The sequence below is a fragment of the Phaethon aethereus genome (genome assembly GCF_964289735.1).
Source record: "Phaethon aethereus genome assembly, chromosome: 2".
Lineage (NCBI taxonomy): Eukaryota > Metazoa > Chordata > Aves > Phaethontiformes > Phaethontidae > Phaethon > Phaethon aethereus.
In genome coordinates, this window is record NC_138582.1 from 102,909,553 (window position 1) to 103,053,731 (window position 144,179).

Below are 144,179 nucleotides of genomic sequence, written 5' to 3' on the forward strand. Positions count from 1 at the left end.
TAGAGTGAATTTCTCTGAAGCCTCTCCTCAGGGAGGCTTGGGAAGCAGAAAAAAAGTCATATGGAGACAGAAAGAGATCAGATATCTGAGACTGAAAAAATTAAAAAGAACGTGGTTGTGTAGTGGGGGAATCAGGGATTTAAAAATTAAACATAGGTAGTTTAGACTACTTGTCCCTGTTGTTTGGAAGCCAGGAGAGACTAGGTCACTGTCATTAAAAGTTGGCACGCTGTGGGCAATTTCTTCACCACTGTGGCTTTCTTCAAACCAGACGTCAGCATGTGGAGCTGTTGTTAGATCCACACTTGGACCCCTCCTACAGCTACTGTGAAACTTAAATACAAAGTTAAAAATCTTCTGATGCCAGGGTGCAAGGCATCTGGGGCTAAGGGTTTCATGTTTATTGGAACTAGGTGCTGCCCAACAGCTTTTTCAACAACCAACAGGCCAAAGAGTAGGTCATGATCTGTGTGCAATATTGATCTTTCCACTTACAGATATTAGTGCATTTTGTATCATAATTAAAAATGTTACTGTGTCTACTGAGAGGCTATAAGCATTGTTAGAAGATGCTTCATCCCTCAGTATAGTGTAAAAGTTATTTTAATTCCATCTGTTCCACATGTGAATTTTTCTGTAATGTTTTTGACTTTTCCAAGTAATTTTCTACCTTGTATGATTTCTATTTCATGTTAGTTGTCATCAATTACTCCCTTTTCATTGCTTTTTCTGTATTCCTTTTTAATGTTTAACACTTGCCTTTACCTGGCCAATGAACCACAAAGGGATTTTAACCATATTTTATTGTCTTGACTGCAGATGGCCTTTTATCTATCAGATAATCTCTTCTATAAGAAACAGTAACTTTTGTTGAAATGTTTCTGATACTTTTGCTGTTTTGATCAATTTTTCTAATAATGCTCAGCTAGCTCTTCAGCTACATATTATCAGCTGTGACTATCTTCTGTTTGTGCACATTGGATGCAATCAGGTCACAATTATGAGACCCTAGGCAACTTGTGGCCTCTGGTCCAATGATTAGTTAATCTTTTTCCCTCATATTGAAGTAATAAGGTAGAGACATATCTTGTTTAAATACATTTTGTTCTATAGAATTACAATATATGAAGTTTGTGTGTTTTTCAGATACTTTTGCCCTTGAACTTCCAAGGGCAAGAGGAGGACTGGATATTTTCCTGCCCTACAAACTCCAACTCAACTGACAGGCTATGGGGCAAATCACCATCCTCACAATTTTCAGCAAGTGATACCTTTATGCAAGGTGTCTTGGGTGTCTCACAAACCCAAAATACCACGAAACCAGAAGCTACTTTTACAATTTGTGCTTTTCCAGAAAATGTTGCTAAGAGTAGTCCCTTAGAAGATGTTTGCTGGTTGTGCCACAATGCACATCCTTCCATTGGATTTGGGGCCATCTGGGAAAGAGACATAGCCAAAAGCTATGTGTGTATTAGCAGAAGAGTACATGTTCGTCAGACATCAGCGTGCATTGCTAAAATTGTGCACGTGAAAAACAGAGAAAATAAGGAGGGAAGTAATGGAAGGGCTACAGTGCAGTCAACATTCCCCTTCCCCTCATGAAACTGAAGGATTAAGAAAACAAAAGTGAGGAGGTGGAATAAGAAAGATGGATAAAACAACCATGGGAATAGTGTAGGTGGAAGGAGTAAAAATCCAGGAATAGTGAAAAAGTCAGAAATTGAGGGAAAGGGGAAATAGTCCGTAGAAAATAATTTAGGAGGAAATTGTAAAAATGGGATGATAGTTGCTCCAAAGCACACAGTGTGAAAGGGCAGAAGAGGAAAGTAAGGTGAAAGGAATGGTAAAGAAGAATGAATCTAGGGAGGCACTTCACATGCCTGATGTTACACTGTTATGCATTATCACTTCATGTCAGAAAGCTAGAATGAAAAGCAACAGCAAAGTACGTTGCAGCAGAATGTAGGAAGACAACACGGATCACATGCAGTGGTGGAAGCGGTGGGGGCATAAGGGCGAAGCTGCGGGCAGTTTCTCTGGGCCAGTTGGGTAAAAAGATTGATCCTGAGGGAGGAGTTATTAAATGTTTTGAAGAACACTAGTTTGAGGCTGACAGCATTGGGTAGAAGGGAACGGTTTGAATGAAAGCTCCCAAACTAGGGAAGACAGGTGGGAGGGAAAAGAGCTAGAAGAGGACAAGCTGGGGTGCTAGCATGAACCGAAGGGAAATAGGAAGGGATGTAGTGAGCAGGGGCTTTAGGAGGTGTCAACAGGACACCAAAGGATAAACACTGTGCCTTTCCTGTCTTGTTTTTTTGCTCTTCTAAAAAACAACACATCTCAGGATCATCCTGATTTTTTACTTTCGAAGACTACCCCTACCATGTCGGGTGTGGGCTGCTATTAATTATCAATTCCTGGTAACTTCTTCAAGGTGTCTTTTGTTTTTAAGCAAAAAAAAAAAAAGCAAGCTGCAATTGGAGCATCTTCAGACCTGGTCAGCCTGGTCCAACACGGCCTGATGGCTGGGGGCCCTGGGAGGCGGACAGCACCCAGGGGTGCCGCGGGCCTGTGCCAGCACACGCATCGTGCACACGCACCGCGCGTGGTCACCGCATGCACACCATTGCCAGTGCACACACTCACAAGACACGCACACGTGCTGTGCACGCCCACGCAGCGCACACACCCTGCACGCACGAGCACCCTCAACGCCCACCTCCACGTACACACACACACGAGCAGACAAAGGGCGGCACATCCGTGTACCCCCGCCCCACCCGGCGGCACCCCCCCGCCAGCGCTCCCGCCCTGCCGGCAGCCCCGGCCCCGCCGCCCCGACGTGGGGGTCCCGCTCCGGGCGGGCCGGCCCGCTTCCCCCCTGCGCTTCCCCGAGCGCGGGGCCGGACCGCTGGGATGCGGGGTGGGCACCAGAAAGTTAGGCACAGTGGGGGCGGAGGGGCCGCTCCCGCGCCTTTGTTCAGCGCCAGGGAGAGGATCCTTGGCGGGGCCGAGCCGGGCGCGCACGCACTCGCACCCACTCGCGCCCACGCCCACGCCCCGGCCCGCAGCATGAGCCTGTCCCGCGGCCCCGCCGTCGCCACAGGGCCGGGGGGGTGGGAAGGAGGAGGAGGAGGAGGAGAGAGGCGGAAGGTGTCTCTCCAGCCTCCCTCCCTCCAAGGTGAGTTTGCAGCTCAGCTCCGCGCTTCTTTTGTCTCGGTGCGAGGCCGCCGCGCACCCCCGCCCCGCCCCGCCAAAGTTTCGGCGGGGACCTCGGCGCCCCGACGGCCGCCCGCAGGCCGGGGGGCCGGGATCCGATGGGCCGGGGTCCGCGTCCGGGTCCGGGGGCAGTCGCCGTTTCCTCCAGGGGCCGTGCCGTGGCTGCCGGCGGCGCCCGCGGCGGTCGTCTCCCTGGGGGCGACCGGAGGGCAGGTGAAGGGGCCGTGGGGCCGTGGGCGGCCCCCTCCCTTCCCTTTTGGTTTCTTTGGGACGCATGCGGCCGGCCCCGTCTTCGCGCTTCACGCAACAGGTAGGGATGCCAGGGCCGGCCGCCGCGGTGGTGGCAGGGAGCCGTGGCCAGGAGCTTTCGGGGGCTTTTTTGTTACGGTCTCTGGAAGAGTGCAAAGGAGAAGGGGAGGAGAAGCAATAGTCTTCCCAAATTCCCCTTCAGTTGTTTATTTATGTACTTCCCGTGTCCATGCAAAAAGGGTTCGTTTCGCAACTGCGGAGGTTTTTCCATTTCCCCCCCCCCCCTTTTTTCTTTCTTTTAAACTTATTTTTATTTATGTCCTGCGTTTGTCTGTCTCACTCCGGGATATCAAACTGACCGAAACCAGATACCCAGAGGCTTGTCCTCACTGACAGCCGGGGGAATCCAAACAAAGAGGTGCATCTACCGGAAATAATGATTTGAGAGATGTTTCTCTCCCTTCCCCCCCCCCCCCCCCGCCTTGAATTAAATTGTTGGGTTTTTTTGTTTTGTTTTGGTTTTGTTCCCTGGGAGGTTCCGTTCGAGGGAAGTTTTGCGGCGGAGCCGGGGTCGGGGCTGAGGAGGGATGGAGACGACGGAAAGTTGCGGCGGTGGGAGGAGGCGGGGGGCGAGGGCAGTGCGGGACCCCGGCGGCGCCCGGGCGGCGGGGGGAGCAGGGGCGCGGGGGACCTGCCGCCGCTGCCGGCTCTTTGTCTGCTCGGGCAACTCGAACAAAAGGAGAAACTCGGATGAACTCTCCATCTCTCCCTCTCCTCTTCCCGGGTTAGCTCATCTTCGGCAACTTTATCCGGAGAGATTTACTCAACTTTCACCGAGCTGTCCCGCCGCTTAAAAGCGAATTAGCCCCGCTATGGGCTCGTGAGGAAATCTGGTTTCACAGTTTAAAGAAAGGAGAAGGTACGTTCGGACTTCGGGTTTATTGTTCTTTCTGAGCTCCCCCGCCGCACCCCCCCGCTGCCCGCAAGCTGCGCTCGGGGCCGGGGGCGGGCGGGAGCGAGAGGCTGCGGGCCGGCCCCGCCGTTTCTTTGTACTTTTCGGAGCACATACAGGTATTTTTGGGGAGAGTAAGGCAGTCAGTCCGCCCTAGTTCCGGTAATGCAGGCTGGGGGGCACTCCTCAAGGCGGGGGTCTTGCCTCCTCCCCTGTGCCCGCTTCGTGTTTTAAATCATTTATGTTTCGGGGGTGAGGGCAGCTGAAGACGGGGAAAACGTCTTGGGGTTGTGAGGGAGTCCTGGGGGCCCTGGCCAGGAGGGGGCTGTGGGGCCGGGCCGGCAGCGCGCAGCAGAGGCAAGGTGGGGGTTCCCTGCGTGCCAGCCTGGGTCGGGTGGCGCCGGGGACACCACAGAGGGTCACACATTGCTGCTGGGGGACCTTCCCAGGGGGAGCAAGGTGCGCAGAAGTGCGGAGGGACAATTTTGGGAGGGCGGGACCAGAGGGAGGACTTCGTTCTTCCGAATGCGTTGATCGTAGCGGAGGGGGCAGTGGGAAGGGTCGGCCCAGGCCGGCCCCTCCTCGGCTTGCCTTCCCCCGCGCAGCGCTGCCCGCTTCGCCCCTGTGGAAGAGTGATCGTCGCCTTGGTGGTTGTTCCGCTCTTTTTGGTATTCGTGCTTTCTGGAGCAAGCGTCACAACTTCTGAAAACTTATTCGTGTGTTCTTTGTGCTTTTCTTAAATTCTCTTGTTTTCCTCCATGCTTTCTATGTAGTTAATTCAGTGTCGTCTTATTTGCCCTTCCATTTTGCTATGCTATCTAACAACCACCACTTTCCACTTTTTTCGTCCCAGTCCACGACTTACCCTTGCCTGTGCTATTTTCTTCTACTAATTTGCCATATTCCCCTCTCCCTCCTCAGATCTGTCCTTTTCAAAATTTCTGAAGTCTCTACTTTTCCACTTTCTGTTGTCACTCATTGTCCTCCTTCCTGGTCCTTTTCCATCTATTCTTCTACCTATATGCTTGCTTGCATTTCCCATGAAAAACTTCTTTTGCTGGATCTTTCTTTTCGTGCATGTGTAGATACGCTCAGGTTTCCCCCTGACATGAAGCAAACATAAAAGTTTCTTCTTGTTTCCTTTTCTAGAATTCTTCTTCTCTGTGGTCTGCATTATGTGCATGTTAGTCATACAGACAGAATTTCTAACAAAATTCTTGTGCATCCAGCAATATTCATCTTCTCCTTTCTCATCTTTATTTCTATGCACATGCATCTTCCAGTCTCTAAAACCTTCTTCTAGTTCCTCTCCCTTGTCCTTGATGTGGAAGTTAGTTCTTTCCCCTTTCCCCCACTCTAGCTAGGCAGACCTGACGCTGCTCTTCACATCGTTATTCCCTCCTGTGCAGAGCATGCAAACTTTTCTCTCCATTCCTCATATTCCTTTTCCCAACCTAAGCAAAAACTTGCTGCTGGTACTCCTGAAGGAATGGTGCAGCAGCAGTACCAGCATAGACAGGCGCAGGTTTGGCTGCTTTGGCTTGCTTCTTGCTGGGCCAAGTGTCAGCGGTGGTGCTCGTTGCCCAAGCCCCGGCTGCAGTAGCACAGCTACTGGTGGAAGTGCATGGGGGAATGCTGAGCTGGGGCTAAGGGGGAGGAAAGATCGCCATTAAGTTCTCTCCTTCACTGTCCTGATATGTTTCTTTCAAAGGGGTTGACAAGTTTTATTTCTGCTACTTGTTTTTTTTTTTTATTGACTTATTCTTTTCATGAGTTTTGAAATACCTGTCAGGACAGTTGAAGAGCCTTTATGTTACCTTCCTTCCCTGGCACTTCCGTGCTTTCTGTAATGCAAGACTGTACAATCTGTAGAGGAATATGAAAGCCTTTTTCTTAAAGCATTGAAAATACAAGAGTGACAGCATCCAGCTCGATTCTTCTGTTACCCTCCAGCCTGGTGACATTATTAAAGTGAAATACTGTCACCAGGCTTTGAGTTTAGGATGGGTCTAAATCTGTGAAGAAATATGTGTTGGAAATTATTTGGAAGAATGTAACTTTATATTTGTATGTTAGTCCCTGAGTGGTGTGGCAGAGTTACTGTGCTGAACTAACACTTCTTCCTCTTATTTTAACAGGTCAAAACATGGTCGTCAGGAAGATGGGATGGTTGCCAAAATGTCAGTCTGTGATAGGTGCCATATTGCGTTAGTCTTTGGATGGTGGAATACTGCTTGAAATTCTTCAGGGGTGGTTAACCTGGTACAAACTGTGCTGTACAGCTGCTGAACGTCTTAACCGTTTGGATTCATACATAAGTTAATGGGCTCCTGGAAGAAGTGGAAGAGCATCTTGCAGAAACTCAAGGATATTGTGGAAAATGCTGCTGAGACCCATTTGGATTACATTGCCATCTGACATCAAGGTCCTGCAGCTGATGAAAGGTATGCTTCTCCCCTGTTGTAAAAATACTATGTTGCGTACATCAAAATACTAAGCGTGTTGTCTTAGTTTTAAACAAACTTCCCTTGTAACCTTTTATTTTTTTTTGTCTTTGCCTTGCTGCTGATGCCTACCAATAGTTGTGAGTGGTGTAATCTGACAGAAATGCCTTATTAATCATTTGGCAATGTTTATATCTTAAATGTAGAAGGAAAAACTGAACGTGAAAGTATTTTTGTTTTCAGAGTTAACTGATATTTTCAAGGTAGTGACTTCAAATGGTCTAAGAGTGCTTAGCAGCTCTAGAAAATCAGACTAGTTATCTTTTAAGAAAAATATGTTTAAAAAATTTAAACAATGCATTTTCCACAATTACGATCTTCCAAATAGCTGACTTTGTTTAAAGACATGTTACTATTTTGAGTTGAACCCAAGAAAACAATCTTCTATTATTTAACCTCTCTTCTTCCAAATAGCAACAAAAATCTTATAGATGGCCTGTGTGTGGGAGAGAGCAAATAGAAGTATTTAACTTAAAAAAATCAAGGAATTCTTTTGTTTCATATGTTTTAAAAATTTTTATTTAAGGCTTCTTGCGCAGTGTGTTTGCATCCTGAATGTCCTAGTACTGTGAAGGTCTATTGCGTGCAGACAGTGCTCAGCTTTCTTGTTATTGTATGAGATAGCCGCTGTACAAAAATGAAACGAAAACTAGTGGAGAAAACAAGCTGTTAAAGAGTTATTAATGAATAACAAATTATTGAATCTAGATTAAGTGTTAATCCAATGGTGAGGAAATTATTGGACCCCTTAGTGAACTACGAAAACTGCAAAGCAAATTTTACCTATTTAAAATCTGATCCTTTCACACCTGTTTTGTGCACTTATTTATAGCTCAAAATGAATGGCATTAAAATAGCTGGTTTTGCTGCTTATTTCAGCTCATCTGATTGGTTCCAACCTATACCATATGTAGGGCAGACAAGTATTCATAATCTTAAGAAAAATGCTGAGCTGGCTGGCCTACTTTAGAGCAAAACAGAGATCTGAACGCGTAATCACTTGTTATCCTTTCCAGTTGTAAACAGAGATACAAGAAGCAATACAGTCCTAATTTCTTGGTTCTGACTGTTTTAATAAGGACCTAGTCTTAATTTTCTTTATTGTTGAGGATAATCTTTTTGTTACGTGCTGAGCGTGATTTATGTACATTTAGATTTCAATTCTTAATATTGTTCTGCATTTATACTATTTTTGAACTTCACATGACTTCAGTTAGCCATATAAAAGTCTTTATTTTGAAGTCTCGAAAAAGGAAAGTCTTAGGCTGTTTATGGAAAGAGGAAAAAAAGAATAACAAATGGATTGTGCTGGATAAAAATATCTAGAGCTGTTATCTAGTGCCTTCTTGGAAAAACCCAGTCATTGTGTTTCTGTATTTAAAAGAAATCAAAATAGCAATCCTTTTTTCTTTCTGTGCAGATTCTCTTCTTGTTCAGTTTCTTCTCAAGCACTTGCTGCTCTTCTAGGAAAACTAAACTGGACAGAAAGGATACACTTCATTTATCAGCATGAAAGCCATTCATTTTCATCAACACTAAAAATTAAAGAGAATTTTTACTTACAGTTAATGTAAATAGAGACAACTCCTTATTTTAGCTTAATTTGAGAATTTGTGTGGATTGAATTTCACCATTGCCATAAAAATTGTATTATGCAAATTATTAGATATATTTGTGTGTGTTTATTTAAAGAAGAAGAATACAATTTATCTGTCTTCAAATTTCTTTGGACTACTTCCAATAAAAGGAAAGGAACCATTCCCATGTTCTGAGATAAGATATTCAAAGTAGGGCCAGCTAGGAAACCTTCAGCGTGGTATTTCCCGGCTGGTAGGCGTGCTGCGTTGGTGGGAGGCAAGACCCTTACTGAGCTTGCACAGAGACGGGGAAGCTCCTGGCTGGAGCGTCCCTGTACCTTTCTCCTGGAAGCCGTCCCAGCAAACACAGGCGAGGAAGGGAAGGATGGAGGGAGGCTGAGTGCAGCGGGGAAGGAGCCGCACCTGAGCCCTGGGAGGAGCGATGAGCAGCACCTGCCTTAACTGGGACAGCGAGGAGCCCTGCTGTCTCCAGTGTGGGGTGGCTGTGAGGAGCTTGGGAGCTGCTGCTTGAGAGGAGGGTTTTAGGTACGTCAGCTGTAACGTTGTAGTTTTATAAAAGCGTGTGGAAAGGGTTGCTCCTGTGGTTTGTCCCTGGTTACAGTTGGACCATTGCTGGCTTTTTTTTTGTAGCTGCCCTGGAAAGCGACAGAAGTCCTTGAAGGTGTCCTGGGTAGCACAGGCTTGGGGCTGAGCTCTGAATTCCCCTCACAAGCCTACCCTGGGCTGTGTGGTTGTTAAGCTGGTAGCAGAATTTACCTAAACCAAATTAAACCAAATCCAGGCAGCCTGAGCAGCAGTTCCTCCTTTGAACTGCGCTCTTGGTTAAGAAAGGCTTTTAGCCAATGTACTTTGTTGCATGAGAAGGTGTTCTGCTTCCTGTAACTGAGGCGAGAGTAACCCCGGGGTGTCTCAGGCTTACAGAGCACAAGTGCAGAAGAGATTTAATAGGCTGCAAGATGTGATTTTACAGTGTGTCGTGGGTAGGTGAATTGCAGTGTTGGAGTCGTGCATTGTGAGGAACGGGCAGAAGAGAAAAGGGCTGGTTTTGTAACTTCTGGCGTTTTTTAGATAGCAGATGGCGGAGGTGGTAGATGGAACAACTTCCTATTGAAGAACGTCTAGGAAGGTAGAAAGGAAAATGCAATAAGTACTTAATTTCATTTCCTTGATTATTCCTTCCTTGTAGTTGAAGTAATTTTGGGGCATGAGCTCCAGAATTCCGAAGAAAGGTAGGAACTTTCATAGACACATGTGTGTCCCGCTGGTTCCTGAAACAAAATGAGGGCAGGGACGCTTTCCTGAGGGCCTGCTGCCTTTCGCCCCTCCAGTGGGAGGCCCAGCTCCTGGCGGTGCAGGACAAAGGAGCTTCCTTCTCTGGAGGCTTTGCCAGCACGTCCGCCTCGGGATGCAGAGGTATAATTTGACTCTCTAGTAAAACTTTGTGAGAAATCTTTCATAATTATGATTGTTATGTTAGTCCCTGAAAGGGCTCCCAAAGAGTCCAGAGAGTATTGTGCTATTGTGAAGAGGATGGCGTGGGAAGTAGAGACTTTGTGCTCCTCACTGGGAAGGTGAGGTCAAAGCTGTAGGGCAGGGCCTCTGTGTGTGTATTTCTAGAATGGAGCTGGCTTTGTAGCTTTGGTTTCATAGAAAATGGTATTGATAACTGTGGTGGTGTTCCTTCCCCTTCCCCTTCCCCTTCCCCTTCCCCTTCCCCTTCCCCTTCCCCTTCCCCTTCCCCTTCCCCTTCCCCTTCCCCTTCCCCTTCCCCTTCCCCTTCCCCTTCCCCTTCCCCTTCCCCTTCCCCTTCCCCTTCCCCTTCCCCTTCCCCTTCCCCTTCCCCTTCCCCTCAACGCTGGTTGTATCTCATGTGCTTAATCATATAGCTTGATATAGTAGAAATCATAGTTGCAAATATGACGCTTCCTTTTTTGATTTCTCTGCTTTCATTTGTGTGTCACCTTATCCGATAATTTGAGGTACAATGCTCTTACAGAATCACTATAAGCCTTGGAGTATGGTTTGACTCTTTAGCTTGTGTGAGCAAATTTCACAAGGAAGGTGAAGGAAAGTCGACGGAGGCTGGATGGAGAGAGTTGCCATTTGAAATCTGAGGGGGGAGTGTGGGAGTTTACACCCCCCACCCCCCTTCCCCCTTCTGTTACAGTTCTGATAGAAAAATACTGCAGGAAAACTTATAATGAAAAGGAAGCTTCCAACACATGAGCTGCTTTTTGTAAAATGCTATCAGTTATGTCGGGACAGAGGCATATGGCGTCTGGAATATTTTCTTTCCCCTGATTGGATTTATTTTATGTAGCAAGAAGCTTTCCAACTCACTAACAGATTCTATTTTGATTCTTTTTTTAACTTGCTTTGTCATAGCATGAAACTTGTCACAAGCTATTTATGAAGCCTGAGGTAGGGTGCTATTGTGCTTGATACTTTAACCTTTCCTTGATTAAAATGCATAGATGTATTTGGGGTTGGTATGGGGAAATGGATAAGATGGAGGATTAAGACTATTTTAACACTAAATTAAATGTGGTCTTTGTGCGAGGACGGGGATGGTACTTCCCCTGAAAGGTTGTAAGACTACTGCAAGTGCAGATTTTGTATTTGTATCTATGAATATGGCAGATTAGTGAGAACATACTGCATTTAATTTTCTATGATGAAGAGAGAAAAATGCTCATACCTAATCTAAATGTGTATGGTCCTGCTAAAAATAGCGAAATTATTACGTTTTTTATTCTTAAAAGCTAAAAAGAAGCTACCTGTCTATTTAGGAACAATGTTGCCACCTTATGAAATAGACTGCATTTTGATATATCTTAAATGTTCCAGTATCAATTTTTCTGTCACATTTTTCTGTGTGTGGGTTGGTACAGGTTTTTTGTGTGGTGGTGGTCGTGGTGTTTGTTTTTTAAACTGTGCTCCTAAAGCCATTTTGTATGTGAAATGAGTTGCCCTAAGCCCTGGATGGAGAGATGAGAGTGGTGTTGCTCTGGATGCCATCATTATCTCTCCTCCAGAGGTAAGGGAGAGCAGTGAAGTAGAACAGCGGATGGTTGCACGTGGTTCCTCGCAGGTGTGGGAGGCGGGTGGGTGTGCGTGGGGGTGAAGGCGTGTGGTCGCTGTAAAACACGGTAAGTGGGCAGCGGGAGTGGGTATTCAGGACTGATGAGGATGGAGTCCGACTTAGTTGTGAGCCAGTGACTATGGGTGAGGAACAGAAGCGGTGAGGCGCCTTGAAAATGAGGGCGAGCTGCTAAGAGGCTCATGCGGTAGAGGAAGGAGAGGTGGATTTTGTGGGAGCGGATGAGAAGCTGTTTGTCTGGCGGCCTGTGCCATCAGAGCATTTCTAATGGGAAAACAGGGTGAAATCTTTAAATGGCCGTAGCATAGGTTCTAAGTGTCTCAGGGATCAGTAGTATTGCCTTCTTTTCGGTGAATTATAAAGTTGTTTCTGTTTTAATGCCTGTACAAGGAAACAAAGTTAACTTTAGCTCCGCATGTTTTGAATTAACTTTCCTCCCAAAATAACTGCACTCCTCAGCTGAGGATACAAGTTAGCTTCTTCTGCTTGTCTTCGCAATACTGTGCAAAGCGAAAAACCATTTAGGTAAGCGGTTCAGGAATTGCGTCCCTTGTTTTGAGATGATCTCAGAGGCGAGACTTTCTGTGGCTGCTCGTTTGGTTATCTTTCAGAATTTGCAAATGGGTTTTTGGTTGGTATCAGCGTTGCTCTGTGCATATGCTTTGAAAATAACAGAAGTTCTGGTGGCTCCGGAACGCCTAAGAAGGTACCCTGGGTTATGCAGCGAGCACTGAGGTATGTCTAAGCAAGCCGCTGCTTTTGTGCAGGCCGGTGTGGTGCCACGCAGGGTGTTAATGTAGGCCCGTAAGCGACTTTGGCTGTGTAATGGTGCTATTGGACTTGATCTGTGAAGTGTTGCTTCCCAGCTGAGCTTGTGTGTGATGTGGCTTCAGCTCTGCTGGTGCTGGAGCTGACCTGAGCAGGCATCAGCTCAGACACCTCTTCCCGGGGCTCCCTTGTGGGGTGTGAACATGGACTCAGTTGTGCTTCGTAGAGAGGTCGTTGTTTAACGGCTTTCTGCTTCGGGTGTTGGTGTGCTGGTTTTGCCTGGGATAGAGTTAGTTTTCTTCCTGGTGGCTAGTATGGGGCTGTGTTTTGGATTTATGCTGAAAACAGTGTTGATAACACAGGGATATTTTCATTACTGCTGAGCAGTGCTTACACACAGTCACAGCCTTTTCTGCTCCTCCCACCACCCCACCAGTGAGCAGGCTGGGGGTGCACAAGAAGTTGGGAGGGGGCACAGCTGGGACAGCTGACCCCAACTGACTGAAGGGATATTCCATACCATATGACATCATGCTCAGCTTATAAAGCTGGGGGAAGAAGAAGGAAAGGGGGGATGTTTGGAGTGATGGCATCTGTCTTCCCCAGTAACCATTACGTGTGATGGAGCCCTGCTTCCCTGGAGATGGCTGAACACCTGCCTGCCCATGGGGAGTGGTGAATGAATTCCTTGTTTTGCTTTGCTTCTGTGCGCGGCTTTTGCTTTGCCTGTTAAACTGTCTTTACCTCAACCCACGAGTTTTCTCATTTTTACCCTTCTGATTCTCTTCCCCCGTCCCACTGGAGGGGAGTGAGTGAGCGGCTGCGTGGGGCTCAGTTGCTGGCTGGGATTAAACTGCAAAGGTGTTGGAAGAGACACCCTTCCCCTTACAGAAGGTGCATAGCCTTATTGGTAAAAATCAGAGGAGAAGATAGATGATGAAAGGTGTGCTATCTTTGGGGCCTCAGTTTGCCATATTCAAAAGTTTTATGATGCAATATAGGCAGTAGCTTTATTCATTCAAGCTCTTGGGCTGGACCTGTGGTGCATGTTTAGGCATGGGTCCTTACTGAAAAACAAACACCGGAAGAAAGGGTAGTTTTGGTTCACAACTTCATGTTTTCAGTGCCTTGCTTTTTTTGCTTATTGAAATTCATTATGCTTGCAAAACAAGGAATGAAAGAAATGTGATTCTAAACCCAAAAGGTTGTTCTTTATCATGTCTATGTCTTTCAACTTCAGGATTTGTATACATTATTGTTATAGTCTTAAATCTATGTGTTATGCTTTATCAGTTTAAAGCTATCCTTCTGCGTATGGTTAAAATCTGTGTCCTAGATCATGGCTTGGTTTATTAGATTTGGATTAGCTGCCATTTCTTCTTTTCAAATAGCTTCTTTTCTGTGGTATCAACACCTGATGTTTGAATATTATCATCCATCTTCAGAAGACTTTGATGCATGAGCACTTCTAGCCTAATTTAGGAGATGATTTGAATGCGTTGTGAAAAACTTTGTTTAAATTGAGATAAAAGTTGAGTGATTATTGCTTTTAAAGCATAAATGGAAGAACAGCTTATGAAAACAAATTAGCTGTCCCTGTAAAAATCTATATTTGTCAACTCAGTTACTCTCTATACATCAGCGATTGGAGTTTAGCTAGTGAAGGTTTGATGTATATCTCCTGCAGGAATTCCAGCACTTGGTCAGTGGAGGAAGTGGGCTATAACCTGGTATATGTTCATGACAGCAGTTCACCTAGTAATAGGAGTGAAAAGGGAGTTTTAAAGGCAACAATAAGAGAAAGTTGTTCCCTCTTCCTTCTCCCCAAAGAAATGAACAGATGTAGTGGGTTGATCCTGGATGGATGTCAGGTGCCCACAAACCTGCTCTATCTGCCCCCCTTCCCAGCTGGGTAGGGGAGAGAAAATATAACAAAAGGCTCATGGGTCAAGATAAGGACAGGGACGTCACTCAGCAATTACTGTCACGGGCAAAACAGACTTGACTTGGGGAAATTAAATTAATTTATTGCCAATCAAAATCAAAGTAGGATAATGAGAAATAAAACCAAATCTTAAAACACCTTCTCCCCCGGCTCCTTCTTTCCCAGGCTCAACTTCACTCCTGGCTTCTCTACCTCTCCCCCTCAAGCAGCACAGGGGGACGGGGAATGGGGGTTGCTGTCAGTTCATCACATGTTGTCTCTCCTGCTCCTTCCTCCTCACACTCTTCCAGTTCTCCAGCATAGGGTCCCTCCCACAGGAGACAGTCCTCCACAAAGTTCTCCAATGTGTGTCTTTCCCACAGGCTGCAGTTCATCATGAGCTGCTCCAGTGTGGGCCCTTTCCACAGGGTGCCGTCCTTCAGGAAAAAACTGCTCCAGCGTGTGTCCCCCACAGGGTCACAAGTCCTGCCAGCAAACCTGCTCCAGCTGGGGCTCCTCTCTCCACAGGTCCTGCCAGGAGCCTGCTCCAGTGTGGGCTTCCCGCAGGGTCACAGTCTCCACTGGAGTGTATCCACCTGCTCTGGTGTGGGGTCCTCTCTCAGCTCCAGCGTGGAGCTCCATGGGCTGCAAAGGGCTAGCTGGCCTCACCATGGTCTTCACCATGGGCTGCCAGGGAATCTCTGCTCTGGTGCCTGGAGCACCTCCTGCCCCTCCTTCTTCACTGACCTGGGTGTCTGCAGAGTTATTTCTCTCACATGTTCTCAATCCTCTCTCCAGCTGCTGTTACCTTTCTTAAAATCTGTTATCCCAGAGGTGCTACCACCATCACTGACTGGCTTGACCTTGGCCAGTGGCAAGACCATCCTGGAGTGAGCTGGCATTGGCTCTCTAAGACATCGAGGAAGCTTCTATGAACTTCTAACAGAAGCCACCCCTGTAGCTCCCCGCTACCAAAACCTTGTCATGCAAACCCAATACAGCAGACAATTTGCCTTAATGTCCATTGAGATTGTTTTTGGACCACACAATGCATCTAGATGCAAGACTAATTAGATGCTAGTTTGTTTTAAATGTCTTATTTAAACTCATACTTAATACCTTGTATGTATTTTAGTGTATAGTAGCTTAAAACTAATACCTGAAATATTTTCATTAGCTTGAGTTGTCCAGTGCACTATTTTTTAGCCACCAACATTTGAGCTGCTATTTCTAAATCCATTCATCTAGGTTGATTTTCAGCAGAGCCAAAATTGTTATTTTGCTATGTAGTAGCTTTTGACTTTGGTGGTAATATGGACCACAGGGGTTTTTGGAAAAGCAAGTCAGACATCAGGGCCTCTGTGTGTGTGTGTGTACACATACATTACATGCTTCTATTTTAGATATAAAAAAATATATATATATACAGACATGTACACATGCACACTGTACAGTCCAAAGTGGTGTCTGAGGCATCTTCATGAAGGAGTCGGGTGGTTTTTCCCCTCTCTTTTAAGCAGTGTCTAGAGTATTCCCAAACCTTGCTTCTATTGTCTTGTGTCGGTGGTCTTCTATGCTGTGTTCCCTTTTTGTTTTGTTTTTCAGCTACTCAAAATGAAATATGTGCATTGTTCCAATTTACCAGTTTGTTTCTTAAAATACGTTCTGCGTGTAACTTTTGATCAGTCAAACATATAATGGAAAACTGTCTATTGAATTAGTTGTGATCAGGCGTATACTGAAATAATTCAGGGTAATTGGTTGTAAAACACTATCTCAATCTCAGGCACACTACTCACTCCCCTTCCCCCCAACCCCAAAAGACACCACTGAGAAGCAGCAAGGCATCTCTGAAGTGGATCTATGACAAGCACTAAAAAAAAAAAGAGTTTTTTCAACTGGTAATCAATCTGTCTTAACCTTTTTATGTGTCTATGTATAATTTATAAATGTATGTACACACCTACACATGTTGGTTTGATGTAATTCATTGCTTTAAATTATGCACAGTGTAATACTTGAAGTGGCTAGAGGAGATTTTTTTTACCTTGTTTTAACATCTTCAATAAGAATTGTTTTGAGTGCCACCAAAGCTATGTGTGGAATGTTACTTGTTGTGGACTCCATGCAGGGTAGATGTATTTGTAACTCTGAGACAAGTGAAAGGATGTTTGCAAAGGAAGACCAGAACCATTGCCAGATTGATTTCTTTGCATTCATAAATGCAAAGAAATCAATGTACTGCTTTGACCTTGGATTACGTGTTGCAGTTGAACTAGTTTTTTGCCCTGAACACTGTTGCAAAAGGCAGTTAAGTTAGGATTTGATGGATCAGAGTGAGAACAGGACAGAAAAGAGGCAGAATAAGAATTCTTCTGTGGACTTGTGTGCTTGAAGTTGTTGCCCTGGATTATGCCTTTGAGCTTTTTCTTAGTGTGTTGCTGCAGTCCTGTGAAGCATAGCTGGGCTGTCCGATAACTGGGCAGCAGAGCACATTCTAGGTATGGAGAAATGCATTATTATAAATAAGGATTTGCAGACAGACTGTAGTCTTGTAGATAGCTTCTGAATGTGAAGGGGAGGGGAGCTCTCTGGTTTGTTGCTCTGCTTCATCAGAAATGGTGTATCTGAATGCTTCCAGGCTGGAGAGAGCTGTGAAGTAGACCTTATTATTTCAGGTTAGTACCTGGATTGACTTCTTGGCAAAAACTTGTGGGTCATATGCTGCTGTCGTTGCAAAACACAATAGGTGAAATAGGTTATCTCTAGTTCTGCTCAGGTAAGATCAGTTTCTTCTATGAAAAATGAAAAGAGAATCTCTGTGGAGAGGCGGGGGTTGAATGTAGTATAATAACCACTTGCCAGAAAGATACTTGGTGAGTAGTTAGCTTTTGAGGGAGATGCAGCCACTTAACATGTCTCTCTAAAGAGAACCAGCGTGCATATTGAAGATTATTGGCATATCTGTTGGACAACAAATGTCATATGTGTTTTTAGTGAATTTTTACTTAATCTGCCTCTTGTCTCCGTATTTAAAGATGAGAGAGAGACTCGGAGGAATATTGCCATGAACAGCTGATACCTGCATTTGGGTGTAGGGCCATACTTGCTGTGTAGCAGAGCTGGCAAAATCTATAGGCATTACTGGCTGTCTTATTTTTGTTTTCCCAAGAGGGAAGAAGAACAAACAATTCATTAAGCATAATAGAATATTTAACTTCTCTTATAATCTTTGTATGGTTCTTGTCCTGTCTTAGTTCTCCAGTTCTCGGATTTAGAATTGTTATGGTAGCTGCACTTGCCTTATTATTTTATGTTGAAATTGAACTAAGTAGAAATTGTATTTGAACAAATTCACCATAAGAATTTTGAATTGGTTTAATATTAATGTAAAAATGAAATCTCATACTTCGAGGGTCAAAATCTTTCATTTGGGGAAAATCATCAGTAGAGAAGCTCTCTGTATCTTTAACTGAAATGGTCTGTAATTTATGCTTGATTCTTCTGCTAGGTTAATGTTAATTAGTTTGACATCTTTTATGAGTGATATGTTATAGTTGAGTCATTGTGTAGGTAACAAATCTTGCACTGGCTGGCAATGAAGAAATATTACCTCTATTGAAACCCTCACTTAAACTGTGGAGTCACTAAGGACTTAGGACATTTTGCAGTCCTCCAGCTTAATGTATTTTAATGCTTTCAGTGGTGTGAGTTTTTTTTTCGTGTGGGTGTGTGTGTGGGATGAGCAAGTGAGGCAGAGCTTTCAGATTATGCAGTACAGTATATAGTGTAGCCTGTGCTAAGTGAGAAACCTGGTAGAAATGCTGGCTCAGGCTGGAGTTAGGGCTGGATACTGTAACACCGATTTAACCTTAAAAAAAAACAAAAACCCAAAAAAACCCCCCAAAAAACCAACAACAAAAAAAATCTGTCCACTGTTGGGTTAGCCAAAGAAAGCATGTATAAACAGTGGTAAAAAAGCTCAAATCTTCTTATATTCAGAACCCAAGTAATTTGATATTAATGCAGCTAAATATTTACAAGTATGCATGCTTGTAACTAGCTAAGTAGTTTCATCCATTTCTGCCCTGAGAGAAGCATTAGAGCTAGGCCTGTAGTGGAAGACAAACTTCATTTGTAATCGTGGAGTGGTTAGTGTGACTCCATAATCTTTTTTTTTTTTTTTGTGGGTTGTTTTTTTTGTTTGCATTTCCAAAATAATGCCCCAGCCTCTCAGAGGAGGTGATGCTTGTGGTGCTGCCAACACAGCTGTGAGCCTGGGCTGAGCCTTGGCATCCTGCTCGGTTGCTACAGGTGTTCCGGGGTACAGGATGGGCAAGGCAAGCTAGTCTGATCAGACCTCTAACCGAAAGATGCTGCTCACTTTTATTTATTTAAGCCATCAGCATCTGAATGGCAATGAGGAACTGAGTAAACGTTTGGGAGTGCTGTTTTCTCTGCCTCAGGAAGCCTGGGTGAGTGGAAGCTCTCAGGTCTCGGGGGTTGGTTGAATTTCACTTGAACAGCACAGGCAGGCAAGGTCAAGAGACAAGGACCGCATCAGAAATATTAATGTGAACATGTTTAAACCTTCTCTGTTGCTAAAGGCCATAAGGACTTACATGGCACAGGAGCAAGGCAGTCTTGCCAGCACGTGGCAGAGAACATCTGAAACGTTGGAGGGCACCCACCAGTGCATCTCAGAATTCATAAATAACCAAACAGATATGTTTGCAAATTTGTGCGTGTGCTTCCCTGTGAAGCAGATTACTGTAGCTTTGTGGCCAGGTAAACATGATGAGGTTAATCTGAGAAAAGAATAAATAGAATGTAATAAAATGCAAGTGAACAGCCAACATGTTCTATCATCTCACAGACTGAACATTGGAAGAAACTAGGTTACCTCTTTAATCTTTTTAAGTACCCTGCTAAATTCAGTGTTTCAGATCCGAGAAAGGGCAGCTTTGCAGCAGGTGGAGCTGGCAGAAGAGCAGGAGTGTTCTTCTGCCTCCTTTCTAACTGCGTGAGCCTTTAAGTTCCTTTGGACTACTTGTACTTCTGTACTCCAGTAGAAAGTGGAGCTGATGATTATTTGTTTTAGTGTGAAGATTCAATGAAGTTTTGTCAAAGAATCATACGTTTTTATGAACATCCTGCTTTACTGCTCATAGCACTGGCCTATTTGAGTGTCTCGGCATAGTTAAGTGAAGACATAAGATAACTATCCCTTTGAAGTGGCTACAATCTTCAATGTTCCATACTGATCTTTTAATGAGATACTCGCTATTGTGTATGTAACCATGAACATTAAGTTTTCCATTAACTGGAGGAGACCTCTTTCTATGAACAGGTTGCTCTTAAGGTGCTATTTTCCCAAGATAGTTTTACTTTTAGCTTCCTTAGCCATTTGCTCATTCATTCATTTGCAGTTATAAATTCTGGTTACCACAGGAGTTGAAAAATTGTAGCAAACAAGCATCTTCTTTCTGAATTTGCTTCTCACCTTCCTCACCTTGGATTTGCATTAAGCTTTCAGACTTCCTTTAATTTTAACCATGAAAACTGAATATATTACAGTAATTTTATTAACATCAAAAGGCTTCAAATTGTTCACGTGTAGCTCTTAAATTTCATAAAGCAGCAGTTTAAGACTTTGAAATTCTTAACAGATGCTCAGCTATGTTCTCAGTATTTGAGCTTAAAGCAGAAAGAATTTAACTCAACTATAATAATGTAAACCTTTCCCCTTTGCTTTGCATAATTAAATATTTTCATTTGCATAGCACAGAAGTTTAACATTCCAAATAGGGTAGATAAGCAGAAGAAAAAGGTGGAGATGCATCTTTGCATGCAGAGTAGTAATGCACTTGCTGGTAATCTTACTGTGCTTATTATTAATAACTTTAACTAGAAATCCATATGTAAATTCCTGTAAATATGGATTGCATTTAATGTGTGATTACTTTTTTTTTAAATTGGGTACACCTCCTGAAACACTCAGTAAAGTACATTAGAACTAGGGCAGGAATATAGTAACTTTGGTATCTTCTTTTATTTCTTGCTTTAAAATAGTAATTAGCAGAACAGGTCTGGGGAAAATTAAGGTTTCCGTTTATTTGTTTGGCCAGTTTATGTGGATGCAAGAGATGGCTTGAGTGTGCTGTGTGGAAGCCTGTGATCCTGTATGTCTCTGACTTACAGATGCTGTAGGATAAACTATGCTGGAGGTGGTTATGGCCATCACTTTGAGAAATTCTGTGTATCAGATTCACCAGCCTGCTGTCAGAGTAGTACCTCTGTCGTATGATGTGAAGCATCAGGTGTTTTGGGGGCTACAGAATAGACCCAAGATCTGCAAATAAACAGCTGCGCTACTTTACTGCTGTTTGTCAAGTCCATATCAGCAAAATGTATCAAACTGAAATGAATCTTTGCTATGATGTTGAAGAAATTTAGTGCAACTTTTGCTGGCTAGTTTAATGTCACGCTTGAATCTTCTCGGAAGTGGGAGGATCAGTGATATTCCCGTATAATAAAATGAAGGACTTCTGATGCTTAGGTTCCTAAATTCTTAAATTATGTAATATATTACAGATTACATCAAACAACATGTGATTAAATACAAATGTATAAAGTAAGAGAAAAATGCATTTTTTTTTTTTATATTGCCTTTTTGTTTGCTGACCTGGTGAAGTTTGAGGGTATGTGTCTTGGTTTGGTTGAATGTCATACATCAAAGCAGTTTGGAGGGTTTTTTTTTACATTTATTACATGTTTCAAATCTCAAATTCTAGGTGCCAATACATAGGATACTTACAAAATTATATACGCTAGTATTAAGACAGGATGGATTTTTTGACAAAGCTTAGGTTACATTAAACACTATTTTCAGCATATGGATTTTATGGCATATATCAAAACACAAAATGAAGTGGAAATCCAAGCAAAAGGAAAAGCACCTGCATGTGCGTATGTGTATGCATGCATTGTGGGGTGGGGGAAGGGGGCAGGGGACCTTAAAGTAAGTTGGTGTATTTATCTTTGGCCTTTTATTCACATTTTCTGCAGGGATCCTTAGCTGATGAACTTTGGGAGATTGTTTCAGTGGTACTTATCTTTCTGGGGTTTTCTGTCAATTGTCTAGGTTTCTTCCATTTGCAAACAGATTTCCTAGTGCACTATAGAAACCTTTGTCATCTTTTTTTTTTTTTGCCTTGTTTGATGCAGGTGAAGATAAGAGAGCAGGTTGTAAGTGAAAAAGAATGAAAATTTAATTTCCAATGCAACTAAACTTTATGTTCTAAATCATCTTCTGATGGCCATCCTTTTAATACAATGAGTGGCTGTTTGCTAAATAGAAATCTGAGAGTGTAGGTTACTTAAAGAACAAATGAAGCTACAAAGTTATAACTAATTTTGATTTTCATATGATCTCAAAAGCTTGTAACAATACGTGTGCTCTTGTCCTCCTTTATTTTGCCTTTAATACTGATCACTAGAACATGTAAGTGCTCCCCAAAAAAGTCGTTGGCACCTCTGAGCACCTTAAAGATAACTTTATCAGTAGAAATGCAACTAGAGGTTGAGTGTAGTGTTTTCTTAATTTTTATTATTGCTCTTTTTCCTTTAGCTGTTAGGTATTTTACCAGTTCTCTGTTCCATTCTGGCTTCATTAGACCTGTACTACATCTCTGAAGGGTCATGAGAAGTTTGCATTATGAAGTAGCTGCTTAGCTCAGGAAATTGTAGTATTCTCTCAATTTTTGTGATGTTTTGATGCTTAGGAGAAAAATGGGTTTGTTTTGGTTTATAGTGAGTTAAGTGTAGTGAGTGTTTTGGAGAAGTGTCAGTGTTGTAGTCAGATTAGATAAATTGTTTTCATATATGAGGAGTAAACATGGTTCTGTGTGTTTTGGTTTCTTAATTGGATGTCTTAAGGGTGTTGCCCTGCAGCTGGTTTTCTGTGTTATCACATTCTCTCTGGCTCCATTTCTGTTCATTTGCAACTGGATTTTACTATACTGAGGCCTCTGAGGTGAGATAGGGAATTGTTTCAGTATATGAAGTTAGGTATTTATCTAACTGTCCAGGTGTATGAGGTAGGATTTGGTTTCTTTCGGTAGTAAGAATCCAGTGCAGAGAGCTGTATGTCGAAGATGGGGAAATGCCTTTCTTGCTTACTGGATTTCCTTCACCATTAGCTTATGCTATGTGGCTTAATTTATTACAAAAGTAGTGTGTTGCTGCTTTACTAAGCTTTGCTCTCTCCCTTTTCCTATTCTTGACCTTGTCAAAGACTCTTATAGTAATTGTGTGCCCGTTTCTCACTTAGAAACTAAACAAAACCCCCCACACCTGACATTCTGAAAATAATATTGGAATATTAGGCCTGGGAGTCCCTGAAGTACAACCATTTCTTTGTGTGGTATGTGCATTTTTTCTCAGGTTTGTTTTTGTCCAAATGTTTAGGGAGTGCCTATGTATTTTCTGCTCCAAGTCATTACTGATTTGTGGATGATTGGGTCCAAGTCTAACTATTTTCTAATCTCTGGGGATTAGAATTCCTAGATGTTTTAACACCAGGGACTGCCATCGAAAACACAGTGAATAAGTGAGTCCTGCTTTATGTGCATTTAATTAATCCTAATGTTTGGGACTTGCCCAGATGTGTGAATTTAGTGGAACGAGTGCCCAAGGTGTTCAATAAGTTCTTATAATTTGGGTATTGGCCTTTAAGGGTTGGAGACTAGAATTGAGGTATCATTCACATAAAACATAGTTCTTCTGTGGGACCTATTTTAGTACTTGTTAGTGTGTCTCAGACCATGGCTCTGATGAGGTTGAAGAGGGGTTGGGTGAGCAGACACTCTTGCTCTGTTCTTGGTTGTGAGAAGTATGTGTGTGTGGGTTGGTTTGGTTTATTTTGGTTTTGTTTTTTTTGGAATGCAGTTTGAAAAACAGGCCCCTCCACAGCAGTTTAATCCAATTGAGAGACAATCAGTGTATCTCATTTTCCTAAGGACTCTGATGGGATAATCCCAGGTAACCCCATCATAAGCTCTTTTCAGCATCTGGCAATACCACTGATGAGTGCTGTGATACTGCAGGTGACTTCATCAGTTGCTTGAGGTTGCCTGGTCCAGGCCTGGATGCAATAAATCTAACCCGATGTGTTTTCATAACTTTGAGTGCAAACTTATACAACTTAAAAAAGGGGCAGTAGGGAGGGAAGCTTTGGCATGGACTGTGGTGAGACTTTGGCTGCACACTGGATTGCAGTATTACTGCAGTAGAGGAAGACCATGTTAGGAAATAGTTAAACTGGACACACCAGTCCATGGGACTGTGATTCTTGTGATAATTAATGTTGTAGTTTGAGACATGCTCAACTGATGGCGCGTATCCCTGGCTGGGTTATAGTGGACGTAGCTGTTTCTTTTCATGGCTGTAGGAGATAGGCATCCTTTCCCTGGGCGCATTGTGGGGGTGGTGAGAAAGTTTGCTTTGCTTTCAGCACTGCCTAGGCTTTCCTGTGTTGCTTCTGTAGTTGGATCCTTTTTCATCTGGATGAGAAATGCTTCTGAAATGCAGGGCAATGAAGTCCCAGGAAGGACCTTCCCTCCACACCAGTTGTGCCAATAGGGACGTCATTTGGGGGTCTGTCTCTGTAGAGTATCTGGGCAGAGTGTTACATCCCTCTGAGGTTTTCCTCTCCTGCCTGTGTGGTGGGAATTTGATTTCTTCCTTCAGTTCTGATCATTTTGCTCTAAGAGGTAATAAACAGTCCTCTCTTGTGTATCATTTCTATGTGGGACCTGTTTCATCATTATACCATGATTTTTAGCTCCAGGTTGGGTGCTTTGGCAGGATCTAGATCTCAACTTGTGTGCTCTACAGTCAGGATTTCTGGGTGTTGTGGGTTGCGTTGGTTTTTTGGTTGTGTAATATCATTGTTGGAACTGAAATCCTTGAAGGTCTCTGTTTTGCTGTGAATGAAATCCACTTTGTGGATTTCAGTACCTGGGAGGAGCGAGGTATCGGTTCTCCCTACCTTTCCCTGTACTTTGGGAGGGGAAGTTTCAGTGAACATCTGCATTGGCTGGGGATTGCATTGTCTGCTCCACAGTAATCGTTACATGATTACTTGGGTTTGTGGCTGCTCTGACGGTGTGAAGGTGAAAATGATATTAGCTCAGGGGCGGCAGGAATGGTGATACTTGGTCAAACAAGATTTTGTCTTTTTGGGGAAAAAATAACAACAAAAGCATTAGAACTTTATTTTGGTGGCATGTAAGGGTGCAACAGTATGCACAAAGCAATGACAACGTAATTGGTAGCTAAGGAGCTTTATTATAGAGGTTGTAAGTGGCTTGATTAAAGGCTGATATGCTCAAGAACCTCACTGAGCTGTTGTGGGAGCTTCAGGAAGAGTGTGAGAACAGGGTGAATTTGTATTTGTGCTTTCAGTTTCCAGTGATTTATGGATTGTGAGCCTTGGACTTGTCTGAGTGAAAGTGTCTTTGCAGTTAATAATCGTCTGAGGATTTTTATTCCCATCACTTTTTGAACCAAAAGGGACTGGTAGCATTCACCGCACCCGGTGGCACTGAATTCCACACTGGACTTCGCATGAAGAAATCGACTTCTGTTTGGTTTGAACCTGCTATGAGCAGGGTTGCTCCGATGCCCCTCTGCTGTGGTAACAGGGAAGGTAATTGTTCCCTGCCTGCTGGGACCCTGCAGAACTCTGCATCGTCTCCCCTCAGTGCTCTCTTTAAAGAGGTTATGAGGCTAAAGGAGCCATGCTTACCTTTGATTATTTTGCCCTTTGTTCTGTGTTTTCTAGTACTATTGTGTTCTGTTGAGAGAAGAAACCAGGTTTATGTAGCGATACAGCTTTTTTTTTTCCTTCTGTATGCATTCCATAAAAATAATAATTGATAGTATTTTTTTCTCTTTTCCTTTTGGACTGCTACAGAGAATTAAACTATTAAAATAATCTATTGTTGCCCCTTACTGTAGGACTCATGGCTGCCTATTTAAAGGGAATACTAGGTGTTCCCTGTCACCCTCCCACTCCACATCTGTGTGTCTTATTGTTTTTTATTCAATTTTACCTATAACTTAAATTCTGTAGTCACTGAAGATGCTGAAAACTTTTCTTCAGAGGTTAAAGAAACACTCATCAGAATAAAGCTGAAAAGCTGTAGCCCGTCCAGAGCTGTCCCAGCTGACAGTGCAGGCCAAAGAAGAGCTAGAAGGGCTCATTCTTCTGGGAGTCAGATAGCAAGTATGAGAATCAGTAGAGTAGGGATATTCTGTCCTTGTTGTAGGCTAACAATACAGAAACTGTTTTCTGTATCTAGTATAACTAAATAAAAAGCAATATTTTTTACCTCTTACGAAGAGGTATTGGTGTAACAGAGGATTTTAAGCAAATTTTCCGATTATTGCATCATTAACATTTTGACAAGTATTTGTAGCAGAAACTTAGCACGTGTCTTTTGCATGTTTGCTGCTGCATTTTTATTTAAAAAAAAGTTATTTCTCTGACAGCCATAGATTATTTTTGGCTCCTGACTGTTTCACAGAAAAAATGCAAAATAACTCATGATACAGTCAACCTAAATCTTTCATGTAGATTATATATCCTGAGGATGAGGAAAAAAGAAAGCAACTAGATGCTTCAAGTGCCTTTGAGAAGAGTTAGTGGTGCTGTCCTAAAGCTGTGCCAAAGATAATGAAAATACCTTATTTCTTCTCTGTTAGCTGAGCAAGATGCATAGGTACAGCACAGTAAGACGGACGCTGCTGTCGCTGTTCCTGGATACAGGCTTGACAGACATGGAAGGGTTCGGGGATTAACAGGAACTGTGGTGTAGCAGCTGAGAAGAGAGGCATTACGAACAGGGAACATCCCCTTGTGTATTACAGATATTGGAAGTATTTTTATTGTCAGCTTTCAGTGCATGATTTGTAAATTGCATAGAGACCTGGGTGTTACCTGGGAGTTGCAGATATGCTTTATATGATTCATGACCAAATGAAAGAAAAAAAAAAATCAGTCAGGTTGTATGTTCTACCCTGTTTAAAAAAGAAACCAAATATTGCACCTCTGGTTTGGTTAAATGTGGATTTCAATCACTAGGACTTCTTCAGAGTTATACAGAGGGCAGCCAGCAGTGTATTCCTATCCTGCACTACCAATTTAACTATCTCCATTCTAGGCAGGATTTTGATTAAAGGCATTTACATTGTGATTCTTAAGATGTTAAACTTTTTGAAGAAGGGGCATGACAGTCACTTAAGATCAAAAAGGTAAGAGGCAGATCAGAACTCCTCTAAACCAGTCCCTGAGGAATGGGGTGGTTGAAGTAGCTGATTAATTCTTCTTGCCTATCCTAGAACTAAAATGCAAATCATGCCAAAGAGCCCATCTTGGTTGTATAGGGAAAAACTGAGACCTTTGCTCAAAGTAGGCATGAATTAGTTAAATTGGTGTTGCTAAAAATGTTTTTCCCCTGTAGAAACGGTATAGCTGATGATAATGAGTATAAATGGTCTTACAAGTTCAGTGAACTTGAGTTTCAGGCACTGTGGATTTAAATATGTAATGAGTAGCCTTCAGTAGCCATGTCTAATGGGTTGGTGCATCTGTGTCAAAATTAGAAAATACCTGTTAAAAAGGGTGTGGAATCAGATTGATCTATATTAGCCATGCTAAATTATTGAACAGCATCAACAGTGCATGGGTGGTTACCTGCTGAGACTCCCTTCAAGAAGTGGCAGAAAAAAGCCTGTCGGCACTGTTAGAGACTGAGGCCAGTCACCAGGGGCTTGTAGATGTGTAAAGAGAAAAGCAAGGCAAACCAAAAATCAGGTTCTTGGGTGTTTCCACTGCATGATGAAAATGATACTTTGCCTGGCTATAAATGGAAACTTTGGTTTCCAGGATGCAACGTGGGGGTCTTTTAAGACTATTGTGTTAGATGTGTGTACCAATTCAGGAAAATAGGCATCACCTCTCCAAATCCTAAAATGGCAGGAGAGAGAGAGCACTTAATTCCGTTATCTTGCCCAAGAAGGACTTGGGGAATAACTGTAACAACTTGGCAAGGGAAAGAGAACTAGTGGACTTCTGTTGTGTAGTACTTGTGATGCTGATCTTCTGTAGGAGGTGCAGGGGTCTGTTTATTACACAAGGCACCTCCAAAAATAAACACTGGTTATCTGCTTAGAAGTACGGGAACCTGTCTGTCAGTGGTGATGGTTGAATATATGTGTTTGGCTTGAGAAGGCTGACGTGGGGAACTATACTGCTTTTGGCACGAACTTCCGAGAATTAGTGATGTTTTGCAGCGCTAGTAGAGCAGTGTGCCTGATAGTAGAGTTAGCGTGCCTGGTATTTCTTTTCTGTCAAGCAGGTTCTTGAATGTCAAGCCCTTTTTCCTCTGTTGGACATTCTTTAGTTTGTGTGAGTGAGGCTGCAATGGCCCCACAGGCATCATCCTCTGGCACCTGCTTTGCAAATTCCACATGCGCAGTTTATTTGGCGTGAGCTGCAAAACTGGGCTAATTTGTAAAGAAATGTGTTGAGTACCAGGAATCATTTGCACAAGTATTTAGTTTCTACACCTTCTAGTCACTGAGCAAGGGGAGCAAAATCTCTCTGGCTTGTGTTACACTGGGGTTTGGGTTGCTAGAAAAATGCCTCTGTTTTAAGTTGAGGAATTTTGGAAGAACAGCTTATCTATGCTTGTTGTGCTGTGTTGTGTTTTTTTGTGTGTGGGTTTTTTTTTTTCCCTTCTCTGAAATGGAAGAGCAAGTAACAAGCACGTGGCCCTTTTGCCATAGCCCTTGGCACCGAGTGTAAATGGCATACACCAGGCTATCTGTGCTGGGGATCTGCTGGAGAGAAGTGGCTGCATTCAAAATTCTCGTTAGGGAAAGTGATGGATGGCTTTGCTGCAAGCTGCCCTTGCTCCTTCAGAGCGAGCCTGGGAAGGAGAGGGCTTTGGGGAAGCTGTCAGCACTAGATAGCTGTACAGAACCTCTGTGTGCTGGATCACTGGAGCAAAGCTGAAAGGAGAAAATGAGAATAATCTGGAGCCCTGCCTGCTCAAACAGCACCTGCCAAACTTGCTGAAACGCAGGTAGTACCAAACCTGTCTGATGAATTGTGTCTTGTCCGTGGTATCAGATGGGAATTGAATATTGCATAAATATCAGATCTTTTCTTGTTCAGTGAATATTAAAAAATGATTCCTCTTGTGTTGAATAAAGGATAATCTGTTGATAACAGTCTTTTTGAATCCGAAGATATCAGGACTGCCACTTTGAAAGGTGTTGTTTCCTAAGAAACAGATCAATTGAGAGAATAATATTTTTTAATTTGTCTTCAGTGAAGAAATGCAGAGATATTAGTTGAGCATTTAAAAAAAATATATTTCTTGAGAGACTCATAGTTCATTTCTCTATCCAGTTAAAAGTACCTAGTGAAGACTTATGTTAGTCTTTAAAAGTACATAATTTTTTTTTTAAAGGAGTCCAAATCAGTTATTTTTAATAGTAGTGACATACTGGCTGACTGGTGTGTTCTGGTCCAGCGTTTTAACACATGCATCACTACGCTATCCTAGTAAGTACTCTCATCACTAGCTCTGTCTTTCCGTATTTATACAATGCTTTATTTCTCAACTTTGCAATTAATGCTTAAATAATCTAGTAGGGTATTTCTATTTGTCATTCCTTTCCCTTGTCTGAGAAGAACAATATACTTTGCGAGCAAGTCCATTTAAACTGAAATGAAGTCTGTCCTCTGTTTCCAGCACTAGTCTATATCTAGGTGGAGCCTTTACATATTGATATGTCTGAGATTAGAAATTATGACATGGTGTTATTAAGTTTACATCTTTACAGCTACATCTGGCACTTAAAGTGAAGATCATTCTTCTTCGATACGTATGAAGAATAAAATAGATCCTTTGGTATATAATAACTCTTGGGCAAAAACACGTATTTCTGGAGAATTTAGAAATGTGTTAATTTACTTGAGTTGAAAATAATGTAATTGTAAATAGGGGTCATTTAAGCTATTTAGAACATGAGCCAGACTTCTGGTTCCAAGTATTGTCTAACAAAATTACCTAGCCCAAACTGAGAAACTTTTTCTAAATTTAGCGGTCCTTATTGTGTGGTGTTCTTGCATGACGGGAAAAATTCCTCAGTAGAAGGTGAAGAAATGTTTTAGCTCAGAGTTTGAAGGAGTTAGTTCTTCTCTAAAGAACAGCTGTCATTTCATGTGGTTTCCACATGCCACAGTAATCCTGCTGTCACCTACTGCTCTGCCATAAAGGGAGGAGGCTTATTTTTTTTAAATCACAGTGTGACTGTTTCGGTCTTGGTGCAACTGGCAGATCTCCTAGCTGCTTTTTAACCAGGTTAGGTGTTTAAATCGGCACTGGCAGAGCTGGTGGTGGCCGGGCTGGTGGAGGAGAGGAGGTGCCGGGCTGCAGCAGGCTGTGGGGTGCAGATGGGGGCTGTCCTCCTGGGGAGCGCAGGAGCCTTTAGAGCTGCTGCTACCCCTGAGCCTGGCCTGTGCCAGGCTCCGCTCCTCTGCTCTGTGGTGGGAGTGGGGCCAGGATCGCCTGCCAGCATTTCTTAGGCTATCTAATCTCACCCTGGGGACTTCAGTGCTGCTCTGCTTGCCTTTCGAGTCCTGTTGCTGTACTGTGCTCTGCTGAGGGGCACCTCACAAGCTCAGTGGGAGGCTGGTCTGAGGGAGATTAAAGATGGGCAGCTGCCTGCGCCGGCTGGAGATGAGCAGACCCTAGTTCCACATCACCTGTTTCCTCACTAATACATGAGCTGTAGGACGTAGAAAACAAATGCACTTCTCATTCTTTTCATTTGGTGATTATTTGTGCAGACCTTGAAATGAAAATCCTGCAGTGCAGCACGCGAAGCTTTTCCTCGTTCCCTTCCAGGCTGTTGTCCACAAGGCCTTTGGGTGGTTTTTTGTGATGGAGTAGCTGGAAGTCTGGTTTTACCACATCTGGACACACACAATATACAACGGCTGTAGTGGAAATGGTCCCAGTGGAGGATTTCAGTGTTAGGAGTGAAGTCAAGATACTCAGCGTGCTTGTGCTGTCATGGAGGTGTGGGTGGGATTGTGTTCTCTGTTCTGGGTTCACCTTCTGTAGTGTGTAAATGCAGCTACTCCGCATTTTTGTCACTTCCGTTATTTTTCGTTTGCCAGTATCAAACCAGTGAAATGACAGTTTTGTTTCAATTACTGTCACTTTAGGAAAATATTTCTGCATGATAAAACAAAAAAGGCTAAGTTGGTGTAGGAGTAGGAAGAAATCTTAAGTAGAGAAAGGGGATGAGGAATGATTCGTAATTTGTTTCCAAGGTTTGGGTGGTTTTTGTACAAGATAGTTGTGTAGGCTTCATTTCTTCCCGTTTCTTTTCAATATCCAAATGCACTAAAAAAATCACAACAGTTGATTGTGTGAACAGGGAGGTAAAAGCTGTAAAATTTACTTACACTTTTATTTAGAGATGAAAATTAAATGTATTATTTATGAAGGCCCCTTTCTGGAAGACGGAGTTGATGAAAATATTTTTATTTTGAAAAAACATGTAATAGTTCAATATTTTCATGAAATAACATTGAGTTTAAAACTGACTGGAGAGTGAGGAATGAGCTTATTTAGGCTTGAAGAAATTAAAGTAAAAAAAAAAAAATTACTGTTAAACTTCTAGAGAAAAATCTGCTTGCTGAGTAGTGGGAGGCTGCTAGATTTATGCCTGAGGTGTAAGCATTTGACAAAGGCAGTCTGCTCATGCAGAGGGAATATTTTCTTTCCATTTACTTCAGTATAATAGCTATTCCATTCAAAATTTAGGGCAAATTGGAAAAGAAGACAGGAGAGCTTGTTTTTAATCTTCTGGGGTAAGACAGCAGTGTGTGTAGTAAGCGAAGATCTACTAATTCTAAACACTGCGGGGCATGGTTACCAACAGAGTCAATCACATTCACTAAATATAAATAGAATTTCTGGCAAAGTGCTGGAGTTGCTGTGAGGATAATAATTAATTTCAAATTAAAATGTCTTGAAGGTCGCTAATATGAGAATTTTTTTGCTTAGTTATTTTCTGTAAGAATAAATACAAAGCAAGCTTGAATTTTTTAAATTGATGCAAATGATGATTAAAACTGTTTTAAAGTTCCTTGATTTAAATAATCTTAATGTGATCAAGGTAACAGTCTATGAAGGGTATTTCCTTTTTATTAATTTTTATAAGGATTGGAAAAACATGACATAAGGCTATAGATAAGCACTAGTTCTTTCAGTGTCTTTAGCTTCCTTTTATCCTTTTCCCCTTGAAGTTAGAGACTGGTTTCAATGAGTTCAGAGATTAACAAAATGTGTGTCTTAAAGTGTCTGTTTTGTAATTGCTTGTGGAAGCTTGTGAATTTAGTGGCATTAATAATAAGGTAGGAGTTAAGGATCTGTACAAATATTTGAAAGAGTATGAACAAAATTTCTTTCTCTTTGCTTAGAAAGAAATTTTTCTGTTGGGCAACACAGTGATGAATTTGGTGTCCAAATGTTCTTCTGAGGAATGAACTCTTTCTGTGTGTGTGTGGTTTTTCTTCACCTCCACTTTCTCAATAAAGAACTTTTTTTGTTTAGCAGCATTTTTATCTATGATTTTCAGTTAATGAGATGTTTTCTTTTGAATGGCTGTTTAATTTTCTGTAGTTCAAAAACAGAAACAGCAAATAGGTGACCATTTACAAGAAAACTTTTCTTTAAAAACAGAAGATTAAAAACTGCATTCTCCCAACAAAACCCCTAGAGGGTCTTTCTTTCTTGTCTTCTACTTTGCTCTCTTTTCCTTCCCTTCACAACCCAAAAGGTCAAACAAATCAACACCCCCCTTCCCACCCCCAAATGAGAAGAGAAAACCTACACACCTTAATTCCTGAATCCATTGCCTTGCTGTATGCTGGTAGACCTGTCCATGCAGTGGGGATAAGTATATCAAGACCCTAATTTTAGCAAAGTATTTAAATGTGTGGTTACATTCATTACTACTAAGGCCAATACTGAGGTCTAGATTTTTGCTGAATAAAAAACACTTTCCTGAATTGGAGTATGGGATGCAAAGTATCCGGCATTGGTCATAGCCGGTAGATGAATGTGTACTCTGTCCAGAGATTGTATTTCTGATACTCTACTGATTGCAAATGAGATTCTAACAGTTTGATATACACTTAGGTATTCATCAGATCCCAAAGAAGGGAACAAGGCAGTAATTTTCAGTACTTTTTGTTTTAAATAATTTTGTTTTGAATAGAGACAGCAATAAGTTTGAAGGCTGGTAAACCTAATGTTGTTAATAATTAGGCACATTCTTATGTGTGAGTCTAGATACAGCTAAAATGTTTCAATGCTGTTGAAATGATAAAAATATTTGTTGCTAGCAAGTTAAACTGAAAACATCAAGTTGCTTTTTAGATGACGAGTTGTCCCTCAATGGATTTTTTCTTTATCACAAAGAAGTAGTGAGAACCAGAGTAGGTTTAATGAAACACACGATAATCTACCAAGTAATCCTGTTTCTTGCATCTCTCTTATACAGGTATGGTCTGTGATGAATACAGATTCAAAATGTGATGCAGTGTCATACCCAGGGCCTGGCCTTTCTATGCGGAAGGGTTTTCCTCTGTATTAGCAAGGAAGATGACTATATTTCATAGTTACTAGTTGATGCTTTGGGCTCTTGGCACAGTATTAGGGTAGCTTCTGGTTGGGTGATGTTTGGATGTGTCTGTTTTGCAAGAAAATATTTTGGCACCGTGTTATGTGTGGTTCAGTCGAGTGGGAGAGCATGTGGGATGTGTAGCCTTCAAATGGAGATGCTGTAGGAGTATTTATTTTAGTCAATTTTTAAACATGCATCATGGCTAAAAATACCTGCCTACTTCAGTAGAGTGAAGAAAAGCACTGTAAATACAAACGTAGGTGGTGCGAATGGCTGAGAGATGGGTAAGTTTTTCTATAGGCTTCTAGGGGCTGTTTTTTGAGAAAGAATAAAAGTCGCATGTGAACAAACAGGCCATAGAACCTATTTTTTATTTATATGTTTATGAACAGCTGGATTTGGAATGTAAAAAGATAATGGACCAAGACTTTTGTTCACTGTCTTGGCTAAGGCCAGGAGCACTAACTGCACCATTCAGATCTGACTCGTTCTGTTTGGTTGTGCTGAATACAATGAAACTACAAAGGCAGTTTTAAAACACGTGGCTACAAATAACTTATCAGTGTTTAGTGATGCGGAGTTGACATAAATCTCTACATCTGGAATGTGTGAACCCATGAGTATCTCCTGTTAATTATGCTGTTTGACATTTCCAAAGCTAAATAAGAATGATGGTTAGTTATGAATCATATCTTGCCACGCTGAAATGCCAAGATTCATTTTATTGCGATAAAGATTAAGGCCAGCAGAGTAGCAGTTATTCTCAGCAACAGAATTTTTGCTACTGCCGAACTGCTGATGCAGCATTTGCTTAGTATAAATGAACCTTTTGCACCTTTACAAAGTGCTTTAAATCTAGAAAAATTTATGCCTTATCAAAAGGTTAATCCTGACAAATTATTGTAAATTATCTCCTGTCTGTGCAGTGCAGGTGCAGTGAAACTAATTCTCTGCCATACAGTCCAGCGCCTATTTCAGAAGTTTGGAGAGAGTCACTATAGGTGCTAGCGGCTCTGGGCGGGTTGGCAGGAGCAGCTGGGGATTGATCTCGCAGCTTTCTTGCTGGGTCTCAAGTCTTTGAGCACCAGCTACACACGGGGTAACAAGCTTCCTTTCTGCATTTTGGATGGACTGTGTGCCAACCTTGTTCCAGCGAAGTATGGGAAATACCTGCTTAAATAACATCAAACTTCAGTGGTGTGGAAATGCTTCAAGGAATCGGGGCCTCAGGTTGTGTGGTTGGTGGTTGGGGTTTTTTTGTGTGTGTTTTTTTGGGTTTTTTTGGAGGAGGGGGGTTGATCGGATAGGATTCACTTTCTGTCTGGGGTGCTGCATTCTTAATCCCCCTATGGGGGGGGAAAAAAATACCTTCTCTGAAGCGGTGAGTGCTGGGTAACCTTCCACCACCACAAAAAAAAAAAAAATCCAGTTTCAGGTGTTCGAGCACGGTGTGCTTAATCAACCTCCTAGCTCAGGCTTAAGGAAGTTCATAAGCTCCAATACCTGTCCTTTTTATTTCTGTTTTGACTGCAGAATTCTAACTGAAAACTATGTTTTTAATCACAGCGTAAAGTAATTCTGAAAAATGACTCTTCTTATGGTAGCTGCCGCGTAGCCGTAGGGGCACGCGAGCCTTCCGCGCAGGACGCCGCGCTTCCCCCCCATCACGTAAGCAGCTGCCGGGCTCCTGGGCGATGAGAGGGGTTAGCAAAGCGCAGTCCCTTCCTCCTGGGCACTGTTCTGCATCATAGGTTGATGAAGCATTAAATAACGCTGAAACAAGGGTATCCGCTCAGGAGTACGGCAACGCAGGATATTTTTTTTTTTGTGGTGGTGTTAACACCTTTTGCAAGCGTGAGACCTGCTTGTTCTATAGCTCAGGAATGCGGGTATTGGCTGTCTGACAACTACTTTTCTCCCTTTTTTTCTTTCTTTTTGAGGCAAGAAGGGTGTGTGTAAGAGGCAAGTGTGACCTGTTTTGACAAAAGCTTTGTTTTAACACCTTGCAGTCGGTAGGACCCACTGTGTGCCCAGCACAGATCTGCCACACCGGCCCATGTAAACTGAGCTGTGGCCTCTGCTCTCCTCTACAATAGGCCCTTTTGAAGTGAAGATGGGGTTCACTGCTCTCTCACTACAGAAACAGTCAAGCCCTCATTTCCCCCCCTTCCCAGAGAGTGCCTTACCTGCCCACTGTCGGGGTTTGTTTTGGGGGGGGGGGGGGTGTCGTTTTGCTGAGGTGGTGCCAGCCCACAAAAGGGAGGCCCTGCCATGGCACAGGCCTGCGCTCAGGGTGCTGGCGGGGCCACCGCTATGGTCAATTCCTCCCCTCCTTAGTCCCACAACTGTTTATATATTTTTATCGAAGAACTGTTTCAGCTTTTTGCACCCTGCTGGTTTGGCTGGTGATGTCTCCCTTCTCTTTTGCAGTACCTTTCCCCCCCCCCCCGCCCTTCCTCTTGATTGAAGTCCTGTCTTCAACCTCCTATTGTATCTACCCAATTCCATAAATTCTTCTTCTGAATTCCTGTTCCTTCCCCACAAAAAGCCCCTTATTCTCAGAGGGGAGTACGTTTTTTGCCTGGCCTCTGGACAGCTGTTCTATTCAAAACCTCTTGCCCGGAGTAAGAACCACCCCACAATTCATGGCTTTTTTCTTTGCCGTGGTAAAAGCTAAAAGAATGTTTAACAAAGACCTACAATTTGTGAGGGGGTGGGAGATGTGAGTGTAACTTAATAGTTTCAGAAAACTGCTGAATAATGTAACCCTTTAAAGAACCTTTTTGAAAGCTTTATCCCTGTTCCTTACCAGCAGATAAAGCAATAAAATTGCAGAATTTGATACAAACATCTTATCTGAACCTCAGTGGTGAGTCATGTATTTTAATTATTTAATATGTCAAATCATTTTTTTTGCCAGTGCAAGTTGGCATGAAATTATAACATATATTACATGTTGAGGGTTGATAATGGGTAGGTGATTAATGGATTGTGTTGTGTTTTGAAGATTTTTGAGTCAGTAACATTATGCAAATGCAAAATGAGGGAAATATTTTTGTAAAAAGTCGCGGGTTTTTTTAGTTGCATTTATCCCTAAAGCCATTACTTTTTCTTTTAAGGATTTGTGCATGTTCGATAAGCACTATTTTGATCATGGGAAGCATTTGCGGTATGGATTTAGATCATAATCTGAATGAGTTTGTTACAGAACAGTGTGCTGAAATTGGCGTTTTAAGGGAATGCTGTCAAGTTAAAATTACAGTTTTGCCTCTGTTTCCATAACAAAACATTTTAACCTCTCACTTGCAGTGTAGCTGTTGTCCCAAAATGAGATGAGGAATAAAGTACGTTTTTTGCTAGTTTAACGGGTGCCTTTGACAGCCTTTCATGCACGTTGGGTCCTGCTGTGTTCTCACAGTGGTCACTTGCTTTGTTTTTTGTCTGAGAGGCCTTTCTGCGGCGGCCGGGAGCCCAGTCAAAAATGCTCCTGGTTTTGAATGTATTGAATTTCAAGCGCAAGCTTGCCTTATTGCTGCTTTCTGGGTCAAATCGCACAGGGGATAAGACTGCCATTTTGAAATGTTGGTGTTTCTTGGCACACAGTGGCTGCATTTCCATCCCATACGTGGCACATGCACGTACAAATATGCTTGAGTTGACGTGAAGTTCTTGGAGCACTGCAGCTGCTCGGTCCCTTGCTCCCTGCCGTAATGCAGCTGAAGAGCCTGCTCCCGCTTTTAAGAGCTATCCTTTACCCTCGCACATGTCCCCAACGTATCTGGGTCTTGTACAGATTCCTGGCCTGAACCCTACGGGTGTCCTTTAATAGGAGATTGCATCTCCGAAGGAGCCACTGCTCCGCACTGCTTCAACCCTTTGCTTACTGAGGGCCCGGCCGGTGGACAAAGGATCCCCCCAGCCAGCCTGGGGCTGGCCTGGCCGCAGCTGCCCCGTGGCGAGTGGGGTCATGTGCATATGAAAGGACCTTTAAATATGTCTTTACACTAACCTTTACTCTGTCGTCACTGATTCGTGTAATGAAGAGTCCCTAGCCATTCATTAACGCGTGTTGTTTCATGAACATTTGTTGTGCAGAATTCTTAGCCGCTGCGATTTCCGTGGAATAAACGGTATACTGAGGATGTTTATTTTTTTATTGTTATTTTTAAAAACTACTTAACATTATAGAAAAGCCTTATGTCAGAGTGGACAGAATAATGTGAAATATTCATTGCAAGTTACGCATGCTTAAAACTGTCCTCTGGTGTCGTGGCAGTGACTGTTTTTCCACCGGCGATGAAGCAAGCATTTCAATGAAAGCCAGACTCTTCTGGTCATGAGTCCTGCTTGTTTTGCTGATCTCTGGTGTATTTGCAGGTACATGGCTCACATCACATAATTTCTTTGAGTAAGCTCGTTCAGCAATTTTGCAAATCCAGTGCAAGGTATCTTGTTTTCTTATTGCAAGGTAGTATGAAAAAACATGTTTTAACTGTTGCTAAGGTTTTAAAGTGTGTTAGAGCTGCATTCTGCAATGGTTACGTGGAGGCTTGCGTTGTGTTGGTCGTAGCTTGAGGAGCCATGCCAGCAGCCTCTGTCTAGAGACTGAGAAGGAGCTTTGTGAAAGATGACATTTGACTACCAGATGCATGTAAAACCAAGGCTGCTGAGCATTGCCCCTTCTCCGTTGAGCAGAGCAGCAGGGGTTTTTAATGCCTACATCTTCATTGTATAGAGGATGTGGCTACATGTTTAATACAGGTCCTCATTAATTTTGTGTAGTCCATTAGATTTCTCTAGTGTAAGTACAAAGAAATAAAACTCACAATGATCTCTTCAGGTCCCTCAGCTTACAGCTGTTCCACAGGATCCTCACTAGGGTTTTCTGTTGCCTTTTCTTCTTTCAGGTTGTAATAGGAAGCCTTAAGGAATCACATGATTCCTTATGTTGCACATTACCTGTGCAACAAGGATCTGGATGTGAGGCAGGGGACTGGAGGCAGCAGGCAGCTCGGCGAAATGATATTCTTACTGTGCTTCTTGAGAGTGCGTGGCCAGCTGGTGCCAGGTGGGCTGCTGCTGGGGTAGCAGGGGCGGTGAAAAATAAGACTTTCCTTTCTGTGGCAAGTATCTATCCTCCCGGGCTTGCGGTCTCCGCAAGGCAGCTGTCTCCTCTCCGGTGAGTGCCAGATTTCCATGGTTTGAAGGAGTAGCCAGTAATAAGTTCCTAGTACTCTTAGAGGGCTTTGGGAAAGTGTGTGAACAGCCCCCAAAGACTTGATAGCAGCCTCTGACATCTGACACTCAAATGCAATTCTGACCACCTCATTTTCCCATCGGTGCCAAAGTCTTTCAGGTAGCAGCATGTGGCCACTGGTCATGGTGTAGTGTGGCATTCATATTCTTACGGTGTTAGTCACTTCCAGAGTCACTGGAACGAAAGAAACAGACGTAGAGCCTGATGCAAGAAGACACGTGCTTACGAATTTTCTAACATATTACAAATAGTAGTGAGGGTTTGAAACAGAGCCGGAGGCACTTTTCCGTCTTCCCCCTCTTTAAAAGTTGTTGTTTTCCTTTTTATTTGTAACTCCAGGATATATATCTAAAATAGTGATTTAAAATCCTAAATTATTTGTGTGATAGCTGAAGATCTTGTAGCTATTTATCACAGAATTTTTTTTTTCTTCATTGCTCAGTGCTTGTGGAGGTTGCTGTCACTGAGGCAGCAAAGTTATTTCTGCTGTGAAAGAGCTGCAGTTTGAAGCCTTTGGGTAGGATGCTAGGGTCAGGTTGTGAATTCTTGTTTAATCTTCATTCCTGACCTCTAATAGCAGCCAAGAAGGAGGAGGGATGTACTGGCTCCCAGAGCACCCAGGGCTAAGACCCATTCAATGCTTCCCTGTAAGGTGTTGATCTACTCTCATTTTGTGCATCTCCTGCCTTGGAGGTAGATGGTAGAGATACCAATGTTGCAAAACCCAGGTCTTGAAAAAATTCTTGACTTCTTTTCACCTCCTACTTTGGATAGTACCTGCAGAAGACAAACTGTTTTTCAGTAGCATGCCTATTGGCACGTGCTCATTTATGAGTGCAGATTGGCAGGGCAAAAGCTGTAGATTGCCAGCTTTTAAGATGAGGTACAAAAAAAAAAAAGTTGTTTTTATGTGCTTTTACATTAAAACTGACATTGATAGTCATTATTTCCTGTAAGGTGAATCAATATAAAACCCAGGCAATTATTATCTATCCTAGGTAGGACTTAGTGCCTTCATTGCTGGTTTAAATTAGTATGCTGAGGGTGAACCATGGTGAGGGTTGCAAAGACAAGTGTTCTCTTCTGCCATCTCAGCTACACAGATGTCAGTCCTTGGGCAGGAGTGGGATGGAAGTGGACAGTGTCCTACCCCATGGCAGAAAACTGCTGCAGCTTCCTTGTCAAAATCCCCATTTACTGCTATAAATGTCTTCCTCCCCTCTTATTTATATAGAGAGACAAGCTTTCAGGCTTTGTCTGCTGAGTGATCCAACTAATTTTTTTTTTTTTAGTAGGACAACTTATGTGAGTAGTGCTATTTGTCTGCAGATGTCACAAAACATGTGATAAAAGTAAGAGAGGAAAAAATCCAGGGAAATAGCATGAGTTAAGCCTATCTACACACAAGCAGTGTGCAGAGGTATTAAAGAAAATTGCACAGAAGCAACTTTAAAGTGCTAGGCAAATGATGCAGGCTGTGATCTTCATCAGCCTTTATCAGGGGCTAACCTAAAAATTAGACATAGTATAAGCTTACCCTAAGGTGAGCCTTTTGATTTCTGTGCATACTGTGGAATGGGTATTTATGTTTCATCGTTCCTTTGTTACTCCTTTGTTTGCATTTACATTCCCTCATTTTGTGAATATAGGTCACAACTGTAGACTACTTTGCACTGCTTTTAATCATGAAAAATTCATGGTGAACCTTGAGAAAAATGTCTCCCTGTGTAGTTAGTTTTACCAGTAATAAGCAAAAAATATACTTCAACGTCTTTTCTGGGAGGAGAAGTTATCTCTCTATATTGGGAGGAAAATAGAGCATTGGGTGAATTTTATAAGATCTTTATTGTGTCTGATGTCTTTAAATCTATGATGCTGGTTGGCTTAGAGTGCAAGTCAGTCCATTAAAGAAATGTCAAGTGTAATTTTGGAAGAGTTATGTTTTAAAACAATACATGCATAAAAAAATAGCATAAGGAATTTGCCTCTGGGCTGCTGTGAGGATGACACGTTAATTGTCATAGATGAAGAAGTAGACCCCCCTTGGAGCACATGATTTCACTGTTCATGATTTATTAGTCTTGCCACTCATTAGAGGGGAACACATGTGCTATTCTCATAGCTTTTAAAGGATGGTCTGTCTTATCTAAATATTTTAGCAGCAAACTTGTAACTTTCTAAGAGCTACTAGTGCCTTCATAGTACTTATCCCAAAGTGTGCTTTCATTTGGTTTTTAATTGAGCAGCAAATACAGCTTGGTTTTTGGTTCTCTCTCTCTTTTTTTTTTTTTAAAGAACCGTTGCTTCATGATAAATACTGATATTTTTTTTTCTCTCTGTCAGGATGTACTGAAATGCAGACAGTTAAACCAGTGGTTCTTGTATAGTGCATAATAAATCATATCTTGTCTATTTTTTCCTTTGTACTTCCTGTTCAGTTTATTCAATTCAGCTTTGTAGTGAGATCGGCTAGATGCTGCTGTTGCAGCAGAAGAAAGATGGTCATGCTGGGGCAAGTACTCCCCCTCCCCCCCAAGTATTTATTGCAGCTCCGTTGGTTTCTCTGACAGTATTCATCTTGGTCTGCACACAATTTTCTTCTTTTCTTTTTAGCTGAGAAAGTCCACTCTTGTCCCAGTGGTGGTGATGAACCTCACCTGTGTGTTTACCGGAAGAACAAGTGATGTTGTACAAGGAACAGAAATGAAGGTCTTTCTCATGGCCCTTCTCTCCGAGCCTTGAAAATGACTGCCTGGAGATATTTCCCTGCCTTCTGTAGGCATTTCTGTCCAAATTCAATGTATTTTTCTATAATGGTAGAATTTTAGATCTATAGGGCACCTAGAAAACACAGCAGAAGAACATAAGCACAAGAACCTCTTACCCAGGCATGGCTTTGGTCATTGTGCTGCCTCCAGAACAAAACTTTCAGATTTTTTCTTGTTGCAATAAGGTGTTCTTGTTTGGTAATGTGCTGAACAGGGTTGTCACATGATTTTTCACTCATAAGTTCAGTTGTGATTGAAATGTTTTTATTAACTCTTTACACAAATTATTTTCCTTACATCATTAGACTTGGAGTCCCTCAAGGTAGTGGTAGTTTTTCAGAAGTTACTGATCACTGACAGACATGTCATACTAACTTTGTTCCTTCTGAAGGAACTGAAGTGCATCTGAAATATCCTTCTATATCACATATTGATTTTTACATATACTGAATGAAAATGCAATCCATCAACTTCAGAAGCAGAGCCTAAATCATAATTTTTTTAAATAAAAAAATCATGCCACAGATTCTAAATACCACCACCTGGTTTATCTGGTGGTCTCATGTCACTGTGAAAGTGTGAGCATCTCTGGGCTTGTATGGTTGTGCATGTGGGAAATAGCTCATGAACGTGTTGCCTGGTTGAATTATGAACAGCAGTGCAGAAGATGATGTTGAAGGCTCTGCCCACATCACTGTTGCTCTGCCCTGGGCCTGGGAACAGCGTGTGAGCATCTGCAGAGGAGGGGGAAGGCCTGACTGGGGGATGTGCCAGAGCCAAAGTGAAGAGGGCTGAGATGAGATCTTTCCTTATTGGGATAGCAAGAATGGGGATGACATAGTCTTTCAGAGCTTCAATTGCTTGTCTTCGGGAAAGGTGTTCCCAGAGAGTGCTTCCTGGAAGTGCTGCCTCCTTCAGGCATAAAAAGGTATTTGTGTATGTTTTCTAAAATGTTGTCGTTCTTGCCTTTAAAGAGGGCTCTCGGCCTGTAGTGTGGCCACAGGAGCTGGAAGAGCAGGTCTATGCCAGAAGAGACTTGCCTGCTCTTGTCTCCTGATGGATAGCCTGTACATCCATCAGTCCCCCTGAATAGTTATCTTAGGGCTTGAGCTTGCCCCAGCAAACTCTGCCTTTTGTTGGTTAGTGATTTATTCCTTCTCTTCAGTAGCCTTAATGTTGTGTGAATGTTTGTAGGGGGTGTGTGTGTGTATATATGTTTGTTTAATGTGTTGCCTTGTGTAAACTTCTAGCCTCTCCACCACAGTCCAAAAAGGAATGGTGCAGCCTTTAATCAGCAATGCCTTCAAATAGCCAATATAAAAGCCACCAGGATTAGACTTTAAGAATATTTAATGTTTTTGGGACGGTACCTAGAGATTCAAACTTGCCTTGTCCTAGCAATTGCCTGCAAAACTGTACTGTGTGTTATTTCTAGGAGATACTTACCTTTATTTTATATGCTAACCTTCTGAGACAGGAGGCCCATAGCAATGGTTTTGTGCCTGGGTGTGTGGAGAGTGGCAAATGATGTAATTGTGCACTTTCCTGACGATGCAGCTTCCCAGAAAGTTGCTGAGTTGGACATGGGCATGTTGCTTGTGACTGACTCCGTGATTGATTTTAGTCCCTTCATTAATTTTCAAGGATTTTGAAACATGACTTTGTGGTTTTGTCCTTCTTCCAGTTCTTTTTTTCTAGTTGATTATGGTCATTCATAACACATTATTTCAGTCACTCCTATCCTCTTATTTTAGTGTAGTGTATTTCTAGAAATTTTGATATTCTTCTGTTTCTTCAGAGACATAAACTTAGCTTTATTTACCCCAAATCTGTAAGTAGGTTACACTTCTGTTTTTGTATGACTTTTTAAATGTTTTGTCTAACTTTTTTCATTTAGAGAAAACATAAATTAGTTTGGTTTATAAAATCTTGTTTTCAGAAGACTGGTATATTCCAAGAGCTTTCAAATGATACTGTAAGGGGATACTACAATTCTCCATTTCCAAAGCTGAAACTTTTTCCTTTTTGCAGTCAATAGAGTGACTGGATGCTGGATTTGGTGGTGTGTGTGTTTTGCTGTTTGAACTGAAGTTTTCTTTCTCCCATTTTCCAAGTTTGTTTTTTTTTTTTTGACTGCTTTGAACATGATTACTGTATTTCTTGCTGTAAATGATTTGGAAATGATTCAGTGTCACAAACACTGTCATAGCATAAGAGTGGAAAAATAACTCCAGAAAACGCCAAAAACCATTTTAAACACTAACCAATTAGCATTCACTTAATAGGTGTAAGAGAACTTGCTTTTTCTAAAGCTGCTTTAAAATCCACAGTATTCACCTGTTAAACCAGGGCAGATCATATTGACAGTTTAAAGACTTTTTCATTGACTTTGTCAGAAAAAGCAGAAATATCTTGAAGATTATGAAGAAAATGCTTCCAGCGTAGAGAAAAGCAAAATGTGCTTGCAAAACAGCTTCAAAACATGGAAGTGAATAAGAACTTGAAATAAAATCTAGGCAATTTCAGAAAAGATTTAATGGCCAGAAAATCCAAGTTGTCTTCCTAAGTGTATGAAATACATTAGGTAACTAACTCTGCATCTAGCTAATGCTTTTGCCACAATTGCAGATCAGGGTGGTACTAACCACTTCAGTTTGCCTTGATTTCTAAGACAACATCACAAAACACAGCACTTCATGATATGTAAGTGCTTATGCTTTTAATAAGTCTTGCTTATATTGTCCATTAGGAGTTAAATTGAGTAAAACTGATTTTCTGTTACAAAGCATTTTCCAATGTAAATAAAACCCCTTAGTCGATGCCACATTTATCATAAGGTCTTTTCTGAGTTTTTAAAGCAAATCTCAAGTATTTGTTTATGCATGGCGCATGTGTGTAGAGAGAATGCATTAGTGGTATTAGCTCCTCCTTTTGACCTTAGATTAACAATAAGATCTAGTTTCCACTGTAAGTGGCAAAAGGTGGTGATCCATAACAGTGGCAGAGATTTGCCATGAGCTCCATCCAGGTTTGTTTCTGTGTTTTATGCCAGTTAATGTAGCGATAACTACAGGAAATCTGTTCTGGCCAAAGTGAGTAGGGCCCTGATCTTCACTTATATGCTGAATTTTAGCGCTACAAGTGTTCAGCTTTACTTCTATGGAAATGTTCTCTTCATGAACTTTAAATTGGTAAACACAAACTTGTTTGTGATCTTGAGTATGGTTATTTATAGGCATTGGGAGTCTTTGTCATGGGCTTTGCAAACTTAAAGGTAACTCTTGCCCCACAGAGTTTACAGTGTAAGAATTGTTGTTGCATTTGTAACTGCTTGGCAGCTTGCTAGAAGGGTTTATTTTGTGTTTATGCAGAGGGGCTTCTTGGAGAGTCCAGCTTTCTGCAAATCCACTCACAAACACTTCCATGCAAGCCAATGTTACTGTAGCAATGCCTCTTCCCTGCCCCTCCCCTTTTTTTTCCCAGAAAGCAACAAGTACACAGTGAATAATGCAAAAACCTAATAAAAATTAGTGCTTATTTTTAAGATTCTGCTATGTATTTTTTTGCTAGTATCATAGACTTGTTTGGCCTGGAAGGGACCTTTAAAGGCCATCTAGGCCAACCTCCCTGCCATGAGCAGGGACATCTTCAACTAGACCAGGTTGCTCAGAGCCCCGTCCAACCTGACCTTGAATATTTCCAGGGATGGGGCATCTACCACCTCTGGGCAACCTATGCCAGTGATTCACCACCCTCATTGTGAAAAATTTCTTCCTTCTATCTAGTCTAAATCTACCCTCTTTTGGTTTAAAACCATTACCCCTTGTCCTAGTCTGCTTCTCTCTTTCCGTTTGTTACACAGCCCAGGAAATAGCTTGTTGTGAAGCAGTACCCTCACAAATCTGCAACCAGGCATAAAGCCTTGCCGTCTCCTAAGTTGTGGGATGCCAGAATTCCCCAGTTTGCAGCAGGGCGGCCGTACTGCCAAGGCGGCCGTACCGACAGCGTGTCGCGGGGCGGGCTGGCAGGGCTTGCTCCTGAGCCATTCATGGTGCTTTCTCTGACAGCCGTGGGATGTGCAGTCCCTTGTCTTTTTGAGTTTCCAGTGCTGCTCCCTCCTTCTGCAGCTTCAGGAGGAGCGTGTCTCAATTTTGGGCTCGGGGAGAGCTGGCAGAAGTTTGCAGGCTGGCAGCAGCATGGGTTTTATGTCTGTCACAGTTGCTGCCGTGAGGCACGTGTGTGGTGAGTATTTGTGACACTGTGAAACTTCTGTCTTAAGCTAGAAAACAAAATACTAGTTTTCTATCTAAAAGTACATGTAATTTATCTGTTCTCCTTCTGGTCATCTGAGTAGATGACACACAGTTACACAACATCCATTTGAAAATGCGACCGGATCATATTTATGTTATTAATGGTGATATAAACCTTATATAGCCCTTCAGAGGGATTTGTGAACTGTTTTCTGAAAGGAGTGGGAGAAGTCTTCGTGTTACAGGGACTCAGCCATTGTTAGAGTTCATCACTAGCAGCAGTGTTCTTCATAGCGTTAGAGGATAACAGGTAGTGTTCTGTGGAACCAACGCTTTTTTTTCCCCAATCTTTAAAAATGGAGTAAGAGGATTTAAGTGGTGGGGAAAAAGCCCTGTATAAACAAGGCGAAGTAGGCTGTATTATCTCAAGAATCAGTATTTGTTTTGGAGCACTTGCTGTTACCTATTGTGGATTCTAGTTACATGTTGAAAAAGGCCTGCAGACTGAGGAGCCACATAATGGGAATGTTTTAAGACTTGGCTGTTTGTTCAACTGAAATTTCTCTTGCACAAAGGTGGAGAATATATTTCTTTTCATGAGACACAACTGCATCTTTAAACTGATCATCAACCTTAGTAGGTAAATAAAGCCATGTATGTATGTAGCACGTAGAGAAGAACAAATAGCATACAGAGTAAGATTGGTCTGATTATGCCATTACTTTTCTTTCTGCTACCCAGATTGTTTGTGACCCATTTTTTAAGATTCAGCTGCCAGAACGGTTGTTACAAAAATGAGAACTTTACTTTTTTTTCATAGAAGTACAAGAACAAAATTTTCATGTGGCATAAGACACCTGTTACCTTCTGCATGTATTTTTAGAGACTGTGTTCTAGAATGTCAAGGTAATGAGGCAGGAGGAGAGGATGTGAGAAATGAGGAGGCAAGATGAGGTGTGAGGTGGCAAGTTCTGAGTGAAAAAACCCTTCAGTCTGATGTGAAGGTGTGGAGGGCCAGTACCTTTGTCTAATATGGGCTGTAAGTGGGGATTAAGTCTTCAGTTTTATTTCATCTCTTTTTTTTCTCTGAGGATGATTTCACCAAGACTCATATAAAAACTGCTTTAAAACTTTATTTTTCATTTCGGATCATAGGTGTGTTATGTATACTAAGCATGTTTTGAAAGGGGTCTCTAGCAGATGCGGAGGCGAGAACTGAGCCTGCCCGAACACATTATGTTCCCAGAGAGGTTTTGCATCCCTTGCTGCAGGCTTGGATCTGAACCTTTTTACCTGGAAAGCAGAAATGATATGGGTGGCATTTGTTTTTGCTTTGAGACTTGGCTGCGCTCTATTCAGCTTGTTTCATAGTTCTGCTCTTGATTTCTGGATCAAGCACAGCACCAGTGTTAACCAGTCTGAATTCTTATATATATTCTGTTCCCCATTATAACTTACGCCTTTCGAATCTGTTTACTTCCTTTGCAAACTCAATCAATGCAAAGCTATTTTTATTGAAAAATAATAATGATGCTCAACAGATAATATGGACTTACACTCCTGTGGTAGGCTGGGCCTGTGGTACAAAGGCTTTCACAGATGACAAATATTCTTTTTGTTTGGCCAAACATGCTTTTGTTTTCCTATCCTGTTTTGCCAAAGAGTTGGCACTCTCTAGTTTCAATGTACTGTAAGATACATCTTTAATTTCCAAATATTTGATGGTGTTTCCATGTCTTAACTATAGTGTACTGCAGCCTTTCATATTGACAGCTCACTGTTTTGTATAAATTAACAGGGGAAACCTACATACTTCAGCAACTCAGAAAAAGGTAAATTGTGTTTTGACAGTTGTAGAGACTTTGAAAGATACTTTAGAGTGTGGTGAATTTTAATGATTGAGATGGCTAAGGCAGCTCATACCTCAGCTGATTGCTTCAGACTCTGTACCTGCAGCCTTAGGAATACAACTATTGGTTTGCAGTTATCTGTTATTTTAACGTTGTCTCTGCAACTGAGTACAATGTACAAACTGAGATTTTCTGCCTGGGGAAGTAGAAGTTAGGGGATGAGAAAGCTGCTTATCACCCTGAAGTTAAATGAGTATAATTTCTTGTATGATTTTGTGGTCTTTTGTGAGTCTGCATGTGTATTGTGTGTGTAATTGGAAACGTCAGAGTTATGAACTTATTTCTCTTCGGATATAAAAACTGCCACAGCACTAGTTTATTACCGATTTTAAAATTGTTATCTTGAGGTTTTGTTGTATTCAAGGAAAGGTGGTTGACTCATGGAGGGGATACATCTAGTAAGAACCTAATATATGACCATCCTGCTGTTGGCAGTCTGATATTTTTATATTTTCCATATCTTAGTGCTTGAAAAAGACACTCTTTCGTTACTTATTTTTTTTCTCAGTACCATAAAGGAGCATTTCCATTTTTCATGGCCTAGTTAATGAATGAAACCTGTTTTTTCCCACTAAAATAATTGCTAAATATCCCTAGTGTCCTAACACAAGGTTAGGATGCTTAGTTGACTAAGCGTAGGGGAGAACTTGTCACTCCTATTTGAAAATCTGAGTTTGAGCATCGGCAGTCATCTCTGTGGAGGGTCCCAAAAGAAGCTGCTAAACTTTTTGTTTGCTAAACTTCTCTGTAGCTGTATTGCACAGTGAGGGGTATTTATGATTTCTTAAAAAATCTTCTTAAGTATGCAAGCCCATAATATATGTGATTTCTAGTTAAAAGGAAAAAAAAAATCAAATTCTTTCAAGCCCCAAAGCAAAAAGTATTGCGTAGGCTGATGCTCCTAAATGTGGAAAATGAAGGCAGAGTGAAAATTAGACCAGCTCCCAGTAGTTTGCTCATCCTTTTACCAGCTCTTTTTTTTAACATCTTTAAATTCTAAGTGTGAACATATTTTATTTAACAGCGTGTGACAGAAGGCATAGGCTTTTCTTTCAGTTTTCTAGCAACCCACACTTTTCATATGCTAGTGGATATTAATATGAAGTGTGGTTTCCACCATAGGAAAATAATTCCCAGCAGTGTTTGAGGGGAGGAGGGAAGAAAGGGTCCAGATTCATGTATTCTATTTTAGTTCTCTTTTTTAGTTTTCCTTCTTGCATTTGGCTAAAATGAGTGTCATTTTTTTCAATTCATCAAAGTATCTTTGATTTATCCCGTAATGATCTATAGTGTATGCAGTGCTTTGCAGTCAAAGTTGCCAAGTACAAGATTCATTGTCATGTTAACATTTTAGTTTGGCTCAGAAGCTCAGTTTTGGAGTATAGTCAGGGCACTGGGAGTTGGGGCTGATTATGCCCACATTGGCCCATGTTATGGGGCAATCCTGAGAGTAAAAATTGGATTTGTTTCATATAACATCAATCCAGAAGATTCACACCCAGAGTGTACTTAAAACAATTTACTTCCCAGTTCCCTCTCCGTCATGGGGACATGTTGGAGCTGATAGGAAATAAAACCCCTGAAATGTGCATTGTGCGAATGCTGAGACCTTAGTATCAACGGTGTTGCTCTACTCATCTGCTTCTAGTGGGCAGCTGGACATGATAACGCAGGTGTAGTCAGCAGCCCTTCTGAGGGGCCTAGAAATAGCATAAGAGGAGTGGTATAGATTGGGATTTCTTCTTTAGCTTGGATGAACTCTATGGAAAAGTTTGTTTTGTTTTTTTTTTTTTCCTAGAATTTATGTAGATTTTTTTGGTCAAGTTGTATCAGTCCCTCACTTGGAATACTCCTTTGGTTTTGAGTAACAATATTTAAATTAAACAACACTTTTATTTGAAATCACTAGATTATGAGGTTTCTGGAGCTCCTCTCTGAATTTTGGCAGTTGCCAGCTGCCTTCTCTTCTGTGATGGTGGATATAATGTGTTTTACTTCTGACTTCTTTTAAAGTTCATTACTAAATTGAGTAGTTTAAAATTTAACACCATAGCTGCTACAGTAATGCAGATAAAGCACCAATTATTCATCATTAATAACCACTTAAGCATAGTTAGCATTTCTCTTGCTTTGGTATCAGGTAAGACTGCCTTGAATACTTTCTTGCATCAGCTGTTTCAAAGCCTTCTGGTTATGAGTTTTGCCTTTTGTTGGTCTTGTGATTCCAGATACCATTATAAACAAGTGTAATTCTGTTGGGCTCATGACCCCAGTCATAACTGCTGTGACCCTATTTGGGGGTCATGACCCCTAGTTTGGGACTTGCTGCATTAGAACAATATGAAAGAGTTGTCTTATGCTAATGCATTAGGGGGCAAATGCAAGTAACTGTCAAGAAAGCAGTGAAACAGATTAATCTTGTGGAGGGCTGTTGTCTTCCGAAGTGAAACTGAAAAAAATAGAGATAGCTTCTACATGTTCAGTGTCTTAGGAATAACTTCTGTTACACTCCCCATTGATTATGTACCTCTCATTTAAAAACAAAATACCAAGGACCCACACAACTTAAACGTGTTTATGAAAATACATAGATATCAACCAACATTAATTTCATGCAAATGCTTGTGTTTCCTTTGGAAAGTAAAATAAGGGCTTTAAAGTAGACATCACGTGACAAACCACTCCCTGTCACTCTTACCCCTTCTACTAGCCTTTCAAAGACAGAGGTGCTATCTCACATTGAGAACTTGTGTCAAAATTCAGCCTGGAAAGACCTGTTTTATAGTCCTTCGACTGGTGGTTTGTAATGAAGATAGTGATGACATTGCCTTTTTAATAATGTCACACGTGTAATTCCTCTGTCTTTTTAAAAAAAAGAAACTTGAGTATATTGTTCTTGCATCTAATTCCCTTCATAATTTTTATACCACAGTAGGGATTCAATAAGTCCAACTGTCTTGGTCTATGTGTGCAGTTTAGCCCTGTTCTGGATTAATTTATGCTCAGTGTGCTCAGGTTTTTTTTTTAAATTAATAAAGCTTCATTATTTGAGAAAGGTGACTGTGTCATTGTCTAGGGAAAAACTATTCTTCTGAAACAGAAGAATTAACGCTGATTCAGGTTGTTGATGCTGCCTGTGTTATTTCATCTCTCCAGTCTTGAAAGTGGTTTGAGGCTTCTAACTAGTGAAACCTAGAAGTTAAGAATCATAAATGGTAATATTGAAAATACAAAGGGCCTTTTTAGCTCTTCATGACTCTAAATGCCTTACTGTGATGGCAGCACTTTTAAGGAGGCAAAGAATATCTACCTCATACTTGACTATACAATATTTCCAAGCAGCCTAGGATGGTGTCCTTTCTGCATTTACTAATGGAAGTCCTTGTGATCTATGGACAAGCAGAATTCACGCCATTTAGAGATGACTTGGTTCATAGGAAATGTGGCTGAATCCCAGTAAACAGCAGTATGTCCTCCACAGAGACAGCTTCCAAGCCCTGCGGATGGCAAACAAAATGTGGGATGGAGGTCTCTGCAGTTCTGCAAACACGTCTGAGACTCCTGGGTTATGTGCCTGTCTGTGTTAGTGACACTGCTGGGCAGGCTTTGCTTTAGCTCTTACAGATGTGGATGAGGGCCTGTGCTTCCTTTTTCAGAGGTGCGGGCAACTCTGTTCAGTCGCCCTGCTCCCCACTGTACCCTTGGGCTGACAAAGTATTTTAGAAGTAAGGGCAAGGAATGCAACCCCATCTTTGGTCATTACACCTAATCGTTTGGGTGCAGATTGGTTGACTGCCATCAATAGTGGATCAACATTGTGGAGCAAAGCAATGTAAGCCATGAAATCCAACCCATGAAATCAGAAGAGGCAGGAAGTCAGGACAGTGCTGGAAGACTCTGGTTCCAAAGATCTCTGTGCATTGCATGGATGCAGGGACAGTATCTTTTAACTCTTGAGGATCACCCTGTCAGCAACATGTATTGCATTGCTGTAGTTTGTTCAGTCTCTCATAATGTTCAGTGATATTGACACTCATCAAGGGTCTCCTTTGTCCTTGTTACTATATTAAAGATGTCGTTCTCAAATGAGACCTCTCCTTCATCCTTCTGTAACTGGGTAGTCTTCTCCAAGCCCATTGCATATGCCCTTTTGTGGCTGTAGTCTCACCACAGAGATCCACTGAGTGCCAGGCCCACTGGCTGGTGCTGGTTTGCTTTATACCTTTTCTCTAAGGACAAGGTCAGGCTGAAGATGTATCTTAAACTCCTTCTGGGGTTGACCTTGGGACCTACTTTGCTGCAGGCAACTGGAAGGCCATCTTACTTTCCCACAAGTAAATGTAGTTCTTCCAGGTTTTTCCTGTTGCACACAGATTCCTGATCTACTTTTTTGTCCTGCTTTCAAACACCTTAACTAAGGTGTGAATTGCAAGAGGAGGGGGAGAGACAGACCTGTGCTTTATTCCCTTGTGAAACAGCTTGAGGGAAGGTGGTCAGTGGTCAGGCACACCAAAAGCGGGACCCAGGCTTGTGCTGCTCAGGAGCTGAATGTACTGTGTGGTAAGGGACTGGCATTTGACTTCAGAATTGAGAGATTTCCCTTTAACAGCTCCAAATACATCAGGTTTATAGGACTCTGGAGTAGTTAAAATGTCTCCTAGGAAAAAATATTAGCACTTAAGAGCTTGCAGTCTTGAGCACTACTAAGTAGTGTCTGCAGCGCAGTGCATGAAGTGTAGGGTGCTATTTACTGAATGTCTTCACAGTTATTGAACACTTTGTCTTGGTGCTTGCTTGTTCTGTCACTGTCTGATTTTTAACATGTTCTAATTTAAATTTGAATTTGTTTGTTAGACTGCCTTTGCAAACCTCTAATCATTTTCAGTGTTACCTGTTAAAATTAGAGGACAATTATAGGTGTGGGAAAAGAAGCACATTATTATGAGTACCTATCTCACGATGTAATCCTGCTAATGTATTAACTTCAGTGAAACTGAAGTACTTTAGCTGTCGAATGCAGCCAACCACTGTTAGAAGAGAGGGAGCAAGCCTGATGAGATGCAGCATCAGCCCTACTGGCTTTGCCTTCTTACTCTTAAAGCATAATTCTTATTTCTCCTCTTTCATCAAACAGAAAACAATTGGTCAAATATTATTTTATGCCTTGACAAGTGTTTTACCATAGCCTCAGATTTCCGTGCTTTTGTTTTCTAACTTATTTTCCATGCACTCTTTAAAATTGTAAAGAATAGTATTTTCTCAATTTATTTAATTAAATGTCAGTTCAAAGACTTAGTATTCTGAGGAGAAACTGCCCTTTTTTTTTTAATGTTACCTACATGATTGGTAGGTGATCGTTTTCATTGTGCACTGAGCTTCTGAGTAGACTTCTGGGGGTTTAAAGATTGTAACATTCTGTGAAGGTATTTAAGAAACACTTTGCTTAGTACAAGCTAGTTTGATTTTTTCTAAGACATATTCATGATTGTTAAGTCTACAAAGCAATTTAAACAGGTAGCACTCCTCTTAAAAAAAATTTAAGACCTCTGAGGGTTCTCTGGCATTCATATAGGTCTTCTAGAAGGGAAAAATATACAGTGTAATGGTTTTGTAGCTTCTGGCAAATGATCTGTGTAGATAGTTATTGAAAAAGGTGCTGTTAATAGCCTAATGAAATATTAGGTAACATTTACTTTCATTCAAAAGGAAGATCAGACTGTCTATCAAAATGAATTTTATCTGAGGCTATAATGACAACTTAGACAATTTCAGTTAATGGATCAAGGTGATAGTATGCATTGGTTACATAGCCTGCATGTGAATAGGGGATTGCTTTTCTTTACCAAGAAGCAGCAGTAGAAACAAAATAATGCTATGTGTGGTGTTTAGAAATATGTGAGTTAAACATCAACAGATTCTACAGGCAATTTTCTATTTCCTCTGGCCTCTGTCAGTCTTTCCTGGCAGAGTATTAAGAGGATGAAAAAATCACTTTATGCACTAAAAGTTCATATTCTATCTTCTGAGAGCAATTAATTTCTTAATAGTAGAGAAATTAAGCATATGGCACTTAATTTTGATAAAGGCATATTCTTGTTTCAAGTAATTTTTTTGGTGGTTATTTAAAGTATAGACCTGATATAACTTGAGATATAGTCAGAAAACTTCCTCCTTTCTGCCATGAGTTGTCTTGACAAAATCCTGTAGAGATACTAAAATTAGAAATGGAGATAGGCATTTTTGCTAGTATTTCCAGAAAAGCTAGAAATGCAAGAGATAAATGTGAGTACTTTCCCCCTTCACTTTGAGACAATATTAGGTTGTAAGACGTGGACTAGTCTATGCCCAGTCAAGGTAATTGCATTTGTGTGCCATGCAAAAAGATAATGTCTTCCCAGAATCTGAAAATTAAATATAATAGATAAGAGGCTCTGAGGACAGTCCATTGCGAAGGTTGTGTTTTCCAGTCCTAGTTTAGTTTCTCTTTTTTTTTTTTCAACGTTGCTGTGGGGAGCATGAAGTACTTGCTTGTTGGCTATCATTACCTTCAGTGGTGATAGCTGCATTTTCCCAGGAGTACCTACGTGGCCCATGAATGAAGGGGGATTTTGACGTATCTGGAGTCAAACCTCTGGGAATGCCTAAAGGGTAAGACTGTATCCTTGAGCTAGTCTGGGGGCCAGTGGAGTGTTTGCTGCACTTACTGACATGCTCTTTGTGGGGCTTCCTACTGTGGTAAGTGCTAACACATTGGCTGGGGCTTCTGCTGCTTTCACTCTGTCCCACACAATAGCAACCCCAGTGGCACCTCATTTCCTGGCAAGCTGGAGACAGGAGAAACTTATCATTGTTGCCAGGACATGGTTAGTGTTGCCAGGAACCCTAATCAAATAAGGTTCAAAGTTTTATACTGATGTGATGAATGCAGTACATGTGGCTTATATTGAGGGGGAAGGTTGATTTTTGGGCTTGGTTCTCCAAGTGTTTCCTCTGTTGTTATCAGTGTGGCTTGTCTTGTGCCAGCTTCTTTCCACGTGGACACAGATCTCTTGCTGTTCTGTTGACATTTTCATGATGGGTTGGGTGTGCTCGCTAACAAGGGAAGATAAAGTTGGGTGGTGTGTATTGTTATATTGCTACCAGATGTGACATCCAGCAGCTGCACAATAGCGTCCAGAAATCTGAGGGTGGAGTAGAGTATCAAAAGACGACTCCTTCCCTCTGCTCTTCCTCCACAAAGCAGCGACCGGGTGTGTTTAGTGGGTTCTGTGCGTACGGTGGGCTTTTTCTTTTTTTTCTTTTTTTTTTCCTTTCATTCTGGGATGCTGAGTCTCTGGAAACACCTTCTCTTGCCTTCCTGATCAGCACCTGGCTAGCAAGCATTAATTTAACCCCTCAACTTCAGCTTGCCTCAATTTTTTCTTTTTTTCACCCTATCCATTCTGGTATGTGGGATGGTTGGCAGCTACTTTGTGATCTTTATTCTTTCTCAAACTAGCTTGTTGGAGGCTGTGGTGTGTATGGTTCATTGTTGTTGTGGTTTTTTTTCTCCCTTTGAGATAGCTACGGTGTTGGGGTGGGAATGTGTAAGTGCTCAGGACCACAGGAGTGAAAAATTCATAGAACAAAATGCACAGAACGGTTGATGTACCTGTAGCTCCAAGCTGCCATGTAAATTGAAGCATCAGAGGCCCTTATTTCTGACTGGTGGAGATTTAGAAGTGTCACCCACAGTGATATGTGCAAGTGGTACTTTCTCAGGAACTCCTAAATCCTGACAAAATCTTTGTCATCCTTATAGTAGCAGAGATACTGAATTTCTTTCCCTTAAAACAGAAGGGCATGGATATGGTCTTGCTGGCCAAATTTAATCACAGTCCTGGAATCAGCTTATGTGTATTAATGTTGTTTATGATGTAAACATAGAGCAGATAAGAAAGACATTGTTTTGTTTGCTTGAGGCTTTTAGACTGCAGAAGTTAGTGGTTGGTCCATTTCCTTTAACAGCAAATCAATTTTCTGTTGATCATCTGGGTTTAAATAATCATATTACAGCATTAGCAAAGGAATAGCTATGCTATTAGGTAAGGAAAAAAATTTTACTCTTCTGCTATAGCTATTTGAATAGTGTCGAATAATTAGCATCATTAGTAGAGGGACACACAAGACCTTCTATAATAAAGTGGAAAAGACAGTACAAACTTGGAATGTCCTTATTGCACAGCATGTGCAATTGCAGCATTGTTTCAAAGAGTCTTAACTGTAAGAGTTATGCCACTGTGATGAAAAAAAGAAGAGATGGTCACTGTTCTCATGCTAGCCATAGAACTGTTAGTCTGTATTCAGTGATATGTATTGACAACTCATTTATCTACTTGAGTTTCTGTGTATTAGTGTAGTGTTTTGTTTTGGAATTTATACCTAAGATAGTTTTAAGATAAACGCTACTTATTAAAAATGACCACATAACAATCCCTTCTTCACATATAATTTTCCCCACATTAAGGGGTACAAACTCAGAAAATTGGGTAGCAACTCTGTACTTCTAAGGAAATGTAGACAAGTTTCTGTTTAAAAAAAACACCCCACAAACTAAAAACCTCTATGCTATGGGAACTCACGAGAACTTAACTCTGGTCTGCAGTGACATCAAGCAGTGGTCAATGTGATGAATGCATTTCAGTATTCATGTTACTCAGCTAAGCATTTTTTCCTAACAAGTAATTATACGTATGTTGTAGCAGAATGAATGTTGGTTTGGTGCATTCCTGTGTTAAATTCAAATAGTGAGAAGTGATTTTTTTTTTTTTATACTTTAGACTTTGGACCTATCAAAAGAATGTGTGTTAGATGTGCTTAACAAGGTGGCAATGTCAACACACACTCTTTAAATGGGAAATGTGTTGCAGAGTTTTATGTGGTGTTTTTTTTATTTACTAGTGGAAAGGACTTCCTAAATGGTTGTTGATTGTATGCAGTAAGAGTTGTGAAGAGAATCAACAGCTAAGCATTACATTTTTCTGCATTTCTCTTCAGTGAAGTTGTCACCACATTCCTCCTGGCCCAACTTGAGGTAGTAGCTTGGGTGATAGTATCACACCTGGGAATGTCAACCAACTACAGCAGATTTAGAAGCTGCTAGGTGCTGCTGGTTGTTACCCTCTCTCCCAGGGTCACTGCAGAGGGACCAGGGCTTGTGTGAATGCATCTGAACTGCTTCAGTGCAATGCCCAGTGTCTTTAGCTTGAACTGCAGCTGGTGGTGACAAAGCATACATGCAGCTGCTTCCAGGACTTGGCTTGCTGGTCTAGGAAATGGTAACAGGCAAGAAAGGAAGAGGAGGGTGGAAGAGATATCGAAGCCTTAACCACTGCAGCTGTTTGAATGCATGTCAAAAGCTCTTAAAGTTAAAAACACGGGCCACTGCAGTGGGTGGTGTGCCTATGAGTTGGTAGCTAGTCTTCCTTAGGTGCTATGGGTTTCCCATATTGAAACACCTCTCACTCTATAGCAATTGGTAGGAGCGTCTCCTGTATGGAGTCCTTCACAGGACCGAAGCTGGAGGCCTAAAGCATATGATGTGCAATGTGGCCACCCTGCCACTTCTTTGTCACCAAAAACCACGGCCAGACGTAGGCTGAACATTAAAAGGGGTGACCAGAAGGGACTAAAGCAAAGTGGGATTGTAAATGCTCCTCAACCTTCTTAAAACCACTGTGTGCAATCACAAATTGCTAGACAGTTATGTCAGAGGGAGAAAGAACAGTTTTGTGGTTAAGGCACTGGGTTGGTGTCAGGAGGTCTGGTTTTACTGCTGTAAACTTCCTGTTTACCTCCTGTGCTTCTGTGTTCCCTGATGGAGCAGAGGTGATCCTGTTTCTCCCCTTTCTTGCCTGTCTTGCTAGCGCTCTGGGACAGGGAGCGTTTGTTGTCCTGTCTGTAGGACAACAGGGCTTTTGTGGTCAGTCAGTGTTGTATTCCCACCTGACAACATGGGGCAAAAGCATACTGTCCAACAAGCTGGCCAGCCTGGTAAGGAGAGTGTTCATATAAGAAAGGCAAGTTTCACCTCCGGTGCTTGTACTGAAACACATGTAGTCTAGGAAACAAGCAGTAGCTAGCACTGCATGTGTGGGAACGGCTGTGACTCTGCTAGAGCAACTGCAGTGTGGTGGGACAGCATGCAGGACTGAGGTGCTCTGGTGGACAGGTGCAGGTTCTTCAGGACAGGTAGGAAAGGAAGGTGAGGATTGAGGGAGTTTTCCTCTAAGTGAAGGAGCAGTTTGAACGTATGGAGCTGTTCTGTGGGACAAATGACAGGCAAGTAGAGAGCTTGTGGGTCATGATCTGGGATAGGTGAGTGAAGAGGACATTATGATGGGAGTTTCTTACAGATCACCTGATGATGAAGTAGACCAAGTCTTTAAACAACTTGAGGAAGTCTCTGGCTCACAGTCTGTGGTTCTTATGTGTGACTTGAAGGTCTTTGACATCTGCTGAAAGTGTGACATGGCTGGATGCAAATTAGCCAGGACATTTCTTGAGAGTATTAGGATTAACTTCTTGATACAGGCCTTGGAAGGGTCAAACAGGTGTGACACGCATTGCATCTGCTATTCACAAAGAAGGCAGAAGTGATTGGGAGAATGATAATGGCAGCCTTGGCTGTAGCCACCATGAAATAGATCCTTAGGGGAGAGAGAAATGCAAGTAGCAGGGTGACAGACCCTGACTTCATGCAACCAGGATTCAGCTTATTCGGACAACTGGTACCAGATAACATTGAAGCTCTAAAATGCAGAAGAGCTCATGAAAGCTGGATGGGTCTTGAAGGACAATCTCTTCCAAGTGCAGGAGCAGCCCTTACTTGGGAAAACAAGCAGATGTATTGGGAGACCAGATTGGCTGGGCAGGAAGCACATGATGGAGCTCCAGTGAAAAAAGGCCATATACAGGAGGGGGAGGAAGCAGTAAAAGAGGAATTTAGAAACATTGTCCAAGCATACAGGGCTGGTGTTACAAAAGCTCAGCTGGTATTGATGTGTGCAAATGGTGTTAAAGGCCACAAAAAGAGTTTCTATCAGGAAAAGGCTGAATGAGGAAAGGTGGGCCTGCTGCTGAGCGGGGTGGGTGAATTAGTGGCAGTGGGCACAGGCGAGGCTGAAGAATCACAGAATCACTAGGTTGGAAAGGACCTTTAAGATCATCAAGTCCAACCATTAATCCAGCACCACCATGTCCCCTAAACCATGTCCTGAAGCGCCACATCCACACGTTTTTTGAACACTTCCAGGGATGGCGACTCCACCACCTCCCTGGGCAGCCTGTTCCAATGCCTGACCACCCTCTCAGTGAAGAAATTTTTCCTAATATCCAATCTAAACCTCCCCTGGTGCAACTTGAGGCCATTTCCTCTTGTCCTATCACTAGTTACTTGGGAGAAGAGACCAACACCCTCATCGCCACAACCCCCTTTCAGGTAGTTGTAGAGAGCGATAAGGTCTCCCCTCAGCCTCCTCTTCTCCAGGCTGAACAACCCCAGTTCCCTCAGCCACTCCTCATAAGACTTGTGTTCCAGACCCCTCACCAGCTTCGTTGCCCTTCTCTGGACACGCTCCAGCACCTCAACATCCTTCTTGTAGTGAGGGGCCCAAAACTGAACACAGGATTCAAGGTGCGGCCTCACCAGTGCCGAGTACAGGGGCACAATCACTTCCCTACTCCTGCTGGCCACACTATTGCTGATACAGGCCAGGACGCTGTTGGCCTTCTTGGCCACCTGGGCACACTGCCGGCTCATATTCAGCCGGCTGTCAACCAGCACCCCCAGGTCCCTTTCCGCCGGGCTGCTCTCTAGCCACTCCTCCCCAAGCCTGTAGCATTGCATGGGGTTGTTGTGGCCAAAGTGCAGGACCCTGCACTTGGCCTTATTAAACCTCATACAGTTGGCCTCTGCCCATCGATCCAGCTTGTCCAGATCCCTCTGCAGAGCCCTCCTACCCTCCAGCAGATCAACACTCCCACTCAGCTTGGTGTCATCTGAAAACTTACTGAGGGAGCACTCGATCCCCTCATCCAGATCATCTATAAAGATATTGAACAAGACTGGTCCCAGAACCGAGCCCTGGGGAACACCACTCGTGACCGGCCGCCAGCCGGATTTAACGCCATTCACCACAACTCTCTGGGCTCGGCCATCCAGCCAGTTCCTCACCCAGCGAAGAGTAAACCCGTCTAAGCCACGAGCCGCCAGTTTCTCCAGGAGAATGCTGTGGGAGACGCTGTCAAAGGCTTTACTAAAGTCCAGGTAGACAACGTCCACTGCCTTTCTCTCATCCACTAGGCGGGTCACCTGGTCATAGAAGGAGATCAGGTTTGTCAAGCAGGACCTGCCTTTCATGAACCCATGCTGGCTGGGCCTGATCCTTTGGCTGTTCTGCAGATGCCCTGTGAGCACTCTCAAGACCAACCGCTCCATAATCTTCCCTGGAACAGAGGTCAGGCTGACAGGCCTGTAGTTCCCAGGATCCTCCTTCCGGCCTTTCTTGTAGACGGGCGTCACATTGGCAAGCCTCCAGTCTTCTGGGATCTCCCCTGTTAACCAGGACTGCTGATAAACAATGGAGAGTGGCTTGGCAAGCTCCTCCGCCAGCTCTCTCAGTACTCTTGGGTGGATCCCATCAGGCCCCATAGACTTGTGGGTGTCCAGGTGGCTTAGCATGTCCTTGACTGCTTCCTCCTGGATTATGAGGAGTACATTGTGCTCTCCATCCCCATCTTCCAGCTCAGGGGGCTGAATATCCTGTGGATACCTGGAGTGGCTATTAAAGACTGAGGCGAAGAAGGCATTAAGTACCTCAGCCTTGTCCTCGTCCTTGGAGACAATGTTCCCCGCCATATCCAGTAGGGGATGGAGATTCTCCTTGCCTCTCTTTTTGTTGTTAATATATTTGTAAAAACATTTTTTATTATCCTTTACGACTGTGGCCAGACTGAGCTCTAGCTGGGCTTTTGCCTTTCTAATTTTGTCCCTGCTTGACCTAACGAGATCCTTGTACTCTTCGTGAGTTGCCTTCCCCTTCTTCCAGAGGTGATAAACTCTCCTCTTTTCCCTGAGTCCCAGCAAAATCTCCCTGTTCAGCCAGGCCGGTCGCCTTCCCCGCCAGCTCTTCTTACGGCACATGGGGACCGCCTGCTCCTGTGCCTTTAAGATTTCCTTCTTGAAGACTGTCCAGCCTTCCTGGACCCCTTTGTCCTTCAGGACTGTCTCCCAAGGGACTCTCTCAACCAGTGACCTGAACAGGCCAAAGTCTGCCCTCCGGAAGTCCATGGTAGCAGTTTTGCTGAGTCCTCTCCTTACTTCACTCACAACTGAGAATTCTATCATGTCGTGGTCGCTAAGCCCAAGACGGCCTCCGACCACCACATCTCTCACCAGTCCTTCTCTGTTTGTAAACAGCAGGTCCAGCAAGGCATCTCCCCTGGTGGGCTCACTCACCAGCTGTGTCAGGAAGTTATCCTCCACACACTCCAGGAACCTCCTAGACTGTTTCCTCTCTGCCGTGTTATACTTCCAGCAGATGTCCGGTAGGTTGAAGTCCCCCACAAGAACAAGGGCCGGCGAATGCGAGACCTCCGCCAGTCGCTTATAGAATGTCTCATCTGTCTCTTCGTCCTGGTTGGGTGGCCTGTAACAGACTCCCAGCAGGATGTCTGCCTCATTGGCCTTCCCCCTCATCCTTACCCACAAGCACTCCACTTGGTCTTCACAATCTTCGATTTCTATGCAATCAAAACACTCCCTGACATACAGAGCCAATACATACTTGTCTCCTGCACCTCAGTTTTCACCAATGAGGCCTCACAGGCCTCTGTACTTAGTGAAGGGGTTCAAGGAGGACAAGAAGTCTCATCAGGGGCCAAGGACCAAGTCATGAGTTACTTGAGAGCTCAGCCTATGCAAGCCCAGGTGCTGTCCCCACTCTTTGGGGTTTTCAAGACCTGTCTGGATAAAGACCTGAGCAAACTGATCCCGCAGCTGGCCCTGCTTTGAGCAGGAGGATGAACCTGACCTCTAAGGGTCCCTTCCAACCTAAAGAGGTCTGTTATCCTGTGTAACAGGAGTTGGGAGAGTTGTCCGCAACCATTTAGCTCACTTTTTAATTTTGAAGTGTGTGTTGTAATTCTGTATATAAAGGATAAATTGCTTTGGCTGTTTGTATAGGAGGAAGCTGATTTTTATAGCATGTCATAGTATTTATTTGGCCTTCCCTTACAGAAGCTGGGTCATAGTGTGTGAAGTTAAGCATGGTTGGTGTAATCTATCCTTTAGAGGGGTGTGTACCCTGGTCTCTTGAGTGGTATGCTCAGTTCAGTGGGAGGCTGTTCTCTGCAGTCACCGCTGACTCCAAAACCCAATATGGTGCTGAGATGGACTCCATGTGGAGCCTCTGCCCTCACGCTTATGACCACTTGTCAGTAAAAGGTTCCTTGAAGTTGCCAGCAGCAGTTAGTCTGCCCAAATCTTCTTGTCTGATGGGGTCAGTCCCAGTGTGAGGAGAGGAGTGCTGCTCCCCTGATCTCTCCTTTAAGTCTCACCTGCTGATGCTGTAGTCCTCTCGCTTCTTCTGAACTTCTCCGAGCTGATCCCCTGCGCTGTTGAGAAACTTCTGACTCTTGCTGCGAAGGACTGCGTTCCGGTGATGAATGGGGTTTGTACTGATAGTTTGCTTGTAAAATGCTTTGGGAATCTTCCCAGTGGGAGGCTCTGTATCAGGATGTGAGAAGCTGAAGTGTGAATCACCGCTCTGCCTTCTCTTGCCAAGCTTCCAGTGCTGGGGCTGCAGAGCTTAAATTCCAAATTGTTCCGGTTTTTATCAATGGGCTCCTGAAGAACTGCTGCTGGGTTTTTTTGCGCAGGGAGCTATGAAGAAGTTGTGCATATCAGGCTATACCTGATTTCAGGATAGTTTTTAAAAGCTCCTTTTAACTGCAAGGCTTTTAAAAACCTTTTGTAGTATTGTGTGATAATGAGCAACTCTCCCTCCCCCTCAAGAGAAGGATGGAAGAGGGAGAATGGGGTCAGATCTCCCTCGGGCCCACAGCATTCCTGCCTGTATGCACTCTGCAACAAAAAACTTAATTGGAAGTGCATTTTCCTGGTGCCCCCTTTCTCCACATGCTGAATTTTTTTTTAATGTTGTTCAGCTGTCTGTGGTGTTACTTCTAGCAGTGTTTCCTGATAAATTTGGAGGCATTGTATCTGTTACTATATTTTTAAACGTTTCTTTCCTCATGTGTGTGATTATAGTCTTGGGAATTTTCTTCCAGTGTGCTGCCAATGTCTTTAACATTTGTTTTACTCTTAAAAAATTCATAACGGATGTATTTCCTGGTTTTAAACTCCGTAATAGGAAGAAAGGAACCACAGTTTTCCCATCTCAGTGATAGCCTGAAGCAGGATGTGTGGCACACAGGCATACAACAGACTTTCACCAGGAGGAGGAAATTAACTGGCTACAAAGTAGGGAAAGTTCACCAGGAGTCATTGCTCTTCGTTTATTTTTAAGTGAAGCTTTTGAATCTCTAGGCAAAAGGACAAATTATATAATACTTGGAGGTTCCCTGCATATTAATTTGCAGTGTTTAGATACCTGTGTTGACTGCGATTGTGGTAAAACCATGCAGTCTCATATGTTAGCAGTGTTATCACTGAGCTCTGTCTCTTTTCCTTCCTTTTTTTTTTTTTTTTAAGGAATGAAGTTTTAATGCTGTTTAAATGAAGTACTGATGCATGTTTCCACAGCCAGATTTTGATGTGTTTCCAAGTGGTGTGTGGCGAGAGTGTACATAGTTTACCCAGATATGTCTTGTCAGCTTTTTCATCCTTATTCTTTTCAGTGCCTGGAAAAGTGAGATAAAGCAGCTTACCTTCTTTCATACCTGTGCCGTATTCAAAGCTGCTTCAGAAAAGAAAAGGAACCTGCAACAATTTTTCTAAAGTTAATATAGACTAATAACTAAAAACATGGTCAGAAGTGTTACTGTTAATGTGGCTTAAAATATGCTTTACTCTGAAGAATCTGCAGACCAGTGGAGGGAGGGAAAAGGTGTAACCCCTAGAATAACCTAATATCTTGGAAAAAAACAAGTTTTCTTTAAGTAAACTTCAGTTGCAATATTTCCTTTCCATAATTTGTTGATTCTGTGATGCTGAGTACCTATAGGCAATGCATTGAAATCTGTACGGACACAAAAAAAAAAAAAATCTACTTCAGCTGTTTAATTTTATATGAGAATGCAGTAGGAAAGGAGTGAGACTTCCTCACTGGGAGACAATCTGCCTCCTTGAAGTTTAGTGTTGAATTTAGTGTAGCAATTCTTACCTGCTTACTATAACAGTGGTGGTTTTCAAAATTTATTTTACAGCCTATAGCACAAAATTTATCCATGGGATGCTACAGGTAGAGATAATTAGCTTAGCTTGATGACATTTTCCCCTGTTGCACTAAATTCATTTTGATAGATAACATATGCTAGGAAGAGCTCTTCAAAAGTGGGAGATTCATATTTTAAAAAATTGCTTTTGTCCATTTCCTGCTGCATTTTTTTCTGCTTCTTAGTCAAATTTCATTTAGGGTATGTTTTATGAAGCCTTCATCCCTTCTTGCATCTTTGTGTGCCTCATTTCCTCACTTGTAAAATGGTACTAATATTTCCTCTTGGTATCTTTCCTCCTTATTTTTGCTGTGCTACCTACTTTTGTATTGAAGACTCAATGTTGACCCTCAGATTAGAATTTGCATTGCTTATCACTTAGGAACACAGCAGGTGCTGTCCTGATGGGTTCTGCTTAAATGATGGTTGATTATTAATTTAAATATTTTCCTAAAAGTGGCAGAATTCTGACAAATGGACAGACTGTTCTTGTTTCTGTTTAGTAAGTCTGTCCATGGTTTTTTTCAGTTCAGCTATGTGTCTGGGTTTGGGTGATACTTCATAGCAATAGAGGTTTTTGTGTACATCAATATTTTGAAATATTTCAACTGTGGAACTCGACTATTCTTTCCAGCAACTCTAATAGCAGTAAATTAATGGTATAGAAATCTTAATATGTATACAGTTTGCTAGATTTTTGTGATGTCCTGTTAGTAATATTAGGAAAAAAAGTCACACTACTAGTAAGATATGGTCTGTAGAAATGTGTATATGTAGAATAAAAGATTTCATGGAGATCTTATTCCAGATGAGTGAAAATATTTTTAGCAGTAATACTTCTGTTTGAGGGTCTTGTTTTGTTTGCCCTGTGTTTAGCATACACAAGTGAAAGGAGGATGGCTTTTTGAGTTTGTGTTCCTTCTCTGCCATGTTTCAAGGGTACATGACACACTTCCATCTCTATGGGAAATTCTGGAGAAAGCTGGGAATGCCCTGAGGAAGCCAGTCGATGCTCCTATTGATTTATTTCCCTAGATCTTCCTCCTTTAAAAGTGAAGTACATCTGATAAATGTGAGAGAGAATTAATATGTGTAGCTATGTTGTCAGCTGGAAGGAACATTAGAAGAGTAAAATTTCAACAAATCTCTCACCTACAGAACTTGTCCTGTCAAAGCTTATAAATGCAAAGCACTGGGAAAGCTGTTGCCAAAATCACGTTTGAATGCTTTCAGTCTGGGGAGTTGTAACTAATATACACAATCATCTCAACCAGAATTGTAGGCTGTTTTGGTCTTGGTTTTGTGATTTTTTTTTTTTTTTTTTATTTGGGGGGGGGGGGCTGGGGGGGGGAGAAGTGGTGGTGTATCATTATAGTAAAATCAGGCAAAATGATTGTACTCTTACTACTTGATGCAACAACAACAAAAAAACCCTGAACTGTTAAAAGAAGTGTGTGTTTTACAAATTTAATGTTAATTTTTTTTTTTTAATTTGAGAACAGGATGCTACTGTTCATTGACTTCCAACCTTTGCTGTCTTATGGGCAGCTGGGGGGAACAAGTAACACACTGAGTAATATCACACCAATGCACAGCCTCATCTTTAACTCTTTTAACTTCCTGTGGCCCAAGATAATGTGAGGGTTTCATGTGAGACTTGTTTCCTACCAAATGTGGGTTGGCTGTCATGGTGGTTGATCATGAAGTGGATGTAAAACTGCCAGGGTGCCAGTTTTACATTTAGCCCAGACATGCAGTGAAGTAGTTCTTGTCCCAAGGGCTTTGTTCCTTCCCTTAGATTAGTTTCTATATTTTTTTACATATAACCATCACCGGATTAAAATCCATTAGCAGTTTGCTAGTGGAAACCACGTTGTCTTCCTTCCAGGGAGTGTCCTGACCTGATAAACCAGAGCGCTTTTCTCTGGCTAAGTTAATCTTGGATGCTCTGAGCAACCTGATCTATTGAAGGTGTCTCTGCTCATTGCAGGGGGGTTGGACTAGATGACCTTTAAAGGTCCCTTCCAACCCAAACCATTCTATGATTTTATGAAAATGGCACAATATGAAAAAGTGCCGCTCTGATATGTTTTTGTGGGTATGATGTCCCTTGGGGAGAGAGGACTGTGGGGTTGAGAAGCTTACGTGGCATCTGTGAACCACAGGTGACCCACAGTGCACACCCAGCATTTCTTCCCATTGGTGGGACTATTTGTGTGGGATTTGATTTGTTTTGTTTTGTTTAGTTTTGTTTGTCTTGAGGCTGGTTTTAGTGAAGATGATTCAAGTTGCTGCCATATTTTCCCTGAAGCTCCAGATATGGCTCAACAGCACGTGTTGAACAGTATTACTGCTTGCCACTGATGAGGAGTTTCCATTTTCCCCCTTCCCGCTCCTGGCCTCAGGATCCTGCAGCTTCCCTACGGCCTCTTCAAGCCGTGCGGAAAAACAACTCGGGAGAAAATAGCTCAGTGTTTCTTCTGCTGCTTTAGTGAGTTGGTGCCTTGCAGAGCAGCCGGCCGGTGCGAGGGCAAGGAGAGCCCGCGGTGGGAGCTGGTGGGGTGGAGGGCGAGGGCAGAGCAGGGGAACAGGGTTGCTAGTTTGGAGAGAGGAAGAAAAAGGGAAGGAGGCTTTCTCCTCCCAGCAGCAGGCAGCGATAGGTCTGCAGCCATGCCTGTGGTCAGTCATTCTCGATGTGTGTTGAGTGGAAGTTAGTGGGGGAAGCACGTCATGTGCCGGCAGTGGGACGTATGTGGGACATGCATCAGGCCTTTGAATTCTGCCTGAGCTCCACTCAAGGTGCACAAGCCCATCCTTTGGGGGTTTCCAAAGTGTTTTTCCAGTGCCTTGGCTTAAGAGGCTCGTGCAAAGCATTCAAGAAAACCTGTGGGTGGGAGAGAGAACTTGACTGTAGGCTTTCCTGAGTCCCGGAGGTGAATAACCAACAGCTAAACCCTCCTTTCTCTGGAAATGTTTTTCTTTGATAAGAGCGTGAGCTCAGCTCAGCAGAGATGCTGAACAGACACAAAGGCCATTTGTAGCGGGGCGGCCGTGAAATGAGGAAGCGTGACTGGAAAGGATGCAAATACGCAAGTGGCGGGGGTTGAACACTGACGTGCTGCGCTCCCTTTGTTTTATAGTCTTAACCCGTAGCAGTGACTGGCCATTTTCAGGCCATGCTAATTTGATGTTTGTTTTTTTTTTTTCTTCCCCTGAGGCAGCTCACTACTTCTGGAATAGCAAGAATAAGGAACTTTTGCCATTAATGCATGCTGCCACCATTCCCCACTAATTTTTGCAGTGGGATGTGGTCAATGCCTGTGCTCTGTGCCATAGAGATTTGGAGTTGAGATGAATGGAAGAAAGTAGCATGTCCAATCCAACCAAGAAAATATTGCTTTTCCTTCATGGTGTTAAGGAAAAGACAAATCGTGCAACCTTCAGGTTTCTTTCTAACAGTTACATGAAGACCTGCTTACTCGAATGTCTTTTTTTCTTGTTTTTCCTCCCAGAGTTCAGCAGCCCTGTCGAGTGCTCCTGCTCTGCATCAATATAGTGGCTTGTAGACACAAACGGTATCAGGCTTTAGAGGTGCAGGAGACACAGTAGCATTAATGTAACATGGTTGTAAACACCAATAGGGCTTTATCTGTGTCTCCTTTAATGATTTTTGTTGAATATGGCTCGCTCTAAAATAGCAGTTCAGGTTCCTTGTGTGAGTTTTGACACTGCTGGGCTCAGATGAAGAAATATATTATCTTTCAACAGCATGGGTTTTGTAGAGCCTAAAATACCAGCAGAAAAAATAAGTAAATAATGCAGAAAGCAAACAAAAAAAAAGTGAAAGATGCAACCCAGGAAGAAATCATGTTAAAAGGCTAGGTAGGAGGGGAAAACCAAAACAGTTCAATGACTCAATAAATGTGTGGCTGCTCTGATTTGATGTGTTTCTTCCTTTTCCTCCTCCAACTATGGCATGTCTGTTATCTTTCAACTTTAACCTTCAGTCTGTGTTCTGTGTTACTGTTTCATGAGTCCGGCTCCTGCCCCTGCTCCCCTGCTGTGCCCCCTGCTCAGCCCAGGGCTGGGAGCTGAGGGAAATTCGGTGTGATTTGGAGCTGTGAAGTGCTGTATCAGCACATAGGACATTAAGCTTTTTAGTAAATTTTTTTCTTACTTGGAAAGGGGAATTAGTGAGCTCCCAAATTCACTGGATTTATTTGAAATCTGTGCCCACTGAATGTATTTATTCCCTCATGTTGCTGGCTGTACTCTTGACAGGTGCTGAGAAGAGATTTATGGAAACAGCAAATATTTGTTAGAGTAGTTGAAATATCTGAGGATTATTCAGATGTGACTGTTTATCATCATCATCTCTCTTGGTTCTAGTTCAATAATTTAAATGCATAGGCTTGAGTCTTTGGAAATTTTTAATCTATTTCTCTGTTGGATTTTATACAGGTTTCATGACTAAATCCTGCTACCAATGGACTAGTTACAGGTCTGATACATAGTCTCTGAGAGTAATTTTTTCCTGGTTTTTAGTTATGGTGAAATAAAATTATGGGGAGAGCAGAACATGACTACAGATAGATGCTGCTCATCACAGTAGAAAAACTTGGGTTGTGTTCAGCTGACTCAAAGTAATCCTGAAAAAACTCCTGGAGGAGAATTTCTGTATTAGTCCTTCTGTCTATATTTCTGCAGGACTCTGTTTTGAAAAGCTTTCTTTTTTTAAAACATCCTTTTGTAGATAAGTTGTATATCACTAGCTTTCAGAAGAGGTACAAGAGGATGAGAAAACAAAAAGAAAACAGCGTATTCTGGATACCCAGATCAATAATTGTAGAAGGAAACAAAATAGAAGCAAACCATTAACCTTCCCTCAAGTTTCCAGTGGAATACATAGAAATTGATGTCAGCTTTGCAGTTATTTGAGAGATTAAATATGTGCTTTGGTGCACCAGGCTTGGGAGAGAGGTCCGGAACTGCTGCCGCCCTGTATGGAAAAGGACATACTGCTTCCCTGTATGCTCCGATGCCACCCCTGTGGTTGTGCTCATCCATTGGCAAATTCTTTCACTGTTATCAATGTTCCTGACCCTAATATTGGCTGGTCAGGGAAGTAGGTGATTTCTGAGGTAGCAAAGTCCAGAACTGGTAAAACTGGTATCTTTGCAATGTGCCACTGGTACTCAGCAGGGGGCCAAGGCTGTTGGGGACTCTGTGCCACCTGTGGTGTGTTTCTTAGCACAAGAACAGCTAATTTTGCAGCTGTTTGGTCTTTCTTACAGCCTGGACAGGGCTAGAGTTCATAAGAATCAAGTAGTTGGACTTCACTTGCTTAGGATAAAGATGATACTGGCTGGCTGATAGGAGATTAGGCAGAGAAATGTCAACTGTCTTCCTATTTCTTCTGATTGTTGTGCATCTTCTCTTCTTCCCGCTCCACAAAGTTTTCCATTCACAGGTGCACTGCTTGGAGCATTGTGCTGTGGAGCAATGCAGTAGCACAGGGCCTATTAATGTGTCTTTCTAGTCCTCCCTTGGTCAAGACGCTGAGCTGATTTTGCTTCTCTACAAGCCTTGATGCTGTTGTCAGCTCCTGACTTTTCATATTGCATTAATGTGCTCTGGGGTTACTTACCATGGTTTCCACAGGAACTGATGCTGCTGTAAAATGCGCTGTTTATTTAGAAATGTGTATGTGGGGTGGGTTTTTTTTGACAGTCTATTTCTGAGTGCCATTCAAGGTAGATTTTAAAATTGTTCTCCCTTTTCTCTGCCTCTCTTGCTGTAAGTTGGTTATGTTTGGTTTCAGTGTCTGAGAGCCCATTTCAGCTGGAGGTAGCATGGTTTTGTTGTGGATGTCATGTTCTTGAATTTACTTTTTTCTTGGACTTGGAGAGAGCATAAATTTATTGACCTTCACGCCTGTTGCAAAGCCCATTTCCTGAAGGGTGTGGAGTGTGTCTGAGGCTTTGAGTTTCTGGGAGCAGTGGCCACATCGGTTCAGTTGATGCATGGATGTGTGTTTTGCACTAGTTTTTATGCAGGTACCTTGGTCATGGCAGGCATGCTCTTAGATCCTGAAGGAATGAAGTTCTGTAGATGAATGTCTTTCAAAATGTTTTTGATTTAACTGAATACAAAGTTGTTACTCTAGAAAAATCTGATAATATCAAATCCAGGCTGAAATTAACAAAATGACATGTGATTTGATCGGAGGTCACAGACCTGGACGTTCTACTTATACCCATAGCAACATTTGACTTCAATTTCAGTTTTGTATTCACATAAAAACATTCAAATGCAGTAATGAAATGAGAAGTATTCTTGTTTTGAATCAGGACATGGCATTTCTCCTGTTTACTTAGGTGTCCAAGTTCACCTACAGCTTCCATTTTAATCCTTGAAAAGTTTGAGTAGCCATACATAGTGAATACGCAAATGTATCTCTTTGTTCAGGTCAGCAGGCCCCAAAATAAACTAGCACTGGCAAAAGTACTCTTTTTTTTCCTGTATTCCATATTAACTTCTGCCAGCTAGCAGTTGGACTTGTGTTGTGCTCTGTGCCAGGTATTATTGTGTAAGGATTACAGGAACGGTTTGGTTAGTGACAAGGAACTGTTCCTAACCTTAATTCGCAAAAACTGAATCAAAACTGTTTAAAATTAAGTTTGAGTAATTCTATTTTTTTTGTACTTATGTGGTTTTTTTAACATCATTTAAAAAAAAAAAAGGCTCTGCCACCTGCAAGCTTATCATCTGACTGCTGACTTTAGTCCCACATGCCTTGAAGAAAAACAAAACTAAAAAATCCCCCCAAACACCCCTTTATGTACATATTTAGAGAGCCTGGTAACGCAAAATTTTTCTGTGGAATGTATTTCTGTATATGGATGGATAGGTGGGGGATGAAATGAGCATGTTGCTAAATCTAGATTCATCTAAAACTATAATTCTTGGCTATGAAAAGAGTGAAGTGTATAGATAAATATTATGGGTACTGCAACTATAATGAAATAGAGAGGACAGTATAAGAAGCTACTGCTCCAAAGAGGCTGCTAGTGCATTCTTGTTTCCTAGTACTCTGTGAAGAAGAGAAATTACGACTTACGTTTATGGAAAAATCTATCTAGAGTAACTTTCTCTGGGCCCCGTGGCCTCATGCTTGGCAGGAAATACGTGGGAGAAGATGCAGCAGCTTGTTTTGTTCAGAGGATTAGCCAGAGCCCACTGCTAGCATCAGAAATACCCTGGCAGTCGCCACGCTGAGCCTGCGACCTGCTGAGGCTTTCAGCTTGACTGCCTCGGCCTGCATCGTTTGTGTGGTGATAGAAATGGTTAGGCAGTGGTCGTCTTCCACCTTTCCTCTCCGCTTCTAAAATAATTTGTCTGTCTCATTTACAGCACTCCAGTCTGCTTGACTGCTTAGCACAGTGTGAAACGCTTCGGTCCGGTGCAACTGGACCTTCCTCCCCCTTCCCTTTACCTAATGGGAGCAAAATAAATCTAGAGTAACTGCTTTAGTTGAATTAGTAGGCTGTGTAGATATAAACCTAAATTGTTCTGGGCTGGGAGCAGCTGGGGAGGGGGTTCCTTGCCCCTGCCCTGGTCCTGCTGCCCCTGAGCCTGGCTGCTGGCATTCCCGAGCCAGTCGGCAGCCAAAGTGAAATTCCAGAAGTCAGACTTGTATGCATAGCAAACTCATTTTTGGTTGCCTGGGCCGGGTTCCTTTTGGCTGAGCTTCTGTCCTCCTATATAGATTCAATACTTCTTATGCCTGAGACATTGCCTTCTTTCCCAATTAATCTTTTCATTCTTTGTAGAGTCTGGACTTCCTCTCAATATTCCGTTTAAAGTGTTTATTCATCCAAGCAACTCTCCAATCTTTCCTTGCCATTTTTTCCCTCCTTTTTAGCATGGGAGTGTGAATAACCTTTGTAATTTTTCAAATGAGATATTCTTGTGTTTGACCTAAAGTGTTTGAACACAACCTCACTAATGTCCTTGGTTTCTCAAAATTTACCATGCTGAGATCCTAAAGTCCCCATTGCCTTTACTTTTGTCTGTCTGATTCTTCTCACTAAATTATGACACATGCAGTAATTTTGGCAGTCATCTCTTCTATCCAGTCTTTGCTTCTCGCTAAGGCAATGGCTAGAATAGATTAATCTCCTGTTTTTTCTTGTTTATGAAAATAATCTCATCAATAATGGGGGGGGGGAGAAGCTCTCAGACGTTATTGGGCAACATTTATCGAACAGGATGAAAGAAGCAACATTTTGTAGTGTCAGAAAGGGAAAAAGATAGAATTTGTCCCATATAGACGTAATTATTGTTCAAGGAAATTCTTTGCATTTCCAAGTTTTATGTACCCACTCACCTTACTTGTTGCAGCAGGGCTGAACTCGCTCAGTGTTAAAAAAGACTACAGGTTAGCCTGGATCTCTGTGTGCCTGGTGTACGGCCTGTTGGTGGATTATAGGGATCTCTAAAACAGTTTCCATCAGGCTTTGGCATTCAAAGTTGGTAGCCTGCCCGAGGACTAGGGAATCTTCTTGCCAGTTCCTAGGCTGAAGAGTAGTAGAGAAAAAAGGAGAGAAGTGGTGTCATAGAAGAGATATGTGCTATGGAATAATTTTTGTACTTTCTTAGTGAGTACCTCCCTCTTTCCCATGTGGACAAAGGTTATCCATGCCTTAAAAAAATGCATTATTTTTCAGGAAAGCCAATATCCCATATTTATTTTAATCCAATATTTTTAGGGTTAAGCTTAATACACTGACACCACTGAAAATAGGATGCATGTGGCTTGCATCTGGGGCAAAGCAGCTTGTTAATAAAACTGTGATCATAAACCCTGCCAGCTTTTTCCCAATGTCCGTTTTCATTATCACTGCGTATGCATTCAAACCTGAGTGCACGTTTCCTCGCTGAAGATGTTTGTTCTGTGCCAAGCATGTAGACTTATCTAAGCATAATAAAAGAGTGCAATAAAAACAGTACGTAAAATCTGTAAGAGCAGTACTATTAAGTGCAGAAAGTTGGACACACAAAGAGGTTGAAGAGAGTTTAGAAACTTGGCCCACGCTATGCATCAGAAATGTCTTTGTGTGGGTTTTCTCCCCTTTCTTTTCTTGGAGATGTAAATGTCTGTGTGGAAAACCTCCTCTTACTCCTTGCATTTCATTTCTTTCCGTTACTGAAAGAAATCCAAGTTCTCATAGTTCACATAAAATGGATTCAGTCCAGGGAGATCGTTGCCCTGTTCTCATTATTAATCTAGAAGGCTTCATACTTGCAGCATGTCGCTGTGCTGTGAAGAATACAGAGAGGGCAGAGGTGTCTGCCTGGGGGATGGGGGAAGAGGCGACGTGCCTCCCCCCGGTACCCAGCAGCCTTTTCAGTGGTGATTTCATGCTGGTTTGAGCATGAGCCTAGCGTAAAGCCAGGCCAGCCCAAACCGTTCTCACGGGCCGAGGGAGTCGATGTGGGAAGGCGAGGCTGGACTGCCTCCGCGGTGGGACCGTCCGCCAAGCCCGGCTGTTCCCATCGCTGCTGCCTGACCTGGCTGCCAGCGGGGAATTGCAGTCAGAGGCCATGAGACCTACCCAAAACCGAGTCACGCTGTATTTAAATTAAAATAAATATTTAGCGCGTGTTTTTCTTTAGGACCCTCTTGTGTGAGACTTATTAAATGTCAGTGTTTAACTGGAGTGCAAACATAGCTTTAATTAGAAAGGATGGTTTTGCTTAAAGCTGTACTCCATGGCTGACTGGCATTCGTAACTCCGTTATTAATGACTTTTCCTAATGACCTGGTCTGAAGATTCCCAAACCACGATCCCATAGATCACTTCAGGTCTGTGGGGAGCTGACACACTGTCGCAGCTGCTCTTAGGCTTCTTTCCAAAGATCAAATCATGCAAAAAGCAGCTAAAAACACACTGAATGCTTGCCTTTTTGTTTGTTTTTTTTTTTTCTTCCAAGTAAGCAAGTGCTGTCTACTATAGTCCTGCTGCTTATTTGTGAGTGGGAGGGAGAATTCCTGAGGACATCAAGGCTGTGGAGAAGCGGTAGCTCTTTCAGGAGGATTCGTTGCAGCTTCTTTTCATGTGATTTTTTTCTTCTAATAAATGATGACTTATATGCTTTGGTGTTGGATTAGTACTTACTCCTGCCCCTGCCCTTGGTACTGATAGCCAGGTGAGTTTTAGTGTAGAAATCAACATTTCTGATGGTCAGAATACATGTAATGTTCCATATATGGTCTTTTTTAAAACCTGCATGGCAATACAGAACATGGATGGATTTACTTTGCAAAGAAATTTACTATTTTGTGAATCTTAAGTATGACAGTGTTTTGTTTGGGTTTTTTTTTTTTTCTTTCATTATCACAATGTTAGGTACCTCAGAAGACAAGTTCTGGCCAACTTCTATTCAAGAAAGTTTTTGGAAATATCAAAGACATACTATTTTTTTTAGCTGTACATTTAATCCATATTAATTTTATTGGTGCCTTATGATTTTTTCTTAATACTATGCCGGTCTCTAAGACTGCAGGATGCTTTCCTGCAAATAAAAGGTTAATTCTTTTTCTGTGACTTTGAAAAAGTCTTATCCTTTCCCAATTGTGAGAATATTTATTTTTATCATATCGACAAGGATGTTGGGATGAAACAAATGCTTTTTTTAAAAACAGCAGCTGGTTCCAGCCCCCAGGTTTGAAGTATTTTCAGTCTCATCTGCTTACAAGCAGCTGGAAGCAAGCCTATATGGGTTGCTTATTTAAGAGGTTGATGTACTTTCTACGGGGAATGCAGTACTGGATCTCACAGAAAGGAATATATTAACGTTGTCAGTGATGAGTTTTAATAAATTGAGCGTGCACCAAGGGCCTTTGTAAAAGTGCTTTACTCTAAAAGTTCTTTTGATCTTTTGGAAATAAAAATACCAAATGTTTGGCCATGGCCAGATTGCATCTGTAAATGGTAGTTTAGTTATTTTAGATAAATTTGAAACAAATACACTGATTAAAAGAAAATTTTCAGGGGAGGAGGATTACTTTTACATTCCGGTTGCTGGTAAAGGAAGGAATGCCTTTGAACAGCCAAAACCTCACATAAGGGCTTTCTTATTCATGGTATATGTATGATAATTTTTTTCTACCCCATGCAACTGGTATCTAGTCCCATATAAGACAGTAGCAGAAAAAAGATTCAGTTTGAAAGATGACCATCAAATATCTTCATTGAGATGATGTGCATTGTTCAGCTGATGTGGTGTTTTACAGAGAATATGTAGTGAGGGAGGGATTATTTTTACTTGAACTGTTTGCATGATGAGGCAGCAGCAAAGTGGGTCAGGCTGAATCCGCCATTCTTTGTACAGAATTTTGTGAGAAATGGACAAGTTCAGCCCCTTCTTTCCTTGCTGTGTGCATATTCTGTGTTTTCTGGTAATTCTGCTGATGCTGTTGGGTATCTTTCTTAAATTCTCAGCAGTTCAGATGTAATCAAGATGGTTTCTTTTAGGAAAGTTTCCCCTTTCCATATGCTAACTAGCGAGCTGTGAGCAGCACTGCCTTAAAGCAAGAGCAATGCCTAATTCTAGGAGAATGGCAGTGGCAGGCAGCGTAGGGCAGAAAAAGGTGACAGGATTGTTTTCCTAGTACTGTGTCTGCTCACACAGTAAGGTACTTATTGTATATTACCATGGCCTATGTTTACAAAAATATATTAATTCAATTTAAAAAAAACCACTAAGTCTTATGAAATATAGTTCAAGGTATGTTTATGCTTAAAATGTATACAAGCCTTATTTATTTTTCCAACAATTCTTTGAATATTAAGTGTGTGAATAAGTCCTATCAAGTGATCTGTCACGCTGAGTGATGGTAGCTGAGGATATAAAATGCTGTACCAGGTTGCCTTGTACCTTGTTGCAAATCTAGCTGCGCCCTGCAGATAACTGTTCCTCTAGATGGTATTTTGAGCTTAGCGTGTAGGAGGGGGCCTGGATTTATTTTGCAGATGCATGCTTTCCTGCTGTCAGTGGACTGAGTCTGGAACCTAATATTGTTGGCTACTTGAGGCAGGGCGTTGCAGTTCACTTCCTACGTGCGATTTCCTACCTTTGGCTCATTTAACATCCAGAACTTTCTTACCAGAAATGCCATTGTTGTCGTTCTCACACTTTAAAGAAATAGCATAGTACTGTTGTCATGGATCAAATATTCATTGCCCTGATTTGCGAAACATGTTCTTTGACTGTAGCGTTCGTTTCTGCGCAGCTTTTTCACATCACTACTTTCTCCCACTTTTGACGTGGCCTATATTATATGTGCATATCATACAGTTTCATTGCAGAACTGCTATGTCTAACAGCCTATTTCTCCTCCTCTGTTTGAGAACCTTGGTTTTCTGTACCTTAAGAGACTGTAGGGACACTTCTGCAATTCTTTTGGGCTAAATGCTGCTACTATACCTTCTGATGTGAGACATGGATCTGCTTTCACAGCAGACCTTTGCTACTTTTACATATGTGAAAGACTCTGCTTGTGTAGGTGAAGATTTAGTAGTAAGGTTTGAGCAAAACAGAGCAGGCAACTGAGCTTTCTCAACAGTACTGCTCTCCTTGTGACCTTTGGAGGACAGGATTAGCGTATACCTCTTCAGTACGCTTTTCTAAAATCACAAACAAAACCCCAGCCCTAGGATGCAGGTGCTGCAGTAAGTAAATGGAGATCAAAAGCTTTCATATTGTGAAGAGATGCTATCAAGTCAGAAGGCATAAGAAAAGGAGAATGTTTTTAAAAGGCCTTGATCTAAGTTGTTTCCTCTCGGGACGTGTCCTTCTTTAATTTTCTGAAAAGTTTTAGATCGCTTACACAGTGCAATTTTGTCCTCATCTTTCTTTTATTATATCGCTAGCTTGAGAGCTGGGGAGAAGCACTGTAGGTGAACCATAGAGTTCCATGTATCGATCTATTTTTCTGCTGTTATCTTTTTTTTGTGGGAAATGACAGAAATGTGCTTTGCAACTTTCATATGAATGTAAAGAAAAGACAAAGCTGCCAATACAGGACTGATATATATGAGAATGCTTTAGCATGAGCATTATTTCAGTGTCTCTGCATTTGCAATAAATGATTGTAATTAATATGAATCTGTTGTTATGATATATCATAGTAGTGTACTTCTGAGTGTTCTTTTAAAAATTATTTTGAAATAGTTGTGGGATGATAAATACAAATGTTGATAAGTGATTATAAGACAACTACATGTAAGAGTTCGAAATACCTAAAAGTTACGGGTCATTGTTAATAAGAAAAATAATGAAAGTATAATTTTCGTGTTTGAAGGATTTCCTAGGGTTGCATAACTTTGTAGTAAAAAGAAATTAAACTGGAATTATGTCCAGGTTTTCTTTAGCAGTAGTCTATACTGCACTTTAAGATCCTTTAGAATGAAAACTTCCTTGTAAACTAGAAATTAAAATGCTTACAGAAATGTGAATGGAGAGGACATAGCAGGGGGCCATGAAGTTGTATGTCATGACCCTGCCAGATAAATATGAGCCCATCATAGTATTGGATCATGGTAAGGGGGCAGCTAATATCTTTTTAGCTGTACTGCTAAATCCATGCCCGATTTTAGAGTGAAGACATTTAAAGTTGTGGGGAGGCATACTCTATTACAGGGTTGAAGGAAGCATTCTTCTGGCACTTACTATACTGTTCCACTTACACAAAAAATGGTGGCCAGGGTGAGACGAGCTTCCCAAAATGTGTTTCTGGGATTCCATAAACTTTAGACAGCCGCTCCTTGGTGCTTGGTCCTGCTTCTCTGGGGTTTCAACACCCTGGCCCTGTATACACTCTGCTCTGGGTTACATGACTTTATCATTCTTAGAAACAGCAGGTTGGTATGTCTCCAGGGAATGCCCTTTTAGGAGAGGTGTCAAAATTAGGATAGTACTACCCATTTATCTAAGAGAAGTGTAATTTTTAGAATTCTTCTCTAAACACCAAAAGAAATTTTCTGCTTGTTTTGGTTTCACTCTACTAAATTAATGAATATTGCCCATTCTGCAAAGTTGATTAATAAAGATCTTAACATATTGTTTAGATTAAAGCAGCCTGATATTTCATTAGAAAAATATTGTGTAACTATTATATTTGGACGTCACCTTCTCTTTGTCTTTTCCCCTGCTAGTATTATTCTGTGGTGGCCTTCAAACAAGGGATACTGTTAGATTCTCACTGGGTGGCCAAAAAGCAGAAGATTGCAAAAGTTATAAGGATTCATATTTATTTTGGGTGGAGGCTTCAAAGGCTCACAGGCTTCCTTACAGAAGGATGCAGTCAGGAAATGGGAAGGCAGGAAAAAAAAATTGTGAATCTGTTTTACATAAAAAGGAGATCATAGAGCCACCATCCTTGCTTAGCTTCAGTGGAAAGGCAGTATAGTCATGGATTTATCTGCACTACACGTCTTTGATGTTTGCGTTTCCATCAATAAAACTTCCTTTTTTCTTTACATGTATATTTTAGTAATGTAAAATACAGTGATACATTCATAAGGCAAATTGTAAATAGTGTGCTAAAGCTTAGTGAATTAATGTGTATAGTTCGAGCTGCTGGATGATGGGATGTATTCCATTCCATATGTTCTGCAGATTCCAATTAGTAAGATCCTCCTGCTGCTATGTGGGATAAAGTGTGAGTTAGGATTTAATGCGTGCTCTGTGTGTGTGTGTGTATTTTTTTTATAAGGTATTGAAGGAATTGCCTCATCAGCTCTTTCCAGTACTAGAAATAACTCACCCATGCAGCTTGCCCAGGCTGATCTGTATCTGGAGGGCTTATGATTTTGTTGTATATCACCCATGTTAGTCGTTTGATTAGATGATGTTAAGGTATGGCTGTAAATCAGAATTCTAACATGGTATTATGGATGTCTGCAGGAACACAGGTCTTTATATACCGTGTCAGACTACTGGCACTTGTATGCATTGGTATGTACTAAGGATAGATGAAATTAAAAGGAAGAAATTATTTCTTGTCCCCTTCAATGGATTCCTTTCATGAAGAAAGGAAGGAAATGTTTAGTATTAATATGCAGTAGCTTCTATATGCTGTTAGTGGTGTCATCTGTTACATTTGAAATATCTGGTGGTCTTGGTCAAGAAAAAAATCTTATCTGTAAAAAATCTTGTCTATTCTAGCTGTAACTTTTTTTTATTATATTCTTGCCTTGCCACCCCCTTGCTTTTCTTTCACGAGGCTTCCAGTTAATGAAGTTGCACACAGGAAGTGATTCAGATTGTGAAATGGGCACAGGCTGCATACATAGGCATAAGGAGATCCTGTGGGATAGTCAAGACTTTCAAGTCACCATGCAGCAGAAATCCCACAGAATGACTCAGGAGGAGTCAGTGTACTTGAGGCACTCCTTTGGAATTGTTACCCTTTGTCAGGCATTATTGCTTATATTCTTTATGGTTGTTGGTAGGTTGAAGGAGCTTCTTTGTTTAAGTAGGGAACTGAAGCTACAGGACATCCAAGTACTGTCTCAGTTTGCCATCAGGGGCATGCTGCAGAGCACCCCAGTGCCCTAGTCCTGTTAGGGGTGTCTTTGAGCTCCATCTGGGTATGTGGAAACCAGGATGCATGGAAAAGACAAGGGTCTTGTCCTGTCCTGGTGTTGGGATGTAGGTAGGGACTTCTCTAGGTGAGGAGGTGATGTGCAACTTGAGCTCAGTAATGGGATGTAGCCTAAAGCTGACTTGTCTAGTACTGCCTGGGCAGCCAGGGCAGGACAGGGCAGGCAGTAGAGATCTCACCCATGCTGCTGCTGGTTGGCCAAATGACTATGTGACAGAAGGTGACCAACCTAGGAAACTTCACTTTAAACTTCCGTACTGAGAGAGTGGTCAAATGTTGGAACGGGCTGCCCAGGGAGGTGGTGGAGTCATCATCATGGGAAATATTCAAAAAGCATGTAGATGTGGCAGTTCAGGACATGGTTTAGTGTGCATGGTGGTGTTGGGTTGGTGGTTGGACTTGATGGTCTTAAAGGTCTTTTCCAACCTTAATGATTCTGTGATTCTGTGTGATTCTGTGAAAACATAACTTGTAGTCACTTGCTCACTGATTTAATGAAACTGGCAGCAGACACGGTGGTGTTACAAACCAGTCAGAACCCAAGCTGGTTAACTAAACATTAAACAGCACTACATGGGAAAAAAACAAGCAAACAGTTTTCTTGGCAATAGTTACCCATTTTCCATTTCAGGAGAACCTAGGCCTTTGTGAAATGTAACTATAGAGACTGTTGTTACGAGTCCCACTCAAGTCAGCTTCCCAAGACCTCCTATGCTCAGCACTGGCTCTTAAGTCAGCTCTAAAAACTCTGTAGATTACTACTCTTTGATTGTTGGAAGATTAATGTTATGGATTCTATGGATGTAAACTACTGTTCCATTTGGAAAGGCTTGCTTGCCTAAATCCTATATAAATACCTTCAAGCAAATAGGGATGGGGGACGGGGGGAGGATTTTTTAATTTGTTTTGGGTTTCTGTTGGAGTACTTGTTCCAAGAACTGACTTCAGTTGAACTACAGTGGCAGAAAATGAAACCTGATATCAATTCCACCAAGGGGTGAGAAGATCAAAGCAGTTTTGGAAACCAAACCCAAACCTGAGAACTTTACCAAATTTGTCAGTCTAAAGGTGTTCCGTTAGTTCAGTGAGTGTCCTTGGCACAAGACATTCAGAGATGATAAGCCTTACAAATGGAAGCTGTGATGGCCATTACACTAGCAAAAATCAGTTTTTTCTCTAGAGTGTCTGACAGTCATTGCTGTAAAACCAAGAACGCTCTGATTATTATTTATCCTTAGGCATCCTTATGTTGCTGTGATGATACCAATGGATGCTTATCTGATGATGTTTTCTATAGTATAAACTATGGTAATACGATAATGTTGTTGTTTCTAGTTCTTCACTGGAGTAACTGATTTTTATCAGGGATTACAATACTGTCTTTAAAAAAAAGGCAACAATTCTCCCGTCTGAATTTGCTACCAGTATAATTAATTAATGTTTATATGACATAGTGTTAATATGACTAATATTAACTATTTCTGATTATGGAGATATTTTCTTTGTTCTAGAAGTATATCCTAAACCTTTTAGAGAAGGTGGTTAAAAATGAATTACTGTCTAAAGATACAGAGACAAAAAAACCCCAACCTACTGTTTGGTGTCTTATTTGCCATTTCTTGCGATACCCTTTTAGGAGCTTGACTGTAATGTTTTCTTCCCTGTTGTATGCTTTTCTGTTTGGTTCTGTATCAAGACAGTAAACTCCCTTAAAAAAAAAAAAAGTAGAAATGCGCTTAACTCCTTCTGTGTTATCATGGACATAGGAATTTTCTCCAGTCTGGGTTCTTCAATTACTTTGTAGTGAATGTTGCAACATCACTGAATGGTTACAGTTATTCACAGGAATTGTAACCCACGGGAAAAAAAACAAGTCAATGTTTGCATTGCTGCTATTTTTTTTGAAAACAGATTTTTGGCAGTGTAGAATATATATATGTAATAAGCTCTGGAATTTTAAGTATAGTGAGAAGGATGTAAGAGGAAAATGCCTACATTTTTTATGAGCATGACTAATAAGGGATATGTTTGCTATGGTTAATATACAGTGGTTTTTGCCTACCTGAAATACAATGTCTTATGTCTGTGCACAAAACTCTTTCACTTGGCTGATCTTTGGCCTTCACTTGTTTTTGGTTGATCTCTGCTGTCTTTAGTCAGAGGCAGCTGTATTTTCCTAGTGTATACCAGGGTAAATGCTGCTTCAGTGCACTCGGGCCAGATTCCCTCACTGTTTTACATCTGTGGTGCACCATGCCATGTGGCAATGGATACTCTCCAACTCCATCTAAACTCATGGCTCTGGAACTAGCTGAAACCTGACTGCTTTGGTATATATTTGGTATATATACTTGCTAATTGGACCATCAGTGATGACAGTCTTGCAGTACCACCCCCCGCAGCTTGAGTGTTCATGTAGTCCCAATGAGACACTGTGCTTAGATGCTTTCCTGGCGCCCAGCACCAAGGTGTGCAGGACCATGGCATGCAGCGTGGGCATGCTTCCTGCTGTCTTGGGTGGGTAGATGCACCCAAAACTGGGGTCTCGGGAGGAGAAGGAATGTGGAAGTCTGAATGGGGTTGGCTGGAACAACGCTGGGGAGCTCCCTCTTGCTTTCCTTGAAACAGATGTTAGTGGTGTTTGAAGAAAAAACAAAACGCCCATACCAATAATACCAAAAACCTACACCACCACCACTTTGCCCTCCTGCCCCGGGTTTCAGCTCTGCCTCCCAGCAGTACGAGGTCTGCAGCTTCAGAGGAGAAGGCAGTGAGAAGGTGGCGGCCTATAAGCAAAGGGGAAAGCTGGCATGCCTTTGGGGAGTCCAGTAAGAAAAGAAAATGTGAAAGATGCCACCATCTTACGTGACTTTATGCTAGTGGAAGAATGCAGTAGATGCATATGTTTCTATTCTGCCTGCATCTGAGGTACTGGTGTTGGTACTGGTATTGTTTCTGTTCTTGTCATCCCAGACATTTTCTAATACACAAATGCCACTACTTACTGAAAACTAAAAGCAAGTTAAGTATAGAACTGAAGCCATCTGGTAGTTCAGACAGAAAAGTTAGATAATTAGCTGTTCTTGTCAAGGGACTGTGATTAAAATAGGCCACCTTCATAATAGTGCCTGGTTTGCAGGGACTTCCTGAAAGCCACCTGGGATAATGATAATGAAAAGAACAAAATTAAAAAGGAGGGGGAGGTGGTGCCATTATAGCTCATGATGACTTTTGTAAGTGAATTAAGTCAGCTTTTAATTTGAAGACCCTTTGTTGTTTTGGTACTTTGGAAAGAAACATAGAGTGAGTTTTCTGGCTTGCTTTGGCAATGTGATGCAACTAGGTCAATCAGGTACTGCTGGGGATCCTTAATGTTTCTGTATAAAGTTCTGGTTTCATTGCTCACATCCTTATTAACTTGTGAGCGTGGTTGGCCTAGCCCATCTTCAAAGACCACTCAAATCTATGTAACCTGGTGGGTCCTGCTCGGCAAATTTGTTCCTTTTGGGGAATTAGCACTATTAAGAAAAACCAGATGAGGGAAAACATCAGAACACCATCACTGCATTATTCTTTATCGGGTGATGATTGCAATATGCATAGCACTGTTAGTTTAATATGAATTTATATTGATAGGTATCTTTTAAGGAAAAAGGTGTTTAGCAAGTAGCACTTAAAAGTAACATATTTGTATAGTGGGAGGAAGGTTCTGTGTAGCTTTCGCAGCTCCAGCCCCCTCTCCAGGACTACTCTGGAAGGGCTCTGTACTCCCTTTGGCCTTTCTTACTGAAATCTTGTCCTCTTCATCCAAGAGAACAGCAGCAGGGAAACTTCCAAAGGCTGAACCGTGCTTGGTCTTTCCTGCATGTGGATTCCTTAGTGGATGCCCTATGCCAATGTGATAAAGTAATTTTAATCAGTGAAGTCTGACCTGAATCTTCTAATTTAGGTCTCTTTGGGAACACAGTGTTAAGGGCAGCTATGCTAAATGGACTAGTAGGATAAAATAAATGGATAGTGAAATGGCAAAGGGAGAATAGTCCATCATTGATATGATTTAATTAAATATATTTTCACTTCAGATGGATAAAAATCCTAGATCTAAATGAGATTAATTGAAATGTATTTGGCTTTGTTTTTGTTTTTTTACAGCTGCTATTGCAATTCTAATAAAGAGCTGCTTACACTGTTTCTGATACAGGTTTGTGAGAGTTCCAGTGTGTCTGTAGTATCTTCTCGTATAGAATGTGCTGCAAATCTCTTTTGAAAATGTAAGCAAGTTGAATACTTAAATTCAAATGTGGGCAAGAATTAAAAGTAGTCTGGCTTTTCTGTGCTTAAACTGTCCTTGCAAAAAAAAAAAAAAAATCTGCTTCTAAAGTATTTTCACAGAATCACAGAATCACTAGGTTGGAAAGGACCTTCAAGATCATCAAGTCCAACCATTAATCCAGTGCCACCATGTCCCCTAAACCATGTCCTGAAGCGCCACATCCACACGTTTTTTGAACACTTCCAGAGATGGCGACTCCACCACCTCCCTGGGCAGCCTGTTCCAATGCCTGACCACTCCCTCAGTGAAGAAATTTTTCCTAATATCCAATCTAAACGTCCCCTGGTGCAACTTGAGGCCATTTCCTCTTGTCCTATCACTAGTTGCTTGGGAAAAGAGACCAACACCCTCATCGCCACAACCTCCTTTCAGGTAGTTGTAGAGAACGATAAGGTCTCCCCTCAGCCTCCTCTTCTCCAGGCTGAACAACCCCAGTTCCCTCAGCCACTCCCCATAAGACTTGTGCTCCAGACCCTTCACTAGCTTCGTTGCCCTTCTCTGGGCACGCTCCAGCACCTCAACATCCTTCTTGTAGTGAGGGGCCCAAAACTGAACACAGGATTCAAGGTGCGGCCTCACCAGTGCCGAGTACAGGGGCACGATCACTTCCCTACTCCTGCTGGCCACACTATTGCTGATACAGGCCAGGACGCTGTTGGCCTTCTTGGCCACCTGGGCACACTGCTGGCTCATGTTCAGCCGGCTGTCAACTAGCACCCCCAGGTCCCTTTCCGCCGGGCTGCTCTCTAGCCACTCCTCCCCAAGTCTGTAGCGTTGCATGGGGTTGTTGTGGCCAAAGTGCATTTTATTTTCATAAAATGAAACTTTTATGTGCCTTTATTTCTTGATTAGGAAAGCAATGATTTGAAAAATCCAAGATATTGAGGTCTCAAGTGTCAGGGATGTTTGGTCTTTAGAAAATATAAGTAAACATTTCAGTGCAATATGCTCAAAATAAGTTGCTGTGAATGTTTGTGGATATACAAATGTTTCTGATCAGTTTAATGTGTCAAACTTTGTTATCACTAAAAAGGTGATAAATGTATGCACCCATGACTGAGTTAATATGTCTCAACGTATTCTGTGTAAAACAGCAATGTGATGATCTAGTGGCTACTTATCTAAGGCTTGTAAGAAGTGTTGAATCTGAACACTGCCTTGGGACATTTCTTTTTTAATATCAAAAAAATTGAACTATTAAAAATTGCTTTTGAGGTGTTTTCTCGAAAACCATCAAAAGTGGAAGATCCAGATTTTAGCTTCCAAGTGCAGGTTGTCACTCATGCTCTAAGTTCTGCCTGCTCATGAGTTGTTTCAATATCCTTCTATACTCAGTGACCTGATGGCCACAGTTCTGCTTTGTATTATTTTTTTGTTTGTAGCAAACTTTTGCATTATGCCCAGACAATCTGACTTTCCAGTATTCATTTAATGTTATTTACTTAAACGGGAGAAAATAGACTGAGAAGTTGACAACCAAGCTGAAGCAAGAACAGGCTTTTCACTTGGTACTGTCAACTAGATAAATCTTTCAAGTTAGCTGTCAAAGATATGAGATAATAGAAAGGTTGGGTGGCTGGGGTTGAGCACTGTTAAATCTGAGTGCTCTCTTAATGGTAGTTCATTGGAGTTGAATTTAATCTGGTTTTAAAATTCAGATTTTTTTTTTAAGAACTACAGCTTATTTTGTGGTATGACAGGCCCCCCAATTGTATTTCTCTAATGTGCCAGTGTTTTTTTTTCCCCATCTCATTTTTGATCAGGTGTATGATTAAATGTTTTGTTTCCATCCTGTTTTTTGTACGAGTTGGTGAAATTCAGATTTTCTTGTAGATAAGCCTTTGGCCTTTCAGTTGCTTCTGCCTCGCAAATAAATTAATTCCTTCAAGCCAGCGAGTCTGCAGCTCCAGCTGTGACTGTAGATGAATGTTCTTGCAGGGTCATGTACTGTAGCTTTGAACCTAAATAAAAGGATTAACAAGAGTTCACTTGGAGGAAAAGAAAAACGTTAATTTCACCATAATAACCATGAGAATCCATAGGGAAAACCAATAAAGATTTACTGTTAAAATTGTTAATAAACGATTATTCCACCCTGACCCCTCCTTCCCGTTGTTTTTGTACTTTTGGAACAGTAACAAAGGATGGGATTGACCTAGTTCATAGTAGTACTTTAGTCCCTGGCCTACAAATGATCTTTTTATTGAAAAATAATTCCTAGTCTAGCTCTTTTGAGAGGCAATGATGGTATTTATGAACTAAACGATGTTTTCTGATACATTTCACGCAATCTTCTGCCCCAAAACTTTGCTTGATGCCCCTTCTTCTTTTGCACCGTGTAGATGGTTATGCTGGGACTGAGCCCGAGAGCCAGCAATACCCAGATGATCAATCTCAGTGCTCCAGAAGAACGTGTACGTTTTCCACAGCTAGCACAAACCGCTTTTAATGATTCCTGGCAGAAAGGGAGGATTTCCAGTGTGACTCTTTTCAGCTGCATACATAGACCTCATTGTCTTGTCTCCAAGCTGCACCTCTGCCCAGGAGTCGGGGAGAGCAGAGGGGCTGCTGGCAGGGGGCTTCCTCACTCAGTAGTTTCCCTGATGGCTGCTGATGGTTCGGGTGTGGCCCCTTTCCACTCGAGCAAGTGGTGTAAAGGGCCGAGACACTACTCAGGGCAATAGTCTGATCCTTGAGGGCTCTCCTGTGAGAGATGGGAGGAGAGGATGGAAGGAGTTTGATTGCAGTGATCTTGACTCTTTCCCCAGCATTTTAGGACTGCCAGCCTCAGGCAGCGCTGTTATCTGAGTAGTCAAAGCAATACTTGCATCAATTTCCTTTGGAAGGAAAACAAGTAATTAAAATTGACTAATGCAACTGCCTTTCTTGGCTTAAGAAATCAAACATACAAAAGTAATCTACTTTTAAAGTTTGATACTAGCTTTGTCTTTCGCTTCATTTGGGCTTTGGAAGTGGTCAGTGAATTCTGGTTAGTAGGTTGGTGACTCTTGAAGCCCTGGCTAGAAAATGCCACAGCACCCTCCTTGGTTGCCTGTCAGGAGCTCCTGGTATTGAAGCCAAGGTATGAAGGCTGGTGCATGAACAGGTCTCCCCAATAGTGGGCTGAGGAGCTGCTTGAGCACACGCTTAACACCAAGAACTGGGAAGCATTTTGCGTTCTGTAATGTGCTTTTCTGTTTCTTATTTTTACTTCAAAGACTTTGGCCCTTTGAGACATGTTTGTGTCTAATTTATATTTGCAAAGATATATAACTTGTATTCCTCAATCTTTATTTCATCAAAAGACCACCTAATACTATTTTATAGAGAAAAGAAAAATCTATGGACAACATCATGCTGTGTTTTAACAATGGTTTTCATTTGTGACCAGATGAGAATCATACTAAACTTTGAATGTTGACCCGCTCTTTTTATTTCTCTCCTGTTTTTTTCTTGCTTGCATGCTCAGGAATGTGGTTTCAATTTGTCCTCCTCATGATTATTTTGTGGACCACCTTCTGAAACTGTAGGGACCACCAGCAGTCCATAAGGATGGCCGAGGAGCTGTAGTCGGCATAGAATTCCACATGAACTTTTGTTCTTTGCTGTACCCTTGCTCCAGCAGTCTGAGCCAAGTGATTCTGATGGTTTCTTGTTTAATACCCAATGTGGCTTTAATTAGTCACAAGTGGCAAGTATCTTCTAAAGGTAGGAACTAATTGCAGCCAGATAAGTTAGGCATGCTCTCTTATCAACTTCATTTTATCATTGGTTGGTTTGATTTTTTTTGTGGCTGTATGTTCAGGTAAGCAGCCTGTGCTTTAGAGGTATTCTCTGTTTTTCTCACGTTCTTCAATGATCTTGGGGAAAGAGGTGACCTTGCAGAAATTGCAGGGACTCTGTTGGAAGAGACTTGAGTTTTAAAAGCGTGTTTTGTGGGAAAAGTTGGTGTGGTATTCCCGAGTGGGCTGGTTTAATTTTAATCTGACTGGATTTCCAGAAACTTAGTGTTGTAAGGTGAAGACTTTACACCAAAGCCACTGCAGGTAATGGTGCAACTATCAAGTCTTCTCTACTTATGTAGAGAATATAACTACACATAACTAATGCATGTTAGATCTTTCATTGTTGATTGATTAAGTTCACACTAACAGGTTTTAAACGTGGGCAGGGAACGGCAATTTAGTATTTCTACTGCCTCGCCCTTGGAAAAGCCACTTAATAGCTTGAACACATACCAAGTTTATAAGATGCATTCTGGATAAAGTGCATTTACATCAGCAAAAATGTTCTATATGTTATAGCTGAAAAATGCTGCTAAGTTGGTCTCCACTTGGAAAGGTGAGCTGGGTTCTTTCTGTTTCACGTCTCATCCAGAGATTGTACTCAACCACATTGTGTACTCTAAGCTACACCTGGGTAACAACTCATTGCCCCGAAATCTTCCTCCCCATTATGTCTGGGCTGTCTCACTGAAGGCTGAGCAGGATGTATGGATGTAAAGAAAAGTATGCATTAGCCAAGACACGTTTGATTTAGAAAGAAAGTACTTTGCAGAGGTACAGTATAACTAATGTAAGTTGCAGAGCCTTTTAATGTACTTGTATTGTGACTATAAAGTCAAAATGCAGCTCTGAAGAATGCTGTGTCCAGAATTTTAAAGTATTCTTTATACCTAGACACTTAAGAAATATAGAGCTTTCCAACTGAAACTGAAAACAAAGGAAAAATTTAAATTTAAAGATTTAAAGGAAAAAGAAAATATACGTTTCACACTTAGCATAAGTCATTCTTTCTGTAAAATATAACCATAGTTTGGAAATGCTATTTTTTTTTTCCTGTGAGAACTGAAAAACTTCTCTGTATACAGTGTGAGTTAATATCAACAAGTAAATATGTGGATACAGCATAGTTGCAAAATCATTAAACCAACTAAGGATGACTGCTTCTCTTCTGATACTTCTATTTTTACATATCATGTTGATTTTCCATCTATAATTAGTCTTGTTTGTAATTGCATTTCTTGCCATTCTAGCTCCACCTCAGATGAATGTACCACAACTTTGTTTGAATGCATGGAGAAAAGTCTAAGTAAAAAATTAGATTAAAAAAAGAATGACCTGAACAACAACAAAAAAAAAAACTTGCAAGTGCAGCATAAGATATATAATAATATATCTTATTAAAGAATAATACTCTGAAGTATTATTGTTCTACTTGCTGTGGATTTGGTGATTTTTGTATTGTGTAACATGCTTATATTTCTTTTTAAATATTTAGGAGTTCACCAGATCTTTTTGTTATGTGGTTGCTGAAACATTTTCCTGGGACAGCAATAACGATTCATGAATGCACTTCAGGTAAGAAATCACATGTATGCCATTTGGTATGGATGCTCATTAACTTGCCTCGCATTGTTTTGGTTAAGCTTCAATAGTAGCAATCTTTAACATTACAGCATCAAAATTCACTGAATATAAAATATAAATCTCTTGTCTACATGAATGTTTACATATGTCTCTCTGTAAATCAATTGTGAGCAGGTTTTTGGTTTTTCTCCTAGATTTGGTAACTCTGAGAACAGATAACATTGCATGTTAAATTGGATTTTAATGATAGAAAGATTATTACAAAATACAGTCTGTCATTTCTAATTCTTCCATCAACCCACCTGCTCCTGCAGGAATTAGTTCCATCTACTCTAAGTTATACCAGATTGGAGCATCTATTCCAGAATGCTTCACTTCTCTAAATCACAGCTGGCCTGCTAAAAAATTGTTGATGTTTGCCCTGTAGTAAACTTTTTACCAGTTTGTCTGATAATACTTTGGTAAAAATAGGTCCATGTAGAAAAAACAAAATGCTTTTTTTTTTGTGTATTTGTAGTGAATTCCAGCTGTATCCCACAGGGCAGATGCTGGCTCTCCAGTGAATTCCGTTCTGCCCCTTGTGATCCAATTTCACTGCTCAAATTTTGCACTTGGGTCTGTGGTGGTCATGACTAATCTGGTGTGGGTTGCTATTGCATCTCCATGTGCCTCAGTTTGTTGAATAGAGACTTCATAAGATTCATTTTTCTCAATAAATCTACTTCCATCAAAGATATGAATGGGATTGAAATACACGCTGGCAAACATGCTCTCTTTATTGTGTGTGTTTCTTTGCACAAAGCAGCAAACTCTCTTCCTCGGTCATTTTGTGTACGAGTTATCTGATGTTGATAAACTGTAAGACTATTAGTAATACTTAATTATCCTATGTAATTGGTTAGAATGATGGGAACAAACAAGCTGCTGCTATTAAAGTCTTTATCTTTGCCACTGCATAAAAGCATTTCCTTAACTTTTGAATTCGTTTCACGTTAACAGTTACAACTGTAGGCCTGAATATAAGGACAGCTTCAGCATTTCTTGAGTGGTTTAAGTAGCTTAACTTGTTCTTTGAGGCTGTGCCAATTCAGGATATAGTTGTCAAGATGTTGATACCCTTGGAAGTTAACCCAAGCTTGTTAAAGCCTACACAAAGGCAAGCAAAGTTTGTTCTTTATTCAGTTCTTGCTCTGTCACAAGCTTTATGGGAAACCATGGACAAATTCTTTATCCCCCTATAAAGGGGGAGGTAAATGCCTACATACCTATGTGCTTGCATTTCTGGTAGAGAAGATGGTGTGTCCAGAGTACTTTTTTTGCACAACTCTGACATGCCCAGGGCTACATAGAACTTTATGTACGCATGAGGATCACCTTGTGCTGATAATGTAGAGCTGCTAAGCAGACAATGCTCAGAAGTCAGGGTGGTTACAGCCAGATGTACGTTTCAGCTGAAATAAAAGGCTTGGTCTTGTATATAAGTAGTGTCTTAGTACATGCATGGGCTTCTGTACACCTGTGCTTCCAATCGCCCTCTTCCTTTGTAATAGTATTGCAAAGATAAATACGGTGAAGACTGCATTGTGTTCAGGTTGGTGCCAGATGTGTATCTAATATAGGCACCCTGTCAAAAAGTTGTCTTAAGGCAAAGGCACAAACAAAAAAATGGATGACCCTGGAGTTTATTTTATTCTGCAACTTGCAGGTTGTAAGAGTATGAACACAGCAAACACATCAAAAGGTCAATATCACTTAGATCAAGGGACCAGGCTAAGCCTAGACCTTTAGGAAAGGCATAGCAGCCTCCTGTCCCAGGGAGTGACTGCTAGCTGATGCCAAGGGAGGAGACTGGATCAAGCCCAGTACCAGGTTCCTTCCCAGATCAACCTCTCATGATCTGCAGATGAAGGACCTCTGACTCAGTGGTGGCTTCTGCGTTGAGTAGTCTTGGGTATGCTTTCCCCTTCTGTGAATCTGTCAGGTGAATTTTTAGGCCCTGCAACTTTGGGCTGTTCATAATTCTCCAGCTGAATGCCGGGGGGAGGAAACACTCCCCGAATTTAGTTTTGAAACTCCTGCTTGCTAACGTCATTTAGTCTGGGGACTAGGACGATGTGCTGGGAGAATCAGGAGATTGAACAGCGCCCTTTCTGCTCCAGTGTGGTGGTGGGAAAGGATGACGGGTACTAAGCTCTGAAAAGGGCATATTTTTAAATAGGTGGACTAAAAGCTTCCTGAAGTGAAATAATACTGAAGGGCATCTGTGGCTCTCCCACTGCTAGCGTCTTCCCTAATGTGTAGATTTGAGGCAGTTGCTCAGACCCATTTTGATTTTCTCTTTGAGCTCATTTCCCACTTTTTTTTTAATAATAACTTGGGGGTTGTGTGGCCTCCTCTCCTACCTCCTGGAGTTCCAGAAAGCAACAGAGAAGATGCTTTGTCTCCTGAGCTGTGAGGCAGTCGTCCTGGCCATTTTTTTTTTTTCCTGACAGAATTTAAGATTGTGTGGAAGAAACCATCATAAGTCTAAAATATCTGGGGGACACATGCTCGGTGTGTTGAGCCTCCCAGCAACACATTAAAATATAGGACCATTAATCAGAACTGAACTATATTTTTTCCTGTTGTTTTTCTTTTGTATGTTTCAAACACTGCTTTTCGGTTCACAGAAACTTTAGATGGGTTAAAAAGAAAAAAAATTAATTGCCTAATAGTGCCTTTAGTGCAGAATCATTGCACTGAGGACCTGGCTGCACATAATCCAGCTAATGCATCAGGGCTATGGAAGGAAGTGTCAATATTGCATAAACCTACCTGATTTACTTAGACGGAGTCACAAAAATACACTGTGCCATATATACGATGTTAACTATAGTGGTAGGATTGCTGAACTGGAAAAGGCTATGACTTTGATGAAGGTGATCCTCTCTGAAAAGGTAAAATTTGATACTGTGAATGTGCTAAGTACAGAATACAGAGTACTACACTCTTAAGAGTAAAGACTTTTGAAATTCTGAGGAAAGCAAGCAGAACCAAAACCATCTCTTAGCTAAAATCTTAGAGCCAGTTGAAGGAGAATAATTTAATTATACTGATTCCCTTGTTTGCAGAGAATATTTGGGAGACAGAATTTATGCAGCTGGGTAAAAGTCGTGTTTATTTTTGTTCTCAACTTTTTTTTTTTCTTCAAAACACAGCGGAAATCTTGGACTTAGTATCTGTTCCTGGTTAAGTGTACAATGTTAAGTTGGTTCTGTATTTCTACCCCATCTGCCCTCATTTTCCCTTCTGTGCCTATATGGGGGGCAGAAAGTGATAAGGCAGCTCTTACAAAGGATTGCCTCAATGTGCAAAGCCTTCAGCTGAATCCTTATGAGATACAAGGAAAGTTGGATGTAGCATATTATTTAAGGCTTTTTCAGTTGAGGATGACTCCACTGCATTTGTTCTGATGGCTCATGCAAAAGCATGTAAAAGACTGCCAAGTCCTCTTTCTCAGAGGAAACTGTTGGGTGCCTTGTTCCTCAAGAAAATGGGTAAAGGTTTGCCCCTGAATCCTTTCTGGGAGGGTGATGGACACTGAACTTGCCTGTGGTACAAAATGAGCAGGTATTTAATGGAGAACCAAGCGGAGGAACCTCAAATGAAAAAGCTTCACAGTACTAGAACTGTGATTGAACTGGTTGCTCCTAGTGTGGTGGGGAGAAGAGCAAATCCGCTGCTGCGCTTGCCTGTGCAGGAAGAAGTGGCTGAGAAAAATGTGTGTGAGAAGGGGAGAAAGCGGGTTGGCCAATTTGATTAGACTAAAGAGAATAAGGTTTATCCATAGATGATCTGGATGCATGTGAATGTATGGAGGTGGATTGTTTCTTGCCAGAGACTTGTATAAAATTGAAAAAACAGATCAGTAGGGTTTTTTTTTCTGTAGCAGGATATAACTAGATTGTAAACTTTGGCAGGACTCTCTACATCTGAATGCTTCTTGAAACTCTGACAATGTTTTTGAAAAACTGATTCTGGAACTGGAATAAATGAGAGAGTTTTCTATATTCTCCCTCATGTTAATTAGGTGAAACAGTAAGTTTTATATTTGTCCAGAAAGAGGTCAAAGCAAACAAGAAATTGAGAATGAAGGAGCCAAACAAGGATAAGTAACAAGCCAATTTTTCGAACTGGCAATGACATACCAAGAGTTTGGAAAAAAGTGCGCTTGCAAGCTTCCTTTATTATTATAACCTCTTGAACAGAATAATCCAGTCCAAACAGCTATAAACGCTTTCCAATAGAGAAGTTTATGACCTAGTTTCTGACTGAAACACAGTATCATGGTGTGTGAAAAGAACTTAAGTGAAGATGCTGGTGGCAGTGACCCTAGAGCGACATATTAGAAACTCTGTGTATTTAGGCATTCCTGCCCTTTGCAAATACTTGCTAAGTGGAGTCAAGTGGAGTGAACTTGAAATGTTGGGTTTTTTTTGCAGGAGACATTTAAATGCCTGGGTTGGCATGCAGAATTTTCATAAGATATCTGAATTTTTTTAACACAGCACTGTTTGGAAAAATCATTGTTCTAGAATTATTTCAACAGGAATTCAGCAATTACAGGATGTCTTTCTAGATCCTGTGTTCCTCTAGCACAGTGAAGAGAAAAAAAGGTGCATTTAGTCTGTTCACAATTATAAATCTGTTCTGGAGAGAGGCAGGGAAAACTTTGATTAGGCTTCATTTGATTAATGGGCCTCCTGTGAGGAGCAGGGCAAGGAGTTGAGGGGAATGTGCTGGGAGGGGGTTGGAATAAAGATGCTGAACTTGTGACTTGAACAGCAAATTCTCTTAAATTGGAGAAATGTTTCTTCTTGCTTCTGTATACCCTTGCAGGGAGGCATCGGAACAGGCCATGTTTCGATTAGCCCCCCTGGTGAGAGGCTGGCTGACATGGTACTTCTGTGATGGGGAGGAAGTAAACTAGATGAGCTGTTAGAAGTTGGGGGATTTTGGTGTTGCTCCCATCTCCTGCTTTTCCCGTGACTCACTGATACCACTGAAAGCAAGGGAGCTGTCCTGATGTCCTTTTCAAGGAAGCTGGGAATGATTTTGAAAGCACAGACCATTCGTGTCTCACCTGTGAAGAGTTTAGTGAATGCTGTTGAAATACATTAAATAATCCTTGGGTAGCATAGCAAGAACTCTAGCTAAAATTCTTGCAGTGTTTCAATTATAATTCCTTTATTATTCCAGTTGCTTATAACTTCTAGAAATGCTCATGTCTCAAGTTGAAATTTTCCAGACTTGATCTTGGCCTGACAGTGACCTTTCTTCCCTTTTCTTCTTTGTTTCTCTTTTCTCTGTGGTATTAAGTGAATATAGCTTGGGTGTTTCATTTATAATGAGAAGAAAATAGTAGAAAAATACACTTCAACTATTACTTTGAAACTTAGACTGAATAGCTCAAGTGGTGCAGCTGTTAGAGAAATGGTGGTGAAAATCATCAGAAGTGCTTCTTGAATCGCACCAGAATCTGTGAGTGGGGGCACTCAGAGGGCCATCAACTTTAGGTCTTAAATCTTAACTTTCTCTCCATCATGCACGTGCATGACACTCCCTCATATTTATCACATGCAGTTACTTTGGCTTGATCAGGGATCAGCTGAATGAAGCAGTAGTCCTTGGTGAAAGAGCAATTCGTTTTTCAGCGTTTGCCATGACCCTGGCGAGACAGGGCTCGTAATTCAGGAACAGAGCAACACAGCTGGCAAGTGCCACGCTGGGATGTGCAACGGCAGCCCTCTGGAGCACTCCTCCTGTCCCACAGTTCAGGTTGAAAATGTTCATGTTTTCAGAAACTCTTCTCTCAAAACTGTTAAACAAACCACAAATTTAAAATAAACTTATTGACCAGCTCTACTCAAGCTGTAGACTATGGTAGTTTAAACCAGAACCCAATTGACTTAGAGGATGGAATTTATACCTGAGATGGAAAGGGTAGCAATAAATTGTCAAGTGCTTTCCTTTAAGTTAATGCTGTTATCATGGCTGTCTATTAACTTATGTAAAGACTACTGATGATGGTGGTGATGTTGCTAAATGGCAAATTGTGGGGTTTTATTTCTTGACTCACAAGTTGTGTTTCAAGAAAACAAGTCATGTGCCTGCCTGTCAGCTTGCACGCAGGCACGCTTTGCCTTTAAAGACTGTGGTTTTTGCCAAGGACAATCAGTGAGAGTGTTTCTATAAAACACTATAAGAAACTTTTCATTTCTAAAATTGGTTTCTCTTGTTCTCTTCTGTTCCTTGGGAAATATCAATCCATGTGCATTCATGAATCATCTTTGTTTCTATTTGTCTTCCCAGTGATGAAGACAAGTGTGTGACTCTGAAGGATGCAGGGCAGCAGCAGAGAGAGGGTGAGAACAGAACTACCAGCAGATCTGTCAGAGGTTCCCATTGTGTTCCCCTGCCCTTTAACAAATGTTTTAAGTGAATTTCCTGACTCTGAACCTCCTGTGTAATTTCACAAATCTGATCTCGTAGAGGACTGTAGAAACTTTCTTCATTGCCTGTCATAAACTTACTCTGGTCACCTGCAGGACCGTCCCTTGTAGGAGCTCCTGAATGCCGTTCAGATACTGCTTCAGCAGCACTGCCAGCTGCTGGGTAAAAGTATGGTGCCAGTCTGAACTAATTTTTTTTTTTTTTTGTTCCAGTTACTTTATTATTAAATAGTCTATGGCGATGAGTACTTTTAAAAAACTTTTCTCAGTTAACTCCTGAAATTCCCATCTGCTGATCACCCTTGCTTTGTCACTTCCCCAGCCCCCATGTGCCTTCTTTTATATGCATGCTCTGTAAGTTAATAAAAGACACACCATGACAGAAAACCCAGTCTAGGCAGAAAAATCTCCCTGAGAGAGCTGAAGTAAATTCATGGCTTGCTGAATGCCACTGCTGTTCTGCTGAAGGAGGGATCAGAATAATGCTTTTTTTTTTGTGCTTGGATAATTATGTGAATGTGTCCCGGGTGCCTGCCTTCCCTCCCCCACCTTCCCAGGCCCCTCAAAAGAAACCATAATCCTCCTGGCTCCTGTTTCCTCCACCAGAAAAACACATCAGTTCTTAGCTTGGAAAATGTCCTGCTTTGCAGATGTGCGCTGATCCCAGGGAGGATGGCCCTCTCCCAGGCTGAACGCTCCTTGGGTCAGCTGCGTGACAAGTCTCTTTTCTCGGCCCTCTCAGAAATGATTAATTCTGGTTACATTACTGCTCTGTATACAGTCGGGGCGGTCTCTTTTCTTATTTTGGGGCTCAGTGTAGGAGGGCTGTGTTGCAGATCACGTACCATTGGTTTTGGATGTTGGGTACACACGATGACTCATGAGTTTGATTTGTATATCAATTGAAAATTCAACTTGTAAGCATGCAAAAACAAGTTTAAACTTTCAACTCAGTTTTAAAATTTTTTGGGGGGTCACAATTAGCATGTAGTCTCTCCTGCAGAGAGGGGTTAAGCTGAGGTGGAAACACTTGTATTTTGCAAGGAAGGGAAGGGGATGGTGCAGGGCAGACAACTGTGGCTCTGCTGGAGAGGAGGGAGAGGGGTGTACCTTATGTATCACTGCCCTGAGTGGGCTGACTGGAAAAGCTGAGCCTCCACAGTGTGCCTCAGTGCTGATAAGCATTGTATTTGGCTGATAGGAGGAGTGAATTAGAAAACATTCAGTGTGTCTGTAAAAAGTAACAGTCTGTGACCGTAAACTGGGAAAGGCAGTGCAGGACTACCCGGTCAGGAAATCTTCAGATACAGAGGCACCAGTGAGATGGCAGACCTGGGGAAACCAGCAGTCTGGCAAGCAAGAAGTGGGAATTTTGCTGTGATTGAAGCAGCAGGACCAAGAAGGGACTTTGTCCTGTTGGCATGCTCGTGTTGCATGGAGATGGTGCCTGCTTGGCTCCTGCTGGCGCCCAGCCTGGCCAGCCCTGCTGTATGTTCCCAGGACAGGAGTACCGGTGTGAGAGATTTCCATGAGCAATTTAGTTGCTCTGGTCGGACCACCCTCAGGTAGGCAGATTACAGTCAGTAGAAGCTACGTTGGTGGCAGCGCTGCATCTCTGCCGTCTGTAGGTTCAGATACGCCGGAGATTAGGCCTGTTTCAAACTGTCTCTTTCATGACCATACCCTTCGTCTGATCCCAATCATTAAGAGATTAGGTTTCTTGAAATATTAGCATTTGTTGCCCCCCCCCGACTGGACTAAACCACTTAGCCCACAGATGAGGGAAGGCTCAAATACATTTTCGGTGGGAAAGAAATGCTGAGTTCCTAAGATGTATAATTTATACCGAAGAACAGTCTCTCACCTGCAGAGTGTTGGTAAATGCTGGGTTTTTTTTTTTTGTACTGTTGTCAAGGGTGTGCACTGATAAGCTTGTAGAAAAAGCAATGCAATGACGGTAGGTGTTTCTTCTAGGGAATGAATACAATAAAAATAGGGATATGCATTAGAGAGGGAGACTCTCAGAGCTTCCTGAATGCACACTGGTTCAAAACTTTTCTTATTTTCTTTGGGGACTGTGTTTCAGGTTTTGAGCCTTGTATTTTTCAAAATAGTCTTTGTCATAGGGAAAAGTTGAGTATTTACTACCCCAAGACCTATTAAAAAGAAATCTCTGAATGGCAGGCAAAGTAGAGTGTTTTTGATTCACATGCTGCACTTTCTGAGGAGGAGTCTGTAAATAATAAAAAATGAGGTTTTTAATACTTTGGCAATTGAGGATTTCACCAAAGCTTTGGAAAGGGAATAAAAAAACATAGTGCATGTGCTTTTGTTTGTTCAGAGGGGACTGCTGCCAGCTTGATTGTTTTGTATTGGCAAATACCTAATGTCAGTACAGATAAACACTAACATTTTGCCACCATAAAGAAAAAAGGCCAGGCTCCGCATCCTGTATCTGAAACCAGTTCCTGGACTTGTGGGCATGGGGGCATGGGTCCTTCCCAGGGTGCTCTTCCCCTGGCATGGGGCTGGGCTTCCCTTGGTTTTATGCTCCGAGCAGGGATCTAGACCTAGATGTGTCTGAATCTCTACAGCAAAGCTGCAAGCATTCAGTGTGGGCAGAGCACGTGTGACTCACTTATTAGTAAAATGTCTGATAATTTCGGACTTGCTTTGAATAGCTTTCCCATTCTGGTTAACCTTTTGCTTTCCCTGTTTTGTCAGTTCTTACTGAAAAATCTCCCCAAAATGGCATAAAATATTCTTGTCTTTAACTGTAAAGACTCTTCATAAGGAACACCATAATATGTGCTCTGAGTAGTAAAGATATGTTCTTCTCTTTATTCATGGAATGATTTTGTTGGAAGGGACTTTTAGAGGTCATCTAGTCCAACCCCACTGTCATGGGTGGGGACATCTTTCACTAGATCAGGTTGTTCAAAGCCCTGTCCAACCTGACTTTGAACAATTTCACAGGACAAAAACTAGGCTGGATTAAGTCCTTTCGATATTCTCTGCATTAAGGTAATAATAAAGTCATTCACATTATCACATACAGTTCTCTTGAGTCTTATTGAAAGGAAGAGAATATTTCCCATTTAAATGGTGGTAGAATGGACATGAATGTTTTATACATATAGGTTGTCTTCATTTTACCAGTTAACGTGGTGAAGCTCTCCATTTGATGAACATGTAAAGGCTTGGGTTGGAAGGGGACCTTTGAAGGCCATCTAGTCCACCCCCCCTGCAATGAGCAGGAACATCTTCAACTAGATCAGGTTGCTCAGAGCCCCGTCCCACCTGACCTTGAATGTTTCCAGGGTTGGGACATCTACCACCTCTCTGGGCAGCCTGTGCCAGGGTTTCACCATCCTCATTGTGAAAAATTTCTTCATTCTATCTAGTCTAAACCTGCCCTCTTTCAGTTTAAAACCATTACTCCTTGTCCTATCACAACAGGGGCTGCTAAATATTCTGTCCCCATCTTTCTTAGAAGCCCCCTTTAAGTACTGGAAGGCTGCAAAAAGGTCTTTCTGGAGTCTTCTCTTCTCCAGGCTGAACAACCCCAACTCTCAGCCTGTCTTCATAGGAGAGGTGTTCCTATTTAAAATATCTTAAACTTTCAATACTCAAAAATTACTATTTTAAATAAACTTAATTTTTTTTTAAATCTGCAAATCCTCCCACATAATTTACTTTAAGTTTTAAAACAGCTGAGATTGCCTTCTGCTTGCAGCTGTTCCCTTTTTCTTGAAATTTAGACTGACTGAAGCAGTTGGTCTAGACACTGTTGATTTAATTCAAGGGGAACTTGCTCACTGATCTTTTTGTGTTAACCGTAGACAATGTGTATGTGCACACATACCTACGGTATGTGATACGTACATTTAGAAGTGACTTTATCGTGTGGTTTGGTCTACAAAGCCGAGGAGGAGAACAACGTTGTTTTTGCAGGAAGATCTCACCGAACACAGTTATCTAAAACTCCAGTTCCACTAATAGTTTGCATCTGGCTGCCTGGGGAGGTAACTCAGCAGTTAAGCCAAGCCCAAGCAAAGCAAGGACTGAATTGCAAGAGTTTACTTTTTTGTGTGCTTGAAATTCCCCCTGTTTAACTTTACAAGTGGACTGGAATCTTAAAACTTGTGCTAGAAGGGGTGATCTCCAAACATTTCTGTCTGACACGGATTCTTGAACTTAAAGAATAACTGTTATCAGGTCTCTGAAACTCACCCCATAAATTAGGAGGCTGGGATTCTCTGGGGATGCTGGTACAGGGCTATGTTGTATGAACCTGGTCCTTAGCAGGATTGCTTTTTGTGCGTTTGCACAGGAGGGATGGGGATGCAAGGAACCTAACCCCAAACAAATCACCCTCTTTGAAAGGAAAATGTTTATTGAAGTTGGCTTTAACATAGGTGCCATAGCAGGAGAAAGGCAGTGGTATTTAAGCATAACATTGGCTTGAACATGATGCTCTGTAGCTTACATCTGTAAGGTCGCTCTGGATGGGCTGTGCGTTGCTGCAGCCAAGGTCAGATGCAGGTCATGGCGGGGTTGTGTGTTGTGTGTACAGCCTATCTAGAGCAGTATATAGCAGAAGCATCTGTGAGCTGTAGAGCTTTGCCAGTATCACATAATGATTTGAAACACCGCAAGGCTTAAAAAAAAAAGCTCACTTTCTCATAGTGTTGGCTGTTCAAGTGTGTAACGGATATTCTTAACTGCAACAAGGAAGCATATATAGTAATTAAAACACAGAGCAGAAGAATCAGTCAAATTTGGCACAAATGTCTGAGAAAGTGTCTGCTTTAGCTATAGATATAAATGAAGCTCTAGCCAGAATGACTTTCAAAGGCTTTAATTACATCTGGTTTAATTTAGGATGTAAAATACAGGATATTATTTTTAAAAATAAATGTAATTAATGGTTAATCTGCGGCTTGCAATATCCTTCCAGTGGGAATGATGTTCTTGGAGTGGGATAATCGAAAACTTCCCTTTTGAGCTGTTTGCTGGTGCATGGCAGGGCATGCTGTCCAGAACCGTGTATTCTCCATATTCTTGCAACTGGTGATGATGGATCATTTAACAGAAAACCCAGCACTCTTTTGATTTTAATGGAAGTGCATTATTATGTAATAAGCTGTTCATACTACAGATACATAAACCAGTCATCAAAACCTAATATCTTTTCGATAGTCCTTTTGTTTTTTCTGAAGTGCACACAGGAGGACTGGAGAGTAGTAGTTCTCGAAGTATTCCAAAGCTGACTGCTTGTAAATGAGAAAAATAACATGCTTGAGCTGGTTAATGTTTTTTTTCTCACCTTTTCCAAATAAGAAAGGGACCTTGTGTGTGCATGCATGCGTTAGTTCACACATTCTGCACCACTTGATGGCTGCGGGAGTTGTGTGCCAGTGAAGAGTGAGTTCAAAACGCTCCCGATGAGAGAGTGCAAGGTCCGAGCGAGGAAAGGACTGGCAGTCTTGCAAACCTGGCTGCTCGTAGAAAGGATTTTGAGTGCCATTTGAAAAATTAGAGCAGCTGTATAAATCGGCATGTTCAAATGATCTAGATCTGAAGGATTTGGGACGATTATCTGAATGAATTTCAAACACTACTGACCACTCTATTGGATAAGTTGTGAAATAAATAGTGAGTTGGGCAAGAGAAGCAAGAAGAAAAGGTCACTTGTTGTCCTCCCACTCAAACAGGCAGAGGAAGGGTAACCAGGAACTGCTGCTTAGTGAGCCTCTGTTTTAGTCCTCATGTAAACACATACACTGATGAATAAGGTAATAGATTTAAAAATAGAACCTGTGTGTTTCTGAATAACAGAAACATGAGTTAGAAACTATGTATTTGGGTAACAAAATCATGGGTCTTAAATAGTTTACTTACGTAAATATGGAAATTGGGACAGAAAAACTGGAAAGCCTTTTTTGGTCAAAATTATAGTATTGGTAGTAGTAGGAGACTGCAGTTCATATAATGTGACTTGATTTTGGGGGAGTAACATACAATATTTTTCTTGTGAAATGTTACTTAAAATACTATTTTAATTGACTAGTCTGTGAAAGTTGGCACACTGACCAAAATAAACTAGCAATAATAAACCCCTCGAAAACCCCCGAAAACCTGGAAACAGATGACAGTAACAACGTATAAGGTTAGGGAGTGTTATCAAGTGGGCATTGTCATGCCTTTCCCACTTTATTTTAAGATATCTTAAAGTAGGGACTTGGAATGCTGATGCACAGTGACAAACTCTACAAGCTCCCTTCTGCTTCAATGTATTCCCTTCTGCACACGGGCATGATCAGCTCTTCACAAATGGCTTAGCCTCAGATCCTGCTCACAGCAAGAGGATATGTTCTTAGCAGGGTGTTGATTTTTGTCAGAGGAGTGTCTGCACCACTGGTTTCAGGATCATGTCTCCAAGAAGAGCTTGGTGTTGTGTGCATGTTAGGCGCATCACTTTTCAAATGCCTCCAGCAAAAATTTGATTGATCAGTTGGTGTGGTGCTGGAGATCTTTATTGTAAGGACTCTTCTCCACGAGTAAGAGGCTCGGGAAAGCTGAGTTTCTCATGCAGTTACTTCATGCCATTGCGGAGTTAGGTGTTTAAATTAAGTACATAAGAAAATCCCACCAAATATCAGGAGACTTCTGATAAAACCATAACGTGGCAATGCTGCCCCTTGATGCATCTTTTGTCCCATGATCTCTATCTGTTAGAGTAGGAACAAAATGGTAAGGATGAATTTGTTTGACTTGCACCATCCCAGTATTTTAGTAGCTGCAGGTAGCATTACTGTGAGAGTAGGCAATCATTGCTCTGCTCTGTCTTCAAAAATGTTACTAAAAATGCAGTCATGTTACCAGTAGATACTGACTGTCACTGTTGCCAAAACCTGGCCAAAGGGAAGAACTGTGGAGATTCAGCGGGTTTGCTGATGGTGCTGTCCCTTGCTTTCTGAACATACTTGGTCAAAGTGGGGACCACTGATTTATTCTCCAGACTTTCTTAAATGAGGAAACCCTGGATGCACACTTCAATTTTTCTGTTGTATTTTGGGGGATTTGGGTTTGCTTTTATTAGCTGATGGAAATTTAGAAACCTGGAAGCCCGTACTGCTTGGGAAGAAGTTCTTTGGGAAAGCCAGGCAGACAGTGATGGTAGAAAAATGAGTTAGAGTAACTCTGTCTCTTGAACACATCTTTGACTTAAAATGAGTTGCTAAGTCTAATAGAAATGAAAGACAGATGAAAAGCCACCTGCCTTTCCTTATTCTAATGCCCAAATCCTTAAAAAACTGCTTTAGTCCAGCCCCTGGAAACTCAAAGCCATCATATAATACTACTACATCTTCAGGCAGGACCCACAACATGGCACAGCTTGGAGAAGAGAATATACCTAGACCACCATTTTAAAGCCAGTTCCCTCTAAAAGCTGACAAAGAAAACCCATGTTGTATTTGAAAGTAACTATTAAAAAATTGTTGCCTAGAGAAGACTCAAAGGAATTGACAGAAAACATTAAAAAACCTAAAACCCAAACAGAATCCTCCCAGATAAGCAGGTAAACACTCTATGCAGTCAGTGGCCCAAAAAGGGAAGAGACCAGGAAATTTCAAGTAATAGGGGAAACAGAAAAAATAAACTGCTGGGTAAAGTTTTGACCTCTGCCAGTAAACTTGTAAGTATAGGGAATACCCCTGCTGAAATGGGAAAGGGGGGAACTCCAGCCTGTACCTTGCATGGAGTTTCTGGCACTGGGATCCCACTGTGTGTGATGGGTTCTCCATGGCAGACCAGGGGTGGATTTTGGTTGTGGCTCTGGTGTGTTCTCCTGCAGGCACCTGGGCGGTGTGCACTGGTGCACGTGGCCTCTGAGTTACCTGTTCTTGCCAGATGTTTGCTTATGCCTCCATTTTCACCTCTCTTCCCATACATCCCCTTCTACCTCTTCTGGAACAATACAGTATTTGAGCATACTCTGGTATTTTTTGTCTGTGAAGAAATCTACTGCATAATTTTCAGGCAATGTGGGCATTACTCCAGTTCTTGACCTCTTCTGTTCCCCCATACGCTCTGTTTCCATTGGTTTTGCAACAGAGGGAAGGGAATGGGATGTCCCAAGACTTGACTACTTTTGAAACCAGCATGTAGTTAAATGCATTTAAATAGGCAAATAGTTTATTAAAAATACTATAACTACTCGCACACTATTTTATTCTTACTGTAGTGGTCTGTGTATATGCAAATTGAAGATCAGGGTCCATTTTGTTGTATGCTATGTATGAAGCAAAACCACAGACCATGGCCAAAGGAGCCTAAACTTTCAGTTACCAAATATAGGGCATCACTGGGTGATCTACTAAACTTATTTTCTGTAATAGCATGCATTATAAATTTCCTGCATCCTCATTTAAGAAACCTTAGAACTTAAAAAGCCCTCACAGACTAAAACAAAATATCACAAGCAATCCCCTTTCTTCTCCCTCCTCTCACCATTGCCTTGAAAGGGTGGTCTGCCATTGCTGTGAAAGTATGATGTAAAAATACGGGATAATCTGCTGCAATATTGAAATATTTAATATTAAATGCAACTCAAAGGTTGTAAAACTCAAGGGTTTCATTGTGGTGGTGTTTTGTCTTTATTTTGCTTTACCTATTATGGCAGCATTATGACTTGCTCTATGACTCTGACCACACCCCCCCCCCCCCCCCCCGGCTTTTTCAGTAAAAGAACAAGTAACTTCACAATTATTATCAGCTGTGAGCTGTGTCTTACATTTATACTTATGTTGACTGTTCTATATATTTATTTTAAAATCACAATCTCTTATCATAGCAATAGTATTGTAGAAGGATGTGTTAGAATAGTTCCAGAGTACCCAAGAACCGCTGAGACAATCTTGCGTGAATTTTTCATTTCTCAATTATCAGGGTTTTATGTTAGTGAAAAATAAGTTGCTGCTGCTACCTAAGCAGAGAATAGCTTGTTGATATTAATGATATTTTTAGAGCATAAACTGTGAACAGAAAGAAATCTGAAATAGAAATCTTCTGACTGCATAATACAAGAAATAACCAACATCTAGTTTACAATAACTGTCGAGGCTCCTATTTTAGGCCTCTTGTGGCTATGACGGTGTGTTATTTTGCCTTAGTGCATTATTTAGAGATGCTTGTCTGCACCTCTACAGAGGTGAAAGGCTCCTTTACGTAAGGCAGCAACTGCTTCATTGTCCATTGCTCTTGCTTGATTTCGGTTTTCGAACTTGTCTCATTTCTTTTGCACTTAATACCACCAAATGCAAAGGTGAGAGGGGCAATCTCCAGTGTCAGGTACTTCTGTTGCTAGAGGAGGTCAAAAATTGAGGGTTGCAAGATGTGGGGGAACTCTGAACTTCTGGACCTGAATGTCCCCAAAAGTGCAGGAATGGTGTGGAGCAATGTTCAGTAGCCGTCGTCTCTAACTGCTGCTTTCCTGCATTTATCGTGTTGGATAAACACTTAATTAAGATCATGGTTGGCATAATTCTTGTTGCTTCTGTGTTGCCTTCTGCATGCTGTTATCGTTACAGTAAACTGTGCATTTGCTGTGTGCCTCATGTCAGCTCAGGTTCACAGCAGATTTAAACTCAGGTGGGCGCAATGGTTAAATGGTTAATGGATGTTGTTACCCCTTCCCTTCCCTGGGAAGATTTCCTTTTCAGCTGGAAAACCCACCTGTGAAACATCTCCTCCATCATAGTAACTCACAGCTCAGTGCAGCAAAACCCAAACCAGTGTTTTTATGTTCAGAGCAGCCTTATATCCAGGCCAACCCAGCCAGCTGTTGGGTGGGCAGCCGCCAGGCGCGAGGACGAGCAGCGTCGAGGGAATAACCACGGCAGTCCTCTGCGTTGGTACTGCCCGGGTTCAGATGTGACTGCCTTCAGCATCTCCTGCGGGAATACAGTGTTTTGAAACTTGTTGTCCTGAAAGAAGAAGAAAATACAAACAAACCACAGCTGCACTGCAGGTTTTGAAAGTCATGGGAATGCCAATACTTTGAGTAGGGTTTTTTGCATGCCATTTTTAATGCTTTTTTTTTGCAAAGAATCATAGAAAATATTGATTTAGGGATGAGCAAACTGGTTTGACTGAAGTAAGAAACAGTCCATACTTTTTCCACATTTTTCAAACTGGCTGTGAGATTTATGGTTTGGATTTGTTGTCTTTGGTTAGGAACAGGAAGAGGCAGGAATTGAAATCTTGTTTCTCACTCTTTCTGAAATACTTCAGCATTTTCCTTTTATTTTTTAACAAAGTCTGAGTTTGGTATTTTGTGCCAGTTTTCTAGTGTAGACGGAAGAACTTCAGACTGCTCTCCTGTTTGGTTTTTTTTTATAACTAGTTTAGAAAGTTTTGTAAACTTTGGAATTCCTTATTTGATTTTAGAGTAGTTTATTTTTGGTTAGTTAACACAATTCAGAAATGAAACATGAACACAAAGCATGCTATTGGAACCAGCATTTAATACTTACTCTGTTTCATCCAGTGCTTTTTATTTGCATAGGCAAAGTGTTAGAAAATAATTAACTCATTAAATTTACATAAGAAGCTTAAACTATTTTCTTTTTAGTTTCTTACAGAAGAGAGAATGTACGTTGTAATAACTTGATAGGTTGAATCACTAATCTAAAGTGATTTAAAATGCTGTTAAGTCAAAAAGGTCATGTTTAAGGAACAGAAAGAAGAGAAAAAGAGGATTTATCTTTCCCTTATAACATTCATTAGATCGTGGTTTTGGTTCCCTCCCCTTGTATTTTGGAACTCACTTTCCTTCTCTCTCTCTCTATGAAACCTGTTTAATTGGTGGGATGAAGCATAATTTTTTAAATGATTCTCTCTGTCTGTAAAGTTATATTCTGGTTTTGTTCCACTTACACTTTCTCATCTGTTGAGTCTGAGCACTGACAAATACAGGCAAGACATGCAGCCTTTACTTGCAGTAACTCTGTCAGTGCAGGTCGCTTACTTATTCTGTATTTATCTGTTCATTTCTCTTAGAGAGCTCATTAATCTGTCAGCATGACACAATCCTTCCAATGAGGTTGTGCCAAATGTTACAGTAGCACACCAGCAGAAACCTGTGTGCCATTTATTTTTCCAGAGATTAAATAAGATCATTTTCCTGTCATTTAATATTTATGTCCAATGCAGTAAAAATTCACCAATGTTTTGTTTTTTAAGAGGAAATAGCATAGCTGTTCAACGGTATTGTCCAGAAACTTAGTTCAGGCTTTACATACTTACTGCCTGACCCTCTACCCTGCAACACTGTTCTTTGAAGCAGAAGGGTAGTGGTGGGGAGAGCATGTGATAAGCCTGACTGGGAGGACCCCAGTGGTATTTAAGAAAGAACTTCAGAGCTGCTCAAGAATTACTGCTGCTTGTGACTGTTTGGCCTGGTGGGTTGTCAGAGCTGGTAACTTCAGAGTAACGTATCCCTAAAGAGAATGCAGTGGTTGGGGAGGAAAGGAGGGAAGGGGCTTTTTTCTTTTTCTTAAAACAATGCCTCATTAACTTAATTTATGGAACGACAAAAGGTTTCTTCTTGAAGTATGGGGCTTCCACAGTTACTGGGTGATGTATAAAAACAACCGGGAATGTAGAGCATCCAGGAGAACCTCAGGATCCAGTTTTGGCTTCTTGAAGCTTTCAAAGCCTCATAATTCTGCAGATGGAGCTTGCCTTGTTCTGGCCTTTGCAGCTGTGCCCCCAGGTTGGTTTGAATTCCTTCAGATCACTTACATTGGAATTGCGGGGGGAGCTTTTGTTTGAATGCTGTTTATTAAAAACAAACAAATACTCCTTCCTTTTCCTACACTGCTTAAAATATTACACTTACCTGTAAGGATCTGGAGCTCCAGTTTAATATGCTGTATTTTTTGTGAACATACGTTCAGAAAATGACTCATGCAGAGTATTTTGATTATTTGTGAATCTCTCCATCTTGCTTTGAAAGCACCCTAGTGTAATTTAAATGGTCATTTTGGATGATGGTGTTATTTATTAAAACAGAGTCTGAAATACGAGCAACGTTTTCTTGCAATCGAGGCAAGCAGATTAAAAAAAGTCGCTTATTAATTTTAGGACTTGCCCAAAACAAGCAGCTGTTTGCCTTCAGCTGAAAGTGCGAAATGTTTTGGTCACCTCTTTCCCGGCATTGACAGAATTTTTGGACTTTTGCCAGAAAAACAGAGCACAATTGAATGTATGAAGAAGGATACAGTGAAAAAACAACCCAGCAAAACAAACACCAGTAGTAGGCTTTTCTGAGTCTGATTCTTTCCTCTTTATGCCACTTGTCCTCTCCTTTTTGTCTAAGCAATAAGTTTGCCTCAGGTTTGCATTAAAAGTAGTTTTTCTTCCTTCTCTTTTCCAGTTCTTTGGTTTTGTCTGTTTGCGCTTCTTTCTCCAGTGCTCTTGTTCTCTTGTGCACTTTTCCTGTTCTTTCATTAGCATGGATTTTCTTTTCTCCTCTCCTGCTCAGAGCTACATTTGCTTTATCTCTTAAAAATCCATTTTTCTTTTCCCTGTTTCTCCTCTCCTGCTCTTACTTACCTTCTTCAAGCTGTGTAGTCATTCTTCTCCTTCCCTGCACATGTGCCTTGGTTAGGTCCTCCTCTTCCCTGTACTTTTCCAAAATAGACAACCTGCTTAAAAAAAAAAAAAACAAAAACCAAAAAAACCCACAAACACAAAAAAGCGCCACAAAACACCACCAAAACAACAACCAAACAATAAAAATCCCAAACCTGGGGCATCCTACTGATCACGTACTTCAGGTTCTTGACAAAGTGGGAATGGCTGTATATATGTAAAGCCTTTGACTTCCAACCTGACTGAATACAGTTTCAGAAATCCTTCTTGTCAGGCTTCTAAATGCATAAAATCTTAAATCCCTAGGAACAGGTTAACAGGGGAGAATCAATATATTAGAGGAGTGTCACCTGTGCTGCTAGCTATAGCTGTTACTGTGTCAGCATTTCCATTATAAAGTTTTGCTTTCAAGGGTTTATAACTCTGCCATTAAAATTCACTGCCGACTGAAACTTGGCATACAAGGACTAAGCCTTGAGCAAACCTCTCCCCCTTTAAAATAACTTTTTAAGCCAAAAGAATGCAATGAAAACCATTAGTCTAATGATTAGAAAGGCAGCATTATTTATTGCAGTCAAAAACCTACTTAATTTACTTCGTACGTTAGTCTCCAGTGTGGACTTATACTTTAGGTATTTTGGAACAGGATATTGAATAGACTAGTAAAAAAAATTAAGATAAGAAACCATAATGCCTGCTTGATAATGCTTTCATGATATCTCTTGGAAAGGATTTCAGTAGGCCATTTATTGCACAGCTCTACCGCTGCAAAATAAATGCCTTAAAATTTTTACACATTAAGCCGACTGAATGTAGATCATCATCATCATATGCCTTAAGAAAACTAAAAGAACATTGTATAGAAATCAGGAGACTGAATACTCCAGGCTTTTGGGTGCAGGATGCTGAATGCTTCAAACCTACTCCAGTCGGACCAAGCAGGATGGGGCTTCCCCGGGCGAGCTGCAGGCTCAGGGGCTCTGTCTGCTGTCCCTGAAGAGGCGTTTTCAGGCTGACCTGGACCAGACAGACTGCCTTGTTCGTCTGTCATCGCCGGGGAGATGCTTCATTTCTGGGCAGATGAAATTGAGACAAGCAGGATCCTGTTCTTAATGAGGTAATTTGGGTCACCCAGCAACCACCTGATGTGGGGCAAATTTCTCCTGTCTAATTACCTGTGGGCAAGTATCTATCCACACAGCCTTCTGCCAGAGCACTTGGTATTAATTGGCATCTCTTCTTGTCATCCTTGCAGGGAAGCCTTAAATGGGAAGATAACCCTTTCCTCCTCCTAAAAGCAGATGACAGGATTCTGGCTGCTGCAGTGTTTGGGAGTTAACTGGGTAGCTGTTCTTGAGTAAGCCTGTAGCTGTGTGGCTCATCTTGCGTATCTCAGCAACTCTGATGCCACATGTGAAGTAAAAAATGCAAACAGAAAAGATGTTGGGAAGGCAAGAGGTTTTTTTTCTTTTTCCCCAGAAGAAGTATTTAGTGACCAAAGCAGATGTTTTGATCTGTCACAGGAATTTGCCTTTAAAGATATGTTAAATAATGCTCAATCTTGGAAGTCGGAGGGTCATATATGTGACTCTCAACATATGAAACTTGTTGATTACAATAACAAAACACTGATTCGAATGGGAACGGGGAGATAAACTGACCAGCAGAATTGCTAGTGTTTCCTCTTACAGGACTGAATTCTAATAACTAACATATAACAGCAAATTTGTATTTTGAGTCTGTTGAAGATGACTTTGGCTTATGAGAATGAACCACGTTAGAGGTGTATCTATCAGTGGTTGAGCACTTTTTTTTTTTTTGTGGAAAGGGGCTTGTAGGATGAAAAGCTAGTGCTTATTCTATCAGAAGCCAGCTGTGTGAGCGCTGGTCACAGCAAACCCGCAGGGCCAGCCACCGAGTCACTTATTCCATCTCCGCCAGGCTGACGGCAGGGCGAGCGAGCCGGCGGTGAGTCAGCCGGGCGGCGGGGGAACGACGGGGAGGTTGGGCGCATCTGCCCCTGTCGCCCAGGGAACGATCAGAGGCTTCCTTCCTCCTCTGGAGCATCTGCCCAGTAACGCTGCCAGCTTTTGGGTGCCTTACCTGACTGGCGTGCCGTCAGCCTGGTGAGAAGGCACCTGAGGAGCGTGTGTGTGACCAGCTTCTGGCAGAGCGGTGCCAGAACACGCGCGTGCTACTGAACTTTTGGCGTGGTGGAGAGGTTCTGGCCGCTGGCCTGCCTCCAAGGGGGCTTGCCAGCGCTTGTGCAGTAGCTGTCCTTCAGGGAGCACTTATGAATAAACAGCTGGATAAATTGCCTTCCCCCCACCCCCTGAATGCTGATACTGTAACACATGCCCGCAAATAGGCCTAGCTAATAGTAGAAAACGATTGGGTAAAAGGCTGAGAATACTTATTAATGGTTTAAAATGACCTCAGACATATTTTTGTAAGAATGGGAATAGCCTTCCTACCTTTCATACTACTTTGTTTCAGAGTGGGTGTTTATGATATAACCCAGAACTTCTCTCAGGCAGTATTGCCCTTCTTTCTCCTCCAACACAGCAAAGATTTGAAGCTGCGATCTCTCCTCTCTTGCTGCATTGGTGTCTTTGGGGTGTGTGTGCATTTGTAGAGGGGGAGAAAGCAGGCTTGCCAGCAGAATCTTATTTTACCATGTGATTTAAATCAGAATAAAAGTTTATAGAAGCTGGTTCAAATCATTATAAATAAAAGAATTAAGATTCTTCTCTGGTAGTGCAACTTAAAATAATAATGACCGTGATTCTTCATTCTTTCCAGTGTCAGAGGAACTGCCCAGCCTTATGGCCAGGCTTCCTGTCTCTTCTGAAAGCTTGTTCAGGAAATGGCAAAATGCACAAAAAGGGTCTTTGTCATTGAAAAAGTTTGTTATTGTGCAGTTGAAGTACAGCTGTTACATATTTCCTTACTTGAATTCGGACCCTTACTGAGGTTTCAGTCTTCTAATTATTTTACCCAGGTCACTGGTCTACAGTGTCTATATTTAGCATATTATAAAATTTTTCTGGTCATCTGAAGACTGAAGAGGCTTTCTGTAAAACTCTACTCCAACAAATATTAACTACAGATTTTCTGTGGGAGTAAATAATAGGAAATGTGGAAAATGGAGGGTTTTACAGAGACATCTGAATGGATAAGCCACATCCCTCTTTCCATATTTTGCAGGTTTCTGAAGGTTCTGAGAACCATAGAGCTCACTCTCTCTCAAAGAAGGACAACAAAAATGCTTCTTCACCCCCCCCCCCCATTGGCCATATTGACTATATTATCTAAAAGTCTTATGTCGGTTAAGATTATTTCACTCTTAGGTAATGGTAGTCCAAATGTTCTAGTCTTAACTTACTGGATATATATGAGGTTTGTAAATGCTTCAACAGTTCTGGGAGAGACATAAGTCGGCGGGATGAGTGCAAGACTGTTACTTTCTGGTGGAAGTTGTTCTGATCAGTAAGACAGGGAATGAGAAGTATGTTTATTTCTTTGTCATTGTTCTAAGGTGCTACCTTTCTTTTCCCTCTAAGAGTATAACTACGATGTTCTTGCTATTCACCTTTCGGATAGTGCTGTTTGCAGATCACTTACCATAAGAAAATTCTGGACTGGGACGTAATGATAGAACCTATGTGAGGGGTATTGTGAAATTTTATGTACCAGCATTTATAAGGTAATATAAAATATGAAGAATTATAAAACATTGAGGTAAAAGGCATTGGACTGGGGTTTTAAACTGTTTTTAGCTGTAAGTGCATGCTGAACACAGTTCTGATCACTGAAAATAGTTTTTTCTCTTGTGAAAAAACACAGAAGCTGGATAACTATCCAGCCAATAGTGGTCAATGACAAACAAAACAGTTTTTGCATTTTCATGGTTTGGTTTTAGATTTTTAGATGCTGAGAAAAAGAATAGACAAGGTAGTGCTGTGAGTGTCATGCAGATAGTATCTCTCGATGACATTCTCTAATTGATCTCATAAATCATCTTGATCATCCAGGTTTAGCTTCTCCCCGCACGAGTAGACATTGTTGCTAATGCATCCCCCTGGAGATGAGCTGGTGACTTCTGAGGAAGTAGCCGTATCCTTTGGAAGTAGAGCCCATGACAGAAAGCAGGCTTACACTGTATTTCAGTGTGCCTTTAGAAACAAATTCCCTTCTAGCAAATTTCAACGCTCTGTCAGATACCTAAAATCTCCCTCATGGGGCTTAGACTGTAACTTCTTTAGACATATCACCTGACATGCTTTGATTCCACCCACCCCACCCCCTCCTTCAAAAAAAGAAGTTTGCAAACTTCTTTTGCAAAAGTATTCCTATTTATTCTGTAATACTCTGTGTATGGTACTGAGTGGCCGTCTGAGTTGCAGACACAGGTACAGTTTCTGTACCTTTATCCATGAATAGATCCCACAAAGGATATATAGAGAAAACCTGGCAAGAGGCTGGAATTTCCCTTCCTGCAGCAATAAATCTATCTTGATGGGCTATAATGCAGGCTCCTGGCCTAGCAGAGAATGTCTTGGAAGAAAGAAGGCAAATGCATATTTGGCACTAATGTGTGTGTGTGTGTGTATGTATATATATAAAAAAAATTATAACATGCTGTTCAGTTGCATTTGGTTATAATGTGGTGCTATTTACATGTAGTGAGTATCTGCATTATAGCTGGGGAGTAGACATAGCTGGACAAAAAGTAGTTAAATGGCAGAGCCAGCTCACCAGGCTTTAGCTCTGAGCAATATAGTACAAATAAAATGAGCTGGGTTTGATTAAGTGGCACCAGGATACAATACTGGCCAATAAAAACTGTTTTTTTGTATTATATGTTCTGCCTTTTAAGTCAGCTCATTAGCTTTATATTTATATTGCATCCTCTGCTCCTTTGAGCCATGTTAATTATAAGGTGGTGAATAACACAATCAAAATGCTTTTACATGGATTTTGAATGAGCAGAGGAATGGTATGTTTCAAAGTACCTGGAGGAGACATATTTGAAGTTAGCTTTGGCCATTTCTTTTTTTTTTTTTCTTTTGAAAATTTGCTAAGTCTGTTGGTGAGAATGGGACATCGGTCTGAGAGGTGCCAGTTCACCTCAAAGCCAGTGTGCTGAACTCAACCTCGTGTTTGTTTCCAGCCAAGGCCGCTGCATTAGAAATCCTGCTTTTGCGGTGAAGGTTTGAAAGTTGAAAAATGAGTCTGTTACTTGGCTTGTGTATACCTAGAGTTATCTGTGCGTGTCTATGCACGTGCATTCGTACACGCGCGTGCCTTAGGGCGGTCGGTTCACGGGCTGAGCGTGTTTATGGGAAAGGATGGTGGCAGGTTGGTGTTGGTTTTGGTTTTGCTTGGCGCCACGAGAAGCTTCACAAATTCTTCTTTTGGAAAGAACACTGCTGCTGATTGGTGAGGAAAAACCTGTACATCACCCTGCTATGCTAACGGCCTTGCCAGAGCCCCAGGCCGCCAAAGGCCCAACCTTCAGTGACACCCAGCTCGGCTGTGTGTAGACTCGGACGACTACAGAGGTGCAGGTCGCTTGCCCTTTGCTCTGCCCCCGGGGCCAGCTGTCGAAGCCCGGGCTCTGGTGTGGGGAGCCGCGGCCCTCCGTGGTCTGCCCACACTGTTCATGCCGTGCCTGCCTGGGATCCTGTGTCATGCCAGTGAGCAATAAGCTTCACTTCTCGCCTTAAAAAAGCTCTCCCCCCCGCAAAAGATGACGTCAGAGGACGGTGGTGTTGGAGGAAGAGGAACAGCACTTCACTTGTTCAGACAGTTTAAAATGCCTTAGATGGAAATAACAATTGCATTCATTTTTTTGGTGAGAACAGAAGCCTTGACCCAATGTTTGACCCTATGGGCTTTTTTTCTCTTGTTTCTTTATCTTCTAGCCAAGGAAGAGCTGAGCTGAAGCTCTGGGCTGCCTACAGGTTTTCAGGAAGCAGTGACACGTCGCTCCAGCTGCTCTCCCCCTCTTTCCACATATTGTTTCTGGGTTTGTCAGAGAACATGCTGGGATGAGAGGCTGCTTTTTTTTATTTTGCTTTATTTTTTTGGTCAGGTCTGCTGAATGGAAGCAGCTGCTTTATTTAGAATATGATGGGGAAGAAAAACACAGCTTAGGGTTAACACCCTCCTGGTGTTTATCCATAAATATGAAATAGTGCAAGAACACCAGATACATATGGAGCACTGTGATTGGCTGATGCTGATGTCATACTGATGTCACTCTACCCAGTAAATGAACAGATCAGCCTTCCTTTTTTGTTTGTATAAATTCCATTTCACAGCAGCACATTTTTAAGGCATTATCGCACTTCTTAGGTGATGGAGGATATCTAAGCCTTTTCCTGAGTCTGGCAGTGTATTGTCTCACCATACATAAATATGTGTACCTATGCCTGCCCTCTTTGCTTTTTTTCTTTTAACACTTGTATGTGAGCAGTTGACTTTTCTCTGAATTAAACCTAATGAAATAGGTGGGAGATTCAAGCTAGCTTTTTAAGTCTCACATGCTGTGGTTGCAAGTTTGGGGAACAGGAGTGTGTATTTGGGAGGATGGATAGTTGTGGATGAGTGGAATTGGGGGAGAGGGGAAATAAAAGAAATTTTCCCCTTTGTGGAAATGATCAAGTTTCCATCCACCTGTTCCTCTTATACATTCACCTAGATTTAAGTGCTGCAGTGTTTTGTCTACACAGTGCTGGTGTCTTGTAAGATTTATCAATGTGTTTCAAGGTTATTTTGTTAACATACCAATACTGCATGACATGTATGTCAAATCAGTCAATATTTCTAATAGTATTAAGTGGAAATAGAAATTCTAAGAAGTGATAGTCTGCTCTTAATAAAGGACAGGGGAAGGGCACAAAAAAGAATACCTCTTGAAGTTAGGGATTAGGTGGATTTTCTCACATTCTAAGGATCTCATTCTAATCTATTAATAACATTGTTTTTTTCCTGAAAGTTGGGAAATAATATTTTCAAAACAAAGCCTTTAAGTAGGATGAATTTGCTTGTATAAATAGAAACATATTGGAAAATGGTTATTGCAATATTTTTCTTCCATTTCTTTTTATTAAAAAACTCTCTTTCTGTAATCCATCTCCTTCAATTGACCAGAAGTGACTCTTAAACTGCCGTGGTAGTCCCTTGCATAGTTGTAGGACCTGTATTTCCAAGGGACTTAAAAAATTATTGCTATGTCAACTCATGTGATGGCTCAGGAATATGTTGAATGCTGTAACGTTACAGATTCTTTTTAGGATTAGCAAAATTTGAAGCAAGCAGCTGGACTGACACCATAGAAACATTCTTAGTGCTAGATCTCCTCTGCCCATATACTTCTGAATTTCAAATGGCCAGTAATCATAAATTTGCCAATTCAAAAGAAGGCAAAAAAAGTCATTACAAAATGCAGTGGGCTCTTAGGGGTTATTTCTGAGTTCCAGGCTAGATCCACATCTCTGACAGGCTGTAATTATGGGTGAGCTGCAACCAACACTGATCCAAACATACATAAGAATTTCATGCACAGATTTTTGCAGGTGGTGCCTTGGACAAGTCTAGCAACCTAAATCAATATTATTGCTTATTCTGTCCAGGCAGGAAGGCAGTACTCTGCTGTTCCTTCTGCTGCTTTTTCTTCCTCCTCCTCCTGCTGTTTGATCTGGTGAAAGCTGTTTCAGACTGAGCAGGCAAGGCTATCACTCACTATCAAGATACTTAATCCCATGCAGGTGCAGTTTGAGTAACTACAGAGGGCCTCAAGGTCATGCTGGGCTGCAAAGCTGGGCAGAGCCGGGCTCTCGCAGATGGCCGGGGTGGGAGGTGCGATGGTCAATAACATTTCACATCTGGAGCTTCCATGATCCTCTGTGCCATTTCCTCCTCCTCCTCTCTCCCCCCGCCCCTTTATAGCCTTTCACAAGGCTTTCCTACGGCGCTGCAGCGGCTCTGGGGAGCTGCAGAGGTGAATATGGCTTTGCAAGCAAGCAGTTAAGTAAGGGTTGTTTATTCTTTTTATGTAAAAATGTAGGCAACCGAAGGGAAACTGCGGACAAGTGGACATCTTTTCTTTCATTGATGTTGGTGGTCTAACCTTCAAGCCAGTTCTTTTATTTGCTTCCCCTCTCTACCCTGTGATTTTAAGCCTATTTAAAAAAAAAAAAAAAAGCAGGATGCTGCCACTGGCTGCTGCATCTCTGCTCCAAATCCAGCCCCTTCCCCTTCTGAAGAGTTGAGTTTGCCAGACTCCTGCACCTCATTCCAGTCCTAGTGATCCATTCTTGCTCCATCCTGTGTTAAAAGATACTTATTTTTTTTTTCTCTGAGAGGTCCTTTCTATTATGGTGCTGTCATGGTTATGTGAATTGTTTAAACTGCCATGTCTCCTTTACCTTCCTCTCCTGAAAACCACACCGGAGACAACCTTCACAGGGATATCTTAGGAGAAAAGACCTGAGAGAGAATTTAGGAAGTGTTGGCAAGGGAAGCAAATGAGCTGTGATTAAAGTGAATCTGGGCACTGATAAAGACTCCTTAAAACCCTTCAAGTTTTAACTTAATACAAATCTCCCAAGAGAGTTAGATGGGGTTTTGGGGGAGGTTTTCTAACCTCAGAGTCACTGCTGCGAAGAACTGCTGCTTCCCTTGTGGCTTCAGGCTAGAGCATGGATTTCCACAATTATACTCTGAACAGGAGCAGGAGCCTATATTTAGGAATCAACACTTCATGGTAAAAAAGCTACATATGGCATATGAGCACCCACTTATGAGCTAAAAATACACATTGCAGCCCAGTTTGTCTTTGAATGAAGTCATGCTTAGGACTGCAGTGCTTAAACATAGTTTGATTTTTTCCATCTCCTTTTCCCCATTCCTCCTATTATTATTACATTTTAAAAGACTTTATTCAGTGAAAAATTGTCTACTCAGATTTTCAGCATGTAGCTGCTTCTGTGCTAGGCCATATGCAACCTGTACATCAATCTAGGAGGGTTTTATGTGAATTTTTTTATGGTAGGGTTTTTTGTTTATTTTCAGGCCGAAGCTACCCTTTTTTTTTTTTCTCCCCAATCTCCAAACTTCTTGTATGGTAAAAAAGGAGGAAAAAAGTAATTTAAAAATGCACTGTATTATAGTGCTGTCCTTAAACAATTGTGTTACTGGGGGTGGAAGGATGGTAATGCTTGCTGCACTTGCCAGTTTTCATTTAGTTTTGAAATGTTCCTCAGCTGGTGACAAAATTAAAAGGAGTCTTCATATCTTTATTTTTAAAGAGGAAGGCATACTGCCAGTGGTTTGGGGTATAATGTAAAATTTAATGAAAACTCTTAAATTAGCTCTTTGTCAAAGGACTTTCTGTGCCTCTCCCACCCCTCCATGTGGTGGCATTGGCAGTGTTTCCTCAGTGAGGTTCAGGAGGTGGTCAGATCTTCCATAAGGGCAGGTAAGGCACAGGAAAGACTAGGACATGAACTAAACTCTCTGGTTATGTGAAGTCTTGTACCTTGATGTCTTAAGGTGCAATGTAAACATGTATTACATACATTAAATATTAAGTTTTAATATATCATTGGATACTGTTACCTTATTCTGCCAGCTTCTGTCCTTCAGAGATTTTTTTTTTTTTCCTTCAAGAATGCGTAAAGCAATCTCTTATACATGGAACACTTGGAGGATATTAAATGAACTATCCTATTACTTTCTTGCTTCAAAGCGTCCTTGTTTAGGTTCAGAGAGGGAATAATGGAATCTTACTTTCTTCAATTTGAAAATGTTAAGATTAAAAAAGATAGGCTGTTTGTTGATGTTCTTCATTCTTTCAGAGCTGCTGCCAGCAGCATCTCTCCAACTTGATCCTCTTCAAGAGAAAGCTGTAAATGAAATATCTGCAGGCTTTCCAAAATGAAGCTAGATTAAAGGAAGAAGGTGTTTTTCTTCTCTCTCTCTCTCTCCCCCCCTCTTTTTATCCATAAAGCAGAATGTACTGCCTGTTCTTTGAAACACTTATTCCAGTGATAAGTACATAATTATATAGTTCCTCAGTGCTTATGTAAATGCATTCAACAACAAATTTTGGAAACTGGCCTTCTGCTCTGTCAGTCTTCATTGTCTCATGCATTTTGTTTAAACTAGAGATGCTCTTTTAACTTCACTCTTCAAAAAGAGTAGGGCAGGAAAGCTGCTGTGTTTTCATTAACGATATTGCATATTGATGATGCTGATAGACTTTCAAAAGCTTTTTACTGGAGAGACAGGGGGGAAAAAAATCTATCAAAACATCATGGCAATATTGGGTTGAGGGCATACTCAAAATTGAATATATGGATTTTTTGAGGTTAGAACAGAAGATTCCAGGAGTGTGGATTGGAGTGTGGATTATGTGTGGTATAGGCAGGTGCATTTGTTCCGCTTTTTGCAAGGGTTGGGGCTTAGACCTTATTCCTGTGCAGACCTGGGGTTGGTCACATGCAGCCCTCAGACCTGTATGTTGAGATGGCAGCTCCTGGCTTTCTTCTGGAGAGCAAGAGTTAAGTGAGGTTCTTGCTCTGCATATATGTTGGAACTAGCTTGTGTACCATATTTTGGGAATTCCTTGGCTAGAAGAAAGCAGAGAGGAAAGAAAATATTTAAACTTTGAATTTGAATTCAATTTTTCAAGAGATATTTGTTGCTTTTTTCCCTGCATTTAAATATATTGCAGCTTTACAAAAGCTTTCCCTGTATCTCTTCCTGCTTTTGAGACCAGCTTTAAGTATTCATTCTGAGGCTCCAGGGATCTCTTGGCATGGATGTTTCTAGTTCATCATTTACTGCAGTGCCAAGTTATCCTCAGGTACCCCATGTTGTTTGCTTGAATTGCACTTTGTTCATTTCTTTTCTGGATTCATGTTCAGAGTGAGGTGAAAAGTCCCTGCCCCAGTCAACTTTTGGCAGCTGGTCATCTTATTTAGAGTGCTTCCATGTGGAAGACAAGCCATTTTGCGGACAGTAAATTGTGGATACATAATACCAGAATACACGTTTTAAAGAAGTGTATATTGCCATGTAGAAATATAAGCCTATTGTAGTTATGAACTTCTGGTTGCAATATAAGAAGGTTTTGCTAAGAAAAAATATCCCAGCTTCAAATGCTCTTATAGTCACTGTGAGTCAGCTTGCAGAATTATATGCTTTATGCCATATGAACACGTTCAAACTTTCAATAGTACCAAGGGGACTATTATGTCCTTTAAAGTTGAATTTAGATTTGAATTTTGGGAACTTCTTGAATGTAATATAAACAATAGAAAAATCACTGTTCACCTCATTGTTGATCTGAGTTGACAAAGGAGTTTGAAACCCAATGCCATCTGTTTTACTAGATCCTGCCTTAAAGCAACATCGACAGACTCTTTCAGTCTTGAAGCACTGCTTGATATATTTTTAGTTGCCACAGAACAGTCCATTCTTGAATCCTTCTATGTATATTTCCTGGGAAATACATTCTCATCCAAGACAAAGGAAAATGTTACACATGGAATAAAACTACGCTGGGATGTGATAGGTCTTTGAATCTTCAAGCATAATATTTTTGGGGATTTGATAGTATATCAAAGGGAAAATTAATTATGTAATGATTTTTCCTAACACCTGGAGCTCATGCTGTTGCTGCTTCTGCCGTTGGCTAGCTGTTGTTTTTCATAAATCACTCTGTAGGAAAAAAATTAAATCCAGTGAAATGATTGGAAAAAAGAAGTCATGGCTAGGAAGGAGGAAAGCAACATCTAAATGTTTAACTACCACCCAACAAGTTCAGAATCTTCAGGAATTTCCATTTTCCTTGGCTTCTTTCCTTGGCTTCCAGCTCGGGAAAGAAACCTGCTTAGTAGATATCTGGGGTTGAAAAATAATAATCTCAGTCTATGTTCTGGATACCTTAAAAAAACAGAACAAAAAACCCCCCAAAACAACAAAAAAAACCCCCAAATCCAAATAAATTAATTAAACCAGAAATGTCTCCACTCATGTGCTTTATGGTTTCATCTCAGACTTTATAATGAAGACCTTTTATCCACTCCAAGGACTTTCATTGATGCATGCAAATGAAGCCATTCAGTGAGATCTGTGATCATGGCATTTTCTTCCCTTTATATTTTGATCCTGCCAACTCTCATTTTGGCATTTGGTTTGCACACGTAAATCTACAGGTTCTGCGGTACTACTGTGTGTAGCACCTTTTTTGAACAATGCTGGGTTGTAGAAAAGGATGGGAGGGATCTTAGTTCCTAAACAGATGCCTCTTTCAGCCAGATTAATGAGATGTGAAGTAAGGGGCAGCGTTATTTTGTATATCTTTTATTTTTTCCAAGTCAGAGATTGCAGAGTTTATGTGAGTAGGAGTGCTGTCAGCTTTTACACTGATAATAACCACTATTTACAAATTATTTTTGCATGCTGTGTTATTTGACTTCTGAAAGAGCTGAAGAATCAAGGTCTAAGAAAGTAACAAAATAAAACTTCTAATACCACATTTGTTTTCTCTGCTTAGGATTTTCAGCAGACATTAATTTATTTACTGGGATAGTAGTGGTGCCTCTAACACATTTTTGTGTCAATGTTGACTGGATGATTAGTTTTTCTTGTTTTCAACTATCTTTCAAGGAAAGTAAACTGTGATATCTTTTTAAGAGGTTCCTCTGTTGTCAACTTTTCTGTGACACTTTCTGCAATTAGTTGTATTATTTGACTTTGATCATCACCAAAGAATGTAAAGGATGATCCTTCATTTTACCATGTGCACTGTTGGTCCCTTGGAGAGTACCACCATAAATGCACTCATTTATTTCAGTGAGTTAAGTGTAATCTTTGCTTGTATGTAGAAAGTAAAGCTCAAAAATGTCTCTTGTAGTGGAACATAGGAGGTTTTTTTAATTTATTATGCTTGAGGCTGAGGAGGGAATGTTATGATTGTCACTCCCTGCTGCTAGAATAAACATCTGGATTTATCAAAGCATTTGTTCTAATCAGCAGGAGATGTTTATCTATGAAAAAGTTCTCTTGTCTTATGTATTGTCAATGAAATATATATCTGTACCTATGTCTAGGAAACACTGTTCTTCTCCACTGCCTGAGATGAATGCCCTGTGCTTCACCCTCAGATTCCTGTGTAGGGATTATTCTGTGGTCACATTGGAGACAAGTCAGAAAAAAGATATTAGTTTAGTGGTGTTCTTCGTGGACTGAATCCTTTCCTTTCTGTCTTTACATTGCATTAAATTTGTAACTTTATGTTAAACTGTGAAATTATTCATGCTGGTATTAAAAAAAAAAAAAAAAAAAGCATCTGTCCTTCATCCTTCCAATGCATTTCATTACCGATAGGTGCTATTCCATGAAGTTAGTTTTGTAGAACTGTTGAGGTAAGGGAATTGGATTCTTTAGAGTAAGGCATAAGATATATCATAAGTTGATATGAAACACAGTTATGTTAATGTAATTGCTGTCTTTATAAATCACATATTAGGTGTGGTTAGAAAACACCTAAGCTTGTAAAATCTAATGTGTTATGTTTCTATTTGCAATCAGTGCAATTATATATTAATTTCACTAATCATAAACTGACAGCTTTAAATTTTGATGGGAAACTCCGTCATCCTAAACATTATAGCTTTCTGCTTTTCTTGCATTTGTAGTAGGAGATGCCTGATGGTTACTTAAAATTGTCTTGAAATTTGTGTCTGCCTGCCTGCCCTCCTCACTCTTCACATGTTACCTTTCTTGATCAAACTGTCTTGGTGCAGAGTGATGCTGATGTGAAAGGGCTGTTCTGTGGTGGTGCTCGAGCTTTGTCCACTTCCTATCTTGAACACAGTGTGGAATCACAGAATGGCTGAGGTGGGACGGGACCTCTGGAGATCGTCTAGTCCACCCCCTGATCAAAGCAGGGAAAATAGAGCAGGGTGCTCAGGGCTGTGTCCAGTCACCCTTTGAATATATCTAAGGACGGAGGCTTCAGCACCTCTCTGGGAAACCTGTTCCTGTGTTGTCACCCTTATAGTAAAAAGGGTTTTCTTCTTGTGTTTAAGTGGAATTTCATATCTTTCAGTTTGTGCCTGTTACCTCTTGTTCTTTCAGTAGGCTGAGAAGAGTCTGGCTTCGTATTCTTCATACCCTCACTTCAGGTATTTACACACATTGGTAAGATCCCGCTGAGTCATCTTTTCCCCAGGCTGAACAGTCCCAGGTCCCTTGGTCTCTCGTATGACAGAGGTACCTGGGATTATTCCTGCCACGGGCAGGACTTGGCATTTCCCTTTGAGTTTCTTGAGACTCCTGTCACCCCTTTCTCTAGCCTGCTGAGATCCCTCTGAAATGTTTTCCTGTATTACCTGCATCATCACCTTGCCAGGGGTCAAAGTGGGCTGACTGACTTTGTGGGCAACAATGAGTTGCCCAGATCCACCTTCCTGAACTGAAATTTGCTTTCTTCTGAGAAACCTCTCCTAGTTGCCGTGACCTTCATAGATTATTGTGAGTGGTCTTAAAATGGCATTGGTCACCTCCCTCAGCACTTTTGGGTACATCCCATCCTGCCCTAAGGACTTGAGTATGTAGCGTTTGTTTATATCTGATCCTAACCTGATTTTTTTTCTACCAAGTCTTCCTTTCTTCAGACTTTCCCACTGGTCTCAGGTACATGGGATTTCTAAAGGCAAATCTTAACAGAAAAGTACCTCAGCCTTATCTGTGTCCTTTGTCACCAGATCCTCTAGCCTGTTCGTGCAGATGGCCCCCATTTCCTGGTTTTCCTTGTGTTGCTGGTACATTTGTAGAAGTATTCTTGTTCCCTTCGTTTCTTTTGCCAGATTCAAGTCCAGGTGGGCTTTGGATTTTCTAATTTTCATAAGTTGAATGTGGAGAAGTACTGAATGCTGTAGGTTGATGCTTTCCTAGAAGCACTGGTGGGCAAAAGAATCCTGGAAAGCTTCTGGGTAACTTGTGATGAAAAGAGGGGGGCAAAGGGTAATTTGAGTGCAAGCTCATGTGAAATAGTCTTGGTGGAAGAAGAAACTAACTGGAAGTTCAAGCTAAACTGTGGATCTGCACACAGATCGTGGAAAATAGGCTATGTCCATCACTGTGCCTGAGCTGGAATTAACTCTCCCTCTGTCATTCTGTCAAGATGCTTGTCTAGCCTGTTCTTAAAAACCTTCACTAAGAGTAATTTGCCAGTCATCCTTGGCAAAATATTAACAAAAAAGAGATTATTTTTCTAATATTTAGTGTAGAAATATTTTGCTACAGGGATAGAATATGCATGGTCCTGAATGTTTGCTCTGTTTGGTTTTTTTGGTGGGTGTCCCTGTCATCCTCCCCCATCCCCAGGAAAATCCTGAGTCTCTGCTCATGTGAAACTTAGTCTAGTGGTGAGATGTGTGATGCTGTCTTCTAAAACTGTTCCTGGAGGCAGGCTTTTCTTTGATGTGCAGTGTACGCATGCTCATATGATTGCCTGGGGATGTGTTTTTCTTTTGTTAGTTATCTTTCAGCTTTCTTTCACATACATAATAATGGACTATTATTTGCTTGGGAATTTCTTGAGCCCATTTAATAAAGGTGAGGGTTAACGTATATACCTGTCGGACATTTCCAAAGAGACTAAGTCACCTCCTAAGATGATCTGTGGAAACCATGTTAGAACGTGTCCCAACTCTCTTTTCTTCTGGATGCTTTGGATTTCCTTTCCATGCAAGCCAGCTCAGGTAGGTCTAAGGTTTGGGGAGCTGATGTGTGCTTGGGGCTTGACCAGCCAGAAAGACTGCAGTTGTGGTATGCAGGCAGATCCTGAAACTCAACTTTGGTTCCCTAGTTTGGAGATAAACTGGAATTACAGGTTGTCCGTCTGTACCCTGCCCTTTAGGTGCAGAGGGTCTAGGGGATGGTGCAAAAATGCTGTAAAGCCTATGGGCAGTGGACCTTGCTTACTGTAGAATGAAAACTACACACTGTCATTTAATGAAGTACAATATGCTACTGTTTCCCCTGGAGCTTGAAGTACCTGTTTGCCTCCAGTTAAGCTGGTATCATTTCAATACATCATGGGAGATGGAAGTTTTTTCCTGGGGAGTGTCTCTCTGAGTGGAGAAAGGACTTGGAACATCACAACACCATTTTTGTGAGGTTTGCTGTGAATGCTCTCAGCTTTTGAATGCTCCTTTCTTGCCAAGAAGATCCCAGAGCACTTCCCACATACCATACATCGTTTTCTTGGAAGCCAAATAATCTGTTGTAAAATGGTTCATGAAGGGCAGCTATTTTAAAAACCTGCACTGGGCTCAACCTGCAAAAAGACCACGTGGAGTACGTCAGCCATGTGCCACAGGTTTTGTTGTGAGAAGGTCTACTCCACTGAATTGGTTACTAAAGTGCATGGCATCAAGTGCTATCTACTCCTTACATAAGAGATTTTGTATATAGTTATTAGGCTTCATTACCTGGGTTTTAAGTAGATGTGTAGGGCATTTGGATCAGTTGTCACCATCTAAGAACAACTCTTAAAATGAAGGCAAGCAATTTGTGCTTAATGTAGTAGAAAAAGGGGGAGCCAGTAGGAGGATTGGCAGGATGAAATAGGGGGAATGTGCTTGAGGCAGTAATGCAGAAAGATGATTTTTTGCATTTGCATTTTGAATGGATTTCAGGGGCAAGATTGCTTCTGTCAGGGCCAGAAGGAAGGAGATTATCTCACATCTCAGCAACAATAATGAGGGCCTGGATGAGTATTTTGGTTTTATGAATAGAAAGGGAAGGCAAGGTGCTAAAGATGCTAACGCAGGCAGGATTTTGAGCCAGTCTTGGGTGCATCGAGGCTGGCAGAGGACAGAGCCAAAGGCGACACCCTGGCACCATGAGAAAGAAATGACTGAAAGGAAGGTGAAGGGCAGCTGCATGTTCCCTGTTTCAGGGTGTGTTTTGGTTGACCTGCAGGAAGTTCCTCTGGAGAATTCAGCTTTCAAACGTCTCTAACTTGACATTTTTTGTAGAGTTGTGTTACATTGTTGTCTAAATTCTTCAGTATGTTTATAAATGCAGATTTGCAACTTGCTGCAGCCGTGACCCACAGGACTGTAGGTCACTCTTCTCTGTAGATTAGGATGCTGGTCAGACTACACCTTTGGTGAAGCATTGCATTTCGTCCCCCCGGTAAGGGAAATGGTGTGTGTGAAAATCTAACACACTAAAGTGGAGCCAACGCTGTGAAAAGGAACGGGCTGCTACTTGGTAGCACAAAAGCATGAACTTCTAAACACAAACACTTTGGGTTCCAGTTAAAATACTGGTTTTTTTAATGTCCAAAAGAAAACCTGAAAATTTTCATAGAAAACAAATGTGTTTTGTGAAAAGCATTACTTACAAAGAAGGTAATTTTTTCTGTTAAAAGGAGTCAAAAGTCTCTTTTCTGCCCATCCTATTTTAATCTCTTTCCTGTTTGCTTTCACCATTTGTAGACTGGAAAGGAAGCTACTGTGTCTTATGGATTTTCCACACTACTGTTTCTATTTCCGCTATGAGAAATTAGCCTTTAAAGGAGTGTAACAAAAGACCTTTCTGTAGTGTTTTTGGTGGGCTGCAAAGAAGTTGGAATCAATAGAGAAAATGAATATCAGAACAGTCATTTTTCTCAAAGTTCATGAAAATTAGGAAATGGAATAGAAACTGTGAGTTATAAAAAGCTTTCCACTGTGCAGTGCTATTACGATAAGCCCTGGACAAACACATGGTAAAGATGATGCCTCTGAAGGAACATTTCCACTAAGGCTGGTTCTTGTTTTGGGCAGGACGCTTACACCTATATAACTTTAAATCTTAGGAGAGAGATATATATATATAAAATGTTTTAAAATTCTTTGCTGAAAATTCTTTTGGCTTGTTAAAAGGAAATATTTTCAAGTAGTATACTTAACCATTTTACCTGCTGGCTTACCTTTACCCTGTGAGGCAGCTTGGGTTAAGAAATTCAACTGGACCTGCTTTATGGGTTTTTTCTTTCTTTCCCCCCCCCCCCCCCCCGCCCTCACAGAACAGTGCTCTTTTGTTTGGGCTCTTAGCACTTTCAGGTGAAAGATTTTAAATTCCTGCAAACCTGTCTTTCCACTTATTGAAGCAGTTTGTGAAAATATTACTTTTCTCAGTAAGATTTTATAATTACAGTCTATTTGTTTTCTCTCTTTTCTCCCCATTTTCTCAAAGTACAAATTTCTTCTGTAGGGGAATACTTCCAGTGATAGATGTGCTGGGGTTTTTTGTGTAGTAACAGGTCTTTGATCACCTTGACTATATGAGGAGCAGCTACAGCAGCATGTAGCCCAGGGCTGAAATCTGTATGTAGCGGGTCTGCTGTATTTTTTCCAGTTTTGGGCTTAGTTAGGGCCTGTGAACTAGCAGGAAATCTGGGTGCCATCTGGACTTGCTCTCTCTGCTCAGACGAGGTCTGGGAGGCTGGGAATCCTGCATCACTCCTAGAGGGAGTGTCGGCTTATTTTTTTTAATTGCACTGTGGGACAACCCCAAGTTTTTCCCAGGATTGTGAAAACACACAGTCTGCCTTTCCCAAATCTTCTGAGGTTGCCTTTTTTTCCTGAGGAAGGCCATGAAAATCACTGCATAATGGGCTTGGTTAAAACATTAATGTCAGATATGACTTGAATAAACCCTGGAGCTAACCTCACATGAAGCCTCCTTATTTACTGAAAGTGAATGAAGAATTAATAAAATAAGTTGATTTCACTGAGGTTTTCTAATCAGTTGAAAATATTTGGAATGATAATAATTGAAGAGAATCATTCTGAATACCTTTGTATTTTCTCCTCACAAAATACAAAATCTCAGCTACAAGAACAGCGCATATAGAAAAGAGACAGTGTCCAAGTATGTAATTACTGCAAATAATTATTTAAACAAAACAAATATAGACCTTTTCCTGAATGCTTGCTTTGGATTCAGGGTGGCGGTAGATCCTGTTGTATGTGTATGTTGGCTGATTCTGTGTCACGAGCAGGAATATGCTGAATACTTATCCTTGCTTTACCCAATCCAGCTGAGGACTTCACTTCCTTCAGAAAGTGACGATAGAAGTGTGTCCCTTTTCTGTTGAAAGAAATCAGCATTTGTTGTTTACACATGGAGATAGTGTTATTCCAAACACTTTCAACCATACCCATTTTCTGCAGAAGACTGACTAGCAGAGATGAAACGCATTGGTTGAGAAAGCACTACAGTGAAGACTCTGCCTTGCCTCTCCTTTCTTCTCTCACCACCTCCCCAAAGCACCACCAATTAATGAATGTGTATTAGTTAGCTGCTCGCAAGAACAGCGTTGATACAAAGCACTTAGAGTAAAACTTAGGGTAAATCAAGTGTGGATAGCAGCGGGTAGACTGTAGACTTCATTGTACTACCTTATTATCACAAGTGCCTTGTGTTCCATAATCTACAGTGGATTTTTAACTGATGACCTCCTCAAGGTAATCTGAATAATAAAGAAGTGAATTACATGTCTGCTGCTGAAGACAAAGCTGGAGAATTCCAGACTCGCTCTTACTGAATATGTTTTATTTTGCTTTCCCCTGAAGTTGGGGCATGGAGATGATCACAGCTTGGAGCAGCTTCCCTCTGGTAATGACAGTGCTGTTTCCTCTTACTCAAATTTGGAGCAGAGGTTGCGGGACTAAATTTCCTATTTGATGAAAATTCAGCAAAAATAGTTTTGGAAATAATCCTATAGAAATATTTCGTGCAGTCAGAGTACTTACACTAGACTTTTGATACTACATTATAATTTATGATGATGAAAGTTTAAACATTTTGACTCTTAGAACATTCAAAATATGGTAATTATTTCTGGTGCTAAATTTTAATGACATTAGAGGTCTGGATGAAAACTGTTCAAGTGTCCACTTCCAGTGTGCTAATGTAGGCACAGTCATTCTGGTGTAATAATCTTAGTGATGTGTGAAGTGTCAAACTGATGGGTGAAGGTTTTCCTGTAAACTGAAGGGTTGCGTTTGGGTGTTTTAATACATATTTTTAAGAGGTTCCTCTGTCTTTTCAAATGGCTGAGACTATTTTTTAGTAGGACAGTGTTCTTGGCTTCCTTTGCAGCAGAAAATCTTTATACGTTGCCACCATTAACATATTCCACTGAGCAAGGCAGCAGGCGTTAAGATGTGATCTGCTAATACACTCAGGCAGAAGGCTCTTCCATACATAGAATACTAACTGTCAAAAAGAAAGCCAGTGGTTTTTGCTTCCTGTTTCTTAACCCTCAACAGAATCTTTTGTGACCCTGGCCAGGCAATTATACCCAAAGGAGAGAGGTCCCAACTGGTCATCGAGGTAGCTTTGGCAATGGGGGCTGATGCAGCCGTCACAAGGGAAAAGCGAGCATGCTGTAGCATTGAAGTTCACTTGATAAGTTCTAAGTGATGACTTTTAGTGACCAGCTTTTTACCAAGACTTGGAATGTTTTGCAACATTGCAGCTTGTACCAGCTTTCTTCCCTACTAAGATCTGGGGTGGAAGAGTTGTCTATTTGCCAATATCTTGTTTTCTTAGGAGACTTTTGCATAAAATTGTGTGTGGGTTGCTTTCTTTTAACCCTTCTTGTTGCAGGCCAAGGAGGGATACTAACGTTTTCAAGTAGGTGATTATTCAGTATTCAAAACTATTAATTTGGGGTTGATGAGGCATTAATAAAGGTAAATATTGCTAGCAATCACCTGATGATAAGCTAGCAATATGGTAAAAAGGAATAGATCAACCCAACTTCCTCTGGCTTCTATTTTTAGGGCTTGAATTTTCATCTGCTTTAAAACCTTCTTCTGTTGTTGCCCTGATTTTTATTGTTTTTACTTGCAAGTTTATGCTGTTGCCTGTTTAGCTTCCATGCCCATGAGTTAATTTCTCTTCCTTTACATTCTTCAGGTGCTTAAAGATGGAGTGAGTCAGTGTTTTGCAGGTGAAGGTTTAGACAAGTTATGGATAAAATAATAATAAAGGCTCTGTCTAGATTTTTATCTCAGTGCAGCAGAAGCAGATGGTTGAGAGACGAAGATGAATCTGGGTGGTCTTGCTGTCAGAGACTGCCATGAGGATGGATGTTCACAGCTGGGGGAGAGGGAGAGAAAAAAGATCCTGAAATTCTGAAATAAGTGTACTTGCCTTTATTTTTGCTGTGCAAGAAACCTATCTTATTTGAAAAATAATCCAACTAGGTGTTTTAGCATTGCTTATCTTAAAAGCAGCAGCAGGTAACAGTAATGTAGGCAGGAATACCTCGCTTACACTGGGGATAGAAAAACGGCTATGCAAGAGTGAAGACCTGCTGGTCATATCACCCCTCCTGTACATTTATTTGTTTTTTAACAAGTCAGGTCTTTAACAAATGAGATTTGGAGCCTTTCAGTGATATAGAGAAGTTTATAGAAAAGTGCATTACTAGAGCTGTAACTGAAGTGATTTCATAGTTTATTTTTAGGCACTTTGGATTGAAGCTTGTTAATTGAGGGTGGGGGTGAGAAGGGAAGGTTTGCTTGGAGTTGGGTTAAGCCGAGGTTATCTGTATTTGCCTCAAGCCTGGAAGAGTTGGCAGGAGAATCGACTAAACTTTGTGAACTTGCATAGGCCTGGCCCTTAACACACTCACACACAGACGCACAGATACATGCACATCCTTGAACGCTTTCTCAGCCTTCCACTCCAGCCAACTTCTCTAACAAGCATACCGCAATCCTTTCCAGCCCACGCTGGGAGGATATTAAATAATTTTTAGCCCCAAACTCCTGCTCCCTCCTCCTCCCTAACTTTCCCATCCACCCCCTGTACGCTCCCACTGCGGGGAAGGACGGGTGCCGTTTTGTCTTATCTCCTTGGCTATGAGGGTAGTTTCACAACCATTCTGTGTTTCAGTTTTTCACCTACCACAGACTTAATGTATTAAAGTGGGCCAAATCTGGCACTCCTTATCCCAGACAAAGGTTTTATTGAAGTCTTTGGGAACTGTGCCTGGGACTCAGCGAGATTGCAGGCAGTGGTATTTAAAAGAGGTTTCCACAGTCACTTGATTTGATTGAAGTAACTTTTTTTTTTTTAGTGGAGGTAGCTTAATCAAGACAGCACTTTCAAGTCTGAAATTGTCTCTTATGAAGTTACCTGGGAAGAGGTTTGAAATATCTCACTTAATGTTTTCACGTCTTGGCACATCAGTTCCCAGCCATTTCCACTCTGTCTTCTGTTTGAAGGCAAACCCTAACAGAGATGCCATTTATTTTACTTTCCTACTTCAAGGTTAGGCTGGAGAGTCTTGGAAGGGGTAGTGACAAGACAAACCAGTATCATCCTGAAAGAAGAAGTTATGACAGCTTGTTATTGGGTACAACTGATTGTCTGCAAGTGATGTGATGAAAGAAACAGCCTGGCTGATACTCTGACTTAACAACACTAATAAAAGACTTGAGGGTGGGAGGGGGGGATTTAAACCTCCCTTGCATGCACATACATGTGCATTCTCTCCCTCTGTGATTGATGAAACAGTAGCAGGGTAAGATTTACTTTTTTTTTTCTTTTTTTTCTGGGTGAGTTTATGCAGTTGTTGATCCACCGGAGGCAAAACAGGATCAGGGTGAATTGCGAATGAAGAAGGAACTGCTCTGTGGGTTTACCACTGATAGTCCCGCATGGATTCAGGCAGGAAGTATTCTCCTGACCATAGAACATCAAGTTGGCCAGAAAACCCATAGCTGGGAGTCAACCTGTTACTTACAGAGCTTTTCTATATTTATGGTAAAAAGATGATAGATATATTTCTTTTAAGACTTCAAAGGAAGAAAATGAAAGGAAAAAAGTTCAGCTCTGTCAAAATCCACCAAAATACCAAGGTGCCAGCTCCTGAATCGGGTGTGCAGTGTATTGTGTGCAGGGAGGTGCTGTTGCAACCAAGGGAAATTTAGAGAATTGAAGTATAGCAGATATACTGGTTTCCCATTAAGCAGTTGAAAGAGAATATTAAAGGTAAGCCTTCTCTAAGAGCAAAAGAAATTGGGAAATGGTGCCTCTCCTGACCAAACATTAATTTCTGTCCAAGGCATCATTCATTATAAGGTTATAAGGAAAGGCATGTTCTTTCACCCTCTGCTTTTTCACTGGTGTTGATGTCCCAAGTGTCTTTAAGAACCTCGTGCTCAGGTCAGAGCTGCAGATCTGGCCCTCCTGGTTTGTTCCAACTTGGGGATTGCAGCAGGAGATTTACCATCTAGGATGGGAGCTCCTTGCTTCTCAAACTCAAAGGCCATCTAAAAATCTGGTGTACTACTTGTAGCTGGAGAGAAGCTGGACAGCTGGACTGCGGTGAGGACATTAACTCATCTAGTGTTTAGTGAAAGGATTTTGTGGTGGGAGGAGGTGGAGGCAAAAGCTGAGGATTTAGCCCAGTGAAGAGACCACAACATTGCAGCTGTGGCAGGATGGTATAATGGCTTCTGTAATTTACTGGTGCCATATGCGTGTGTCCTCTCCACTGAGCTTAAAAAAGTTTTGCCTCTAACTACTGGATCTCCCAGAAGAGACTGTTTCAGTACTTATTGTTTTTTCATGTGGAAACGTTGGTGAGCCTCTGTCTTGTTTGCTGACTCCACCAGTCCTCTTGGCATTGCTGCCTTGTCTCTGACTACTCGGTGACTTGTTCCTGGTAGCACCTGTCCTCAACTTGTGCAATGAGTGTATGACTAGAACAGTGTTCTTGGCCACTTACATGTGTGTGTAACTGAAGTTCATGAAGGTCCCATTGAATGAAGTTACCAGAACTATACTATTAAAACGTACTTTTTTTGAGACACATTTCAATTAGAGTCATGTCTGGACATAAGTGTTGGGTGTGTTTTTGTTTTGGTTTATTTTATTAATGTGTCTTTCCATAGTATGTACATGTAGGAAGGAGCTGGGGCAAATGCCTAATAACACAATAAGGACAAATAAACCTCTTGTGTTACGATGGGCTATATTTTTTTGAAACAATCATATCTGTCTTCTGGAGTTTAATCTGTGCCAGGATTTCTGTTTGTGATTCCCTCATGTATTTGCATTGTGCCATTTCATCTCCACAGAAGTTTTTTACTGTATTCAACTTTTTGTTTCAGTTGTATTACACTTTTCCTTTTTTCCTACCTGAAAAAAAATACTTCTGTTTTGATTTGTCTTTCCATTTTTTTCAATGATAGAAATGTAGATGAATGTGTTGAGCTAGTGGTTGAGCTTTTGTTGCTCAGCTCTTTTTTATGACATTAATTTTTACAGTGTAATTTCTACAACAATTAACATTCTTCAAGGCAGAGAACAGCTCTAATGGAAGCCTGTCTGTGAGCTGGGAGAGCAGCAGAAGTGGTCTGGGAGTAAAAAGCTTAAACAGTGAGGTTAAACAGGTCAAATGAGAAGAAACAGTCGGTTGAAAGATGTGAATAGTACAGGGGATTAGAAGAAAGGATGAAGCTTAATGGCCAGGTTTTGCAGTGAGGTTGTTACTTATGTGTAGGTAAATTCTTTGTTTCGACATCAGTATTCAGAAGTTTGGTTTTGTCTCTGAAGCTCAAAATATTAATTTGTAGACATACAAAAAGTCTGATTTCTTGCATGTTATTTTGCTCACATACCTCTGACTTGGTGAGATTCTATCATTCTCCATAGAAGTAGTTCTTTTCAGACTTCTGTTCATTGAAAAAGAAAATACCTTCAGCTGGCAAAGATGAGTAATGGTTTGCAATCTGCCTGTTACGCTCTTGCAGGTGCACACAAACTCAGTTTCAATAGTAAGACATCACAAATGTTATCAGCTTGTTTTTCCTTTGCCATGTACAAGCAGAGTCCAAGATCAGATGGAGGAAATGTCATGTTGACTTGCTGCTGTCTCTGAAATATTTTTGACTCCTGACTTCATGAGTGAGTTGTCTTAATCTACTGAGGCAGATTTCTTGTCTGTGATGGTGAAACCAATTTTCCATCATGCATTAGTACAAATGAATGCTATGGAAGATCCCTATGACTCTGACTAAGAATTGTTCTGCTGTCCATGGCTTGGAAAAATGGCAATAAGCTAAATGTTTCTTGTATGCTTCGTGGCTGAACTACATTAGCAGTGGAGTCCAGGAAGGAGCGAAGTTGAAATATATATTACACTGATTTCTCTTATTCTTTGTAGGTGACTTCCCCATATTTAAATGTAACAGGGCAAACAGAGCATGTGTGTGACACGAGTGTGAACTGGAGGGTGCAGGCTGGATGGGATTCCTTGGTTTCCCTCCTAGAGGAGCTCTGAGTCCAGTGGAAGTTTTGCACAGGATGTTCAGGGTTGCTGCTACAGATCACCTTCAGTCGGATGTAATGTTACTTCTTTTCTCTAGTGAACAGAAACATGAATCGGTTTCTTTTCTAAAATTCATTGAGCTTTTGCTGATTTGTGATTCTATACTAATGGTTTTCCATTTTGTGAGGAAACATTTTTCCTTGTCTTGTTATGTGTAATGATAATGAGTAATGAGGAAATGGCTTCACAGGTGATAAAGGACGTTACGAAAGTCCTGCTGTGAGTTAACTGAAAGCTAAATTGTGTTCAAATCATCAGCTTTGGGAACAGCTCTCCTGCTGTGTTTCATCCTTCCTTCCTCCAGTCTCAGCTTTCTGATAGGCTTTGCAGCCTGGTCTTTGCCAAGAAAGCATAAAGCACTGGAAGGAAAATGGGAGTTAATTGTACTTAATGGCTGGTCAGGAAGGGGGGATGGGAGATAAAGTTTTAATATTAAGAGCCAGCATTGATTCTGAATATACACATGCTTTTAAGCTCATTTCATTAAAACAATTTCAAAAACAACTCCTTCAGAAATATTGGTCATCTTGGCAAAGTACCATAATTCTTTTTTCTTTTTTTAAATGTGAACTCTGGAGGAGCTAACACTGGGCCCATTAAAAAAAGCCTTTCTTTCCCCTTCCTTGTATCTCTCTTCTCCCTTTGCCCTTTAAACAACTGACTGATAAGCAAAAACCTCAGGACTAGCTGTTCCTGCCTTGGTGGTTGGAAGAGCATTTCCTGCCTTGATGGATGGAACAGCACACATAGCAAGCTCTGCCTGCACTGATTTGAGGAGGACATCTCTTGTGGATCTTGGTCTCTTCTGCTTCTCTGGAGTGGTGGCAGGTCTGTGTGCACCACAGTAGGGGTTTCTTATCTGCTCCCTTGGCCTTTCGGTGAGGCCAGTGTGCTCAAATCTGGCCCCCGTCGGTGTTGGGACCATGGTGCGCGAGGTGCCTACATGGACTCGGAAGCACTCCCAAACCACAGGTACATATATTCAGTGGTGTCGCAGGGTTTGCAAGGGAAGATCTATGGAGAATTTAGGACTGGTTTCCCCAGCACCTTCTTGCTTCAGAGCTTGCTGAGCCAGCTCAGAGTAAATGGGTGCTTTTATGTAGTGTAAGGTAGAAATACTAACCTGGGTCCCAAAAGTAGGACTGTACCACAGCTCAGAGGCAGCTCAGTGTTGATGTGGCTCTGAGCAGTCCTGGAGCCAAGTCAGTCACTTCGCACTCAAAAACCAAGCCACGTTTGATACTAACCTCTAACCTGCCCTGTGCAGAGCTGCAAACGTACTGCTGCTCCACCTCTCCGTGTGTGGGCATCAGTGATTTTGGTGTACCACAAACAGGTGCCTGCTGTCCATGCCACCTTTGCTGAAGCAAGCTGCTTGGCCCATGGTTCATGTCTGCAGCACGTTGCGTCTCGCAAACTAGGGGTGTCTGTCTCTAAATCACCTCTGTCATGTTCTCCCCGGGCGCTGCGCCAGCCTGGTTTGGGGAGCTGCCTACAGTGGATCCAAAATTGAGGCAGGCTTTCCAGAGATTGGGTCCCTGCGTGGCTTGCCAGGGAAGCCAGCGGGAACCAGAGCATTAGGGTCTGTGTTTCCTCAGCAGCTATTTGAATCTGTTATGTTTTCAAGAAACATTTTTGTTCAGCTGATGACTTTTTTATTTTTTTGGATGAATGAGATTCCTGTCAGAAAATACCAGTCAGAGTTGGGAAAGGAATTAAATAGAAATATATTGTTACAATAATACCAGAGAAAATTTCCAAGCATGATCTGAATGCAACTCTTGATTTCTTTTGCTACGGGTCAGAGGAGTGTAAACTGCCCCTTTCATCTCTGTAGTGCTGAATTCTGAGACAGAAATGCTTGGTATTTAATATTTGGTATTTTGTTTTAACTATTTTTCTGCTGAGAAGTAATAAAGATCCAAATGGTGTCCATTTCTGTAATTATATAGTAGCTGGTCCAGTCTCAGAAGTTAGGCTCTTGACAGTTAAAGGCTGTGAGCTTTTACCTCTGGCAACTTCTACTCTATGTAACTTACAGCAGAAGGTGAGATTCAGGATGTCATAGGTTAAGCAGAATTTAGTACATTAAGTAATGCAAAGGGCATTGTAGAGAATTTGTTTCAATTGTCATCGTTTTCAAAGGGAAGAAAATGAAAGTTACTTAGTTTTTAAGTCTACAGTGCACAAGCTGGAGTCCTGGTATCCTTAGTTTTTACTGAATATTGTATACCAACTATTATTTAGTAGATCCTTTAGGTATAAGCATTGGATAAGAAGTTTTGAGTAATGCAGGGCAACTTTCTTAGAAGTGTCAAAATGGAACATATTCCTACTTGCATGTTGTGGACTTCTATTCCATATAATAGTTGGCTTACATCCAAAACTCATTTGCTCTTCTGAAGCTGATGGTGTCTTCCTGAGTTCAAGATGTTCTAATGATTTTTATACTTTATATTTTAAAAGTATGATAGTTGAAGATAAACCAGATTTTTTTCTTTTTCCCAAATGAGTTTGATTAAGCTCATAACTGTAGCTTATTTCGGAGTAGTTGCTAATGCTTTCTTTGATGGCTATGTGTTAAAAAAAGTATATAGCTTGCAGTTTTGTGTGGCATTAAATATATGGACTCATTTGTTGCCAGAATTAATTGCACCTATCAGGAAAGTACATAGGTAAAAGGAAGTGGTGAAAGCACAGGAAGGTATTTCCTTTTTGAAATCTGACCACACGAAACCACCAATAATGTCTGGAAACCTGGAAGCTGATGCGCTGTAGTTTTGTTCCTATGGTCGTTGTATTTCTTGGTGCACGTAATTAATATTTTTTAAATTAATGAAATCTGTGAAGGTACAATAGATTATTTTAATAATTTTTTGCTTTGATTTTCTTTCAGTGTTAAAAATTAATGTAAAAGAGATTAAATTATGTATATTATAAACAAGGCTCCTCCTCTGAGCGCTTTGGAGCAAGATGTTTTACTAGCCTGTGCTCAGTCATGGTTCAGTTACAACTTGATAGAATCAAGCAGAATCAAAGTAGTGTCAGTTTTGAAGCCGTTTTTATGCTTGGTGATCAGTGGAAGGATTTAAGAGCATGGACATTCTGTCATCAGCAAAGATAAAATTATATTTCCTTTATCATGTGCCTTGTTCATTGATAGACATTCAGATCGTGCCTAGAACATCTTACAAAATATTTAAAAACAGAACAAAAGCCACAGCAGAACTTTAGCTGGCAAGTTGTGGAGCCTGTGACTAGGAATTAAGTGACAGATAACCCAAGCTATGCACTTGCTATCTCCATAACGGACCAACTTAAAAATTGTGAACTGCTAAGAAATGGTTTCTTTAACCTGCTGGACATGCACATCTTTCAGCCTTAAGCTTCCCGTGGAGAAGCCCGGGAGAAGCAAAACTCTTCCTGCAGCAGTGGAGTTGACTAAGTGGGGCTGCAGCAGTGCTGGCCAGGAGGTCCGGAGGCCCCTGGGGTGGGGGGAGACCCCCAGGATGGGGGTGGTCTAAGGCTGGGTTTCATAGAGAGGTGTTTGCAAGCGGGGTCCCTGGGTACCTGCCTCAGCTCCTTTAGCAGCTGTCCTTGTGTGCTTTGGGCTAGGTTAGGGTACAGCACGCGTGTGGGAATGCTCTTCTGAAAGTTATGAAGTGGTGTTGGAATATATATAGGTTTTTTCCCCTCCTCTGAAAGCAGGGGTAGAGGCCATTGAGAAGGTAATTTTTTGGGATGCTTTGCTAAAAACCTGAGGCTAGTCAGGTGTAATGAGTCTAGGATATCTGCCTGAAGGTATTTGCAACCTCCAGTGGCAGCTGTGAGGGGCAAATTACAGCTTTCATCTCGCCTGCATCGCAGGGGATGAGTTCAGTGGGAGATAAGTCCTGCAGCCCTGACTTGCTCGCTGAGGCAGCGGTGAGCCCACACTCTGTATGGGCCCCTATGCTTTATCTTTCTCTCAACCCTAACCCTACCTCTAACCTGAACTTTGCACTGAGCCCTGGGTAAGGTCCCCCCACCATGGCCCAGACAGTTTCCTGCAACCCTGTATTCTCTGCACATTACCTGGGGCAGTCCCTATCCAGCCCCACTTGTTGTGGGCCCTTAGGCTTTCTCATTTATCCTGAAGCCTAATTGTATGTTGAGCTCTGAGCTAAGCGCATAAACAACAGGCATCTTCTCTTTGCTCCTATGGGAGACGGCACAACAAGGTAACCTTGATGCTACTTTTTATCTGTGATTAGGGGATGAAGGGATTCCTGCTGCTGCTGTGCCGCCTCCTCTTCCACTCCAGTGGGGGATGATAGGGGTCACAGCATGAAATAGGGGAGTGGGAGTGACTGTCACAGTGCATATGGGCTTTGGATTGATGTGACCCAGATTTGTATGGATTGCCTCCACCCCTATTGTGTTTCTTGATGATGTGGTGAGAGGAGATTCAGACCATCTCTCCCGAGATGCCCATGACTCACATTATGTACGGTCTTTATTAAGAAAGCAAGCCCCCCCCAAAACAAGCTGTGGCTTCATTGGATAGGATCAAAATATGTATAAGCAAACATGAACTACTTTTCTAATGCCCAGAGGCTCAATTTGCCACTTCTTTGATAATATCCTTGGAAGGATATTTGATAAGATATATTTGATATTGATATATCCAAATATCCTTGGAAGGATATTTGATAATATCCTTGGAGTACAGCCAAACTCTAGGTCATATGAGCATTGTGTTGACAAAGTGATATGATTTTACTTGTTAAAATAATAGTCAAAAGATCGTTAGTGGTAGTGATGTTGTGAAACTAATCTTTCAGGAAACCTTCTGGTAGCGGGGACAGGCATAACACTTTTTGGAGGAGGAAAGACCATCAAGTCTGATTTCTAGAAGCATATTTGCATTTCTAGGAAAATTTCACAACCAGTTGATCTTTACGTTGCCTTGTTCCACAGTGGTTTTAGAGTGCAGGTGGTGCTCCACGCGCCGCCCCCCCGCCCTTTTTGTGCGTGTGCATGCACATAGGTGTGCGCCCCGCAGGAGTGCCCTGTTGTAAAGCAATTGGCATTTTCTGACTTTCTGCATCTGAAGCTGCTGCTTTTGGGCATTTGAACTGATTCCATGCACCCCGGCATGGGCAGACCTCTAGCCTGGCCCCGGCCGACCCTTTGTGCGCGAGCACCTGGCAGCTCAGCGTGCCCAGGGTGCAAAAGCAGCACCGTGTCAGTTGTGGTGCCATGGGAGAGGGGCTCAGGATGGAGGTTCCCCCCCGTGCTGGCACCCCTGTCTCGCTCACGTGTGAAGCCATCCCGCGTGACCCTAACTGCATGCTGCCTGTCAGCTGCGGGCCCAGGGTGGGCAGGACCCTCACTTTCTTTGGTTTGCCTGCGTTAACAGCAGGGAGAAAGGGGGATTTCACCATCCTGCCCGGCCGGCGGTGCGGTCGGTTGCCAGGTCTGCCTTGGCAGGGCTGGATCCCACCCCTTCACGGGGGCACGCCTGTGTGTGTACACGCGGTCTTGGATGAACATTTTGTAGGAGATTCTGTGGAGGAAGATGGATGCATTTAAGTAGTCTGGTTTATTCTGTTGTGTTTTATTTGATTGGTTTCTCTTCTTCTCTCTTCCCTCACGTTCTCCCAAATGCTAGGAAGGTCCTGCATTTTTCTTTGCTGTGTACATTTGACAAATGTGTTTCAGATGACTTTTGGCAGGCTTTTGAAAAGAAGGATTGAGCTTCTGTGACTATTCTAATTTTTTTTTTCCTTATAGATTAAATTATTTAAAAATACTTGCTGTTGGTTGCCTGGATAGTAGAGCTTATGCAGAGAAGGGGATTTACTCTTCAGTATCTCAGCCATGTATCTTGGTTTAATTATTCAGTTATCTCCTTCATGAAATATAAGCACATGGTTACATTAAAAAAATAAAGTGATATATTCTATCCGGTCATCTTGAATCTTAAATAAAGATGATATAGTTTTGAATGTGTTAAAAATAACAGAATATTCTTTTCTTATTTGCAGAGATTATGGTAAACCTTAAATCAGCTCATTCAGAACCAGATAGCTGAAACCAGGCAGACTTTCAGACCCAAATTTCTTAAATGGAAGATACATTACAGCTATCTAATATATTTTCATGAACTCCTATGTTCTCCCTGTCTTGTAAAAGTATATAAGGAAATGTAATATCGTTGATTTGTGTGTGCAGGTTTGCTTGCAAAAAAAGGAGGCCCATACTGGTTTGCTGGTTAGAATTTGGGGCCCATTCAAGAAATCCAGGTACCCTTTGACTTCAGTGGGTCTAAGCTTGAGAATGAACCTCAAGGTCTGCTGATTAAACAACTCACCTCTCTTTTGGTGCCGATACATTTTTATTTTTAACTCTTGAGCAACAAAGCATGCATTTTGAGTGATTCTTCCAGTGCTGTCTGAGACTTCTGGCTTTCCTTGTTCACACCAGCTGCTGGCAGATTTTAAGGGGGGGTGTGTCTGTGTCTCTGTGTGTTTGAAGAAGCTGTCATAGATATTGATGACAGCTGAGCTTTGAAAAGTTCTTTGCAGCCAGCACAAAGTGCATGGGGAGAGAGTCATTACTAACATTTACAGATCATACTTGCTTCATGAGTTAGTCTTCTAATAACGAGCCCTTCTGTTTGAGCTGGGGAAGATAGAGGACTTCCTTGTGGTCCACAAAAGGTGTTCCAGTTGTTGAAGTCAAGGATCTGAGCAACTTTTTATGATGCTAGGTTTGATCAATCAATCAAATTTAGGGTTCATCTTTTTTATGGCTGCCATAGGTGTCCAAACTTATGTGATTTCTAACCCCAGAGGCATCCATGGGTATCTTTCCTTTTTTACAGTTTTAGTTGCTTAAATTAGAAAATATGAGGCTGTATGTTTTGAAGGTAGGACTTTCCAATTATGAAGTTCAGTGATCTTTTCTCCTTTACTAGTTCAACGTGCAATACATTCCTCAGCAAGGTGATTGAATTTTTTTATTACAACATTTTCTGTTTAGTCACATGCAATCAGATAAACTTGTAATAGGAAGAGATTGGCGTTTGTAGATGCTGTACTTGCTCCAGGTGTAAACTGAACCACCAGAATTCTGTAAAGGCAAAGCTCTCCAAGCCCTATGCAGTTATTCTGGACACGTTTCCAGCACGTGTGGAGAGCATTACATCATGATTATATAAAAATTGATTGCAAGTTCCCTAACCAGTTATTTGCATAAACAAGCTGCTAGACTGTGAAGCCAGTGACCTCAGCTGTAACCCTTACAGCATTGTGCGTGCATGTGTAGCGTGGGGTCTTTCTGATATACCACAGTGATCAAAATGCTGTATCTGTGCTTTTAAGGGCGTTTCTCAGTATGTGTTACAGAACCTCTCCATGAGCTGGTGACTATTGGCTGCTTTGGCTGTCAAGCCTTAATCCAAAACTGGGTGTTAATCTCACACACACACCTCCGGCTTGTAATTTCCTTTATTTTAGCTCTTAAGCTTTTAATTTCAACAAGGATTCTACTATCTAGGTGGTTAAGATTTGAACTTTTCCCAACTTTGATCAACACCAATGTGTTTTATTCATACTATTAAAAAAGTGAAGGTGCACTTAACATTCTTAGATATGACAAAAGTGTATTGCTGACAAAATGTCCTTTCTTTTATCCTCCTCGAAATTTTCAGAATGTTTTGTAGAAGTGAGTTTTTATTTGACTTTCTGAGCATTAGAAGTATCTCTAATGCTGTTCATGGGGTTGAATCTCTGGATGCCACAAACGTACAGGTTTCAGTGTCTTTAGTTCATACTGCATGGTTCAGTGTTAGAGGTGTACTTTAAAACTTTGTGATTTCAGACTGGAATGCCTGCTTATGTTGATTTTCTTTCAAGGGTATAGGAGCAAATATACACATGCACACACAAATACGCACAGTATAATTGAGAAAACTAGTATTTATAACGCTGTATAAAAATTAAGTATAATTGTAGGAATAAGAAATAAATGGCATGAGAACGTATTTTCATGAGAATATACTTGCATGAATGATGTGCAAATATGGAGTTTTCTGTACTTAATCTTAGCTACTGTGTTAGATCTTTTATTACCGTTTACTTAGTAAGGCTTAAGCCTTGGTCTTGCCTTTTGACTGTTAAAACTGCAACCGCTAACCTGCTGTAGCCTGTGTGTCCAAGATGGGCAGGAGTCACCGCCTGCGCCTCAGGTAGCGGCGGAAGGCGTGGGGTGATGGGCGTGCTGGGAGGCTGCCCGCAAGGTTCGGCCGTGTTATAGGGACATCGCCCGCTGCCGCTGCCCAGCAGCTGTGTCCTGCCTTCGGAGCTGGCTTGGTAAAATAAATAAATAAAAGCCCCTGAAAGCTAGTGACTGCAGAGGCTGCAGAGAGCAAGAAAACACGCTTCTGAGAGCGGATTTGTCTTCTGTTGACACGATTTGGCTTCTTTTTTGTAGCATGAAAGTTCAAATAAATCTTATTTCTGAAGGCTGTGTTTTAAGAGCGCGTTCCAGGTTGTGTTTCTGCTCGAGAAAGTTTTTAGTAAGGAAGCATCCTGACAGAAATTTTGGACTTCTTCCAGTAACTGAAGAGCTTGTGGTGCCTAACTAGGATTTATTGTAACTGAACAGGAAATATCCCGAAATATAGGACTATGTAGCTGTATAAAAGCATTGTGTTTGCTGTTGTCTTACAGTCATTTGACCCTGAATTACAGCAATGTCTTTGACTTGAGTGCCTGCAAGACATAATATAGTATGAACTAATTGTTTCAAAGCACTTATTATAGTTTTGTTTTTTATCAGTGCATTACGTAAAGTTACTAATTGTTCCTGTCCTGTTCTTTGTTTCAGGCTTGAGTGACAGAGCAGTGTGAGGATTTACACTTCTGAAGTAGGAGTGTGAATGAGATAGAAGGATTTTCATGGAGGATGCTGAAATCCACTCCTCCTTGCTCCAAGAAAGACAGGTGAGTGAATTATGGGATAATTTGTAATTAACTCGGTCCTTACATCAGAAGGTCTTTAGTCAAAACAGGAAGATATAATTCAGATGTAAGAATGGAATAAATTCCAGATACTACGGATATACCTCTTAATTACAAACATCAGCCTTCATAGTTTTCTGTTCCTGTTCAGTAAAAAGAGGGTTTCCATAGAGTGGTGTGAGTTTTCTGTAAATCCCACCACCCCCAACTCCCTCCAATGTAGAACTTTTTATGTTTGGAAGCTTTTCATCTGACCTGAAAGAACTCTGAACTGACAAAATGAATTTAGCCTTTCTTGAAGCGGTTCTGAGTGAGGCTGCCACTGGAAAAGAGCTCAAGGTGGAGCTTTATTAGACCCTTGCACGTATTTGTCAGTGAAACAGACAGGTCAGCATCAGCACCAGCTGTGTCCCTACTGTGTTGGGCAGCTTGCGAAGCCTGTTAGAAGGGGGGTGATGTGTGAATCGGTTCCAGTGGCTGCAAACCCACCTTGGGTATCTCCCTGCCTTCCCTTCCTTGCTCCTTCCCTGCCCTTAGAGGGGGAGAGAGAAACTAGGGGCCAAAGCCAGTAGGGGGATAGATGGGCGTTCATTTTGGGTTGTCTTTGGCTCTGACTGTAGATACATGGGACAATCATTAGAAAAAGGCACACTATCTTTTTGTGGAAATTAAATCTTGACATTCTTATTTCTTCCAACTTTGGGAATACCTAGCACATACCACCTTCAGGTACTGACCAGTGAATAAGATATATGCTTCTTAGTAAGATCTGTTCAAAGTAAGTAGATCCAATTCCTGTTGGAAAAGCACAAGGTGTTGGAGCCCTGGTTTTTGGCAGGGGGTTCTCGCTTCTGCATGTGTACAGGCCCATCAGCAGTGTGTATGTGGTCCTGTTTAGTTACCAATGCTGAGCAGTACGTAACAGGACAGCTTTTGATTGCAGGTAGTGCTGACCAGACAGCTTTGACACAACAAGAAATAGCTAAGAACTAGTAAAAATAAACTCTTAACACTGGCAGAGTAGCAGCAGTATCTTTGTATTAATTTAAACCTTCTTGTAGCTTAGATTAATTTTGTCTATTTAAGCCATGTGAGGGGTTGAAAATGGAGGGTGCACCATCCAGGGCAGTTTAGGATGACCTCTTGAGTCTTCCCTTTATGCATGTGCCTGCCTCACACCTGACACACCCCACCCCCCCCCAAAAAAAAAAAAAAAAGGTGAATCTGGATAGGACTGTCAGCTTCAGAGGGCCATGCTGCCTGCAACCCTGCAGCCCAAGGGAAATGCCTCAGGTGATGTAGGGAAGAAGGGACGGTGACATTATTGTGTTGAAGGTGTCAGGGAGGAAGTCTGAGGCTTTGCCCGAAGCGGAAATCTGCAGCAGGGGCAAGTGTATAGAGGAAGGGGAAGTACGTGGTGATGTGGAGCAGGCTGCAGTGTCCTCTTGGACACTCTTGACACTTGGAGGGGGAGAAGGGTAGGCAGCA